At 60.5% G+C, this 122,641-nt stretch overlaps 4 protein-coding genes across 24 annotated transcripts in view; 2 read left to right on the forward strand and 2 right to left on the reverse strand.

The window, feature by feature from the left end:
• The window catches only part of KIF1A (kinesin family member 1A), an 86,898-nt gene extending 78,314 nt beyond the window's left edge, over window positions 1-8,584 (reverse strand). For 10 of the 21 annotated variants that reach the window (XM_043462200.1, XM_043462199.1, XM_043462198.1 and 7 more), the window contains exon 1: window positions 7,559-7,786. The gene's annotated coding sequence lies outside the window, so the exon portion shown is untranslated. Of the gene's footprint in view, window positions 1-7,558; window positions 7,789-8,494 lie in introns of those variants that run through there. The other 11 variants (XM_043462187.1, XM_043462185.1, XM_043462183.1 and 8 more) reach the window with 3 other exon arrangements.
• A 25,229-nt stretch (window positions 8,585-33,813) lies between these two features.
• AGXT (alanine--glyoxylate and serine--pyruvate aminotransferase) lies at window positions 33,814-44,785 on the forward strand. The gene is made up of 11 exons (XM_043448420.1): window positions 33,814-34,208; window positions 34,302-34,494; window positions 36,016-36,080; window positions 36,983-37,083; window positions 39,265-39,335; window positions 40,135-40,219; window positions 41,685-41,780; window positions 42,156-42,225; window positions 43,327-43,422; window positions 44,096-44,224; window positions 44,436-44,785. Exons 1-11 carry the CDS (start codon window positions 33,978-33,980, stop codon window positions 44,541-44,543), a joined length of 1,245 nt encoding a protein of 414 aa, XP_043304355.1. The 5' UTR covers window positions 33,814-33,977; the 3' UTR covers window positions 44,544-44,785.
• Window positions 44,786-47,861: 3,076 nt separating this feature from the next.
• MAB21L4 (mab-21 like 4) lies at window positions 47,862-55,702 on the reverse strand. Its single transcript, XM_043462201.1, has 5 exons — window positions 55,054-55,702; window positions 51,921-52,146; window positions 50,085-50,238; window positions 49,081-49,437; window positions 47,862-48,330 (listed from the first exon to the last, which is right to left on the reverse strand). The coding sequence occupies exons 1-5, from the start codon at window positions 55,685-55,687 to the stop codon at window positions 48,238-48,240; spliced, it is 1,464 nt and encodes a 487-aa protein (XP_043318136.1). The 5' UTR covers window positions 55,688-55,702; the 3' UTR covers window positions 47,862-48,237.
• A 14,947-nt stretch (window positions 55,703-70,649) lies between these two features.
• CROCC2 (ciliary rootlet coiled-coil, rootletin family member 2) lies at window positions 70,650-115,483 on the forward strand. Its single transcript, XM_043449610.1, is given in 32 exon segments — window positions 70,650-70,739; window positions 70,830-70,886; window positions 72,928-73,081; window positions 73,453-73,619; window positions 74,441-74,591; window positions 75,391-75,539; window positions 77,704-77,810; window positions 79,095-79,260; window positions 83,428-83,528; window positions 83,949-84,146; window positions 84,578-84,671; window positions 84,748-84,840; window positions 84,979-85,164; window positions 85,422-85,612; window positions 87,322-87,504; window positions 87,963-88,107; window positions 88,512-88,658; window positions 88,868-89,098; window positions 93,958-94,151; window positions 97,258-97,385; window positions 97,804-97,952; window positions 98,508-98,684; window positions 102,810-102,902; window positions 106,337-106,480; window positions 109,390-109,607; window positions 110,401-110,560; window positions 111,520-111,672; window positions 112,493-112,881; window positions 112,884-113,249; window positions 113,575-113,579; window positions 113,665-113,810; window positions 114,297-115,483. Coding segments are annotated over 32 exon segments (5,235 nt in total). The 3' UTR covers window positions 114,600-115,483.
• The last annotated feature ends 7,158 nt before the right edge of the window (window positions 115,484-122,641 follow it).

Raw genomic sequence — 122,641 nt, forward strand, 5'->3', positions numbered from 1 at the left:
CAGGTGAGTTTTTGTGTATGTGTGAAACTGGACAGATTGCTTCTAAGAATTTCTAAATAGTAAGATACTACAAATACCAATAACAAGCTTGAAGAAACGCAGAAGGTAGAGAGCAACAGGTCCCACTGATAACAAGACTTAATATAAAACTGAAGTAATTAACACAAGGTGGTTGGGACAAGTAAGTCACCACAACTGTAACAGAAGGGACACCAGAAACAGACCTGCACGCACAGCCTTCTAACATCAGATAAAGGAGGCTTTGCAGGCTGATGAGAAGAGAAAGGGGCGCCGAGAAAACTGGTGTCATGGACTGAATGCCTGTGTCCCCCAAAAGTCCTATGTCGAAACCCTACCCTCCAGGGTGACAGCGTTAGGAGGAGGGGTACTTGGGAAGCTCGTGACCTTAGAAAGTTCCAAGGGGACTTGCTTCCTGTCTCTGCTCTCAGCCCTGTGAAGACAGAGTCAGCCATCTGCAGCCCAGAAGAGGGCTCTCCCCAGAACCTGGCCAGGCTGCACCCTGACTGCACTGGTGCCCTGATCCTGGACTCCCAGCCTCAGAACTGTGAGCAAGTAGATTCTGAGGTTTGTAAGCCCCCAGTCTGTGCTACTGTTCTGTTATCGCAGCCTGGACAGACTAAGACAACGGGCCAGTCATACGGAAAAACATACAATGAGATCCCCTTTCATACCCGAACAGATTCCACGTGGACTGAAGATCTAAACGTGAATAATACAGTTTCGGAAGAAAACGAAAAGCGTTCTCTCCCTGCTCGCCTTTAAGAAGGATCTCTAAGCCCATGGAAGATGCCAAAAGGAAAAGTCCAGGCATCAAGATACCATTAAAAGGAGAGGAGAAGTCCACCCACCCAGCCACACGATCAACAAGGACTCACGAGCAGAACATGCAGAGAACAGACAAAGTCAAAGAAAAGAGACACAAAAGGAAAAAATGGGCAAAAAGATATGAACAGGCAAGACACTTATCTTGCCTTACAGGACAAGATACTCAACCACAACAGTAATTAAGAAAGTGTTGCTTAAAACCACACCTATCAGGTCAACATTAAAACGTCTGCAACCCCAGCTGTTATGAGGATAGAACAATAGGAACTTAGGGATCATGGGGGAAAAGTTTGTTGGTTCAACCACTTTCAGAACAACAAGGCAATTTCTAGTAAGGCTGCAGACCCTGTGGCCAGCAGCTGCACAACTGGAGATGTTGTGCACGAGCCCAGGAGGCGGGAGGGAGGGAACAGAGGCCCCTAACTGTCCCCGGACGGAGACCGCTCAGTCACACAGGAGCGCTGTCCAGACGTGAAAGTGGATGAAGTGTGCTGGGGAATCCGACAACTCGATTCAGAGGGGAGCAGACAAATGTGCGCAGAGAGGTCAGCCCACAGAGCCTCATGCCCTGGCACACTGCTGAGAGCAGGGGAAACAACGGAGCTCCGAGAATGCTGACACCAAATTCAGGGTGGTGGGGACGCCCCAGGTCAGGCATCCAACCGACTGATGCTGAGGCCTCGGCGTGAAGCCCCAGCATGTCAGCGCTGGGGACGGAGCCCTGCCGCCTCTGTGGGCCCGTCTGCAGGGCGGCTAGGACAAGCCCCTCTTCTCCCCCCATGAGGATTAGGGGTGTGGGCCTCTGTGGCACAGCAGTGGGGAGACCCTCACCCCCCTCCCTGCCCCCACCCACAGAAGCCCTGGCCGCCAACACCTGGGGCGACAGTGGCAGGCTCTCCTCTGCAGAAACAGGAGCAAACACCCAGGAAGCATGAGGCCCTCTGTGGGGGTGCAGCCCTCCAGATTCTGGCACTGGGGGCACAGCCTGGCTCACAGCTGCCTCCCCTTCACCTAAAGCAAACCTGCTAGCGGCACCCCCACTCCCCCCGCAAGACGGTCGGACACATCCACTCCCCAACAGGGCCCCTAACATGAATGGACCAAGGCCTTTTCACATGCACGAGGGGAATAACAGCTTCAGCATAAAATAAACCAGGAGAAAATAGGCCCTGTGAGAAAGAGAAAACAACTAAACAAACAAAAAACCTCTCTAAACTTACTCATAATGTTTTGAGAAGACACTGCATTTTCAAAACAAGAATAGGATGCTATGAAACGGGAGCACATAGAGACAAGGAAGATGGTGCTGTTAGTGATAAACACTGTAAATGCTGAAACACAAAATTCCCCCAGAGAACTCCAAAATGAAGTCCAAAAACTGTCCAGAAAATAGGACATAAAACACAGAGACAGAATGAGAGAAAAGACCAGAACACCGAAGACCAATGCATGAATTCAAGGAAGAAAACAGAAAAAATGAAAGGGGAGAAATGTGAAGAGACAGAAGAATAAAGCCTGTCTTCCACTGAAAGGCCGCACTGAACACCAGTAAACACAAAAACCCACACCGAACCCATCCACGTGGCTGGTCAGGAATCCACAGATGAAGAGAGGATGCGAAGAGATCCAGGGAGGGAAGTCAAGTTGCTGACAAAGACTTCTCTTGAGTGACTGGATGCAGGTGACGATGACAAAGCATGAATTACTGACAAGAAGGGCCCCAGATGGAGCAGCAACCCAATGTGAGGACAGAGTGAAGACGCTCTCAGGCAGCCAAGGACTCACCACCCTTTTCAGGAAGTCACACAAGGATGTGCTCCAGCAAAAGCAACACAGGAAGCCAAGAAAGCAGCCACTCTGGGGCCCATCAAATAGACTCCAGCCCAGGGGATGCAGAGAACAGCAGGAAGGAGGCGGTTTCCGGGGCGAGGATGCCAGGAAAGAGGGCACTCAGCAGAAGAGAGGGAGTGACTGAGAAGCTGGGGGAGGGAGAGGACAAAGGAAATGCATTCAGTAACTAGGGAGAGCTGAGCTCTGCCCTGATGTGGGCCTGGCCCCACATCACCGCTCAGCCTGGAGCTGCCGCCCTCCTGGGCAGCAGGGCCTTGGCCAGGGTACAGCCCTGGCCCCAGAAGCAGGTGGACGTGAGGACCAGTGACATGAGCTGCTGAGAAACCCTGTGCTCCAGCCCAACGGCCCCCCAGAAGCATGGCCCCCACTGACCCACAGATCTTGGGCCTCAATGGTCAAGCCCTGCCCCTCACCCTCCTGGCTTGAGCTAATGACAGATGGAGAAGGGAGCTGAGGCCCCCTGAGCGTTACTGGCAGGGCTGGGACTGGAGGAGGGCACAGGACTCCTGACACCCTGTGCATCATCACCCCCTCCCAGGACAGGACAAGGGCTGGGCGGGGCGGGGGGCTGCAGGGGGCTGGGCCTGGGTGATGCCCCACCCCCCTATCCTGGAGCAGCATCTCAGAACCTCAGGCTGGCCCGAAGGGGAGACACACAGACACACAGACAACCCCCACCACCCACAGAGCGGTGGCCGCTGCCCTGGGCCCACAGGAAATGGATCCTCTGGCTGCAGCACCTGGCCCAGCTGCTGGTGAGGCTCCGTGCTGGCACCGCGCTGGCTCAGGGCAGGTGGCACTAAAAGAGCCCTGTCTTTGGAGTCAGAGGCAGATGGGGTGGTGTCCCAGGTCCTCTGTGACAGGTCACTGGCCTTCCCAGGAGCCTCAGCCTCCAAATCTGAAAAATGGGGGCCACGCTGCCTGCCCGTCTGGGCGTTGGGAGCACAGGACGAGGGGGCACGCAGGGGTGCAGTCCGCACCCCATCCGCGCTCACGTCCTCCTCCCTGGTCCATGTGACCTACTCACAGGGGCTCGGGTGGCCCTCCTGGTGCTTACCACAGGCTTTAGGGGGCTGGAGCCCGGGAACGGGGTAGTGGGGGGAGCCGGTGTGGGTGTGGAGGCTCCTGGGGAGAAAGAGGACCAGGCAGGCACAAGCCGGGTAAGGACTACAGTCTGCGTGTGTGCGAGTGTGTGTGAGGATGCGTGTGAGTGTGTGTGTGTGTGTGAGAGGGTTTGTATGTATGAGTGTGTGAGAGAGAGTGTGAGTGTGAGGTGTGTGTGCCAGAGTATGTGTGTGAGTGGGGGTGTGTGTCAGAGTGTGTGTAAGAGAGGGTGTGTGTGTGTGGGCACACAAGTGTGTATGTGTGAAGGGTTTGTGTCAGAGTGTGTGTGAGAGGGGGTGTGTGAGTGTGTGAATGTGTACGTATGAGGGGGTGTTTCTGTCAGAGAGAATGTATGTGTGGGGGAGTGTGTGTGTATGTGACTATGTATGTGTGAGAGAGAATGTGAGTGTGGAAGAGAGTGTGTGTGTGTGAGGGGGTGTGTATATGTGAGGGGGTGTTTGTGTGAGAGAGAATGTGGGTGTGAGAGTGTGTGTGGAAGAAAGAGAGAGTGTGTGTGTGTGACCGTGTGAAAATGACTGTGAGTGTGTCTCCGGGTAGCCCTCCCTGACAGGCGTGGAGCAGCAGGGGTGCCGCCCCGCCCACCGGCGCCCTGTGGGGGCGGGGCGTGAGGCGGGTTGGGGGCGGGGCGTAAGGCGGGGCGGGGGCGGGGCGGGGCGTGAGGCTGCGGGGCGGGGCGGGGCTTGGCCCAGAGCTGAGCCGGGATTAGGAGAGTAAATCCCGGGGATAGAGAGGAGCGGACGGTGTGTCCCGCTCCGTCCAGTGGCACCTACGAGGCTGCCAGGGGGCCCGGCAAGGGTGGGGAGCCAGCTCGGGTGGTGTGGGTCGGGGAGCCAAAGCCCGCAGCGGGGCTGGGGAAAACGCAGAGGGCTCAGGAGGCTCAGTCTCCGCTGACCGCTGACCTTGAGTGTGCCCTCCCCCTCCAATGTCTCCAACACGGCGACCCCTTCACCGAGGCCCTGAGGCTCTAGGCCGGGGGTGCTGGGGGAGCCTGGGGTCAACCCTGGACCAGAAGCCAGGGTCCTGGCGGTGCTCCGGAGTTAAAACGCAAACCTGCTAGAGCAGGTGGAGCAGGAAGCATGCGCCTGCCAGCCACCCCATCTGCCATCTCGCCGCCCCCCAGACTGGGCTGCATCTGCGGGTGATGCCAGGTGGGAAGGGTGCCATCAGCGAAGGGGACAGGCCCAGCGGCCTGCCCGTGTCCCTGGGCACCTCAGCCGCGCGGAAAGCTTGGAGGAGGGCATGGCCCTCAGAGGTCCTGGAGCGGCACCTGGTTGCGGGCGGGGAGACGGTGCAGGGGGCACATCGGGTGGGGGTGGGGCGCCCGGCCTTCGGGCTAAGAATACTGAGTGGAGAGCCCCCTAGGGAGCACCTGGGGCTGGGCCCCGGGGAGACCCCAGCCAGCCGCTCTCCTTCCCAGGGGAGGCGGCCCAGGCCCTTCCAGGCTGGGAAGGCTCTCAGGCCTGAAGGACTGGTCAGTCAGTCCTAAAGGTCCAGGGTGCGGTTCCCAGTCCCCTGACAGCAGGACCCGCTCCCTGCTCACCCACCTCGGCTGGCCTATTTGAGCTGAAGGGGCCTGCTCCTGAGGCTGGGCACCCCCATCTCCACCTCCCACACAGGTCTGTCCCCCATTCCTGGTCCCTCCCCCAAGCCCATCCCACCTCCGCAGGGCCCACTTCCCTGCTCTGCTTCCAAAGGATGCGGTCAGCCCTGGGTCAGCAGCGGTGACACCCAGGGGCTGAAGGGGGCCAAGGTTGGTGGCTGGGGCCGCTCTGCCCGGTGTGATTCCCAGCTTGGCTGCGCACCAGCCTCCACCTGGCTGTGTGTGGCCGGCCCGCGGGAGAACGCAGGAGGGCAGTCTGTGCGCCACTCCAGCGGGGGTGGGCGGAAGGGAGGACACGCAGGAGGGGCAGCGCCCGTGGCGGGCACCCGAAAGCCCTCCTCAGGACTCTGACTCCACACCGGACGCTCTGTCTCCCTGTGGACCACACCCCGCGGACAGCCCTCTGCCACCCTCAGCTCCAGGCCCAGCACGGGATGAACTCCGAGTCCCCGCCTTGGCTGGGACCCTGCCCCCTCAGCAGCCTTCACAGCCCGGGAAACTCCCTCTCCGGCTCCCAGTCAGTGGCCTCTTTGCAACGGTCAGCCCCAGAAGGTTCCTGAGCCTTGACCGCAGTCGAGTGCAGACCTGAGACCTGACCCGGCCCGCAGCATCCTCCACCCTACACAGCAGACGCTGCAGGCGCCGCCCCCGCCTCACTCCCGACCCCCGCGCCCCGCGGCCTCAGCAGGGGCGGGTGGCCAACCACACCTGCAAAATGGCCGCCGCAGGTACGGCCCCCGCCCCCACTCCAGACCCCAGCGGCTCGCTCAGGGGGATGGGCACGCGTTCCGGGAAAGGCCCCCCTTACAGCCCGAGAGCTGGGGGCGGGGCGGGGACGGAGGCGGCGGTGCTGCAGAAGCGCGCGGGGCGTCGCGCCGACTCCCCGGGGTTAGGACGCAGACGGCCCTGCGCGCACGGGCCTCCCCGCAGCCGCCGGGGCCAGCCAGCCCTTTGCCCTAACGGGCTTCTACCCCAGCAACGCTGACATCCCCGGAAGGGGCGGCCGCCTGGGGCGGGGTCCGCGGGTCTCGGCGGGAGAGCCCCCATCCCCGGGAACGTGGGCGCGCTTCGCGCCCGCGCCCGGCGGGCCCCATGACTCGGCATTCCGTCCTTCCCTCCCCCTCCCCGCCCTGCGGCCCGCTGTCCCCCCGCCCACCCAGCGCCGGGCAGACAGCGGACCCTCCCTCCCCACCGGGATGCTGTCCCGGCCCCTCCCCAAGCGCGAGAGATGCCTGCTGGGTTTGCGAGAGAACTAGGGCGGGAGGCGGCTTAAAGGACAAGCCAAAGGGGCTGCGCGGCGGCGCCCCTGTCACCCGAGCCCCGGCGCCGGGAGAGCGCCTCCAGCCGAGACGTCGCGGCCCCGCAGCCCCCTCCCCTCCTGCCGCCGGGCCACACCTGTTACTGGGGCGCCGCCTGCGTGGATGCAAGCCGTGTCCGCAGGCGGGCCCTCCCAAACCGTGGGGCTTTCTGGAAGGGAGAAGGGGTCTCTTGGGAGAAGGACGCGACCTGGGCTGGGCGCTGGGCAGTCCCGGCGGCGCGCACCAAGCCGGCAGCCAGCCCTCCCACCGCAGCCCCCGCCGCCAGCCCGCCCGTTTTGCTCTCGACTCCAGCATCCGCCCTCCCCCACCCCGGGGACCAAGGCCCCTGCCTGCGCCCCGCCGCCGGGGACACCCTCCCCTCCGGCCGGGCCGCGCCAGCCGCGCCCCCTCCCGGGTGCCCCTTCCGCCTTTCTCTTCTTTGCTCCATCGCTCCCCTCCCCCGCCGGTGCAGCCCCAGTCCGGGCTGCATCCCGGGTGTCGGCTCCAGCCCGGGCGAGTGGAAGATCGCGGAAACGGGGAGGGTTTATCGAGATGCTGCCAGCTGCCTGCGTCCTCCCCGCAGCGACCCCGCCTGCGCCAGACCAGCGTCCCTCTGCAGCCGGGGCCGCAACCAAAGTGCCTCTCCAGAAGGCTGTGCCTCGCTGCGCAAGAAGGGCGGACACCCCTGAATTTGCCCCATTGTTCTCCGCAGGGACGGGGGAGGGTCGGGGGAAGTGAAGGGGCCGCGCCAAGGGCTCCGGGCGCGAGCTCCCCGCCCGGGGAGCGCTGGACGCAGGTGCGGGATGCGGCCCCGGGGCCCGGCGAGCCGCGGCCCTACCTCTCCGGCGTCACTGGCGGCGGCGGCGCGGCATGAGCATCGGGAGGGGCGCGGGTCCCGAGCGAGCGCAGAGCGGCTGCTGCTCCCCGGCTGCGCTGGGCGCTCTGACGGCGGCACCGCGTGACGGCTGCGGGCCCCCGGCCCGGCCCGCCCCGCGCCCCTCCCGCCGCGCTGGTTGGCTGCGCGCGGCGCCCGAGCCCCAGCCGCCAGCTGGTTTGTCGCGCGGGGAGAGGGACGGGCGTCGCGGCCGCCGCGGGGCCGGAGGGGGCTGGGGCCGGAGGGGGCTGGGGCCTCGGTGTGACATCACCGCTGACGGGCGGTGCCCTGGTGGGGAGGTGGGGGCCCGGCAGCGCAGCCGGGACGCACCGCCCCCTCCTCTAGCGCAACCCCAGCTCACGGGGCAACCCCGAGTCCCCGCGACCACCCACCTGCATTTGCCCGCGTGCCCAGAGCGCCTGGCCCTCCCCAGCTCGGAGCCCTTTCGCGTGAAACCACTAAATCCCCACCTGCCCCACCCGCGATGCCGGCAGCACAAACGCGTCGACGCAGAGAGACAAACTCGGGTGGACTCCTTGCTTGGGGAGGGGGCGTGGGGGTGTAAGGGGTGTGGGGACACGGGCTCCGAGGTGTAACAGGTGGGTTTTTCGATCTCGCCTGGCATTTGGCCAGAGCATCGCAGACAGCCCTCAGCGCGGGGATGATGCAACCGGCCGGCCAGCGGACCTGCCGCCTCTCCTCCCGGCATGCCTCGGGGGGAGACCCCCACCATCCTCTCGCCCCCACGCCCCGGTCCCCACACCCTGTTTCTCCAGCTCAGCTCCCTGAGACCAAGTCACTGGCGGCCCTCGGTCCACACCGGCAAACCCCAGCCTTCGTCAGCCCCCCAGCCGGAAAGCAGGTCACCAGGGACGGCTGGCATCTCTGCGTGCCACCGACCTCCATCCGCAGCCCCACCGCTGGGCAGTTTTGACAAAGCCTCCGGCCAGCTCACCCACCGGAACTGCGGTGACGTCATGCCGCCCCTGCCCACGCAGCCCCTGGCGCCTGCACCCTTCATCCCCAGGGCCAAGCCTCTGCGGCGTCCAGCAGGTGCCAGGCGCTACCCCAAGGGTTTGCTCGGTTAACCATTTAATCCTCACCCGGCGTGTAAGGGAAATGCTTCACCTCCACGTGCAGCGTCCATGGGGCCTGGGCCTTGAAAGTGGCGAGGGCTCAGCCACATACAACCACCCTACCCTCCAAAGCCCCAGAGAGCCTCTGTTTTCTGGAACTACCTGCATAAAAGAGGAATTATTGTTCTTCCAAATTTTTGGTGGAAACAGCAGAACTATGTGGGCCCCAAGGAGGTGAATCTTTTATCGTTCTGTTTCATACTTATCCCTCTGGTCAAGTGCTCTATTTCTTGAGCTAAATCTGGCATGTTTCTAGGAATTAATCCATTTCACTGAAATTTTAGAATATTCTTATATCTACTGCTTTGAACCTTTAAACCATAGCCTTGTAAACCTTCTAAATTTCTGACCTTTTTAAACCACAGAATTCCTTCTACAGCACTGCCTTAGCTGGGTCTCACAAAATTTGGATGAGCAATGTTTTCATTTCCTTCAGATCTGAATTTTTTTTTTTTAATATTTATTCATTTGGCTGCACCAGATAAATTTGACAGGTTTAGAATAAAGGTCAAGGAGTCTGCCTGTTTCTGGCTGGAGGTTGCTGCTCTTCTTCCTTCCTGCAGACAGGTTTTGAAATGATCAGACCCGTGTATCAGAAATGTCCACAGCAGAACAAATCCTTGCTTTCACCTCATTGCATTGTGGAAAGGAGGCCACCCTCAGAGACTGGGAGCCACACTCAGCTTGCAATCTAAATAACAGTAAAATGATCCTATACCTTGACTAAATTTTCTGGAATGCAAGGATGGTTCACTATTAAGGACTCCGTCAGTATAACCTACCATTCTAGTAAGTCAAAGGATAAAAAGAAATAGGATTATTTTAGTAAATGTTGAAAGGCTTTTGACCAAAGGGCCACCCACTTTTTGGTTAAAAAGCAAGTAATTACACCCTTTGGGGAAAAGATGCCTTCTTCTTTCACTTGAGGAAAAGCAGCCCTTCAGGGTCTTGGAGGATAAGAGTCTGGCCAGGATTAGTGTCTGGCTTCATCCTTCATCAGCTGTGTGACTCCAGGCAAGTTCACCAGCACCTGTGTCTGTCACCTCTCCTGCAGGTGGGATAAGAACAGTGCCAACCTCAAAAGGCAGTGGTGAGGATTCATGTGTGCAGGGCTGGGTCCGGGGCTGGGCACATAGCAAGCCCAGTACAAACAATAGCTGTAATGGTGAAGCAGCAAGAGCATTCCCATTTAAAGAGGGATGTGCACTGTTGTCTCTGGTTTTTTAGAAGCATCAGCCAATGCAATTATAAAGGAGGAAAAAAGGTTAAAACATTGAAGCAAAAAAAGAAACAAAATTATCAATATTTGCAGATGATGTAATTCTCTACCAAGAAAATTTCAGGGATGAGTGAAAAGCTATGGGAAACAGTATGTTAATGGGATGGTAAGAAAAATTATCACCAAGAAGACAAGTTTCCATAAAAACAAACCATAACCAGTTAGAGCTTATAATGGAGGAATCCAATCACAACAGTACTAAGGAAGGTAAAATGCCCAGAAATAACAGGAAATGTGCAGACTTCTTGTTTATAAAGAAAGTATATAGGAAAACTTTGAAAATCCATGAAAAGAGATCAATTAATGGAAAAGCATTGTATACTCTTGGAAAGGAAGAATTATATTGTTTAAGGTCCAGTTTTCCATAAATTATGAGACTGCTGCACTGCCTACTGTGCTAAGAGGGCAGGTCAGCTTTCCTAAATTAAAACTACGCATCTGTTGCCATCTCAAGCTAAATAAAAAGCAAATGTGAAAGACTAGTGAGGAAGGTTGTTAGAAAGAAAAAGAATGAAGAGGATTTTCCCAATTAGGCATTAAGACATATCATGAAATTCTAATAATTACAAAAATGACAGTATTAAAGGAAATAGATCAAAAGTTTATGATAAGGGCATCATTTCAAAAAACTTGAAGAAAATAGATGATTTTTATAACTGGTGCAGGATAATATGGGAAATATATAAAATTGGATCCCTCTTGACACAACATCAAGATAAATTTCCAATGAGGTAAACATTTATCTGTAACAATGACATTTTAGGAGACTAGAATGCAGTGTGAATGGATGCACTCAGCATCTTGATGTGCAGAAATCAGGATACATACGCTGATTGCTCCAAAGAAGACAGAAGGACTATATAAAAATTAAGCATCAACTAATAAAAACAATAATTTAAAAAAACAAATATCTACATGGCCCAAACATCGTAAACAAAGCCAAGAGACCAAGCCCACCCTGGAAAAATATTTCAGAACATATGACAATGAAAGGAACTTCCTAAAGGAGTAAAAAGCTTTTATAAACTAATAGCAAAAATTGTAAGTAACCACCAGAGAAATGGCCAGGAACTATGAGAGGATGAAGGGACGCTACAGAAAGAAAATCGTTCAATAAGCGAAGAGAGTCATACTCAAAGAAATGCAGGCCAAAACAGTGCGATATTTTTTCTGACCTGGTGCACTGTCCCAAACGTAAATGTTGGGTGACACTTGTGTGGTGAGGGACTGGGGAGATGAGCCCTCTGCGCTATGGCTGTGGTTGGCACCAGCTGTGTAATTTCCCTGAATGTGTCTGCATTTAAGGTGCCCCTCTCCTTGATTCAGTAATCCCATGGCTAGAAATTTGCCTACAGTATCTACATATGAAAATTTCCCCCAAGAAACAAGATAAGCAAGGGGTTCACCCATGGGCATGGCTAAATGCATCAGGGTGAACAGGAGAGATTCCTCTGATGCTACTGAAAAGAATGAGTCTTAAAAGTTATGCGCTGAAGTGGAAAGATCAGCAAGATGTTTGCTAAATTATTTAAAAGGAGCACAGGAGAGTGTGCATAATATACCCCACCAATCATAAGAAACTGTTAGCAGTGTTTGCCATGGCAGAGGCTACTGTTGGGGAGGGAAGCCAAGGATACATTCACATATATATTCCTGTATGTGTAGTTTGAATGCTCTCATCATATTCAGGTATATTTTTGTAGGTCAATGGCACTACCTAAGAGTAGACATTAAGACCCATTTTCATTTTTCACTTTTTTGGGTGCCATTTGCAATACTAATAAATACTACATTAAATTGTTCAGGTTTTAAAAATCTTATCAAAGCTGTAGACTTCCATAAGGCTGAGAAACATAGAAAGACCCCAGTCCATCAAAATACTACATTAAGTTATATAAAATTGCTGATGCTCAACTATTTTTGATCATGAAAAATAGTTATTTTAAATGGTTTAGCCTCACAAGAATGTTGTAGAAAAAAAGAAATCACAAAATTCAAAATACACAAACCAAGTCCTTGCAAAGAGGAAAGAAAACCCAGGTGTCACAAACCAAAAGGGAACTACAAACTGTGGTGATGGCTACACCAAGGTGAGCTGCTACAGTGGGCGGGGATGGTAATGTGTGGACAGCAACTGGGCAGGTGCAGAGGGGACCAGGTGAGGCCCCTCAGGTGGATGAGGCGTCCAGCTGAAGGGGCTCTGTGGGCAGGATGGAAGGTCAGGAAAATGACTGTCCAACACGGGTCATCCATGGGGCCTGAACCTACGTGAGTCTTCTGAGCAAAGTTGGGAAGAAAAGGGTTGGGCCGGGGCTCCTGCCTGGTGAGTAACCAAAATCTAGGTGAAGTCATGGCTCAGCAGAAAAGCCAAGAGTCGGTAGTGGGGCTGTGGAAGCCGGGAGCTAGGCGGAGCCTGTGACCTGTGCTTGAGAAGGATCCCTGAAATTTCAGAAGGAGGAATAGAGTACTGAAACAATATTTGCAGAAGTACTGGCTTAGACTTTTCCAGAATTGTAGATAGAAGTGCTTAGTGAGGAATCAGTATGATCCCAAATAGGAAAAAGAAGACCAAATCTGCAGAAACCAGAGACAATGAATGAATGAATGATGGAGTCAAAAGGCAAGTTGCCTGAAAAGAAGCCACAGTAGGGGCGGCTGGTGGGATGTGCGGCTGTGGAGCTAGGTGGGAGCCCTGGAGGAGTTTGAGAGGACACGTGGAATTTGAACTGCTGCACTGTCTTAACCCAGCCCTCGTCTACCCAAGCCCTCTGCCCCGCGAGGACCACAGAGCGTCATCTGCTGTTCTTACGGTCCAGGCCCTCGAGACCCCGCCCCACTGGAGGCCCTGCTCACTGGAGGCCAGCCCATTGGAGGTGCTGTCTGGTTGCCTTGGCAACCCCCCCCGCGGCCGAGTTCCGGGCTTTGCGTGCCGCAGGGGAACGCGGTTGCCACAGCAACGGTGGGGCGTGTCGGGCCTGACACTGGGAGCGGAGCAGGCATCCCCGCGGATGCAGATGCTGTTGCTCCTGAGACGAGAGGGCCCTCGGGGTACCGAGCCAGACGCGGAAGTGAGGCCAGTTCGCGGGGGACTCTGTGGGCTCCACCTGCGTCGCGGTGGGGTTCCAGATCCAACACAGCAAGGCCCTTAGCGGCATTTTCAGTTCAGTTCAGTCGCTCAGTCGTGTCCGACTCTTTGTTACCCCATGGACTGCAGCACGCCAGGCCTCCCTGTCCATCACGAACTCCCGGAGTTTACCCAAACTCATGTCCATGGAGTCAGTGAGAGGTAAACTGAGGCCAGAAAGGGAAAGACTTGCTCCAAGTCAACAGGCTGGTGTCCAGGCAGGATCCTGCCTGTCCAGCCAGGACCGTTTTCTTCCCAGCCTTGGCTCCAGCGTGTCCGGCCCCAAGGTGACCTGTGTGTCGGTTTCCCAGATCTGGACCGTGCATCCTGTGTCCACAGAGCGCTCCTATCCGGCGGAAGCCCACCTGGCCGCCTTTGATCCCCTGGAGACCTCTGCTCCGCTCCACCATGGCCCACCCGAAGTCACGCCCTCTCTTCAGTTTCTGCAGCCTTCCGATCCTCCAGGGTCCCATCTGGAAGCCCCTCCACGCAGCCTTCCACCATCCCCACTCTGGGATGGAACGTCTCCCCCCTCAGAGCTCTCACTTACTTCATCCTCAGAGGGTCTCATGTAGTTGTGTTTAAAGTGGACCCATTGCCCTCCTTGGGGTTCAGGGAAGAGCAAGCCAGCGTGTCCACACTCGTGTGTAACCGTCTGAGAACCAGGCTGTCTGGTGCATCCCAGGCAGGAGAACACGACAGACTCCCCAGGCTACACCCGTGCCAGCACCCAGGGACCTCAGCGACAGTGCAGACAGGACTCCCACGTGACCCGCGGGGCTGCTGGGACGGGGTAGAGGCCAGACACCGGCCACTGGCCTGGGTGCCGGGAGAGGCCCTGCAGAGACCCTGTCACACGCTCAGCACAGGCAGAGTGCTGGGGTCCAGAACTGGCGGAGACTGCAGTCCCAGGGCTGGACTCTCCAGCAGGCTGACCCCAGGGCGGCCCGAGGCTGAGCACACGCAGACACAGCCTGGCAGCCAGGCAGAGTATCAGGCCCACATTCCGACACCACTCCGGGCACGGGTGACCTGGGCCCGGCCAGCCTTTGTGTCACGATGCAGAACTTGCAAAGTGCGTCTGTGAATATCTGTGAATGTCTGAGCTCCTTCCACACAGGCCCCTTTGCACAGGGAGGCACAATTGTCAACCCCATTTTGCAGATGAAGAAACTGAGGTTGAGAGACTTGGAAAGGCCCTGAGGGTTCCGGGTGCCTGTGGTCAGCCTGAGCCAGACCCCTGACTGAACACTCTTTCCACGACTGCAGTAGCTTCTTGGGGGCCGGGCAGCCCCTGAGCAGGTGGGAGGAAGCAGGCTCATAGGATGACCGCCCATGCCCGGCATTGTTAATGGAGGCTTTGCTTAGCTGGCCCCACGAGCTCCTCCCCAGGAACGGGGGCAGGGCTGAGGTGCGGCCCAGGAGCCTGAATCTGCAGGAACACCCCTGCACCCTGCATCCTCAACCCCGCGTCACCGTCGATCATGGGCTTGGTGTCATCAGACTTTATGAAGAAGGGAACCGACCTGCAAGAGAGAGGCAGTGCTGAGTCCCAGGCCTTGAACCCAGAGCAGAGCTGGGGGACCCGCACCCCGTGGGAGAGGAGGCTGGCGGGGCCCCTGGGCTTCGGGCTTGAGAGGCCCGGGGGGGACCTGCCCTGCGTGTGGCAGCTCTGTGGGCGCTATGCATGGTGCACTGATGGCAAGCTGCTGACTCAGTGTCTGGCCTGCAGCAGCTGGCAGCCGGGCGGCTAGGCTGGGCCAGAGCCCATTGTGGGGGACCACGTCCACAGGCCAGCTGCTGCCAGCCACTCCCTCCGTGACCCGGAGCAGAAGGAAATGCTGACCTTTTAAAGGTCAATCAAAAGCCCCAACACCCCCCTTCTGGCCCCTCCACTGCTTCCCCTCCTCTCCACATCTGCAAAGACCCCACAGGCTCTGAGCTATGTCTGGGCTTTTGGGGCCAGGGCGCAGGAAGGGGATCCCTCTCTGTGTCCTGGACATGTGGCTCATTAGGAGGACTGGTCATCAGGGTCTCCTGCTGCCCACCGCAGGTCAGGGTTGGGAAGGTTGGGACTCCCCAGAGGCACTGCAGGGATTCTGTCAGCCTGCTCCTAAAGCCAGGGAGGGGCTGGGGGCTAGAGCAGGTGCTCTGGGGTTCAGACGAGCAGGTGTCCCGCCTGCTGCTAGATGCTGGGGGAGGGGGCGGAGGCACTGTCCTGCCCAGGGCAACTTTGCAGTCTTAGAGAAGACAGAGCCGTCCCCAGCAACTTTCTGCCAAGTGGGAAGGGGTGCCGTGGCCATGTCTAGGGGTGTACAGGGCACCCTGAACCCCGGCTTCCCCACTGTGTCCCTGGAGGCTGATGGCTCTGGGCTCTGCTTCAGTTCCGGCCAGTGGGAGGGTCCCGCAGGAGGTGACAGGGCAGGAGGAGAGGGTGGGCTGAGTGGCGGCGGGTTTCCCTAGCGTCTCCTTTTCAGAACCCCCACCTGGGACTGCCACCCGTGCCGAGGACTCTGGTTCCCTCGCCAGGTTCTGGTGTGGAATCTCCCTGTGCCCTTGGGACTGGCAAAGATTCCCAAGACAACTGACTCCTGGGGCTCCCTCCCTCGGGGGGTCGCTGGCCCTGCCCCCCACCGGAATAAACAGCCCTTCGTGAACTGTCTGCTGCGGCCGCCCCAGAGAGCTTCCTGCTGGAACCCTCACCAGTCCCAGCTGTGCTGCGCTGTGCTTAGTCGCTGATCCGTGTCTGGCTCTCTGACCCCGCAGACTATAGCCTGCCAGGATCCTCTGTCCGCGGAGTTCTCCAGGCAAGAATGCTAGAGTGCCTTACCATTTCCTTCTCCAGGAGATCCTCCTGACCCAGGATCAAAGCTGCATCTCCTGCATTGCAGGTGAATTTGTTTACCACCGAGTCACGGGGGAAGCCCAGATAATGAGTAACAACAACAAAATTCAACAGAGAGTACAAACAAGAAGTTAAGGCAAAACCTGAAGTTATGAAATAGAAAATAAATAATTTTTAGAAAAAAATGGTTGGTTCCTTGAAAATGAGAAGAGAATATAACTACAGAAAAAATGTTTAAAATGCAACATTGATATAAAAAGTGAAAATCTAAATAAAATTGATAGTTTTCTAAGAAAATATTACCAAGACTTTCTCATAAGGCATTATAGGCAGGATCTTTATGCCCAACAAATTCATATGTTGAAATTGTAAACACCGCATGTGGTGGTGTTAGGAGGTGGGGCCTTGGGCAAGTGATTGTGTCCAGAAGGTGCAGCCCTCACAAAGGGGGTCAGTGCCCTTAGGACAGAGACTCCGGGGGCCCCCTTCCACCTCCCAGCACGTGAGGACACAGGAGCGGTCGGGCGTCTGTGAACCAGAGACAGACCTCACCAGACAGCAGATCTGCTGGCACTTTGGCCGTGGACTTCTAGCTTCCACAAGCATGGGAAGTAAGTGCCTGTTGTTTACAAGCCTCCGGCCTACGGTGCTCTGTTATAGCAGCAAGAGCAGATGAGACACAGGGAGGGAAGCCCTGAGTGGTCCAGTCACACGGGGGGAGCACAGATGCAGTAAACGATCTGACTTCCCTCACACAGGCTCGGGCATCAGGGGCTGTTCCAGGGGCAAGTCCTCCCGGCTCCCTCAGGAACATCATATGTGTTGTTTAAAATGATCTAAAGCAGGAAAAAACAGGGCACGATCCCTGGTTTGTTCTCTGAAGGTAGCATAGTCCTGAGATTGATGCTGACAGTGCGGAAGGGAAACTGAAGACCAATATCGCTTCTAATGTAAATGCAGAACTCCTAAGTGGGGTTGAATAGTACAGTTGTCTTGACCACGTGGAATTTGTTCCAAGAATGAAGGATGGTTCAACATTCGGAAATCTTACAGTGAAATTCATTGCGTTAATAGTATAGGAAAAATCATGTTACATTGATCAATGCTAAAAATACATTTGATATAATTCAACAGTTACTCCTGACATACACTCTTAAACTCAGAATAGCATGAATCTTCCTAACCTCAAAAAGAAATAAATAAAATCTTAACATCAAATATAGCCTCCATAGCTCTCACACATGATACATGCGTGCTCGGTTACTTGGCCGCGTCCACCTCTCTGTGACCCCGTGGACTGTTAGCCCACCAGGCTCCTCTGTCCGCAGGATTCCCCAGGCAAGAATACTGGAGTGGGATGCCATTTCCTACTCCTGGGGATCTCTCCAACCCAGGGATCAAACCCATGTCTCTTGCATCTCCAGCATTAGCAAGGAGATTCTCTACCATTGGGTCACCTGGGAAGCACCTCAAACATGGTACCCTACTCTATTTTCAATGTGATATTTACTTGTCCATGAACTTGTTTTATTTTTTTCTTTTTTAAATTATGCAGATATGATAACATGTTTACAGGAGACTTGGAAAATACAGAACAAAGTCACATATAGTTCTACTGTATATTGCAATTGTTTGTTTTATTTTTTTGTTTACTTCCTCTCTTCTTCCATGGTCAAGAATCTCATTTGCCTTGTTCATGATTGTGCACCCAGAATCAAGAACAGTACCTGGCAGGAAGTACAGGCCAAAAAAAATTTGATGAATGGCTGAACAAATAAATATTGGGAGGAACAACTCAACATATTTTCAAAAAGGTTAAAAATCAAACAAGGATGGATGGTGTTGCTGTTGAAGTTCAGTATTATTATGATTCTTCTATTCCATGTGAGGACAAGAGAAAACGAATGCCAGATCTAAGTGTGGAAAACAAGAAAGTTACACTTTTCAAATGAGCTATTTTTACTACTTAGAAAATTTAAGAAAACAGACAAGGAATTTAGTAAGGTGGCCAAATGGCAAATCAACCAGAAAAATTTCCAGCTGTAAATGTGAGCAAATGCAGGGGTGAGGAGTCTCATGGAGAATACCAGATGACCAGCAGACACAGCAAACACTTGAAAAGGTGCTCAACCAAAAGTCACAGTTACGGCAGTAATAACAGCACCCACCTTCAGATCTACGAGCACCCAGTCTGGGCACCCCCAGGGGGCCAGGCCACCTGCCACCCTGCTCAGGGGCCATGGTTCGGAAGGTGAGTGATGACGCTCAGGGTGTTACCCCAGCACAAGGCCAGAGGACACACACAAGGACAGTCATCACAGAATTGCTCAACACCCCAAACTGAGAAGCCCCTGAGTCCACCAGTGGACGAGTGGATAAGTGACGTGTGCTGTGCTCCCGTACTAAGTGCTGCCGCAGTCAGGATGAATGGACCGGATCTATGTACAGTTGCATGGCTCAACCCCCAAACACGCTGGGTCAAAGAGGCAAACGGCCAGTGTTTACCAAGTGCGTTTGTCTACTCGAGACTTTTAACTATTGTTTACCATCCATACAGGTATAGTAAAATTATGGAGGCATGCATTTAGTTTTACTGACCTTGGAGTTGAGTTTCTCTGGGGAGGGAGGAAGGAGAATGGGGTTAGGGAAGGGTCATTAGAAGCTTCGACTGTCTGTGAGATATTCATGGCTTTGGTCATTAATGAGGTGTGAATTACACACAGTGAATGCTCAGATGTGTGCCAGTTGATTTCAGTTTCGACTCAGCAAGCCAGGCCCCTTCCCGCCACTCCCAGGGGTTCTCACGTGTCCCTCCCCAGTCCATTCCCTGCCCCAGATGCGACCTCGGAGCTGGTATCTACTGTCAGAGGTTCCTTTGCTGATTCGAGAATCTCAGTAAATAGAATCGTACTCTTCCATGTCTGGATGGTTCTAGCACAGTATTTCTGAGCTTCACCCACGCTGTTAAGATATCAGCAGGCTCTCTCTTGTCACGGTTGAGTAGGGATCCCGTCCATAGCTATGCGGAAGTTTGTTTGCCAGAGTCCTGCTGACGAACATCTGAGTTTCTAGTCTCTGACTATTATTAATAAAGCCTGAACATTCTTGTACAAGGCTTTGGAGAGGACATATATTTTTAGTTTCTCTTGAATCTAAAGGGGAAATGCTGAGTCATAGAAAAAAAAAATATGTGTGTGTGTGTATATATATACACTTTCCAAGAAACTGCAGTAAAAATTTTCATTCCCGTCAGTAGTGTAGGAGGTTCCACTTACTTCACAGCCTTGCCGACATTTGGTAGTGTCAGCCTTTTTAATTTTAGCCATCCTATGTTCCTTGATAGTTCCTAGATGACTAATGATAAGAACTTTTCATGTGTTTATTGACCACTTGTATATTTTCATGTGTGTGTGAGAAGTTGGTTCAAGTCTTTGCTCATTAAGAAACAGTTGGATATTTCTCTATTATTAAGTTGCAGGATTCTTTACATAACATGGATGCAACTCGCTTGTCAACCGTGTGCGCCTCAAATATTTTCTACCAGTTTGTGATTGGCCTATTTTCTTGAGGATGTTTTTGACGAGAAGTGTTTAGTCTTTATGAAGTTCTGTTTATCTTTGTGTGTGTGTAGTCAGTCTATGACGTCTGTGAGTGTTTCCTCCTGTGTTCCTGTGTTTGCTTGGAGCTTTTACCTATTTGTTGTTTTTGCTTTTACCTTTAGGTTCATGCTGCAGCTTGAAATGATATCCGGTGGTCCGAGCACCACTCACTGACCCTTCCTCTCCCTGGCGAGCCACACTGGCCCTCGACAGAAACCGCTGACCGTGTGTTTTGGGTCTGTTTTTACACACTCTGTTGTGTTGCATTGATTAATTGGTCTTTTCTTTTTCCAGTACCACACTTTCTTGATTACTGTAGGCATCAGTACATTTTATTGTTTTAAAAAACAGAATCTGAGGCAAAAGGAGGAAAATGTTAACATTTGTTAAATCTAGTGGTGGGCACAAGGGTTTTGAAGCCTCTCAAAACATTTAAAAACATAAACATGTAATGGAAGACAGGTTCCAGTCACAACAGCAACAAAAACTTATCAGTTCCTAAGAATATATTAATACATGGACAAGTTCTTTACTTAAAAAAAACAAAAGTTTATTGAAGATACTAAATTTATATGAGTAATTGGAAGATAGAATACTTTCCTAAAAGGAAAGACTGGGTATTATAAATTTAATGTAATTTCTATAAAAATCATAGGAGTATTTTAGGAAGGTAAAATCATCCTCAAGTTAATCTAGGCAAAGTCAATAAGAGTGAATAGCAAGAAAAAATTGAAATAAGCAAAAGAAAAAATGCTAAGGGAAATTGATCTACGTTATGGGAACTCAACAGCTATAATAATGATAATTCAATACTGGCAAAAGATAAATCAAACAGCTGACAAGCAGATAAATGAAACAAAACAGATATAAATGAATTTAGCTTGTGATCAGGTCGCACGTCAAACAGGGAACAGCTGGTCTGTCTTCTGAACCTCGTTTGTTGAGTAAAGGGTCCATTCGGGGAGAAAATAAGGTGTCTTCCTGCCTGCACATACACACAGAGTCCCAGATGGACTCTAGACCTAAAATAAGAACCACAACTTCTGGTTATTTTTATCCCACAAAAAAATACAAATGCTATTTTTCATTTCTTTGGGCTATGGAAGACCTTTCCAGAACGTAAGGAATCCACAGACCATAGAAGACAAACCTGACAGATGGGGCCACTTCAAAATCTAGAGCTTGAATGTCACAAAATTAGCCATACTCGGAGTTAAATTTAAAAAAAAAAAAAAGATTCAACTAGGAGAAAATGCTTATAACAAACACAAAGGATTGTGTGTGTGCATCCACAATGTTGCTATTGTTTAGTCGCTCAGTCCTGTCTGACTCTTTGCGACCCCAAGGACTGTAGCCCACCAGGCTCCCCTGTCCATGGGATTCTCCAGGCAAGAATACTGGAGTGGGTTGCCATTTCCTTCTCCAGGGCATCTTCCTGACTCAGGGATCGGACCCTCATCTCCCGCGCTGCAGGCAGATTACCGTCTGAGCCACCAGGAAAGCCCAGCAGTGTAACCCTTGCTGTGATGTAAGTTCTGCCAACCCTGTGAGCTCACGAGGGTTTTGAAGGCAGAGACTGCCGTGGCTGGTGGCCCTTCCTGGGTGGCCCAGGTCAGCCACATGGCTTTGGGTCATTCCTGGAAATTCGAGAAGGTCCTGATGGTCAGGAACAGTGACCAGCACCCCGTGATACACCCCTTTCTGCTCGAGCCAGCCGCAGTGAGTCCCCACTGAGCCCTTGCTGGGGTGACCCACAGGGTGTGGCTCTGCTGGTGTCTGGCACTCTGTGGTGACACCCTACGATCGTGGACCTCACCCATGCCTGCATTTAGAGCCCCCAGGAGCCGGCCCGAGACTCACAGAGCTGGCTGGATCAGCGTGGCTGTGAAGGCGTCCACCCCAGGCTGGTTGACAGGCTCGCCCAGCTGACTGCCGGGTGCAGCCAGGCTGAGAACCACGCTTTGGGCGGCTGCATCTGCAGCGGCTTCTGTCCCGCTGAAGTATGGTTTACACCATCCTACACCACTTCCTCCATCGGCTCCACGGCCGCAGCGGTCACCGCCAGAACGTCCCCGAGCTCGTCCAGACGACCTTCTGCCAGTGGCTGTCCAGTGGTTCATTCGCACTCCACACTGGCTCCCAGGAGCCCCTGCCCTAATTAGGCGCTTCTACAGACCCCTTCAGTTAAGTTCCCAGAGTTTCTGTACTCAGAGGTCTTTCATCTCCGCACTTTTTGGAGTTGGTATCTTCCTGTCTGTTTTTTTTTCCCCTTAAATTTGTGTTTCTCTTCATATGAAGATGTGCTTCTTATTTTTCTAGAGAATCCATCAATCATCCGGGACCCCTTTGGTGCAGACGACCCTGTAGAGGGGATTCTGGCGACGGGGCGTGGGTGTCTCCAGCAGAGGGGCTTCAGCCCGAGAAATCGCGGCTCGCAGAGGGTTTTCTCCCGCCCGGAGGTCAGAAGATGACATCGCAGAAACAAAATTGGCAGCAAAGTGGCTGAAATGAGATCTTTTCTTAGATCTTGGCAGGAGAGAGGCTGACCTTGGAGGAAAGAGTTTGGGGATCGGTCCCTTGCTCATCTGTTTTTCAGGAGCAGAAGGGAGGGAGCCAGAGGCTAGCCTGCACCCCCGAGGCTGCTGCTTGCTGAGCGCTCACCAGGAGTGGCCTGCAGCCGGGGTCCCTCCACCCTGAGCCTTGGCATCTCCGGTCCACTCAGGCCTGCTCGTGGAGCGGCCATGGGCTCCCAGTTGCCCCCCACCTGAGGGGCACTCTCTGGGAAACTGGGTGACCTGGAGGGGGCCCTGTGCAGGGGGTCTCGGGCAGCAGTGAGCGAGGCAGCCGAGCATCTGGCATCTCCTGGAGGACAGCGCGCTCCATGGGACGGGGCAGCAGGGAGCGAGAGGCCAGCGGCCTCGTGATCTGAGCCACATTCTGGGCGCAGGGCAGGGAGAGGAAGAAGCAGACGGCACCTAGAAATGGCAGGGAGGTCAGCAGAGTGCCCCAGGGCCAGTCGTCCACAAGCCGCAGCACCCAGTCCCGCCTGCCAGGGTTGGGGGCGGGGTGCAGGGGAGCCGCCCTGGCCTGGCCCAGCACACCCCCTACATGAGGACCAGGGCCTTGGCAGAGCTGGGGATGCCAGAGGAGGGCCTGCCCGCCTCCAGGGGAGATCCAGGCCGCGGCCCTGATGGCAAGCCCTCCCCTAGAATGCCCCAGCGTTTGCCTCCTCGCAGGCCCACCTGGCTGCCTGCCTCCCCATCCCTGCACCCTTCCCCACTGTAATGGAACTGCCTTGGGGAGGTCAGGTCCCTGCTCCGAGCCTCAGGATCCTAATTCATTAACAGCCTGCTTTCCTCGAGGGGTGCCAGCCTCACTGAGTGAAGTGCTGAGAAGTGAGGACAGGCAACCCCAGAGCCCATCCCCCACGCCTGGGCTTCAGGTTTCAGCCCTTCCCGGATGGACCCATCCATCCGGGAGGAGCCCCATCCCCCCAGGCCCCCCTCCCACCTCTGCTCCTGGAGGGACCGTGAGCGTGGGCAGCCTCTCGGGGTCCCACTGCTGCCCCGACACCTCCCCCAGCCTGGTCTGCAGCCTCCCGGGCCAGGGCAGGAGTCCCAGGAGCTTGGCCGCCCCACACCCACCTCTGGCGGGGAGCAGGAGTGCGGAGGGAGGTCAGCAGAAGGCTGGCACCTCAGTCTTCCTTCCTGCCACCCTCCCGGTCTAGGGGGTCTAGGGCCGGGTAGCCCAGAGGGCATTGCTGGCCTTCCCAGAAGCCCCAGGGCCGGGCAGAGGAAGGGGGTGTCCAGGTTGGGAGCTGGACCCTAGTGTTTCCCCAAGACTGGGTGAAGGTCTGAGCTGGGGTCCCAGGGAAGGAACCCGAGGAAGGGACCACTGCTGACCTGGAGCACAGGGCAGTCTCAGCCTTCCCACCAGGAAACCAGGTGACCCCGCGCCTCACGGGGTGAAACCTCAGACCCTGGGGAAAGGTGAGCCTCCTGCCTGGCCCCCTTGGTCCCTCCCCTCTGCCCAGAGGCTCCTGGGGCAGGAAGTCCATGCCCTGGGCGTCTGGGGTGCGTGTGAGTGAGAAGGATTCAGGCAGTGGAGGCTGCCAGGTCGCCCAGGGACAGGGGGTGACCCGCCAAGGCCTGGGGATGCAGAACTCTTCCCCAAACAGAGTTCTCATGCATGCGGAGTGTCGGGCCCCACCCCGGCCCCCTGAGTCAGGATCCGCTTGTAGACAAGCTTCCCACTGAGGCCTTTTCCACCGGCTTGAGAGACGCTCAGCCATCAAAACAGACTTGAACCAGTAGCATGCGACACCGGGACCCAGTCTCAATCCCAGCTCGAACAAACCACCTTTGAAAAGTCCTCTATGGACAGTAGGTTAAATTCGTCTCCAGACAGGTGACATTAAATATAATAATGGCATCAAGCTCAGTAGGAAAATGTCCATTTTTTAGGTGCACATTGGGAGAGTTGGGTGAAATCACAAAAGGTCTGGGATTTGCTTTGACACAGGGAAAATTCGATGAGAGAACATGGGGGCTGGGGGGCCCAGATCAAAGAAATGATGCCGCAAAGATGTGGACAGCGGGGGCGGTGCTCATGGGAGCCAGGTTCCAGGAGCCTAATTTCAGGGTCAGTTTGCCGGGTTTCCGCCGTGACTCAGGTTGGAGATATTTAAATTTGTGACCGTCCTGCGCGTCTCTGTCGCAGCCTGCGCACGGCCCGCAGACCGCACGGATGCAGCTGTCCAGGAGGGTGGGCGTCCAGCCCCTACACAGGGCTCGCCCCCTCGCCAACAGATCTGTCCCTGGGCGGGATTTGGGCAAGGGGCCCATCCTCTTTAGACCTTCCTGCAGTCTCCTCCCCTCCATCCTGGTGTCGCTGTTCCCTGCGGGCCAGGCCTGCCGCCTCACCTCCGCTGTCCCAGCCCCAGGCTGGAGGCTCGCAGGACGTGGCCCAAGCGCAGGCGTTCACAGCCAGGTGACCTCTGACCTCGGCCCACCCGCTCTGAGCCTCCCTGTCCTGCAGGTCCTCTGGGGCTGCTGGCCACCTTGGGCTCGCCGTGGAGCGTCTCAGGCCAGAAATGCAGGTTCCCGGCCTCAGAAAGTCTGAGGGTCCTGAAGCTCACTCACATGGGGACCCGCTGCCCTGCAGACACAGGAAGTCACGGGGAGCACCTCTCCCCTGGCTGGCTCTCAGAGCACCTTCTTTGCCACGGAGCCAGAGCTGCAGGTGACTTCTGCGAGTCCGCAGTGCTTTCAGGATAAACCCTAAGGTGCCCTCCTTTGCTGGCGGTGCCGGCTCCCGGGGCTGCCCTCTCCGCCTTCCATCCTCCTGCCCTGGTTAACCTTTCTCTCCACCAGGTTCAGAGAGCTGCCGGCCCCCCCTGTCCTCACCTTGGACCTGCTCCCTGCCACCCCCTGGACTTCCCCAAGGCCACAGCCCACTGCCCCTGCCCTGGGCCAGCACACTGGAGCCATGAGCCCCGGGGTTTCCTCACCATCTCATTCATAGGTGTTTATTCTCATCCGACTGACACAGAGAAGACTCTCAGTCGAGGACGGTGAACACACAAAAACACGAATTGAAGGCTCAAAATGTCAGGACCTCTCCCAGGACTGGAAAGAAATGAGGCTGAAGTTTGCCCAACAGAGGACAGAAACACAGATCTAATCACAGAGTTGTCAGCGTTAAACACTCAACTCCCTGAGGTTAAAGAAGTCAATATGACTCTGTCAGGGTCCCCAAGACCACCCCCATGTGTGCTAAGGGGCCCCCAGAACTCAGCAGAGATTCAGGACACAGAAAAAGATGCAAAGCGATGTCAGTGAGAGGAAGAGGCAGGCGGGGACAGGTCAGGGACCAGGCATGAGCTTCCAGAGCCACGCCCCACACCCACATGCCAAGCTCCCCCACACACCCATCCCCACCACCAGGCAGCAGGTGCCATCTCCCCAGGAGCCCAGTAGACACGCAGTGCCCAGAGTTTTTACTAGGAGGCTGGTTCAAGGGCACCTGTGCCTGGGGAAGGTTCCAGACCCCCAGAGGAAGTGGTGCTTGGATGGCAGGAGCCTCATTCTGCAAAGATGTTTAGGGGCGGCGAGGCCCTCTCCTCCCCGAGGGCACTGGGGACCCTCGGGAACTCCAGCCCCGGGCCAGCCTCACAAGTGGCCCTCGGGAGCAGGCTGGCGGCTCTCCCGGGGGGGCGGGGGGGCAGGCAGGCCTGTCTGTTAACCCTTTACTGCACAGCAGGTGGAAAACAGCTCCCGTCAAGGAGAGAAGCGAAAAGACTTCATGCTAGAAACACCGAGTAAATGATTTTAGCTGCCAAACCACACACACCTGCTCACTGGACACACGCTCAGAGGATCCACTCTCTGCCCGTTTCGTGTCTATGAAATGACTTAAGTTTCTTCTCCCGTTCATTAAGAAAAAACGTGGAACAGGAGAGACTGACACTCTGAACGCCCAGATGGTTTCGGGAGTGAGACACAGCGGCGGCTCTGAGCTGCTCTGTATTCTTCCATCAGGGACCCACGAGCTCTCCGCGTTAATTCCACTCACACACCCACGTATAGTAAATGACCTCAGTGATGTAGAAAAAAGCCTGGCAAGATGAATATGAGAGGATAAAAGTGGTCTGGTGTCAATGGAGTGTTTCCAGGGCATTTCATTTGCTTTCAGTTCAGTTCAGTCATGTCTGACTCTTTGCAACCCCATGGACTGCAGCACACCAGGCTTCATTTAAAGGGAAGCTTCATTTGCTTTAAATTTATTTTATCCTTTTAAAAAATTGTTTACAGTGAGCACACAATGCTTTTATCTTTTAAAATTCAATTTCAAAGGTGACTAGGGCTTTGCTTGTTGGCCCAGTGTTAAAGAATCTGCCTGCCAATGGAGGGACACGGGTTCGATCTCTGGTCCAGGAAGATCCCCCATGCTGCGGGACAGCAAGGCCCGTGGGCCACCACCACTAAGCCTGCGTGCCTAGAGCCCATGCTCGACAATAAGAGAAGCCACCACCGTGAGATGCCGGAGTGCTGCGACTGGAGAGTAGCCCCTGTTCTCCGCAACTAGGGAGCGTCTCCACAAAGCAAGAAGACCCAGCGTAGCCAAAAATAATAAATAAATCTAAAAACAAAAATTCAGGTAGGCACTGAAATCATTTTCTTGGGAAAATTCCTGAGAACAAGTCCCCCAGGTTCTCCATCGCAACAGGCTAAGCTGGCAAAATACCTTCCAAGTATGGCGTCTTTTGAGCCTCACGAATCCCCAAGATGTAGGCGAGGTGGGTGCTCGGACGCCCTGCCACAGAGACAGTCCAGGTCGGGGAGGTTAGGTGACTGATGAGGCCAGACCCTGGGAGGATGCAAGTTTGCTGTCTCCCAGCTGCCCTGACAGCATTAACTGGCCCCCAAAATAACTGAGTTTAGGGAGCTCTCGGTGAGGTCAGATTTGGGGGGGAGCGTGGGCACGAGTCCCAGGGAACACGGGCTGTTTCTCAACTTCTTTCTGTAAGAGCTGGGGTGTGATCGGGGCTGGCTGGGGCTGGCGGCCCGCTGGGAGAGTCTTGCCAGCCCGCTAAGAGCCCACCGGGGCCAGAGAACAGCCTCCATTTCTGCGTGTGCTAAGCCAGGGGTGTGAGACAGCAGAACGGGGACAGGGCTCATGAAGGAGACGTGATGCTCCCTGGAGGGACTGTACCCAGGCCCGGGGTGACTGGGGTGTGGCCACGCTGATGGCCCATGATGGGAAGCTAGGGTGTCTGGCTCTGAGCATGGCGGCCAGTGGTGCCCTGGCATGCGGCACCTGCAGCTGCTGACGGCAAATCCTGAAAGCAATCCCCAGGCCTGGGGGGTCCTGACGCCCGAGCATCTGGGGCAGACCCCACAACCTGGGGCATCCTCTGCAGGGGCTGGGCCGGACATCCAGTGCTGAGGTTGCGCTCCTCTGAGGCCTCCCCACCTCTCCGGCTCGTGGGAGGCTCCCTGCACCTCTGCCTCCGCCGTCACACGGCCCCAGCTCCGAGTGTCCGAACCTCCCTCCTTGTAAGGACACCCGTCCCTGGAGGGGGCCGATCCGAGTGCCACCCCATCTTACCTGGCACCTCTGCAGTGATCTATCGGAGGCTGGAGGCACAGACATCGGGGTTAGGCTCCGAATACATCTCTGGGGAGGAGCACCCAACCAGAGTGCCCGAGAGTGCGGAGCTGCATGGACCGGGCCTGTTTCCCGGCACCAGGGCGGAGTTCCCGGGGCTGCGGATGCCAGCTGCCATGAAGGCATGGGGCAGGGGAGTGGGACCAGCCCCCAGAGCCGCGTGCGGTCCTGCCCTGAGCAGCAAGTCCTTGTGGACAGCCTTCCCGCTTGGATCCCACGGTCGCCTGAGCAAGGAGAGTGAGGCTGTCCCGGCCCGGGGCTTGGCAGAGGCCTGAGAACTCCCTGAGATTCTGACTCCTGCGGCCCAGAGGTCTTGGGGTACTTGGCACCTGTGTGCTGGGCAGCTCTGGTCTCCCTGCTCACCATAGCCCCTGATGCCAATGCACCCTTGATTCGTGGTCCAGGCGGGGCCAGCAGCTGCTCAGGGCACCCAGAGGAGGCGACTCTAGGCGCCCAGCCCCCAGCCGCCTCCTCCAGGAAGGAGGCCAGGCCTCTCCTCTCCGGGGCCCTCTCAGTCGGCTCACAGCCCCTGTGTGGGGTTCCCAGGGACCCGAGGACAAGGTCAGGGGTCTTCTCTCTTCTGGAAGACAGACTGGACTCCAGGCGGGTAGTGCCGGGTGCACCCCACCCCCCCCGCCCTTCCCCCAGCACTGAGGAAAGCTCACGTCAGCCAGCGGCAAGCCTGTTGCCAGGTGTGGGCACCATGGTGCCAATGCTCGTCCCCCCAGGTCCCAGGGACTCTGACCTCTGAGGCCTTCCGGAGGTCAGGGGTCATCCCCAGACTGCGGGGGAGGCTGCCTTCGGAGGTACCCCCAAGCACCCCCCTCCTCAGCTTCGTGGGGGGTGGGCAGGGGCATGGGCAGTGTTCAGCAGGATCGGAGCCTGGGGTCCTAGATGCCCCTCCACATCTCGAGCCTCGGTGGGCAGGTGCCCTCAGCCCGTGTGCAGCCCGGAGGACCACAGAGGGGCACAGGGCCCACGGCGAGAGGGCGGCAGACCTGGGCCAGGGGACACCGGCCCTGGGGCAGCTCCCTCCCCGCTGGGGACCTGCGTTCACAGCCTCCGGAGGACCCACTGGACAGGCTGTGCAGTCCGTGACGACATGTGAGCCCCTGGACTCCCCGGCGCAGGGGCAGGGCGACCTTTCACCTGTGTGTGTGTGCTGAGTCACTCAATTGTCTCCGACTCTTTGCAACCCCATGGACTGTAGCCCGCCAGGCTCCTTTGTCCATGGGATTCTCCAGGCAAGAATATTGGAGTGGGTTGCCATGCCCTCCTCCGGGGGATCATCCCAACCCAGGGATCGAACCCACGTCTCTTATATCTCCTGCATTAGGCAGGTGGATTCTTTACCACTAGCACCACCTGGGAAGCCCTTTCCCCGTACCTCACATCTAAAATGCAACTTCAGTTAAAAGAGAAACAGTCAGAGAGGGCTTGTCGCCGAGGAAATGCCAGGCGTGCGTGTCCAGCCAGCGGGGGACTTGCCACGCTTCTCCAGGAAACCTTGAGTCCTGGGTTTTGACAGTCCTCCTCTCACGCTGAACTTTAAACTGGTTAAAGCTGCTGCTCCGTTTACCTGCGGCTCACCACAAAGCCTGGGTCCCCTGGCCTGATGTTTGTGAGGCCAGCGAGTGCTGTCTCCCGAGGTCTGCGGGTGCGATGCACAAAGAGCCTCTTCCTGGGTTCTGGGGTGTGAGAAGGTGGGGGCGCCTGACAGACCCTAGATCAAGGTTCTGCTGTGTTTAAAGCAATGCTTTTTTTAAAAAAAAAAAACAAAACTTTTACTTTGTATTGGAGTATAGCTGATTAACAATGTTGTCATAGTTTCAAATGGACAGCAAAGGGACTCAGCCATACATATCCATGTATCCATTCTCTCAGCCACCCATATACGTGTGCGTGCTAAATTGCCTCAGTCGTGTCCAGCTCTGCGATGCTAAGGAGTGTAGCCCACCAGGCTCCTCTGTCTATGGAATTCATATACTCACTCTCAAAAGCAGGGTTTTCAGTCCAAATGTCAGCGGGAACTAGCCCCAAACACGGAATGACAAGAGCTACTTGAAGTATCTCTTTATTTCTGGTAACCTGTGCCCCAGGGGCACGGGCTGGGAGGCAGCGGGCACTCAGGATGCAGCCTGGCCAAGCCCCGCCTCACGGGGCTGGAGCCCCAGCCCACGTCCTCTCCGCCGTCACCACCGTCACATGAATGACACAGCACCCCAGGGACCTAGGGGGGAGGGGGCTGAGCCCCTCTGAAGCCCCGAGAAGCACAGAGTGGGCACCTCGGGAGCCCCCGGAACACACAGATTTTCTGCGAGCCCACCTGCCTGTTGTGACTGGCGTGTCCCCGTCACCCTGTGGCCAGGGGCTGCTCCCGTGCTGCCCGCCCGGCGCCCAGACAGCAGGGAGCACAGGCGAGACCAGGGGTCCCGGGTGTCCTGGCCACCTCCATCATGGTGCGGATGGAGCGCCCGGGTGCCCCACAGTCCCGCTCCTCCAAGGCTGCCCTCTGCTGGGCTCCTGGCCCTTTGAGGCCTGGCATCCTCGCCCAGGGTGCCCTGACCACAAGGAAGCTGCACAGTTGGACCAGGGAGGGGCAGGGGAGGGTTGACAGATGGTGTCCAGAGCCCAGGCCTTGTGGCCCCTCCCAGGACACGACTAAACAAACAGCTGTGGACATGGCGTCTCCACAGGGCTGCTCCACGGGACAGGCTCCAAGCGGCCTGTTCCTGGCAGAGACCCACCCCTGTCACATAGGTGGTGACCTGGCCAGGCTGCACCTGCCCACCCACCCGCCAGCCAGGACTCCAGGCCAGGCTTCCACGAGCCGCACTGGGCACCCGCAACACTGCATAGAGGGGTCCCGCCCGAGGCCGCACACAGACACAGTGACCCGTGTGGCCTGTGACAGGTGACAGGCCTCCGAGGACCTCCAGACAGGAAAACTCTCTGGGTGGGAGACTTGGCCACAGCTCAGAGAGAAGAGCAGGAGGGCTGAGCAAACACAGGGACAAGCATCCAGGGAGGGGGAACAGTACATGCAAAAAAACACAGGACAAGCATCCAGGGAGGGGAACGGTACATGCAAAAAAACACAGGGACAAGCATCCAGGGAGGGGAACGGTACATGCAAAAAAACACAGGGACAAGCATCCAGGGAGGGGAACGGTACATGCAAAGGCACAGATGCCTCTGTTAGACTGCAGTAAGGGTGGCAGTGTTCCGGAGGCAGGGGTCAGGGAGGCTCAATGAGTGGATCCAGGTGGGCAGAGGGTGGGCCGAGCAGGACAGGGTTTGGTCACCAAGAAAAGGAGCCAGAGCCCTCAGGGACTGCAGGCAAGGAAGCCAGGGCAGAAGCCAAGCCAACGGGGGCTCCCCTGTGGGCCAGGGACACCCCTGCTCCCAGCAGGCAGGAGATACCCAGAGTAGACACAGCTATGACCCGGGATCCCCTGAGGCAGAAGGCTCCTCCCCTCTGTCAGGTCAGGTCAGCACCAGGCCGGGCAGGGCTGACACGCCTGAGACCCCGGAGGCCCAGGCCGGCACCAGGCCCCAGACGCCACGGCAGAGCCAGACTTGAGACTGCTGGCTCCCGCAGGGGCCTGGGCGTCTGTGCCCGGGCCCCGTGTTTCACTCCTCCTGGCAGGCCCTGGGGTGGGCCCGCCTCTCCCTTTTCTGAGACCCAGCCTGGAAGCCCCCACAACCTCCTCTGGCAGCCCCTGGGAGGTGTCCCCTCCTCTGGGCTCTCGCGCCTGTTCGGCCTCTCCTCTCAGCTCCCAGGAGGCTGCCCAGGCCCTCTGCCCACTCCTACCCCTCACCAGCACCAGCAAGGCCTTCTCCTTCTCTTCTTGCGATGCTACATCAGTTGGAGCGACCAGACTGGGTCCCATTCCAGAGCGAAGGCTGGTAAGGAAGGGGGGAAGGTGTCAGGAGAGTGAGCAGGGGAGGGAGGGGGTGCCCACCGGACCCCCGTGTGCAGGACAGGACCAGGCTAAGCAGTGGCGCCTGGGTGCCTTCCTTGCAGCTGCCCTGAGTTGCTGTCTGCCCACCACTCAGGGCCTGTCCCCTCAGTCTATTCCTCTGTCCATCAGAGGGACAGAGTACCCCCACCCCAGCAGGGCTGTGAAGGTCCCCCAGGGGCTCAGGCCGTGACTGTCCAGCCTGGCTAAAACTTGTGGAGTCCCTCCACCCCAGGGCACCAGACAAATGTTCAGCAAATGCTGAACGCAGGGGCTCCACAGGGCTGAGAGGCGAATCCCTGTGGAGTAAGGTCACGTGCAGGTCCCAGGGAGTGTGGCTGCCTTCTTGTCCACCGTGAAGCCTCCGAGGAAGCTGGACTGCTTCCCTGGTTACTGCAGTCCCGGCGTCAGATCCCGAAACACAGAACAGGAAGCCCCCAGCAGGCTTCAACCTGGCCCCCTGCAGTCTGTAAGGAGCAGGGTCTACTCTCAGGATGCCCGGTCAGCACCTCCCTGGCCTGGTCACCCGCAGTGCAGGGCTCCTCCGACGTCCCAGGACACCAGCGGCTCTGCTGGGCAGGTCGCCCTCACCTGGGCCTGGCCCCTCCTGCGGCACTTGTGGTTGCATTTATTCTGCTCGCCTACTGACTCAGAGGCCGAGACTTCCCAGCAAGCACCCCTTGGTTATGTGCATGGAGACCGAGCAACAGGACCCTTGGTGTCAACTCACAGAGGAAATGCTTATTCCAAAGGGTCAGGAAGGACACATGCTTCGGGTGTGCACGTGTGCACGTGGAACACACACACTTCTTTCTTTCTTTTCTTTTCAGAAAGCTTTTTATTTTATACTGGAGTATAGCCAATTAACAATGTTGTAATAGTTTCAGGTGGACATCGAAGGACTCAGCCACACACATACCTGTATGCATTCTCCCCAAACTTCCCTCCCATCCAGGCTACCTTGTAACATTGAGCAGAGTTCCTTGTGCTATACAGGAGGTCTTAGTTGATTGCAGCAGTGTGTACTTGTAAATCCCAGGTTTCCCTGGTGGCTCAGATGGTAAAGAATCTGCCTTCAATGCAGGAGACCCAGATTCGATGGAAGCTGCCCTGGAGAAGATAATGACTACTTCTTGCCTGGAGAATCCCATGGACAGAGGAGCTTGGTGGGCTACAGTCCCTGGGGTCTCAAGTAATTGGACATGGCTGCATGACTAAGAATGCACACACATGTAAATCCCAAATGCCCTAAATATCCCTTCCCCCCATCCTTCTTTCCTGGAAAGCATAAATTTGTTCTCTAAGTCTATGAGTCTGTATTTGCGGTCAGAATATAAATTGGTTCACTACTATGGAAAACAGCATGGAGGTGCCTTAAAAATGGAGCTATGATGTGACCCAGTAATCCCACTCCTGGGCATACATCCAGAGAAAGACATGGTCTGAAAGGGTACATGCACCCAGTGTTCATCGCAGTATTGTTCACAGAAGTCAGGACACGGAAGCAACCTAAATGTCCAGCAACAGATGAATAGACAAAGAAGACATGGTGCATACACACAGTGGAATATTACTCAGCCACTAAAAAGGATGAAATAATGCCATTTGCAGCATCATGGATGAACCTAGAGACTGTCATACTGAGTGACGTAAGAAGCAGAGAAGGAGAAATATTGTATGGCATCCCTTATATGCAGAATCAAAAAAGGAATGACATGAAAGGACATATATATTTCTAAAGTGTGTTTTTCCAAGAGCTAAGCAAGAGTCAGCAAGCTGTGGCCCTGGGCTGAATCTGGCCTAGGGCTCCTTCTGTAGCTCAAGCGTCATTGGCACAGGTCCACACCCCATGACTGCTTCCTCACCACCACAGCAGGGCTGAGAACCTTTAACACAGCCAGTAGGCCCACCAAGTTGGAAATGTTGGGTCTCCCATCCTATACATGAAATATGGGGCGCCTGCGCCCGCCAGCCTCACAGGGCTGGGCATCCCTGGGGACAGAGTGGGGGAGGGCTGGAGGGCAGAGGCCAGCCCGCTCAGCTCTGTCCTGTTCTCGCTGACTGGACTTTGCCAGCTCCTCCCTAGACGCTCGGGGTTCACCACCCCTGTCGACAGGCCTTTACGTGCAGGACAGACATTGATAACGGTTGGGTAACAACGACAACAGCACAGGCAGGGGGTGGAGCTGAGACCCACCCTCCAGGCTCAGCTCCTGGACACCGCGGTGCCCTGCGGCGCCCGGTTATCCAGCACAGGGGCTGCTGGGAAATGCTCTGGGCACTGACCACAGCCAGGGCGGTCCTGGGGCACAGGGCGGCAGGCTGGGTGAGGACTATGGCCTCCCACTCGCTGCTGGTGGCCCCCCCGGCGGCCCTGAGCAAGCCGCTGTCCATCCCCAGCCGGCTGCTGCTGGGGCCAGGCCCCTCCAACCTGACCCCTCGCGTCATGGCAGCCGGGGCTCTGCAGACGCTGGGCCACATGCACCAGGAGGTATACCAGGTAGGTCACCGAGGACTCAGCCTCGGTCCCCGGGCGGCCTCCTCCCGGGGGTGGGAGCAGGGAGGCTGTGAGCCGTGTGTCCACCACCCCCAGATCATGGACGAGATCAAGCAAGGCATCCAGTATGTGTTCCAGACCAGGAATGCCCTCACCCTGGCCATCAGCGGCTCGGGGCACTGCGCCCTGGAGGCCGCCCTGTTCAACCTGCTGGAGCCGGGCGACTCCTTCCTGGTCGGGGTCAGCGGCATCTGGGGGCAGCGGGCCCAGGACATCGCAGAGCGCATCGGTAAGAGGCGGGGCAGGGGGGTGGCTCCTCACTGTGTCCTTCCCCAAGGCCTCCCGCCCCAGCATGAAGCCTGGAAGCACCCAGGTCCGGCTACCAACCTCAGGCCCTCCCCAGGCAGAACCTACCCCCTTCCCCACGCTTCATGCCTCCACCTCCTGCCGGCCTGCTGCCTCCTCCAAGTGGACGTCAGGATGCTCCAGGGGCCCCCATCCCCTGGTCTCTTGGAACTTGGGGTCAGCAGTTTCCTAAGCCCATGGAGGGGCCGGCACTGCAGGGTCTCCGCTGGTCTCAGCCCAAACCTGGGGGACCCCCCAGCTCTCTGAGGTCTCTAGGGGCCAGCCCCGCCTCTGTCACAAGACAAAGTTCCAGAAGCTGCATCTCCTGTAAAATCTCAGAAGCAGTTTCTACAGCCGCAAAATGCTGAGGTAGGGACAGAGTTTGCAGTCCAGAGTAAAATTTTCTGGAGAGAGAGACAAAAGTCGGAGCCCAAGTGTGCTTTGGGTTTAATGATTGATCGTGGTTTGGAAACATCGTGAAGCTCCTGGCTGGTCACCTCCACACGCAGCCGCACTCTGTCCAGGTTAACAGACAACCCCTGACAGCCTGAGGGGGTCTTGGCCCCTCGCCAGGGCCCCTCCAGTCTACACACAGGCTTCAAGGGGACCCTGGGTTGGGCAGGGCACCCTCCTGGCCTGGGGCTCCCCACCTCACCCCACACCCCCGGGCTGGGGCTCTGGGACGGTCCTGGGACTCCCTGCCTCCTGCACATGAGGTTGGGGGTCTGCTGTGCATGGGGTGCGGGGGGATGAGACAGGGAGCAGCACAAGGGCCTGCCTTCCTGGAGCCCCCAGGCCCCAAAGAGGGCAAAGCCCGCTCAGGCCTCCCTCATCCATTCAGTCCTTCATCAAACACTGTGGTGCCTCTGAAGTCACCCTCTGGTGTCAGCCTCTGAAGTCACCCTCTGAAGTCACCCCCCGATGTCACTCTCTGATGTCACCCCCTGATGTCACCCTCTGATGTCTCTCTGAAGTCACCCTCTGATGTCACCCTCCAAAGTAACTTCTGATGTCACCCTCTGATGTCATGCTCTGAAGTCACCTCTGATGTCACCCTCTGATGTCATGCTCTGAAGTCACCTCTGATGTCACTCTCTGAAGTCACCTCTGATGTCACCCTCTGATGTCACCTTCCAAAGTCACCCTCTGATGTCACCCTCTGAAACTCAGCCTTGCACAGATCTGTACTTCCTCTGTGGAGAGGGCTGCAAGGGACAGGGGTGCCCCCGCCTGGCTGGGCTCAGGGAAGGTGGCCAGAGCAGGGGACCAAGAGCTGCGGGACCTGCTCCCATCCACTCGCCGCAGAGCCTGGATTCACCGAGCACACCCCAACCTCCTCTCCTGGGCAGCAGCTGGGCCAGTGTGGATGGCCCCCACAGGCCCCACCTGCTCAGCACGACCACTGTCCCCAGTGTTGGTCCCCACCTGTGTGTGCGGGGGCACTCACCACTCACATTGCCCCCAGGAGCCCGCGTGTACCCGATGATCAAGGTGCCTGGAGGCCACTTCACTCTGCAGGAGGTGGAAGAGGTATGGGGGGTGCAATGACCCAGGGAGGGGCTGGTCAGCTGGGCAGGCTTAGGGCAGGGAGGGGGCCTTGGTGGGTCCCCGGGTCTTCTGAGCCCAGCTGCCCAGCCCTGAAAGCTTTCCCACACCTGGGGGCAGGTGGAAGTTTGACCAGGAGGGTCCAGCTCCCCAAGGAAGCTAGGTCAGGACCGAGGTCTTGGCAGGGTGCAGGGGCAGGAGTGAGGGGGGGGAGCGGGCCATGCCCTGAGTCTTGGGGTGCCAGCTCCCTCATTGGGCAGGATCAGCCCAACCAGCCCAGAACCAGGCTGACCTCACGCTGGCCCTGGAAGGATGGGGTGGGGGGGCTGGGGCCACTCTGGCTCAGCCTCAGGAAGAAAGTCCATGTTGTCCTGGAATGAGCCCTCCTCCCAGACCCGAGATGCCTGGCCCTGCCAGCACAGGCGGGGCTGGAGGAGGGTTCGGTTCCCGCTGCCCAGATCTGGCCATCTATGTGGCCATCCCTGGGCAGGAGTGTTCAGGGTCGGTCTCATCCCACCCTCACAGGACAGTCCCCGCTGCCCAGACCTGGCCGTCTATGGGGCCGTCTATGGGGCCGTCTGTGGGCAGGAGTGTCTGGGGCAGGGCTCGTCCCACCCTCACAGGACAGTCCCCGCTGCCCAGATCTGGCCATCTATGTAGCCGTCTGTGGGCAGGAGTGTTCGGGGTCAGTCTCATCCCACCCTCACAGGATAGTCCTCGCTCCCCAGATCTGGCCATCTATGGGGCCGTCTATGGGGCTTTCTGTGGGCGGGAGTGTCAGGGTAGGCCTCATCCCGCCCTCACAGGACAGTCCTCACGTGAGGGGCTGGCAGACGGGGAGGCCCTGCCCCACTGGCTCTGCCTCAGGCTGTCACCTCCTCCCTCAGGCTCTGGCCCGGCACAAGCCAGCTCTCCTGTTCCTGGCCCATGGAGAGTCGTCCACCGGCGTGATGCAGCCTCTTGATGGCTATGGGGAGCTCTGTCACAGGTACTCCCGTCCCCACAGCTGAGCCTGTGCCTCAGGTGAGCCAGTGCCCCTCAGGTGAGCCAGTGCCCTCAGGTGAGCCTGGCCCCATAGTTAAGCCTAGGCTCTCAGGTCAACCTGTCCCCTCTGGTCAGCCTGTCCTCATATCTGAGCCTGGTCCCTCAGGTGAGCCTGTCCCTCAGGTGAGCCTGGCCCCTCAGATGAGTGTGTCCCTCAGGTGAGCCTGACCCCTCAGGTGAGCCTGTGTCCTCAGGTGAGCATGTCCCTCAGGTGAGCCTGTGTCCTCAGGTGAGCATGTCCACAGGTGAGCCTGACCCCTCAGGTGAGCCTGGCCCCTCAGGTGAGCCTGTCCCTCAGGTGAGCGTGTCCCTCAGGTGAGCCTGGCCCCTCAGGTGAGCATGTCCACAGGTGAGCCTGACCCCTCAGGTGAGCCTGGCCCCTCAGGTGAGCCTGACCCTCAGGTGAGCCTGGCCCCTCAGGTGAGCGTGTCCCTCAGGTGAGCCTGTCCCTCAGGTGAGCGTGTCCCTCAGGTGAGCCTGTGTCCTCAGGTGAGCGGGTCCCTCAGGTGAGCCTGTCCCTCAGGTGAGCGTGTCCCTCAGGTGAGCGTGTCCCTCAGGTGAGCCTGTGTCCTCAGGTGAGCATGTCCACAGGTGAGCCTGGCCTCTCAGGTGAGCATGTCCCTCAGGTGAGCCTGGCCCCTCAGGTGAGCATGTCCCTCAGGTGAGCCTGTGCCCTCAGGTGAGCCTGTCCCTCAGGTGAGCCTGGCCCCTCAGGTGAGCCTGTGCCCTCAGGTGAGCCTGTCCCTCAGGTGAGCCTGGCCCCTCAGGTGAGCGTGTGCCCTCAGGTGAGCCTGGCCCCTCAGGTGAACGTGTCCCTCAGGTGAGCCTGGCCCCTCAGATGAGCATACCCCTCAGGTGAGCCTGACCCCTCAGGTGAGCCTGTGCCCTCAGGTGAGCCTGGCCCCTCAGGTGATCCTGACCCCTCAGGTGAGCCTGTGCCCTCAGGTGAGCCTGGCCCCTCAGGTGAGCCTGGCCCCCCTCAGGTGAGCGGGTCCCTCAGGTGAACCTGGCCCCTCAGGTAAGCGTGTCCCTCAGGTGAGCCTGGCCCCTCAGGTGAGCCTGGCCCCTCAGGTGAGCGTGTCCCTCAGGTGAGTGTGTCCCTCAAGTGAGCCTGGCCCTGAGTGTTGGTGCTGGGGTCAGAGCCAAGCCCAGTTCAGATACAGGCTGGGGATTGGGTGGGGTGGCTGGGGTGCTGGCAGACCCCTCCCCACAGGAAGTAACAGGGAGGCCCAGCTCCCTATCCCGCTGGGCCCACCCCAGCCTCTCTCGTGTGGAGTGGGGTTCAGGCTTTCTTGGGGTCCTCCTGGGCCTGGGCAGAGGCTGGGTGGACCCTCCAGTCTGAGAGCAGGATCAGGTGTCCCCAGAGTGCCACCTCCCTCCATGCAGGTTAGGGCTTGATGCCGACCCTGCAGTCTGGGCCCAGGGCCTGCCCACCTTGCCCTGACCCCAGAGCCCCAGAGAAGCCACCGCCCTCCACTGGCTTCCCCAGGGCCCCCACCCCTCCACAGGGTCCCCTTCCAGGACCAGCATTTCTGCTCTAGACAGTTGACCACAGGATGAAAGGAGAGAAACTCCACCTCCAGGCTGGATCATCCTGGCAGACCTGCTGTCTGTCCTCCAAGGCGGCCACGGGGCCGCTGGGCACAGCCTCAGCCAGGACCACCTGCCCCCTGGAGTCCTGTCCAGGGGGCCGAGCTCACAAGTGTCACCTGGGCTGTGACCCCCAGGGGTCCACAGGGACCTCTTTGTGCCTTTCATCTAGGAAACTGTGGGGTGGAGGAGGGTCAGAGATTCAGCTCAGCCTGTTCCTGGACTCTGTCCTCCGCACGTGCTGGACTTCTGCCTGGTGGGCTGCTGGACAGACAGAGGGCCAGCCTTGAGCTGCCCAGCTCCCCTGACCCCACACAGCTCTGGGGCCTGCGAGCTCAGAGTACCCAGCTGAGCCGCAGGAAGCAGACTGCCCGGCTGGCCCTCTCGAGTACCTGTGGGGGACCCGGGGTCTAGCCCCAGGGGCCTGGCCATCCTGAGCCCCTGTGTGACGTCTCCCCTGCTGGGGGCTGCGCATTGCCCCAGCTCAGGGAGGGCCGCCATCTGAAGCCCTGTCTTGCTCTCTGCTGCCCCCCAGGTACCAGTGCCTGCTCCTGGTGGATTCAGTGGCATCCCTGGGGGGCGCCCCCATCCACATGGACCGGCAGGGTGAGTGCGTGCCCCCCACTCCAGCCATCGGTGGCCTCTGAGGGTCAGAAGTCCTCCCCGCTGTCCCATGCCCCGAGCACGTCCGGCAGTCACACACGGGGCCCAGTCTCCACAGGCCCCGGGGCACGTACCAGCTCCTCCCAGGGCAGGACAGCCTTCATACTGACCACACCCCGTGTCCCTGCTGGGCCGTCGGGCCCGGACAAGCCCAGGGAGAGAGGGAGGGAGAGAGGGACACTGCAGGACAAGCACTTGGAGAGAGTCAGAGCCCTGACGGGGCGGGTGTGGGCAGGGACCTGGGACCCCGTCCAGCGGGCCTCGGTTTCCCATTGGCCCCACCCTCAGAGAGGCAGCGGTGGGGCAGGGCTCGATCCCAGCCCTGGTCCTCTGTCCTCCCAGCTGGCTGCTTGCCCAGGGCCCTCCGCTGCTGCTGCCCGTATTTTAAAATCCCAGGGTGGTGGGGGCACCCCGTGGACGGGCACCTCAGGATGTGAGAGCATCACCTTTCCTCCCCCTCGGCCACCCGCACCGCCTCTGCCTGCACTTTGACCCCAGCCACGGGAGTCTGCCACAGCAAGCAGACACTAGCGGGGGCCCCTGGTTAGCTCAGCCCGCCTGGAACAGTGTCGGTCCTGCAGGCGAGGGGTCTGGTCCCACAGCACGCTCCTCCCTATGTTTGCACAGCTGGATGGTGGGTCCCAGGACCCCCGACGTCTGCTGGACGGGCAGCGTCTGGGCCGAGCGGCCCCCATGACCCCCCAGTGGGCTCGGCCCCTGAGTGTGCACCCCTCCCCCGCAGGCATCGACGTCCTCTACTCGGGCTCCCAGAAGGTCCTGAACGCGCCCCCAGGCACCTCGCTCATCTCCTTCAGCGACAAGGCCAAGTGAGTGAGCCCCGCCGCCCCCACCCAGGACCGGACTGGCAGTGAAGGCCAGCGGCCCCAGCGGGGAGGAAAGGAGGGACAGAACAGGCCCAGTGGGAGGAGAGGCCTGCCGGGGAGCCCAGGGTCTCCCAGCCCGGGGCACTGGGCTCTTCTCAGGCTGTTCTCTAGGCCCCTCCAGTGAACCCCAGCTTCACTTGCTCCCAGGAGAGATAAGGCCTCATCCCTAGGCCTCTAGTCTCAGTCTCCCCTCTCATTTTTTGTGGGTATACTATTTTTAAATTATTTAAATTTAAATCTCACCATTAAACACAGAGCATAAGTATATGGTGACCCATGTTCAGATTTCTGAAACAGAAAAATGGACAGACAGATAACTATGCAATAAACATTGTAGAATGTATTGAACAAATAGAGAAAACTTCAGGGCTGGTATACTTATGTGTCTTATGCATTTGGCATCCGTTTAGCATAGGGACAGGCCAGGCAACTGGGCAGAAAGCCCGTTCAGGACTAAACAGAGGCCCTTGGCTGCTGACAGCGTCTCTCCTTGGCTTCAGGCTTGAGACAGAGGAGTCTGACTCACGTATTGGTGTTGTTTAGTCACTAAGATTTGTCCGACTCTTTGTGACCCCATGGACTGCAGAACACACCAGGCATCCCTGTCCATCACCAACTCCTGGAGTTTACTCAACCTCATGTCCATCGAGTCAGTGATGCCATCCAACCATCTCATCCTCTGTCGCCCCCTTCTCCTCCTGCCTTCCATCTTTCCCAGCATCAGGATCTTTTCCAAGGAGACTGCTCTTCCCATCAGGTGGCCAAAGTATTGGAGCTTCAGCATCATTCCTTCCAATAATTTTCAGGGTTGATTTCCTTTAGTACTCACTGGTTTGATCTCCCTGCAGTCCAAGGGACTCAGAGTCTTCCCCAGCACCACAGTTGGAAAGCATCAATCCTTATGGGAAGACCCTTGCATTCAGGAGGAACAGTAGCAAAGGACAGACATCAAGGAAGGAGCTCTTGCAGACTGGGCCTGCGGGGCGGGCCTGCAATGGGCGGACTGCCTGGAGCTTGGCGTGTGGCCGCTCCAGTCCTGGGCCTGTAGGTTAGAACAGCAGTCTGGAAACATGACTACTGCAGTCTTCAGATTTCCCCAGTTTTCCAAACAAGTTTCCCAGATGCTTTCCTCAAACTGGGTCCCCTCCGCAGTCTTTCTGTGTTTGAACTCACCATCCAGCAGACCTTCCCATCTTTTCTCTCGGACCTGAGAATAGTGTAGGGCGACTCCGTGGGAGGAGACAGGGAAGGGGGTGCCAGCCGGGTCCTGAGGGACAGGCTCACAACCCCGGGCAGAGGCACAGGCTGGACCCCCGGGGGTCTGAACGCAGACAATGGGGCCTGAGCACCCCCGCCCGGGCTCACTTCTGAGAACCAAGGGGCACTGTTGCTGGTTCTTTCTCCCCAGAAGTAAGATCTATGCTCGTAAGACCAAGCCCGTCTCTTTCTACCTGGACATCAAGTGGCTGGCCAACTTCTGGGGCTGTGATGACAAGCCCAGGACGTGAGTGAGGGGATGGGGGTGCAAGGACTGACGGGGGGGATCCCCCACCTTCGTTCCCCCCACCCTGGCCAGAGCCACAGGCTCTCCAGTGCCAGGCCTGAAATACCCTCCAGGAACTGTGCCCTGCCTGCCCAGTAGCTCAGCGAGGCACCGGGCTCTAGGCAGGACCCAGTGCCCGGCCTCCACTACCATCCACCTGCCCCGGCGGCCCGGCCGCTGCCCCTGCCTGGAGCCCTGCCCCCACCCCGATCTGCCTGTCCTTCGGGTTCCGAGTCCATAACCCCTAAACTGGACCCTGCTCCCCTGGGAGGGGGCTGGGGGAGAGCAAGTCACTGCCCGAGTGCACCCACTGACCCGGGCCCCTCTGTGCCCCAGGTACCACCACACCACCCCGGTTGTCAGCCTGTACAGCCTGAGGGAGAGCCTGGCCCACCTGGCGGAGCAGGTGCGGGGGGCGGGGGGCAGTCGGGGAGCCTGGAGCTGGGTCCCTCAGGGCGAGCCTGGGGAGCCCCGGAGCCCCCACCCGGGGTTCCCTCAGCCTGGGGAGGCTTGCTGGAGAGAGACTGGGCTGGGGCGGGAGGGCTCTGGGCGGGGCTAGGGGCTAGCTGCGGACTGAGGGGGGCCTGGGGGCAGACACAGCGAGGGGACAGGTGTGGCCACGTTCCCGCCCTCTGACTCCCAGTAAAGCACACACAAGGGCAGGCAGAGGGGAGGCAGCCTGCGAGCAGAGAGGCCGGGTGGAAGGAGAGAGGGCGGACCCGAGGGAAGTCTGGGGAGTGAGACCCCCTCCAGGAGCCCCGCTGTGCCCGCAGCTCCCAGGGAGGGCAGGAGCCGCACGGGTCAGCAGCTGTGACGCCCCCAGGGCGGCGCCCGTGACCAGGGCAGTGTCCGTACTCTTGGGACCCAAGAGGCCCAGAAACACACCGGGACAGCCCCCAGTGGCCAGCCCAGCAGCCAGCAGAGGCCTGCAGTGCTGCACCAACCACGTCTGCCCTGTGTCTACTCAGGTCACCACTGCCCTGGGCCGGGCTAGGCTCAGGCTGGGCCGTGGGCAAGGCTGTCCCAGCCTCGGGCTGGCGTGTGTGGCCGGAGAGGCTGGGGCTGCACACTCGGCAGGGGGGTCTCCAGAGCGGGGCCCCGGCTGTGAGCTCTGGAAGCAGGGGATGCTGGGCCCCCAGAACAGGGCCTGTGGGGTCAGGGGCTGGGAGGGCACTGTCTGCACCTGGCCAGCTCCCCGCCTCTGGCTGGGTGCACACCCCCTCCCAGGGGCCTGGAGGACCCAACCACCGGCTGGGGCCCAGGCTATTTCCCCTCCAGACTATTCCCACTTCCCCCGAGGGGCCCAGGCCCGGCCCTTGGAAAGAGTCAGGGCCTTAAACCTGCGGCTCAAGGGGGCTCCCAAAGGGTTCAGTGTCCAGGACAGGAGAGGAGAGCCTCCCCAGGGGAGCAGGCCAGAGCTCCCCTGCTGTGCATGCCAGCCAGCTTCTCCCACTCCAGCCCCGAGGAGGGAACCCACCCACCCCCCAGCCTGCACTCTCTCCCTCAGGGCCTGGAGAACAGCTGGCGGCAGCACCGCGAGGCCTCCGAGTACCTGCACGCGTGTCTGCAGGGGCTGGGCCTGCAGCTGTTCGTGAAGGACCCGGTGAGGAGGGCAGGGCAGGGGCGGGGGCAGGGGGCAGAGCGCAGGGGGCAGGGGTGGGGAGCGGGAGGCAAGGGAAGGGGGCAGGGGCAGAAGGCAGGAGCAGGGGTGGGAGCAGGGGGTCAGAGGGCAGGGGGCAAGGGGCAGGAGGTGGGGGCAGGGGGCAGCAGGTGTGGATGGAGAGAAGGGAGAGCTCCTGTCCAGCCCCCATCTGGATATGTGGGTCCGGGGTGGGGGCAGTCATGTTCATGGTCACGGCTTTCTGGCCTCTGGATCTCAGGGCACTTAACTGGGTGCCCCTGCTCCCCCCAAAGCCTCCTGCCTGGAGTCGTGGGTGATCTCTGAGCCAGAAGATGCCCGTTGGCCCTCAGAGCCCCGGCCAGACACCAGCCTGGAAGGGGTTAGGGGTGGGGTATGCTGGGTGAGCCAGACACTCCGAGCTTCAGTGTGTGACCTGCCAGAGAGCGGACACAGGGCGGGGGGCAGGGGTCCCTGGAGGCTGGAAGCCCCACCCTGAGCACCAGCCGCGGGCGTGGCTGCTGGGAGGGTGGAGACCCCGCTCTATGGGCCCTTTCTCCCACCCCCATGCTCGACCCTCCCTGCCACCCCTCTGGAGGCCGGGCGGGGGTCTCCCTGCGATCTGTCAGGAGGTGGCCGAGCCCCATGCATCCTGCAGGCGCTCCGACTGCCCACCATCACCAGTGTGGTGGTCCCCATGGGCTATGACTGGAGGGACATTGTCAAGTACATCATGGACCACCACGACATCGAGATTGCCGGCGGCCTTGGGCCCTCGGCGGGGAAGGTAAGGGCCCTGCGGCCATGAGCGCTCCAGGCCCAGGCCTAGGCCAGTGGTAGCAGGAAGGGGACACCTTTCTCTCAACGGGGGAGTGACTCAGCCAAGTGCACCCCGGCCCCTCCTCCCGCACTGGGGGACGCCAGCCGGCTCTGCGCTGACCTCGGGGCTGGCAGCCAGGCCCCGCCAGAGGTGACCTCCTCCCCCGGCCCTGCCCCAGGTGCTGCGGATCGGCCTGCTGGGCTGCAACGCCACGCGGGAGAACGTGGGCCGGGTGACCCGGGCCCTGCGGGAGGCCCTGCAGTGCTGCCCCCGCAACAAGCTGTGACGGGCTGCCTGCCCCTCGTCCACCCTGGGAGCGGGCGGGTGGCCCCGGGGCGAACAGACTCTGCAGGGGGCACCGGCCAGCAGCTGCCCTGCCCAGGCATCTGCCCCACCCCAGGCGGCCCGTCACCTCCACTGGTGGAACGTCCTGGGTGTGGCCGCATGGACCCTCAGCACCTCTCCTTGAGCTGTTGCCCCCATAGGTCCCTGGCCTCCTATGAAGGTTCAATAAAGGCTTCATCAGTCTTCACTGTGTGGAGTGGATCCCTGCTCCCTGACTGCACCTGAGCTGGGGGTTTGAATTCAGGGAGCAGAACCTTGCCGGAAGGATCCGGGCTGGAGGACGGGTTGTGTGGGCTGGTCAGCGGCCTGGGGTCCCTGTCACTGTACAGTCTGGGTCTAGATCTTGAACCTGCAGACACCTCCTCTCCCACCACACCCACAGAGGCCCCGCGGCCCACGGAGTCATAGGCTAGGGCTCCGAGGGCCCAGGAGCACACAGCCAGGACTCGGGCCCTGAGGAGCCCCGGGCACACCGCAGACATGCAGGCGCTGAGAGCCGGGGAGGGCCCGGCCCTGGGCCGCTCTGCACTCACATGTGCAGCAGACAGGGGCCAGGACTGCAGCCCCCTCCCCTGTGGCCTGGCACCCCCGACCCCCTGTCCCTAGCCCCTGCCCCTCCCTGGAGTGTGCCTGGGTCTGGCTCCCTCATCTGTCCTTCCTGGGAAGGGTCCGTCCAGGCCCGACCAGAGTGTGCTGCCAGCGGTCATGGCCACGTCCACATGTCCCGGTCCTCACTGGGTCTAAGAGTCTCCAGAGGCAGGCTTCAGGGTCCTGCTGTTGAGATGGGCACTCATCCTGCGGCAGCCCCGAGTCTTGGGGAGGGCTGGCATGGGCCTGGCTCCGCCCCTGTGGCTCACCAGGTGGGGACTGGGCACCGCGGTGGGCACTGGGGTGGGGCCCTGAGCCAACCCAAGGCCTGCGGGCCCGGGTGCTCTCAGCTACCATGGGAGCTGGTGCCAACAGGCTGATCCAGACCCTGCCCCAGGGCGGCTGCGGTCAGCACAGGGGCTCAGAGGCCAGAGGGCCTGAAACCCCAGAGCTCAAATCCTCTTTCTTCCCGGGGGTCTTTCACAGTCTGTGCTGTTCGGCTCCTCTCCGGGAAAGTCCTGTCCACTCAGAGGTCCTGAAGACCTCTTCCCGGGTTTTCTTTCAGAAGCCCTGTGGCATCAAGTTCTCTGTTGAGGTTCTGACCCCCTCTCGGTGATCCTGTGCATGGAGTGGGGAAGGGGTCAAGGTCCACTTTTATCCAGGGGACACCCAGTCGTTACGATGTTTGCTGGGCAGACTTCCCTTCCTGTGTGGTTGGCGTGCCCCCTTTGCCAACTGACCAGAGGTGGAGGTCTACCTCTGTGCCTGTGCATTAATGAGCTTCTCTCTCCTTGTGTCCACACCACACTGTCTTCAGCACGTCAGCTTTGTCATAAGGCTTGAAATCAAATACATTTTAGAGTCAGCTTGTCTGTTTCCTAAGAATAGCTTATTGGAATTTTGGTAGGAATTGTAGTAAATCTATGTATCTATTGAAGCTGAACCTCCAATACTTTGGCCACCTGATGTGAAGAGCTGACTTATTGGAAAAGATCCTGATGCTGGGAAAGATTGAAAGTGGGAGGAGAAGGGGATGACAGGGGATGAGATGGTTGGATGGCATGACTGACTCGATGGACATGAGTTTGAGTAAAGTCCAGACGTTGGTGATGGACAGGGAGGCCTGTTGTGCTGCAGTCCATGGGGTCACAGAGAGTCGGACATGACTGAGCGACTGAACAACAAAAAAAGTACCAAGATGAATGGAAACCAATAAAAAACTACAAATTCCCATTCATGAACATTAACGTAGGTCTCTAAAAATTATACTTAGTTTTCAGTGCAGAGGGCTTGCCGTATTTTGCTCAGTGTCACTTCTCCGCCCTTCGGAGTGAGGGTGACTAGCAGCATGCACAGAACTGCCAGCCCATGCCCCCAGGTGTATTCGCGGGATGCCTCCCATACAGTGAACCCACATGACTTCCTACAAGTCGTCCCGACGATGAAGCTCCATCAGGCTTATGTCGGGACACAAGCAGGGGGTGAGTGCCAGTCTGGGGCCATGCCGTGCGATGCTGGTGCCTCTCCCACGTGACCGCAAGCTGCTGTGAGCTCCCTCCCTCGTGGGGTTGGAAAGGGGGCAGTCCCTGCTGGGCAGGCACCGCGACCCCCAAGGCCGTGCCGTCTGCCCCACTGAAGGGAGCCACAGTGCAGCACCCGGGTGGCTGCGTGTGGCCGGGCTCTGTTTATGTAATTCCCTGCTGTTCACCGTGATCCAACGGAGATTTTTATTTTTTTATTTATCTTTAGACCCCTTTTCAGAGCAGTTTTAGGTTCGCAGAAAAAGGGAGAGGAAGGTGCAGAGGTTTCCCAAACGCCCCCTGCCCCACAGGTATGCGGCACCCTCAATCTCAGCCTCTCATTTTGACCTCTGAGCTGAGGTCACCCTTCTCTGACTGTGGCGCTAAGTCCTGACACTGGCCTTTGGTACGTTCTGCCGGACTCTTGGCTCTGGGCCTGGGTGGTTATAACGTCTTCCCCTTGGCCTTTCCTGCTGCTGTAGCTCTTTCTCCTGCTGAGTGCAGCCCCCCGCATCCACCCCAACATCAGAGAAATGACACAGGGTGGGCCTGGCCACTGTGCCCCTTACGAGTCAGGCTGGACAAAGCTAATACCTTCTGCAGCTGCCGCCTCACAGCACGGCGCAAGGTGTGCCTGGGTGCATTCCGTGTCCCCTCCCATTAGTGTCAGCTCAGGCCACGGGTCCCATGGCCTCCCGAGAGGCCCATGCGTCCCCTCCGCAGCGTGCGTGTGACCACTTTCCGGAGGAGGTCCAGGGAGGTGCCTGCCACACGGACTCACTGGGGTTTGCAGCCACCTTCTCAGGACCCGGGGCGTGGACTGTGGCTCAGAACTCAGGAGCCACGCCACTTCCAGGCAGAGTGAAGACTGCAGAACGTCTGCTGGCCAGGGCACACAGAGGGTGGGAGCCCTGTGGGGTGAGGGACTACGGGCCGCCGGCAGTGCGCTGACGGGAGAACAGAGGTGGAAACAGCCGAGGGCCGAGACGGGCGGGGACGGGGGCGCCACCTGTCGGGAGAAGCCCCCGCACACAGCAGGGGTGCCTCTGCCACGGTGCTGCTGGCGGGGGGCTGCGGGTGGCTCCCTCATGAACTAGCAGGTGAGGACTGGGGGCGGGCCGGGGTGGATCACAGGGACAGAGAAGGATGTCTGAACACAGCTTCTCCACTTTATGTGTCCAGAAAGCAGGCGGTCCCAGCCCCACTGGACACATCAGAGGCCCCGCCACCTGGAGCAGCACACGACGCAGGTGCGGATAAGCTCCTGGCCCCCCGAGGCCTCCCAGCTCTCGGTCTTGATGACGTCACCCAGAGCGCACAGCACCTTCACCCCGGGGCCTCCGAGACCCACTGTCCAGCACACTCAGACCCCTCGGGGCTGACCCTGGACAGGCGCAGGTGGGCCCTGGGGACAAAGGCCCTCCACCCCCAAATCCACTCCAGGTGAAGCCCGTTCCCTCCTCCAAACGTTCCCAGAGCCTCCGTGGGTGGTGCAGCCCAGCAGAGGGCAGTGAGCCGGTGCCCAGCTCAGCCATCCTCAGCACCCAGAGTCTTGGTCTTCAGGAAGACGCTCTGCATGGCCGAGACCCGCTGCTCGTCCTGGATGTTGAAGGCCTGGAACTGCGGGTGGAGCGGGACAGCAGGGTCATGGGCCGTCGGGGGTCCGTCGAGCGCTCCCTGGTCTCCAGCCTCCTCCCTCTGGGTCTTCACCTGTGCAGTCCTCCCTGAGGGTGGACACACCTGGGGCCCCCTCTCCCGGGCCCTTCCCTGGACAGGCCTGACACAGGGAAGCCCCCCCGGGGTGCTGGCTGAGAGCTCGGCGTGCACTGCCCCGCCCCCCACGCACCCTGGAAGGAGCCTGTGTGGGCTCTCAAGGGGGGTGAGAACTGGCCTTGGGGGACAGGAGCCAGAGGGGCTCTGTGGGGCGGGGGCAGGGAGACTAGCAGAGCCAGTGGAGCCTGGGGGCTCAAGGAGGGACGTGGGCATGGCCAAGGGACCCCCGAGCCCAGGGGAGCAGCAGGAAGCTGTCCCCAGGAGGCCCGGGGCAGCCGCACTCCATCACCAGGAGTGGAGCCCGGGGGCAGGTGGGCTCTGAGCACTTGTCCGGTGTGGGTTTGTGGGCGGTTCGGAGGCGCCGGGGGCAGGCCCAGACGGCCTGGTTCCCAGAGATGGGCCCTTGGCCCTTGAGGTCCCTGGCGGCTGGGGGCATTCACGGCTTCTCTGAGCCCAACAGATGCCCCCGCTGCACTGCCCCAGCGAGGACTGGCCTGCCCCACCTTCCTCAGCTCCTGACCGGGGCTCACACAGCAGGGCTCCGTCCTCACCCACCGTGACCCCACACCTGCCGGGTCCCCCAGCCTCTGCGCCCACCTTGTCCAGCAGGACGTCGAAGTAGGCAGTGGCCCAGTAGGCGGGCTCGCTGGCGGGCAGCTGCAGGAGCGCCCGGAGCCCGCTGCCCACGCGTGGCGGGGGGCTGCGGCCCAGGTGGGTGGCGTGGATGCGCAGGGCGGCCTCGGGCTGGCTGGCGAAGCGCTCGACACGCTGGTAGAGGGCACCCAGGTCCAGGCCCGCGTCCTGCAGCAGGTTCCGCTCGGGGTGCAGGAAGTGTGGCAGGTTCCTGGTGGCCAGGCAGCAGAGCAGCACCACCAGCAGGCGGTACACGGCGCCCTGGAGCTCCGCCCAGTCCTCCGGCACGGGGAAGAGCGTGGCAGCCCACAGCAGCACCGTCTGCGGGGCACCGGGTCAGCCCAGCCAGGGGAGGCCCGGCCCACCACGCCTCCCCGGGCGTCCCAGCGGCCCCCACCCTGACGCCCCTCTTCTCCCTGGGGTCAAGCTCAGGGCGTTCTGAGGCTCCCACCATCCTCTGGGCCTTTCCCACGTGCCCCGTCCTGCACGAACTCCTACTGATGCCCCGCAGCCCTACACAAAGTGCCCTGCCCGGTGACATCATCCCCGCCCTCTATGTGAGTCCAGGATGCCTGGATCCATCTCAAAGCCACCAGAATAGACTTATCTGCCCCCACCCAGCACTTCCTCCTCCCCCACCCCGAGCCCCGGCCAGGGGCCCTTCCTGTCGCTTGGCACCCCCTGCCGCACACCCCCTCTTGCTCACTGAGCCAGAGTGTGAGACCCCAAAGGACCCCCTCAGAAGCCAGCAGCCCCTTTGGGGAGAGGGGCATGGAGGCCTGGGGTGGGGGGCAAGTGGGTCACAGTGGGGCTCACAGTAACCTTCCCGCCAGGTCCTCCCCAAGCCCCACCCCAGGCGGGGAGCAGCGCCCCCCCCAACTGCTGGCCCTCAGAGGAGACCCCAGGCCCCCAGCCCAGCCACTCCCCCTTCACACAGGTCCAGGAGAGGCCACGCGGGGACCACAAACCTTCAAGTGGCCGAAGGTCAGGCCGGGGCTCCGGCCGCCGTCCCGCCAGCTCTCATGGTTGACACGGTCGAGGATGGAGAGGCTGTCTAGGCGGTGGCCCCGGAGGGAGCCCAGCGCCCCCAGCAGCCTGGTGAGCAGGTAGTCAGTGGAGACCCTGGAGCCCGACAGACATACCGCGGGCAGTCAGCACCAGGGCCGCTCAGGTGTCCAGGCACGTGCCTGCCCAGCCTGTCCTCAGAAAGGATGGCCCCCCGCCTCTGTGGCCGTCTGAGCCCCATGGGATGGCACAGGCCACACAGGGGCTGGCCTGGTGCTCACGGCCCACACCTGCACTTTTCAGGAACCACTCCTGATGGGCCCTCAGGGGCGGAAAGTCCCATTCCCAGGTAGAAGCTCAGGCCCAGAATGTGGGGGGCAGCTGGGTGCCCCCAGGCACATCCAGGCCTCTTCGTGTGGGCAGGCAGATACCACCGTGACCCACCGGGGGTGAAGCAGCAGCTCTGGGTGGGCGGGCAGGGGCCGGGTGAAGCTCCCAGGCTGGGCAGGTGGCGTCTCCCCTACAGGTGCCATATGGGAAGCCCAGACCCCTGGCTGCTGCACACACAGAATCTGGCCCTGCGGCAACGCCCACAGTGTGGGCATCACATGCCAGAGGCACTCGCTGAGTGGACTGGAAAGGTGGAAACCGGTGTCTTGTGAGCCCCCCCTCCCTGGGGGGTCTTCATGCTGGACGGTCACCGGCCCGCACGCCCTGATCTGTGGTGGGTATGTCACAGGACAGGCCATGTCCCCATTTACTCGTGAAAAGTGACTCTGCCCAGCTCAGCAATTCTCTTCCCTCTATGGGCAGGGGTCAGCCTGGACGCAGCCCCTGCTCTGGGCAAGGTGGCTCAGCTGGGGAGGCCTGGGGGGTGCTCATGGGCTCTCCGCTGGGACTCCCTCGGGGCAGAGAACCACAGAAGGGCATGACCAACCTGATGATCGTCATCCACGTCCAAGCATCAGCTGGACTGTGAGAGTGAGCCCTGCTTACGCAGCCACGCCTCGTTCCTACAAGTGTCCCCAGCCCCAGGAGCTGGGGTGAGTCACCCGGGCAGAGCATGGTGACCCTGCACTCCAGGCGCCGGGTCAGGTCAGGACGGGGCCCAGTCCCCAGCCCTGGGTTTGAGGGGAGCTCAGCCTCGGCCCCGTGCCCCCTGCCCCCCACAGACACCAAGGCGGCCCCCCTTCCCTGCAGGACGGGCCGCCCTTCCTGAGCACAGGCTCCTGGGAGGGACCCGGGACCCGAGGCGGGGCTGCGGGGGCTCCAGGGCCAGTGGGAGGGCCTGCAGGCGAACAGCCCAGGTGGGAGCTGTCCCCTCCCTCACGGTGGGGGATGCGCGTCTGGGAAGGGCAGAGCCCAGGGCCAATGCCTCTCCTCCGACACTGACCGCCCTCCCGCGAGGGCCCTCCCAGCTGCCCTGAGGCCCAGATCAGTCCCCTGGCCCTCGCCACTGTCCCACCTGAAGGGAAGGCGCCGGGGGGGTGGTGGAGGAGGCCGCCCAGGACAGCCCCCCAGAGTTCTGAGTCCCCCCTTGGTTCCTGACAGCAATTTCTCCCCAGGGGGACAGAGGACGCCTCCCCGTTCCCTAGCGCCGAGAGGCGAGGAGCCGGCAGTGGGGGGCAAGCAGTCTGGTGGGATTCCCGCAACCCCAATGGCAGCACTGTTCAGGAGCCCGGGGCAGAGGCAGAGGGTACCCCCGCAGGCCCCTCTGCCCGGAGTTGGGGGACAGAGAGGTGACGGGCCGCCCCTCCCGCCGGCTCCCTGGGGCCCTGCACACCCGGAGCGCGTCCTACCTCCAGAGCTCCGCGCTGGCCGGCACCAGGGCCGCCTTCTGGCGGACGATCCCTCGCAGGGCACCCTCAGGGAACCCCGGCACCAGCCGGGCCCCCTCCAGGGTGGGCACCCTGAGCCTCTTCCGCACCACGGGCACCACGTTGAAGCAGAGTGTCCTCCAGCCGCTGGACACCCGCAGGGACAGGCCGAGCTGCTCCTCCCTCAGGCTGTCCACGCTCAGGGAGCCTGCAATGGGCCACCTGCTAAGCCAGCCCCTCTCCCGGGACGGCCTCCGAACCCCAACCCCTGCGCCTCGGGCGGTGCCTCTAGCGAGGTACACTGACGCCGTGAGGGGGCCTTGACCCAGTGAGACCTGCTCACGGAACAAACGTCGGGATCTGCTCCCTGAAAAGCCCACAGGAGGATGCCGGGGGGTGGATGTCTAGTCCAGGGGTGCCCCCAGTGAAACCAGGCTATGGACCCCGTTACCCTGTGACCTGGGACCTCAGCCTCCAGAACACGGAGGAAATGAGCTTCTGTTGCTCAGGCCGCCAAGTCCCTGGGGTCTGGAGGAGATTCCTAACCCTTGGCTTGAAGAGGCTGATTTTAAGGCTGTGCCCCACGCCCCAGGACACACAGTGCACCCCCAGTCCCTGGTTGTCTCAGTACCCCTTTCCTGGACCCATGGGCCCCTAACCCCGGGCTGGCGGGTCATAGCAGCCCCTCTGCTGGGGACACCCTGGGTTGCTGGAGGTCGGGTCCCACCCTCCCCACAGCCTGGAGACCCTGCGGGTCCTCTGGAGGGTGGGGCGGCCTCTGTGGTGTTCCAGCTCCAGACCCCGAGGGAAGGGGCCTGGCTGTGGCTGGATGTCCCCTGATCAGGCCCTCCTGCTCCCCACTTCCCACCCCCGTGCCCCTATGTGACCCGAGAGCGCCCTCCAGGCTCCACCTGTGACCCATCCAGGAAGGGCCAGGCCCTGGGTGAGTGCCCAGTGGCCCTGCAGCCTGGGTGGTGAGGAGCTGGCTGGGCGCAGGCTCAGCCAGGAGGAGGCCCTGGACCCCACCGGACACACAGGTCGGGCACCAGAGCCCGCCTCCTTCTGCACATTCTACCTGACCTGCTTCCCATGGCCCCTCCCCCCCAGACCCCAAGGGGCCCAGCCTGGCACCCACGGCCCTGGAAAGTGCCACGGACCACCAGGAGGGGACGTTCCATGGTGTCCCTTCCCCCAAACACACACACAACTCGGAGAGAGCAGACGCTCTCAGGGCAGTGGGACGGGCTCTGTGTGCGGCCTGGGTGAGGAGAGGCCTCCCCTGCCCTCCCAGCGCTGCCCAGAGAGGGTGCCAGGCCAGAGGCCAGGGGCCGGCCCGCTGGGGCCCGGAGGGTGGGTCATCAGGTCCCAAAGGGAGTCCCCAGCACGTGCCCTGGAGGACGGTCTCAGCGCTGGTGAGCCCAGGAGCCCCCCAGGAGCCGGATGCGTGGCACCTTACACTCTGCACCACCCTCCCTGGGCCCTCCACAGCCCCCCGGGGTTCAGTGGGGAGCCTGCGTGCCCCTCACCCCCGTACGAAGACCCCTCCCCCACAACCTCCAGCAGGGCAGCTCTTGGGCCACCTTCTGGGACCCCGCCCAGAGCAGGTCCTAGCCCTGCCCCAGGGCCAATCCGTCCCCTGCAGGGCCCGTCTCCCCACCAGGTGAGCGGGGAAGGGGCCCAGGGACCCCCAGGCCATCCCATTCAGCGTGGTTGGAGGCCCCTATAGTGCAGACACCTGGGCAGTTTCACTTCCTCATCTGCCTTTGTTCACAGAAAGGTGGCTTGGAAGGCAGCCAGCCGCACCCACCGTCCCTGGCACTCCCCACCTCGGCCCGGCCCGTCGCACCGGTTCCCAGGGTGGGGGCGGCCTGAACCCCTGCACCTGGGCTGCCGCTTCCCTTTTAAGGCAAGTGTCAGAAGCAACGCCTGGAATTTCCCGCAGCAGGAAGCACGGGTGGGGAGGAGGGGCCTGGCCACTGGGCCCCGCGGGATGGAGGAAGAAGGCAAGAGCCCTGCCCAGCTGCCGGCGGTCACTGCGAGGCTCAGAGGGGACCGGACAAGACGCAGGCAGGGCTGAGCTCAGGAGCGCCGGCCCAGAGGGGCGCGTCTGCCATCAGCCTGCAGCGGGCCTGCGGGGGCCAGGTGGGCAGCCTCCCCTTCACATCAGCTTGCAGACAGACACCTGGCTGCCCCAGAACCTGCAGGACCTGAGCCTGGATGTACGGTCAGACCTGAGCTCCGTAAGCTGGGTGCCCAGGGCAGGTCAGCACCCCTCGGGTGGGCTGCTGTCCCACTCGCTGATGTGGGGACAAGAGGACTCCAGGTGACAGCCACAGTGCCTCATGCCTGTCCCCTCCCGGGGAAGCCGCACCCCCTGTCTTGTTTCCCAGGCCCTGCCCCTCGGCCCTGACCCCCTGGAGGATGCACTTCATCACCCAGGGACCCGCCGTGCTGGGCTGTCCTTCCCGTGCCCTTGAGGTCCAGGCAGCCCCTGCTGGAAGGGGGCCCACAACTTCTGGGCCTGTCAGGAGTGCTGCCCACGGCCCCCATCCATCAGATCACATCACCGGGGCAACCAGGAAGACGCTGAGGCCAGAGCCAGTTCACTGGAAAGTTTCCCCACAGAACCTGCCCAGGGCCAGCTAGTAACTGAGCGGTACATAGATACAGGCCTATGCACACCAGCACACACAGCCCCTCACGTGTGCACACACATGCACTCACGATCCCGCAGTCCCACACTTACACACACGCACACATGCTCACACATGCATGCACTTAGACACCCACATTTGTGCTCAAACGTGCACTCATGATCCTACAGTTTCACACTTACACACACACATGGGTTCACACATGCACTCACCATCGTGCTATCCCATGCTTACACACATGTATTCACACATGTGCTCACAATCCTGCTGTCCCACACTTACACACATACACATGCACTCACGATCCTAGTACATACACGTGTGTTTACACATGCACTCAGGGGCCTGCCATCCCTCACTTACACACACACACACGTGTTCGCACACATGCCCTCAGACCCCACAGTCCCACACTCACACACACACACCCTGAACAGTGCGTGCAGCGCGATCACCCGCACCTGGTGAGATGAGGTGGTGGTGCTTGCAGTACACGACGGCCGCCACCAGCCGGTCCTTGAGGACCCGCAGGACCTTGCCGGGCACGATGTGGCCACAGCACTCGGCGCTGCCCTCCAGGGAGGCCTCGAAGACGTCGTCTGCCTTCCAGCACTCCAGGCCGGCCGCTTCCCGGGGGAGGCCCAGGCGGCAGCACCCCAGGCCGCCCCCCGCCTCGGCGGCCCCCACCTCCTCAATCACCAGGGCCTCGGCGTCCACCCACAGGGGCACCTCCACGTCCAGCGGGCCCTCCGAGGAGCGCAGGGCGAACTGGAAGGCCTCCAGGTCCCGGGAGTAGTCCACGAGGAAGCGGGGGTCCAGGGCGTGCACCCGCCCCAGCAGGGTGAGAACCACGTCCTCGGCGCGCTGGTGCTCCTGTGCCCGGGACGCTGCCCGCGAGTGCAGGGCCTGCAGGTAGTGGTGCCACAGGGGCACCTGCACGGCCATGGCTGCGGGCACGGCCCGCAGAACGGGCTGAGAGGAGGCGCCTGCTGCACGCGGCCGGCTCCCACCAGCGACTGGCGGGCGGGCGGGCGGGGTGCAGCGGCTAAATAGCCGAATGGCGCCCTGGCTTTGAAGTGAGGGTGAGTCAACCATCAGCAATTAGGAATGTCGCGGGTGGGCGGGGCCTGGCTTCCCTCCCGCCACCGCGGCTCCACGGCTCAGGCCCAAGGGCGTCCAGGCTCCGGACTTTGCCCCTCTGGGCCCGGCCCCCACCACCCCGTGCTGTCCTGTCCCAGGCGCCCCCTTTCCACCCTTACATCCATCGCGGCAGCCACAGGGGCTCTGCGGGCCTCCCCACAGAACCGGGTGGGACATGGGCCATCCCCGCTCTCGGATGAGAGGTGAGCAGGCCGACGGCTGCACCAGACCCTTCAGTGGGAGCTGTCCACTGCAGCGGCCACCTCCCAGCAGCCTCTCTCTGAGGGCCAGGCCGCGAGGCTGTGTTTCCATGGCAACCCGCACACCACCCCCCTCAGGCACCTGTGCCCGAGTAAAGCAGGGAGCCAAAACCCGCTGCCTCCTCCCCCTGCAGGGCACGTGTCCAGCTCCGGCACCCAGCCCCAGGCCCTCGGACCCCCGAGGGCCCCACCTCCCACCTGCCTGCCCTTCGGCCTGAGAGGAGCCATCACCCCCAGGGCCTGGTGCTGGACCAAGCCCGGTTCTGGAGGGTGTCTCCCTGGGCCTGCCTGGCCAGCCTAGGTAGCCTCACCCTGCCGCCCCCTCCAGCACAGTCCAGCCCCGCCTGCTGCTTCACAAATCCCAACCAGCATCGGGACCTGCCCTGCCCACCCCGGACCCCGCCAGGCTGGCCCTGCACCTGAGTTCAGCCGCCGCAACATCTGCAAACAGTGAACATGGGGCCCACACCTGGCCAAGCATCTGGAGACACTGTCCCTGCAGCGCTCCAGGGGAGCCCCCGGCCCGCCCGGAGACACACAGGGAACTGTGCCCGTATCAGTGCTGTGGGCAGGACCAACATCAAGCACTCTGTTCCTGGTGCTTGGAGACCCCGCTAAGAAGCTGCAGCCCCCGTGGGGGTGTCTCTGCTTCCACACCTCCCGGGACGAGGAGCTCACCACCTCACAAGGCAGCTCGTGATAGTCAAGAGAAAACAGATTTGCATCCTCAGCCCTGGCCGGCCCTGCCCTCGGGGTTAGCCCAGGGCATGCCTGCCCCTCCCCCAGGGCAGCTCCAGGGGTTCAAGGCCACGCGGTTAGCAGCCCTCCTGGCACCCCACTCATCCTGCCTGCTTCCCGCGCCACCTCCAGGGAGGGGCGCTGGGGCCCTTCCGCCCTGACCCGACCCTCGGCACGGGGCCCTGCCTGTGTCTGGAGCCACCATCTGTGACTCAAGGATTCTCACACTGCTCCAGCGTTACCCTCCCACGAATCTCACAGCTCTCCTGAATTCGCCCAGGAGACCTGGCGACGCCTGTCTGCCCAAAGTGCCGAGAGCTTTGAGCTGCAAGGAAGGCCCACTCCATACCCAACGGGCCGCCTTGGGCTCTGTACTCGAGGACCCTGGGGCAGGGGCCCTCCCCGCCCAGGGCACCAGCCCCTGCCTCCCTGGAGCGCTGCTCCTGGTCAGTGACCCTGAAGGGCCGGAGGCTGGCTGTACACACTCCTCACCCTCCCCGTGCCCATCCGCACCCTTTGCTGGTGCCCCTGCTCCCAACACCCCACGCCCAGGCCCATGTGCCCCAGGGTCTGGCAGACCCCCTTGTACCCAGCAAAGTCAACGTGCATCTCCAACTTCCCACAGAGGGTTCTCCCCACCTCGCTCTGGTCTCAGGGGTGGCTGCTTCTGCCCAGCGAGTCCTGGATCTGCCCCCTGCCCCCTGCAGACTGTCCACCCCAGCCCACCTCTCCCCAGGCCTCCAGTCCCTGGCCCTGAGCCGTCAGGGCCGGCCCTCCAGGAGACAAACCTGACCGGGTGCCTCTCTGGTGTCACCCCTGCGTCCACGGTCCCAGGAACCTTCTCCTCCATCTCTGGCCGAGCCTCATGCCCTGCCTGCCTGACCCCTGACCACTACTGTGTCCCCTTGAGCGGCTCGGGCCGGCTGGTCCCCTGACAGTCCCTGACAACCCCCCACCAGGCACCCCCCAATGCAGCTGCCGGCCAGCCCCCCTACTTTTCCCAGACCTCTGCGGGGATGGGGGCCCCAGCGGGGTGAGTTCAGGCCGCACCCTTCCCCCTGGAGCCCCCCGACAGGGAGGGCCTCCTCAGAGTCCCTGGGTGGCCAGAGGCGCTCACGCCGCGGGTACTTGGCAACAAGAGGAACTGTGGACATGTGGAGCGGATGTCCCGGGAAGCTGGACGTGCGCGCCCTGCAGGGAGAGATGAGAGGGACAGAGGGGAGCAGGTGCCCACCCGGCAGGCCACAGACCCCGGGACCACCAGCCCGCACACCCCAGCGCGGAGGCACGGGAGCCAGGGGAGCAGGCGTGCTCAGTGCCCCAGCGGGTCTGACGAGCTCACGGCGGGCTGGAGGCGCAGGGCAGGTCGGCCTGTGTGTTTGTGTTGCTTCCGCCTCTCAGCGTAACTCAGCGCGGGAGCACGTATTTCAGGAATTCCCACATGCGCTGGAAGGGGTGCGTGTCCCCCCGAACAGGCTCCTGATCGGCGGCCCCCACACAGCCTCAGCACAGGTGACAGACAGTCCAGCTGGGGAGGGGCTTGCAGAGGAGGGAGGCTGGGCCCCCGAAGGACACTGCCAGCAATCATGCCCTGGACACCCTCCAGCTGGCCGGGGTCAGACCCGGGCTCTGGCCCCGGTCCTCACCCAGCGTGGCCTGCCTCGTCTGTGTCCCCGCAGCTCCAGCCCATTCGTGCCACAGCCCGTATCACTGTCCACCGCCTGACTGGACGGCAGACGTGTGCAGGGGTGCCCTGCCCACAAGGCTGAGCCTGGTCTCCTGAAGGCACTCCCCCACACTGTGGCAGGATCTGCCACTGTCCCTGTTGCCCGCGGCCCGGGCACTGTCCCCCTGACCACCTGTCAGCCTTGGAGGCTCTGCAGGCGACCGGGAGGGGCACAGTGGGTGGAGGGGAGGCCAACAGCCCCCAGGAGCCAGCCGGCTGCCTGGCTGTGTCCTCTTCTCCCAGAGTACCCAGCCCTGGCGTGAGCATGAGGGACACGCAGGACTGGGTGTGCAAGGGGGTGCTGGGCCAATCGACCCCAAGGTTCACGGAGAAGCCGGGAGGCCCTCATGTCCAGAAGCAGCCTCAAGAGGCCCGTGCGGGCAGGAGCGGGGGTGGGGCTGAGGTGTGAGGCCCCGTCCGTCTGTCCAGCAGGAGCTGCAGAGACCTGAGGGGGCGAGCCGTCTGGGTGCTTGTGGACACTGGGACCCCTCAAGGAGAAGCTGGCGTGCGGGTGACCAGCAACGGTCCCCAGGAAGGAAACCCCTGCCCCCAGCAAGTGGGCAGTGGACAGCTGAGCCATGAAGGTTTCCCAGGCGGGAAGGGAGCTGGGCGGGTCCAGACAAACGGGGTGGGCAAGGCCTGCGGTGACAGGAGGGCTCTTAGGGCCCCATCACGGTGCAGGGAAGAACGGGTGAGACGGGGGCCCCGGCAGACGCCCTCTCAGGCCCAGGGAGAGGAGCACCACCGTCAGGGCAGCCCAGGGCAGCCCAGCTCCCATCCAGGCCGATCAGTCAGCCCAGGGCCAGTCGCTCAGTCCTGTCCGACTCTTGGCGACCGCGTGGACTGTGGCCCGCCAGGCTTCTCCACCTGTGGGATTCTCCAGGCAAGAGTTGCTGGAGCAGGTGGCCACTTCATCCTCCAAACCCTCCCCTAGGACACTGCGTCAACTGCACAGCCCGACCCAAGAGTCGACCAGCTCTCTTCTGAAGGTGCCGGGTGGCGGGGGGCGGGGGAAGAATTTGCTTCCAGGTCTGCAGGCAGATAGGGGTTGCTCCTGTTTTTCTTTTCAGTATGTTTTTGTTGTGACCAAGAGGTAGCAGAAAACTGACAATCACATTTCCTTGCTCCCGCCCCATGAAAGTGGGTATCAGAAGGCGGGGTCCACAAGTCACTCCTACTCCCCTTCCCCAAGACCAGCCCCCGAGCCTGCCCACAGCAGCACCCTCAGGCAGCCCTCTGAGTGGACAAACACAGCTGGGCTCTGCTCCTGGGGCCTCTCGGGACCTCCCCCTGGCTGGAAACTCCCCGGAAAACCAGGGCTGGTGGTCCCCTGCAGTCTCTGGGCAGTGGCCTGGATGTCATGGGAGGCCCCCGAGCTGCACAGAGATGGGAGGAGTTGAGGCCCGACTCCCACGGCACACCAGGGCCCGCTCAGAGGACCCCGAGAGGCTGGCAGGCAGTGTCCCTAAGCGTGAGCCTCCCAGCAGCACCCCAATCCCGCAGAGTGTCACACACAGCCTCAAGCGTGGACAGAGGGCCAGGCTGGCTGGAGGTGCTGACTCTGAGAGGCTGGGGCCGCTGGGCAGCGGGAGGGTCAGCGGTTCCGGCCGGTGCCCGAGCCTGCGCCCCAGCGTCCAGGACTGGCTGTGTTTTGGTGCCACAGCAGGGCTCGCAGGCCAGCTTCTGTCCAGCACCTGCAGGGGACACAGCCCCAGAGGCCGCAGACCAGGGTCAGCGGGGTCCCAGCTGCCAGGGGAGCCACTCCTGTTGTGAGCAGTCCCTGGCCGTCCCCAGCTGTCCCGCACTCGCCTGCCAGGGGCATGAGGAGGCCCAGAGCCCGGGGACGGGGTCACGGAGGAGCCCTGCCAGTCAGATCCCAGCCGATCACAGCGGGGCTGGCCTGGAGGCTGCGAGGGTAGGACAGGGACTCCCGCCTTCCCTGGGGCTGCATGTGATTCGCCTTCAGAGGACACGTCAGGGCCAGGCGTCGCATCCATGGCCGGCCCGCCCCCCGCCATCTGCACGGCTGTCTGGGAGCCTGAGTGGCCTAAGCCAAGGAAGTCAGCTCTTTGCTGAGACTTTGAGGTCCCTTCCTCTTGGGGAGGGTCTAGGTCAAGGGTGGAAAATTCTGGGGTCCCCGGGGCCAGGCAAGGCCAACCAGTTCTGCTTCCACTTCCCCAGCCGTCACCCAGCCCCTGTGGTCCCCGTCCACACGTGGGCCCAGCATAGCCGGGCCCACGGGGAGTCTGCACTGTCCCTGGGGAGTCTGCGGGTGACTGTAGACGCAGTGCAGGACAAGAACGGGGTGAGGTTCCTGCTTCCGCGGGGGAGCAGTGCACAGGGCCAGGGCGGCCACGGGCTGGGCCAGGGCAGGTGGTCAGGGCCGCAGCGCAGCCCTCACTGCCCAGGGACCCCCTCTAAGCACCTCGGGGAGGCGCAGGGTCCACGGGTGGGAGTCAGGATGGCCGCGGTCCTCCCCAACCCAGCGCTGTCCCCGGCCCATCCCACAGGGCCCACGTGGTGAGCACCTCCCTGACACCCTCACTCGGTCCAGAGCATTGCCTGGGGGCCACGACCAGGTCCCAGGCTGAGCCCCACCCCAAGGGCCCTGCTGGTCCACTAATGGCCTGGGATAGAAGCCGCAGCATGGACGCTGGGCAGGGAAGCCCTGGGTGGTGGCCACAGGGCCCTAAGAGCCTTGAGGGGACGGAGCCTTGAGCCTCCAAGGAGAGGACGCTGGGTAGGGTGAGGACCGCAGACCCCTGGGTGCTCTGCTCCGCCACGAGGCTTCAAGGGGCTAGAACAGGCCGGGGCGGGTGTCGGGCAGGAGAGGCATGGGCAGTAACAGCCCCACCCACCCAGGCTCACCAGCTGGACTCGTTTCTGACCGTGACGTCTGGTCTGGACTCATCCGAGTGGTCTGCACTGACGCTCACACCAACCTCTGCAGCCCCCGTCCTCCCCCTGCCTGAGCACCCCAGGTTGAGCCCCCAGGTAGGAACCCTCCCCAGAGGGCAGGCTCACACCCTCCAAGCCCCCGAGCCCCCTCCCTGGGGGCAGAGGAAGGCCTGAGCTCCCCTCTCTTCACCTCACCCCACCCATCACCACTCCTGACGGGTCAGCGGCTGCCTGCGCTAGTGTGGTCCCAGAAAGCTTCGGGGGAGGGAGAGGTGGATGGCCCGTGGCAAGTAGGAAATGCACGACCCCGGGGCAGGTCCCCCTGCAGCGGCTCCAGGGGACTCAGCCTCCAGAAGGCACACCCAAGGGCTCCCCGGGCCCCCTGCAGGCTGTCCGCCCACCCATTACAGGCATCACACCACTGAACTCGAGTCCCTTTGCAAATGCTTGGACAATGTCATGGTTTATGATTCTCAGTCAGGAGGGACCGGTGTCTGCACGCCTCCCCCCTCCTTGTGTGTGGCCCCCAAGCACACAACTCCTCCCCGGCAAATGCCCAGCAGAGGGCTAGGGCCCTTCCCTGCATGGGTGGGGGTCTGGGGGAGAGGCCAGCCCCTCCCCCATGTAGTCACTCAGACAGCTTCACCCAGGGCGTCTCCAGGTCTCCGGGGAATCGGCTTCTGGACAACAGCGTTCCTTGGTGCCCATGGCAACAGAGCTGCCCTCCTGTTTCCAGGGAAACCAAGCCCTCAGCGTCGCGGTTGCTGCAGCAACGCCTATGGGTTCAGTCAGCCACACTGTCCTGCCAACTCAGAGGGGCAGCTGGGCGTCCAGGACAGAGGAGCCAGGTGCTGCCCGGGTGTGGGGCCAGTGCTCGGACACAGGTCCCGGCCCAGCCGAGGTCCCAGGTGGAGAGTCTCGGGCCAAAGAGCCCCTGCTTTCTCTTGGGCCCTGTGCACCAGCCCGTGATGAGTTCCGCCTCCAGTGAGCCAGGCAACGGGGACTCTGCTGAGCGGTCCCGGCTGGGGCTGGACGTGGTGATCAAGGTCAGTGCTGTGGCCACCCTCCAGCACCCTCCTGGGAGCGGGGACTGAAGGTCCCTTGGGAGGGAAGGGACCCTGGACAGAAAGACCACACCTCCCCGGCTGCAAGGGGTACTTTTCACATGCTCACGTGGTCAGCGTGAACAGAGAGTGACTGCATGCACACACACACACAGGAGAACATGCACACACAGGAGCACACACACACAGACACACGAGCACACACAGGTGCACACACACACAGACACATGAGCACATACAGGTGCACACACACACAGACACATGAGCACACACAGGTGCACACACACACAGACACATGAGCACACACACAGGTGCACACACAGGTGTCCACACAGACACATGAGCACACACAGGTGCACACACATGCAGACTCCAATAGGACAGAGCCTGGGGAGAGTCTAAACTGGAGGCTGGGGACCTCCACCCAGGCCCAGCCCCCCGATCTGTACTGTGTGAACTCGGGCAGTCAGCCCCCCTCTCTGCACCCCAGGCCTGCTGCCTGCACACTGGGGGTGGGGGAGATGGAGGACCCTCCCACCCCAACAGTCTGGCTCACTGCTGCCTTGGTGGCAAAGTGTGGGAGTCAGCGGGCCTTCCTGGAGAGCTGTGGGCCCAGAGGTGGGTGTGGCCCGTCCCAGGGTCTGTTCCGTGAGGCTCAGAAGTCCTGGTTCTGTCTTTCTTTATGGCCTGCACCTGGGTGACAAAAACCACAGCAACAAGGCATCACCCCCGACATCCCCCCTTCACTCCTGACTTGCAGCCTGGTGCCCAGCCCTGCCATCCCACCATTAAGAGCCCCACACCCCGACCCCCGCCGTCACCTGGCTCCAGCCATCAGAGCCAGCCCATCCCCACCCTGCTTCACCCCCTGGGGATCCCAGTGAACCCCTGGGAATCAGCTGACTCAGAGCCGTTTATTAACCCAGTGATTAGAAGCTCAGAGCTATGCTGCAGGGGGTGACACGGCCCCAGACAAGCAGACGGGTCCTCAGGGAAGAGTCAGTGCCCACGGCTGTGCTGGGATTAGATCACGCGGTGGGGTCATGTGTGCAGACGCGGGACAGGCAGGGACAACGGCAGGATATTTGAATCAGGTGACACACAAGGCAAGCACGGTGGCCCTGGGTGGCCCTGTCTGTCCGGCTCCCGTGAGGCCAGCCAGAGGTGAGCACCGGGGACCGGGCTGGGGCGCGGCCAGGGGAGGGAGGCCGGCTCACACCCCGCTGCCCCAGGCAGGCAGCTCCGCCCTGGGAGGGGCAATCTATCACTGCTTGGGATTCCAGGGAAGGAGAGCCGGAGACCTGAAGTCGCTGTGGCTACAGGCTGGTGCCCGCGTCCAGCAGTGGGCAGTGGTGAGTGGCACACGAGGCTGCCCCAGCTCCCACTGCCCACGGGAAGCTGTCATCTGAAAGCCGTGAGGAGCCCTGGCAGGAGTGCGTGGCCCACCCACCAGCATCTGTCATCTGCATGGCAGTGATTGAGATCTCAGGGCAATTACTCCTGGGCGAGCAGACGGGCTGGCCGGCGCCAAAGGTGCGCAGATAGGCCGTCCAGACAGATGGCAGGAGAGACGGCTCCTCCAGCCCTCCAGCTGCAGACAGAAACCGAGGGGCCTGGGCAAGGCGCCGCCTGGGGACGGGGCTCACGTGGGACGAGACCTGAAGGTGCTCCCCCACCCCCGGGGCCCCTGACACCCCGCCCGCTGCAGCCAGCTTCTCCCTGATCCCCTTCCAGCCTCCCACCCGCACCTAGAGCTGGACTGTCTGAGGGCCTGGACCAGAGCAGGCCAACAGGCAGAGGAGCCCCGGGCAGGAAGATCGGTTACTCTAGACCCAATTCCGTCAGAAGTTTCAGGAAGGTTCAGGCTCTTTCTTTTGGGTTACATTTTGAGTAGTGGTGTTTTTCAAGGAACTTGTCCATTATATGTTAATTTTCAAATTTGCTGCCCGAAGTTGTCCCTAACCTCCTCTCCCTGTCTTTCTGAAGCCTGAGATTCTGAGGCAGGGCAACCTTCCGCCCCCCAGTGCTGAGGGTTTGAGACCCAGGAATCCCTGGGGACCCAGGACCCTGGGGTGAAGTTCAAGCAAGTCCCTGGCAGGCTCGGATGAGTCAGTCACCCCCGATCGACACTGTTTTCATTGCTGATACTGGTGGCTGTGGGTCTTCTTTATGGTATTTGTCTTCTGTTTCATTGATTTATGTATTTATTTTTCCTTTGCTTTTCAGTTCTTTGGATTGTTGTTCTTCTCAATTTTTGAGATGTGTGTTTAGCTCATTGATTTAGTCTTCTTTGTTTTTTAAAAAGATTTTCACTTAAAAAATTGTAGTAAATTATGTGTGTATGCATGCTCAGTCATGTCCAACTCTTTGCAACCCCATGGACTGTAGCCCACCCGGCTCCTCTGTTCATGGGATTTTCCAGGCAAGAATACTGGAGTGGGTTGCCATTGCCTTCTCCAGAAAAACAAATTGTGGTAAATTATAAACACATAAAGTTTACCATTTTCACCACTTTTAAGTGCACAATTCAATGGCATTAAGTCCATTCACATTGTGCAAGTATCACCACCACCACCTCCAGAAGTTTTTCATCTTCCCAGACTGAACCCTGCTCCAGTTAACACTAACTCTCCACCCACTCCCCCAGCCCTGGTATCCATCCTTCTAACACTAACTCCCCACCCCACCCCCAGACCTCGTACCCATCCTACTTTCCATCACTGCAGATTTTACTACTCTAGAACCTCATATGAATGGAATCATGTAATATTTGTTGCTTTGTGTTTGGTTTATCTGCTTAGTTAGTGTTGTTCAGTCACTAAGTCATGTCCGGCTCTTTGTGACTCCATGGACTGCAGCATGCCAGGCTTCCTTGTCCTTCACCAGCTCCCGGAACTTGCTCAAATTCACGTTCACTAAGTTGATGATGGCATTCAATCATCTCATCCTCTGTCATCCCCTTCTCCTCCTGCCTCCAATCTTCCCCAGCATCAGAGTATTTTCCAATGAGTTGGCTCTTTGTAGCAGGTGGCCAAAGTACTGGAGCTTCAGCTTCATCGTCAGTGCTTCCAATGATTTCCCTTAGGATTGACTGGTTTGATTTCCTTATTGTCCAAGGGACTCTCAAGAGTCTTCTCTAATACTGCAGCTCAAAAGAATCAATTCTTCAGCACTCAGCCTTCTTTATGATCCAACTCTCACATACATACATGACTACTGGAAAAACCATAGCTTTGACTAGATTGATCTTTATCGGCAAAGTGATGTCTCTGCTTTTTAATATGCTGTCTAGGTTTGTCATAACTCTTCTTCCAAGAAGCAAGCATCTTTTAATTTCATGGCTTCAGTCACCATCTGCAGTGATTCTGGAGTCCACGAATATAAAATCTGTCACTGTTTCTACTTTTTCCCCTTCTATTTGCCATGAAGTGATGGGACCGGATGCCATGATCTTAGTTTTCTGAATGTTGAGTTTTAAGCCAGCTTTTTCACTCTCCTCTTTCACTTTCATCAAGAAGCTCTTCAGTTCCTCTTCACTTTCTGCCATTAGAGTGGTATCATCTGCATATCTAAGGTTGCTGATATTTCTCCCGGCAATCTTGATTCCAGCTGGTGATTCATCCAGTCAGGCATTTTGCATGATGTACTCTGCACAGAAGTTAAATAAACTTTATTTATTAGGACTGACAATATACAGTCCTAACATACTCCTTTCTCAATTTGGAACCAGTCTGTTGTCCCATGTCCGGTTCTAACTGGTGCTTCTTGACCTGCATACAGGTTTCTCAGGAGGCAGGTAAGGTGGTCTGGTATTCCCATCTCTCCAAGAATTTTCCACAGTTTGTTGTGATTCATACAATCAATAGCTTTAGCGTAGTCAATGAAGCAATAGATGTTTTTCTGGAATTCCCTTGCTTTTTCTATGACCCAATGGATGTTGGCAATTTGACCTTTGGTTTGTCTGCCTTTTCTAAATCCAGCTTGAATATCTGGAGGTTCTCAGTTTACATACTGTTGAAGCCTGGCTTGACGGATTTTGAGCATTACTTTGCTAGTGTGTGAAATGAGTGCAATTGTGCAGTAGTTTGAGCATCTTTGGCATTGCCTTTCTTTGGGATTGAAATGAAATCTGACCTTTTCCAGTTCTGTGACCATATCGTCCTCATCACCTGTACCCCACAGCCCCCAATCCACCACCAGCGAGGTAGGGATTTTCATCCTGTTTCCTCGGTGGGGGGACCATGGCTGGCAGGTGACGGCCGTGGGGCTGGACCCCACATCACGGAGGCACCAAGTCTTTCCTCCACTCTGCACAGTTCAGTTCAGTCGCTCAGTCGTGTCCGACTCTTTGCGACTCCATGAATCGCAGCACGCCAGGCCTCCTGTCCATCACCAACTCCCGGAGTTTACTCAAACTCACGCCCATCGAGTTGGTGATGCCATCCAGCCATCTCATCCTCTGTCGTCCCCTTCTCCTCCGGCCCCCAATCCCTCCCAGCATCAGGGTCTTTTCCAATGAGTCAACTATTTGCATGAGGTGGCCAAAGTACTGGAGTCTCAGCTTCAGCATCAGTCCTTCCAGTGAACACCCAGGACTGATCTCCTTTAGGATGGACTGGTTGGATCTCCTTGTAGTCCAAGGGACTCGCAAGAGTCTTCTCCAACACCACAGTTCAAAAGCATCAATTTTTCAGCACTCGGCTTTCTTCACAGTCCAACTCTCACATCCATACATGAACACTGAAAAAACCATAGCCTTGACCAGATGGACCTTTGTTGGCAAAGTAATGTCTCTGCTTTTCAACATGCTATCTAGGTTGGTCATAACTTTCCTTCCAAGGAGTAAGAGTCTTTTAATTTCATGGCTGCAGTCACCATCTGCAGTGATTTTGGAGCCCAAAAAAATAAAGTCTTACACTGTTTCCACTGTCTCCCCATCTATTTCCCATGAGGTGATGGGACCAGATGTCATGATCTTAGTTTTCTGAATGTTAAGCTTTAAGCCAACTTTTTCACGCTCCTCTTTCACTTTCATCAAGAGGCTTTTTAGTTCCTCTTCACTTTCTGCCATAAGGGTGGTGTCATCTGCATATCTGAGGTTATTGATATTTCTCCCAGGAGCATTTTAACCAGCAATTCCCACCCCGCCGCCCCCACCCCGCCCCCCGCCAGCTCTCTAGCAAGCAATTAAATAAACTTCATTTCTAGGTAAATATATATATATATATATATATTAGGCTTTGAAAATCATGAGGTTTCTGTAGCAACAGCTCAGCTCCGAAGTTGGAGCATGAAGACAGCCATAGACAGTGTGTCTGCAAATGGGTGGGGTGATTTTCCCAGAAAGCTTTACTTAAGGACAAGTGGCAGGCCTGAATCTGGCCTGTAGATGGAGTCTGCTGAGCTCAGGATTAGCGGATGAAGGAATAAAGGGATGGTCGTGTGGGTACCGTCATACAAATAGTGGTAGACAGTTGAGCGGGTGGATGGGCGTGGTGGACAGGCGGCCGGTTGGAAAAGTCATTGTCCACAAAGTGTGGCGGTGAGAGCAGAGGCCCGTATTCTGGAAACTGGCCTTTGAGATGAAAACTCACCGGATATTCTTTTCACCTCTGGTTGGAGTGTTGCATGCACACAAAAACATACAGGCATCTGAGTGCACAGCTTAACGTCCTCCCCAGCACTTGGCATTTCCTATCATTTTCCCACTCAGCCATTATGGTGAACATACAAGGATATCACAGGGCTTCCCTGGTGGCTCAAGGGTAAAGAATCCACCTGCACTGCAGGAGTTGCAGGAGACCGGGGTTCGCTCCCTGGGTCGGGAAGATCCCCTGGAGGAGGGCATGGCAACCCACTCCAGTATCCTTGCCTGGAGAATCCCAAGGGCAGAGGCAGGCTACAGTCCATGGGATTGTGAAGAGTTGGACACAACTGAGTGACTAACACTTTCACACTTTTCCATATGCATTTTCGAATCAGTTTGTTAATTTCTACAAGCTAAAAACCTTGCTGGGGTTTGGACTCGGATTCCATTGAATCTATAGATCCATTTGAGGGGGCTTGAGTCTTCCAATTCACAGGCAGAATCCATTCTTCCATTTATGTTTTTGCCAATTTTACTCAATGTCGTTCTCAACGGAGAGGCCTGGCACGTTTTACTATTACAATTGCTCCTGGGTGTTTGACCTGTTGGGTTGCTTCCTGTTTTTTAAATGATGGTAGCTGAGAACCCGACTCTGTTCAGAGGGTCGTTCCAGCCCAAGGCATCTTCAAAGCGCTCTGTCGCTGACCTTGCAAATGCAGAGGACCCACCCCGTGCGGGTCGCCCCACCGCCCACCTCCCCTGAGTCCATGAAGTCCACCACCCCCAAGGCTCTTCTGACCTCAGGAGGCGCGTCACAGTCTAGCGGCGGTTCTAGTTGCTGCAAAGCGGGTGCTGGCTCCCAGCGCCCTCCTGTGTCCTGCGTCCTCCCTTTCATTTTTGCTTTAAGATTCCAAAGTTGGGGGGACTGAAGGGGAGGGGAGGAAGGGAAAGGCACCAGGGGAGGCGGAGGAGGTGCCAGCAGGAGGCCCAGGGGGGTGGGCACAGTGATGCTGTCTGCGTTCTGCCGCTGTCTCTGCCTCAGGGTCCTCATCTGTACAAGGGTGAGACAGGTGGTCTGGGGGCTTCCCAGAGTCTGGGTGAGAGAGGGCCCATGCGTGGGACAAGAGCCGGGAGGATCTGAGAGTGCAGGGTGTGGCCAAGACCTGTGTGGACGGCAGCCAGGGTCCCTGCCCTCATCAGACGGGCCATGTCCCCCTTCCTGGCTCAGAAATGAGGATGGGGCCCCACGGTCCTCAGCAGAAGTTGGAGCCACCAGCCACCTCTCCTGTATCCCTACATCCTCCACCCCCGGCCCCGCACAGACACAGACTGGACGCCCAGGTTGCTGCCTCTGCCTCTTCCCGGACACCTGATCAGTGTCCCCTCTGGCTGGGGGACTCTTACTCACCCTTCAAGGTCCAACTCAAAGGCCACCTCCTCCAGGAAGCCTGTGTGGGCACCGGGGACACCAGAGCAGACAAGATCGACTGGATGCTTGCCCTCCGCAGCATCCTTGATCCGAGTCATTCTTCAGTTAGTGATTCAGACTGTGGACTTGGTTTTCAGTCATTCTGGTGCTGACCCGTGTCCATGTCTGCTTGTTCATTCTGCTGCTGACCTGTGTCCAACGAGCCTCCTTATGTGCCAAGCGCTGATGGGGCTGGGGGCTGGGGGTGCAGGTGCAGAGGTGAACGAGATGCTGTCCCCCGCTTTCACAATGCCTGGTTTCAGGCCTGGCGAGGACTGCCCCTTTGTGACTGCTCGAGGTCCTCACTACTGCCTTGGCTTCTGGGGTGGTGCCCAGGGCCCCAGAGGGCTCACCCAACGCACGGAGACCTGGGCCGGACCATCCTGAGACACATCATGGCAGGTGCCAGGTGTTATTCTGGACACAGAGAGGCTCTTTCTCCTAAGGAAGTGGAGCCTGGCAGGCGGCCACCCGGGCCCAGGGCCCTCTGTGCTGCAGGCCAAGCCACAGAAGGAGGGCAAGCCGCCGTCCGGGGCTGGATTTGACTGGACGCCCATCCTCGGGTGTGTTCTTCAGGCTGTGCCCAGCCCTGGGGTGCAGGGGGCCCCGCGGGAGTGCCCGGGGCAGGAAGGGAGGGAGGGGCAGAGGTGGAGAAGGAGAGCGGGCTGGGGTGGCCCCAGGCTGTCCCTGTTCCCCTGCCATCAAGGCGGGGAGACCCCAGGCCAGCGCACCTGTGGAGTCCTGCGCCCTGGCCACTGGGCAGGTGCCGGGGGTCTGGTCCTGACACGGCCACGGCCGCTGTAGATGTGGACCCTGAGCTGCGCTTTCAGGTTGAGACAACAGATATAAGTGTGCTGAGAACCCTCGAGGGGTGCTGCCCTTCTCGTTTCACCCCTTTTGTCCACAGACACGGGAGCCTCTGTGTTCCTGCCTCTGTGGGGCGGGGGTCCCAGCCTCCTCCCCAGAGCAGGGCAGCCGCAACTCCTGCAGCGCCCCTTGCGGCCACACGGTGGCACTGTTGCAGCTCCGCCGCCGCTGACCCCAGCTGCCAGCCGGGCCCCCCGCCCCGACCGGTCGGACACCCTCATTCACCCGGCTCCTGCCCCCCCGAGGCTGCGGGCTGTGTTGGGCTGAGCCAAGGTCCCCTCTGGTCTCCCACTCTCGCAGGGTGCCTGGATGGGGCTTCTGGTCGCCCTCCCTGCCTCGCCACTGGGCCCCTCTGGACCTACCGTGGCCCACCCAGGGGTCTCCCTAACCGGGCTCTGGGTGTGGTGCAGCCTCACCGCCCTCTGGAAGCCGCAGGGCTCATTTTGCAAGTCCCCCCCCCCACCTTTGTGGACCTGTGTGCCTGTGCAGCTCCCCAATTCAGAGGGGCCCCTTGGGGCCCGAGGCTCGTCACCAGCGAGCGGGACAGTGAGCCTGCTCTGGCTCACCTCCCTCTCTTTTCTTCAGCGGCATCTGCCTCCGAGCCCCCTCAATTCTGTGAAAATGGGGTCCCAGGGAAGCAACCCCCACCCTCCACAGAGCCTCAGGCCCCGGGTCCCTGGGACACCCCTGCCCCCATTTTCAAAGATGAAAACACGAGGCTCACGACAGCAGGTGACGTGCCTGGGGCTGGGCAGTGAGCTGGCTGCGGCAGAGCAGGGACCCCCACCCATCTCTAGAGGGGAGCCCGCCTCTGACCCTGGGTGGGCAGATGGGGAGCCCACGTTCCTCGTTCCTTGGGTTGGAGGCCCTCCCGGTCCATACAGCCACACGCGGAGGGCGGCAGTGATGAAGCAAGAGGTGGCCACCCCCCTGGGTGTCACATGCAGGCCCCCACCAGGGCCCACCAGTGGTGTGACACGGGGGCTGCGACCTCCCGGGGTCCTCAGAGGCAGGCTGAGCTGACGGGGGGAAGGCCCTGGGGACAGGGGCAAGCTCCACAGGCGGGTCTGGGGTCTTCTGGGAGGCTGAGGCCCAGCCCTGGTGTCCCCTCTGACCGCTGAGATTGCTGCCAGGGGCCTTCTGGAACTTTCCCAGTGCACTCCCGGTCACAGGAGGACAGTCTATCCCCGGGACAGACCAGGACCCAGAGGTCGCCCCGGCCTGCAGAACTGTAGGTGGAGTCACGGGGTCCCGCGTGGGCAAGGGGACGGCTGCTCGGCTGCTCGTGGGGTCCAAGCCAAGCGCAGGCCCAAGGGCACGCCCTGGCTGGATGCCCCTCCCACTCCGGGCCCCTCCCAGCCACCCCCCTTGTTTCTGCTGGGGTCGGGGGAGGGGGTGGGGGAGGGGGAGGTTGGGGGAGAGGTGGAGGAGCCGAGGGCCGGGTGGAGAGGGGGCGGCCAGAGGCCCTCTGTGCACCCTCTCAGTGGCTCCAGCTGGGCCGCGGCCCATCTCAGGCACCCGGCCGCAGCTGGAACCCATTACGCCCCCAGCTCCTCCGGGACGCCCGGGCTAATAAGTGACCCTCTGTAAATGTTAGGAATGAGTCAAGCCTGTGCCGTGGCTCTTTCCCGTTAGAGCAGGGAGGGCGCGGGGAGGGGGGCCTCGGGCCGGGGCCTTCCTGGCCTAGGAGGAGGCTTCCTGGACGTGACCCCTCAGGGAGGACCGCGGCTCAGCGCCTGCCTTTGGGCTCGCCTTCCTGGAGGACCGGGGAGGCCTTGGTGGTCTTGGCGTCACATCCCCGGCTGGGCCCAAAAGGGAAGGCCCACATCTCCTCCCCTCTCTCAGCTCAGGAAGGCTACTCACAACTCACCGGTCATGCTGAGGAGTTAGCAGGGAGGTGCACTGAAGGCTACTCACCAAGGCCTCCCAGGGTATGCAGATGCCCATAGCAGCTGAAGGAGAGCAGGCTCCTCACTCCCAGGTCCTCACTCCCACGGTGCTCACTCCCATTGTCCTCACTCAGGGGTCCTCACTCCCACAGTCCTCACTCCCACGGTGCTCACTCCCATGGTGCTCACTCCCACGGTACTCATTCTCACAGTCCTCACTCCTGGGTCCTCACTCCCACAGTGCTCACTCCCACGGTGCTCATTCCCATGGTCCTCACTCCCACAATGCTCACTCCCACGGTCCTCACTCCCACTGTGCTCACTCCCACTGTGCTCACTCCCACGGTCCTCACTCCCACAGTGCTCACTCCCACGGTGCTCATTCCCATGGTCCTCACTCCCACTGTGCTCACTCCCACGGTCCTCACTCCCAGGTCCTCACTCCAGGGTCTCACTCCAGGGTCTCACTCTGGGGTCTCAGTCCCAGGGTCCCCCTCTGGGGTCTCTCTCCCAGGTCTCACACCCAGGGTCTCACTCCCAGGGTCTCTTTTTGGGGTCCCCCTCTGGGGTCTCACTCCAGGGTCTCACTCTGGGGTCTCTCTCCCGGGTCTCTTTTCAGGGTCTCACTCTGGGGTCTCAGTCCCGGGGCCCCCCTCTGGGGTCTCACTCCGGGGTCCCCCTCTGGGGTGTCACTCTAGGGGGCCGGGCAGCAGCGTCGGCTCAGTGTCTGGGACTCACTGAGCTGCTGTAGGTGGGACGGGGGCACAGTGGTCATGCCCAAGCTCGGGTCCTGGGGTGACCCCGGCCCCCCTGGAGCTGACGTGGAGGAGAAGGCCTTCTGTCTGGGCAGATGTAAGCGGAAGAGGCCGGGCTGGGGTCCCAGGAGCACGGATCAGGCTGAGCTTGTACCAGGCGTGGCGGGAGGGCAGGGCTGAGCCCAGAAAGCCCCTGTCCCAGCAGCCTGGCCGGAGATCAGAGCCAGGTGGGGGGTCTCGGCCTCACGAGGGTCTTCAGGGAGGATAGAGGGGGTGAGGACAGGCAGGTAGAGGCTGGGCAGCGGTCACACAGCACGCCCTGGACGGGAGGGAGCCTTGGGGAGCCTCGGGACCAGGGTCTCGGGACGCCAGAGGACAGGGCGCTGGGTCCTTGGGGGTCATGAGGGGACCCTGCCCTGTCGCTCTAGAGCCCCCGGGGCGGACATTCACCGCCAGTTCCTCCCTCAGCACGTCACTCACGGCCTGAACCTCACGGCGGACACCGCAGGGCCGGTGGGCAGCCGGGCACATCCCGACCCCGGGCAATCTCTCTCGCCGCCCTCTCACATCCGGAGCGCTCATGCCACTTCAGAATTGGCTGCCTCGGCCCCCGGCGTTCACACATCTTCCCCGTGGTCAGTGCCAGGATCTGCCCCGTGCGAAGGCCCTGCCCTGCCCTGGGCTCTGGAGAGCACCCAGACCCCCCCGGCGGGCCACCTTCCTGCAGCCAGGAACCCACAGGGCCGAGGCCAAATGCCGCCCGGTGCCCGGGAGCCCAGGACCAGCCTCTGGGGACCCAGGTCCCCAGGCCTCCTACCCGGGACCCCGGGGTTCCTGCCACTCCCAGGCCTGTTCGGAGCGCTTCCGCAGCCGCTGAGCTGCTCTGGAGGGCCAGGCCAGACCGTGCCCACTGCGTGCTCGCTGCCCCGGCTCGGTCCTGCCCCACCCCATCCCCGGGCCCCCGCGGCCCCTCCCTGTGGACAGGGCGGCCGGCCTCGTTCTCCAGGAAGCCATGTGGGTGCAACCCGGTCCTGCTACCGGTATCCAGCCCCTCGGTCCACGGGGCTCTGGGCCCGCTGGGTGGGGTTCAGGCCCCTCCCTGCCAAGCCCCACTGTGAAAACTGGGGGACCGCCTGCTCCAGGGGCGCCAAAGGCGGGGGCTCTGCCTCCCAGCATCCCCAGAGAGACCCAGGGCGGAGGTCAGGGCAGCCCCACAGAGGCGCACTGGGCCTGGGCTGGAGCTCTGTGACTGCTCTCCCTTCCTCATCTGAGCTCGGAGCAGCTCCAGGATGGCAGGACAGCCTCCCCGTTCACAGCTGGCCTCGGGGGACCTCAGCCTCGCCCGGTCCTCCCCAGGGCGGTGTGGTGCCCCCCTGACTCCGGTGGATTCATGGGGGTGTCTGGCGGCGGTGCCAGGACCTGCCAGCCCCAGGGGTCTCTCGTGCATGTCTTTCAGAGGCTGGAGGACACCATCCTGAGCCCCATGGCCAGCAGAGAAGACCGCGCGCTGACTGTGCGCGGGGGACGCTGGCGGGCCTCCCCCACCCCCGTGCCTGCCCGCATCCGTGAGATTGTGGCCGGCAGCCTGGCCGAGGGGCCTCCCCAAGGTGAGGGGATGCCCCAGGGGAGTGGCAGGGCGGTTGTGGGAGTCCAGCCCCAGGGAGCCCAGCCCCCCAACCCCGTGCCCTGGCTCGGCTGGCCCCTCCCGGCCTGTCACCGTGCCCTGCGCTAGGGTGAGACTCACACCCTCCCACGGAGTCACCCACGGAGCCAGAAGCTCACACACACAGCGTGCTCACCCCTGAGCTGCAGAGACCGTCCCCACCCAGCGTGCATTTCTGTTTGTGACTCTTGGCGACTGCCAGTCTTGTTTCTCACTGGATGAGTGAGAATCCTAAAGGCTGGCCCTCAGGAAGCGCAGGTGCAGAGTGGCGGCCTGCCCATCGGCCCCACTGCCGGCCCTCTCACTGTCGGTCACCGTGGCCACCAGCCTGGCCCCAGGCCATGCTCCTGACCCCTCGTGCGTGGGTCCCAGAGACCCCTTTCAGTAGTAAGGACCTCTCCAGCCTCCGAGAGGAGCCAGGGCCTCGCTGTGTGTGTTAAGGAACAAGAGAGCCCTGCGTACTTAGACCAGCACTTACTACTCAGGGGGACAGCACCCTGCGGCCCTGAGACAGCGGTTCTCAAGCCCATTGGGGGTGGGGGTGCCCAGCGTCCAGGCCGCCCCCACAGACCCTCTGCTGTGCTGGTTTGGGCTGCACTCGGGAGAGATGTGAGTGGGCACGTGCCCACCCAGAGGAGAGGAGGGTCTGCTCCTCTGCACCGGGGGCCCCTGGGCCAGGGTGGACAGGCCTCCAGACTGGGGGCTGGCCCAGCCACAGGCTGACCCTGCTGCTGCGTCTGCAGGGCTGCGGGAGCCCCCAGCCGCTCCAGGCCCTGGGTCGGAAGAGCACGCGCCCCTGCAGGACGAGCTGTCCCGGCTGGAGGGCCTGCTGGCCCAGGCGGGCGCCGAGCAGGATGAGCTGGCTGGCAGGTACCACGTGGTCAGCGAACGGGTGAGTGCTCAGGGCGCCTGGCAGCCTTCCCTGGGGTGACCCGCGGGCCCGCCAGCAGGGGGACGACAGTGGCCGGCCACGGCCGAACCCTGCGCCGCAGAGAGAGAAACAGGCTAGATCAGGCAGGGGAGGTAGTACGGTGCCCAGGGGTCCCGACCCAGCTTAAGCAATGACTTGTGCCCACCTGCCGAGCCCCAGGGGGGCCAGGACAGTCCTGACCTGTGGGGCCAGCGCCCTGCCCAGCGCGAGCACGTGGACACACCTGCCAAGGGGAGGCGGGCAGGCTGGAAGGACCTACTGCACCCCGGTCTCGCCCCTCACAGCCGAGGTGGACAGACAGGCCCTGGGCACACCCTCAGCGCCCCCAGCGGCCACAGGCCCTGCCAGGGTGACCGGCTGCAGCCAGAGGCCATTCATGCCCAACCTGTGGGGCCAGGAGGGCCTCCTGGTGTGCGGGCGGGGAACCTGAGGCGGGGAGGAGACGGAGGTCACCGGGCAGGGCCTCTGTCTCATGTCCACCGCCCCAAGTCGTGACGGCCTCGGAGGAGGACGGGGTGGGGTGCCCGGCCCACAGTGGGGGTGCTCAGAGCCCCTGTGTCTGCACGGCCCCCCACTCCATGCAGCGGGACAGACGACCCCAGATGAAGGAACAGGCTCACGGCAGGGCCCAGCCGTGCAGGGCCACGCTGCGGGCTGAGACCTGACCCAGTCCGGCCCTTTCTCTGGTGTGACCGGTGACCGCGGCTGAAATCCCCAGCCGCCCATGCCTCCTCCCGGGTCCTGATGGCTTCCTGGGGTCTGTGGCATGCCCAACCCCACAAAGGGGCCCTGGGACCCCCGTCATCACCCACAGCCCCCTGAAGGGGCCCCGGGACCCCTGTCCTCAACCCCAGCCCCATGAAGGGACCCCCAGCCCCCACCCCCGTCCTCACCCCCCAGCCCCATAAGAGGGCCCCCCACCCCCGTCCTCACCCCCAGCCCCACAAGAGGCCCCCCACACCCATGCTCACCCCCAGCCCCACAAGAGGCCCCCCACCCCCGTCCTCAGCCCCACATCCCCCCTCCCCGGGAGCTCCTCCGGCAGGACAGGCGGGCCGGGAGCACTGGGTGAGCTCGCCGCCCTCCCCCTCCCCGGCAGCGTGGAGCTGGGGGTGGGGGCGTCTTCCTAGCACAGGGTGGGGAGATGTTGGGAACAAGAGGCCAGTGGGAATAAAAGCCGCAGAAGCCCTGCAGCCAGATTAGGAAACCGAGTGAGTCAGTGAGATCCCGGCTCCAGGCCTCGCCTGCCCCCCGCGGGTGTCCGCCCCCCGCGTGCGGACCACGGAGGAGCCTGGTCTCCCTGAGTGCCCCCAAGGAGACGGGTGGGGTGGCGTGGGGGTGGGCGTGGCTGCTCCGTGGGTGTCTGTCTCCTTCCTCGCCGGGTCCCCAGCCCCATCCCAGCGCCCCCCCAGCCCCACCACGGGCCCCAGGGGAGCCCCGTCCTCCCCACCTCCCCCACCGGCCTCCTTGGCCCCAGGCACTGCCGCAGGTGAGCCCTCGGTTCTCCTGGTCTTCCTGTCTCAGCCCCCGCCAGCTGGCCCCCTGGGCCTGTTGCAGCCCCTCCTCGGACCCCAGAACGTTTTCTGGGTGCAGATCTGGGTGGCGCCCCCGGCCCCCAGCGGCCCCTTTCCCTCAGAGCAAGGTTCCCATCCACTCAGCCCTGCAGACTCAACAGTGGTCTGGACCAGTTCCTGGGGCTTCCCTACCACCAGACCCACCTGAGGGCTGCAGGCCCACCTACTGTGGGGTGGCCTCGTCCCCTGCTCGATGAGGGGCTGGGGGCAGACAGAGGTTCAAGCACAGGCAGAAGGGGCAGGGTGGGACCCCACGCGCACTCACTCCCGTGCGGGTGACCGTAGTCCGGCTCCACATCCCCTCGCCTGGCCTGATGCGAGGCCTCCTCCACTGGCTGCGGCACGAGGCGCAGGGCCGCCGTGGGGATGGCCACCAGCCTGACCCCTCTGACCAGACCCCAGTCAACCGCACCCCTGATCTCAGCCTGAACCCCACCCCAGCTGGGGACCCCCGGAGCCCTCCCACCCATTCCAGAGAGGGTGCTGTGCCTAAGCCGCCCGGCCCGCGGGACTGGGAAGCAGCTGGCCAGGTGGGTCAACGCCCTCTCCAGCTGCAGGCCCGGCTGGAGGCCACCAAGGCCCAGCTGCAGAGGTCGGAGCTGGAGCGCAGTGTGGACCTGGAGGAGGCCCTGGGCCGTCTGGAGGCGGCCGAGCAGAGGTGAGGCCGGGCAGGCGTGGCCGGCAGGGCTGCAGGGAGCCGCGGGCAGGGCAGGTGCCCCGGGCTGTTGGCGACTCCTCCAGATTGACTCGGAGTCAGAGCCTGCGGGAGGGGGCGGGGGGGTTGCAGGGCAGGGCAGGGTGGGGGCCACACCCCTGGGCCTCAGTCTGCTCCCTGCTGTGCCACCCCAGCCCCCCACCCCCACCTGCCACAGCTGGGGCCGGGGCTCTGGCCCATGCTACGGGCAGGCATCTGAGCTGCCCGTGGGCCTTGGTTGGCCTGGCCAGTCCTGGGGTGTCTCTGGGTTCCCCCCCAATCCCACTCCTCTTCCCACTCCAAGCCTGACCCCCAGGCCCCTCTGGCTTCAAGCCACTCTGCAGTCATGACCGGGCTCATTTGCACACTGTGGGTAATTGTATGTCACCCCCAGCCCCCCAGAGGGAGCCCCGAGCCCCAGGACACGCCCCTGGAGGGAAGAGCATCTCGCCAAGGTCCCTGCCGAGGGGAGCAGGCGGGGCGGGGCCCCCAAGGCAGCTCTGTTGCCAGACCCGGGAAGGTTAAGCCGTCTATGGCTTGCTTCCTGGACTTGCTTCCTCCTCAGGGACACTGGCAAAGGATTAGTGTTGAGAAGCGTCTTGAAAACCAGTTTTGGAGAAGTGGGGGGTAGGGGCAGGGGATGCAGAAAACCTCCAGGAGGCTGATGCCCCCAGAGCAGAGAGGGGCAGAGAAATCCCTGTGGCCTCGCAGCCTGGCCGAGAAGTATGGGCTCTGCAGGGTTTGGGGTCCCCGACTGCAGCCACACATAGGCCTGCCTTGCGGGGAGAGGGGCCCACAGTCACAGAGGGGCTGCCCCTTCCCCGGGGCATGCCTGACCCCTCTCCCCCAGCCCGCCCCGCGACAGGGACGTGCCCCCCTCCCAGCCCTGGTTCCCTCGGCTGAGGCTCCCAAGCCCTGAACCTCTTGCTGCTCTGGAGGTTCATCTCCACACCCTGGAGTGAACAGCCAGCCGTAGTCGTGAGGGCAGAGCCAGGGAGCTCGGCGTGGGGGGAGGAGGGGACAACAGATACGTCGGGGGGAGCGGGGTGCCAGAGGGGGCCCGAGGCAGGCCTCCGTTTTCTGTGCACGGGGGATCCTCCGCAGGCGGTCAGCGCCACTTAGGAGCGGCGGGGCTGCAGTCGAGCTGGGGTCGTCTGAGCCCAGGAGGTCTGGGGCCTGGGGATCTGAGCATGTCTGTAGGGGAGGCCACCCACCTACGATCACGCTGCCGCGTCCCTGCCTGTCCAGGAGCACCAGCCTCTCCCAGGTGAACGCCCTCCTGCGGGAACAGCTGGAGCACATGCGGAAGGCCAACGACAGGCTGGCCGAGGAGCTGGCCAGGACGACGGGCAGTGTGCTCCGTCTGCGGGCCGAGCTGGAGCTGCGGGAGGCACAGCGCCGGACCCACAGAGAGGTGCTCCCCGGCTCCCGCTCGTGGGCAGGGGGACGCCCAGCTCGGTGCCCGCGGCTGGGGCGGGGGTGGGCAGCGAGGACCGGGAAGGGGTGAGCTGGTGGCTGCCCCCCGCCACACCACGGCCCCCTGCTCGGCCTGGCCACAGCTGTCTGTGGAGTGGGGCTCACCAGATGGAAAGTCCCCACTTTGAGACAAGGAGCCAATGGCCGGACTGGGAAGTTGGGTGAGGGCTGAGCCCTGGCCCCGGCATGGTCGCCCTGCGCTGGAGGGAGGAGTCTCTGCGGGCTGGATTCCGGGCCAGCAGGGGCCCCGCGGCCTCTTCCAAAACCTTCAGCCCTGGGTGGGGTCCAGGCACGGGGCTCCGGCCTCAGCCTCGCTGCAGTGGCGATGCCGTGTGGACCATGTGGGGTGGTCGCCAGCTGCAGGACATGCAGCGTGGAGTAGGGCAGGACTTGAGACGGTCAGCTGCGCCTGTGCCTGGCTGCGCCTTCCCTGATCTGCCCTGGATGCCCCCGGGGCCCCCCAGCGCCTGCCAGCAGCCTCCAGGGCAGGATTTCTCCCCGGCAGTGGGGCAGAGGCCCAGGCGGTCCCCGGGCCCCCGGCCTCAGGCCGACGCTGCGCAGGGGTCCCTCGGACAAGCCCACCGCAGAGGGACCATCCTGGCTCTTTCCACATGGACCTGGTGGAGCAGAGGCCGCCCCCACTGTGTAGACACGGCCCCTCCTGCCAGACAGCTGTCCCGGGACAGGAGGGTGTCAGATGGGCGTGGGGAGAAGGCACGGCCTTTCCAATAAGATCAGTCCTCACAGGGCGCTGGGCTGCTGTGGGGCCAGTGAGACGGGGTGGACACCTCACCCCCAGCCTCAGTTGGACAGCAGAACAGGCGCCCCGGAGACGGACCTTGGGTTCAATCTGGCACCAGCCGATCAGGGCTCTTTACTCCCCCTTGGCCTTGAACACCACTCCCACTTGCTGGCAGCTGTTTTTCTCAGCACCTTAGTGACATCCTGGCTTGTCTCCTGGCTTCCAGCCTGCCAACACCCGCCGACCCCTGACTCCTCTGGCGGGCATCGCACTCTGGCCACTGGGGATTCTCTGCTGTGACTTCCTGTGACCGCTGACTGCAGAATTCTGTTTATTATGCTTCCACTCATCAGGGTTCCTTCTCTCCTTGTTTGGGGAAGCCTCTGTTCTGTCTTCCACAGTTGCCCGAGTCCCACTTCCCCCTCCCCACCCACCCTTTCTAGGCTCCCTCCTATGCTCTTAACCTCCCCTCCTTACCACCCTGATCTGTGTCGTGGGTAATTTTTTCAAGTCCACCCTGCCGCTCATCAGTTTTCTCCCCTGGTATCAAATCTCTGTTAAACCTGCCTATTTCGCTTAACTTCTAATACTGTATTTTTCATCTTTAAAAGTTCTGACTTTTATTCTATTTTCTGCATATCTTAGTCTCCTATTTTCAAGCCTCTGTTGTGTTTGTTGATGCATGCTAGAAAGCAGTTATTTTGTAGCCTGTTTCTGATGTTCTAATATCTGAACTCCTTCAAGGTCTGAGTTCATTGTTTCTGCTGGTTCTGACCATGGTGCTGGGTGTCTATGTGTCTTTGGTGGTTTTCTGATTTCTTCAGTTAAGAGCCGTGTAGTATCCCTGGAACACTGAGAATTCTTTGAAACCTGGAATGAACATGGTACATTCCAAAAAAGATTTTCATTTGCTTCAGGCAGATTCTAGGGACTCTGATAATCTTTGGGGCCACATGGAAGTAAATTTTCAGCTTTAACTTACTGTTTTTTCAAACCACCCAGGTTTTGTGAATCTAGGCTGAAAACTGCACCAAGGCTAACTCATGGCTCCAAATCCAAATCTCCAAGATTTTTCCTTCCTGTCTTGGTCCCTCCAGGCTGCTGGAGCAGAAATACCCCAGCCCCGGGCTTGTAAAGAAACATTTCCCACAGCTCTAGAGGCTGGAAGCTAAAGATCAAAGTGCCAGCCCCTTCAGCGGCTGGTGAGGATGAGGACCGCTGTCTAATCACAGATGACGCCTTCTGGCTATCCGCTCAAAAGGCAGAAGGGAGGGAGAGCTCGTGGGGCCCCTTCTGTAAGGGCACTAACACCCTTCATAGCAGTGGGGCTGAAAAACCCCACCTCCGGATACTCTCACGTGGGTGATTAGGTTTCAACATGTGAATTGCGGGGGACACTGCCCCTCCGACTGTGTGTGTGTGTGCGTGTGCGTGCGTGTGCGTGTGCGTGTGTGTGTGTGTGCATGTGTGTGTGCATGCGTGTGTGCATGTGTGTGCTGGTTCACCATCCACTTCACCTCCTTACAGTGCCTGCAGACAGCCGTGTGTGTGTGTGTGTGCTGGTTCACCTCCTTACCGCCCCTGCAGGCAGCCGTGTGTGCATGTGTGTGCTGGTTCACCATCCACTTCACCTCCTTACAGTGCCTGCAGACAGCCGTGTGTGTGTGTGTGTGCTGGTTCACCTCCTTACCGCCCCTGCAGGCAGCCGTGCGTGCATGTGCGTGTGTGTGTGTGTGCATGTGTGTGCTGGTTCACCATGCACTGCACCTCCTTACCGCCCCTGCAGGCAGGTGTGTATGTATGCGCGTGTGTGCAGGTCTGCCTGCCTCTAGCGCACCTTGCTTAGAGTGCAGCCTGAGGGGTCACTGCTCTAGGTGAGTAGACTCCCCCTTGGGTGGGCCCAAGCTTTGCTCTCTGTCCTCGGAGCCCCTGTGGTCAAAGAAACAAGTTCAAGCTGCTGTTTGCCAAGTCACTCTCGAGTCAGGAACTTTACCCGTCCCTGGCCTGCATGTGCCTAACTGCACCGGCCACCCAGCCTCGCGTCCAGACGCTGTGGAGTCTGGCGTGTCCTGTACTTCCGTCGGTGTCGGGCAGGCAGGGCTGGATGTCCACCCCTCCGTGTCACCGGGGCTCCTGATGACCGCAGTGGGCGGGGGGGCGTGTACACAAGGCTCTGGGCCAGGACCAGTGGTGCTCCCAGAGACTATGCACCGCAGGGGCTTTTAGGCTCGTGGGGGGACCTCAGGTGGGGGTCGGGGAGAGGGCTCAGCAAAGGGCTCGTGAAGGTGGGAGTGCGGGTCTGCAGCCAGAGGGCCTTCGGTGAGAGCACTTGGTCTGAAGCAACAGTGAGGAGCGCTGGGGCTCCAGCAGGTGGAGGGGCTCTGGGGGCCCTCAGAGCCCGGCTCTGGGCTCAGCCCGGCCACCGGGCGGGGCCCGCGGAGGCTGCAGGGCCCGGCTCTGGGCTCAGCCCGGCCACCGGGCGGGGCCCGCGGAGGCTGCAGGGCCCGGCTCTGGGCTCAGCCCGGCCACCCGGCGGGGCCCGCGGAGGCTGCAGGGCCCGGCTCTGAGCTCAGCCCGGCCACCGGGCGGGGCCCGCGGAGGCTGCAGGGCCCGGCTCTGAGCTCAGCCCGGCCACCCGGCGGGGCCCGCGGAGGCTGCAGGGCCCGGCTCTGAGCTCAGCCCGGCCACCGGGCAGGGCCCGCGGAGGCAGCGCCAAGGCTGGGGCTCTGGCTCTGGGCTTCAGCAGAGTTCCCTGCAAGGCTGGCCTCGCTGCCTGCACGGGTCTGCATCCTGCTGCCTCAACTCTCGCCCACACCCCACCCCCTAACTCCCAACGCCCCACCCCACCTCCCCACCCCCGCTGCCCACACCCCACACCCCCACCCCACGCCCCACCCCCACTCCCACACCCACCACCCACACCCCATTCCCACACCCACTCCACACCCCACCCCACCTCCCCACCCCCACTGCCCACACCCCGTTCCCACACCCACCCCACACCCCACCCCACCTCCCCACCCCCACTGCACACACCCCACCTCCCCACCCCCACTGCCCACACCCCATGCCCCACCCCCACTCCCACCTCCCCACCCCAGCTGAGTGCTGCCTTCGCCCCCATGGGGACCAGGCTGAGGGGGTCCTGGTTCTGGAGCTGGGGGTGCTCACCCCCACAGCCTCTGGGAGGGGAGCCAAGCTCTGTCCCAGGTAGGGGGCAGTCTGATTGTTGGGGAGAAGAAGGGGTCACAGAGGCTGATGACGAGGTCTGCCCCCCACCTCCGGTGCTGGAGGAGCGGTATGGGGGTGAATGGGGTCGCAGGCCCCCCACCACTCAGCCTGGCCTCCGCCTCTTGCCTGCAGGCTGGGCACACCCACTCGGGACAGCCCCAGGACGCCCTCCTGCAGAGGCAGGTCACTGCACTCCGGGGACACCTGGCCGAGCTGCGTGCAGCCACCGAGAGGTGCGTGCCCACCCGCAGGCCCGAGGGGGACAGGGCGCCCTGGGGGAGGTGGCCGAACGCACAGAGTGGGTCAGGGAGCCGGGCGGCGAGAGCCGGCAGGCCAGTCGGGGAGCCGCCGTCAACAGTGGCAAACTGACTTGCACGGAGCTCTGGGGCCTGGCCAGGCACCTCAGCCCGGCTGTCCTGGGCCCTTGAGTCTCAGACGGTCCATGTCCCAGTCCAGGCAGACAGCCCGTCCTGTGCGTCCTGGCCCAGCCCTGCCCATCCCTGCCCAGCTGTGATGCCACCTGTGGGTCCTCTCCTGAGGTGGGCAGACCTCTGGCCTGAGACCAGACCCCGCCTGGCCCAGCCGGCGGGCAGCCCCCAGGCTGAGGCCACAGACACCCCCGAGGCTCAGCCGGGTGTGCCCTGGTCTCGCAGGGGCCTTGCTGACCTGCGGGCAGACGTGGCCAGGATGGCCCGGCGCCTGCACACGGCCTGCCTGAACCTCGGCTCCAACCTGCGGCTGACGGCCGGCAGCACGGCCGCTGCCCTGGAGCAGCAGCTGCGGGACAAGATGCGGGAGACGCTGCAGCTGCAGGGCCGCTGGGCCGCGGAGAAGGCGGCCCTCCAGGCCAGGTGTGTGGGCGCCCAGGGCTCTGGGTCTAGGGAGGCCCAAGGGAGGCCCGGGGTCAGAGAAGAAGCTGGTTCCTGGGAAGCAAAGACAATAAACCGTCAGAGGCGATCCAGTCACAGGGAGGGGCAGGGCGCGACCAGGTCGGGTTGGGCCGAGGAAGCCTCGCTGCGGGGCTGGCGAGCTGAGTCTGGGTCACAGTGGGAGCTCGATGCTGAACTCGGGGTCTGCACTGACCCCCGAGGCAATGGGAGCCGCTGAAGTTTCTAGAGCGGGAGAGGGCATCTGACCACAGTGGGGGGTCAGAGGTGGCCGACAGCCGCAGGCAGGCTGCACGCACCATGGAGGAGGCAGACAGAGCTGGGCTCCCAGGCCCGCCAGTGCCCTGGGCTTGGATCTTGGCACAGACGGCCCTGCCCCACCCCACTGTCCCCAGACTCTCAGAGCAGACGCTGCTGGTGGAGAAGCTCACCGAGCAAAATGCGAGCGAGAGAGCCATCTCTTCCCTGAGAACCGACGCGCAGAGACTGGTGCGCGGCTGGGAGGGGGCGGCTGGCGGTCGGGGCCTGGGCCTCGCTGAGCAGCCCCTGACCCCCGTCCCCCCAGGAGTCCCAGCACAGCGGAGGAGGCCCGGCAGCCCCGGGGGACTTGAGAGCGGAGGTGGAGACCCTGCGGCTCCTCTTGGACAGCATCACACAGGTGCAGGCCCGGCTGGGTCCTTCCCACACGGACAGCCGATGGGCTACAGGGCCCCTGTGGTTCAGGCTGGTCTGGGAGATGGTCTGGAAGGACCTGTGTGACCTGAGCCCTGGGCTCTGTCCTCTCTGCGCCCTGAAGGTGGCCCAGGCAGACGCAGGGAGCGAGGAGATGGTGAAGAGCAGCGGTGCTGAAGGCGAGAGCCCCCCACATGCTGGGTCCCCCCTGACGGCTGAGTCCTCGCCCCCAGCCCGCTCCCCGGTCGCCCTGGACTCAGCACTGTGGGCCGTGCGGGCAGCTATTCAGAGGCGGCGGCAGCGGGAGCAGGTGGGCACAGAGCCTGCCAGGCTGAGAAGGGCTGCTATGGGCCTGCCCATGACCCTCAGGAGGCTGACCCCAGGAGGCTGACCCCACTGGGGGCTGACCCCCAGGAGGCTAACCCCCCAGGCGCCTGGCCGTGCACCTCGGGTGGGTCTCTGGTCAGAACTGCGCCCTTTCTCTGGGAGTCCAGGGCCCTGGCTGGCTTCTGTGTTCAGAGGCCTGGCCCAGCCACAGGGGTTCACTGCACCCCCACTACCGGGCAGGAGCTGCTCCAGCAGCTGGAGTCAGCAGAGGCGAGGGCCGCGGGCCTCCAGGAGCAGCTGTCTGAGAGTCAGAGGGAGCTGCAGGCCTCAAGAAGCCTCCTGCAGGAGGAGCGCCAGGACCTCCTGGGCAAGCTGGAGGCACAGAGCCAGGAGGCGCAGTGGAGCCATGTGACCAGCGAGCTCCTGGGGAGGTGAGGCCAGCGGGCAGGGCCACCTCCTCCATGAGGCCCTCCAGGAGAAGCTCCTGGGGAGGTGAGGCCGGCAGGCAGGGCCACCTCCTCCATGAGGCCCTCCAGGAGAAGCTCCTGGGGAGGTGAGACCAGCGGGCAGGGCCACCTCCTCCATGAGGCCCTCCAGGAGAAGCTCCTGGGGAGGTGAGGCCGGCAGGCAGGGCCACCTCCTCCATGAGGCCCTCCAGGAGAAGCTCCTGGGGAGGTAAGGCCGGTGGGCAGGGCCACCTCCTCCACGAGGCCCTCCAGAAGCAGAAGTGAAAACATCCAGATGGAAGCTGCCTCCCTCCCCTCGCCCCCAAGCCCTGCCTGCACTGAGCACCCCTCCTCCCGCTCTGGGCCCATCTGGGCTGTGGCCAGGACTCACCTTCCCAAAGCCCAGGCTGAGCATGAGCCCTGCCCCTCAGCCCCACCTCCCAGACGCCCCTCCTGGGACCAGGCTGTATTCTGGCCCTGCTGCCCCATTCCCACTGCTGAGAGTCCTCTAGAGGTCTGGGCCATCCCTCGCAGGTGGTCCACAGACCCCCAGTTCCCTGCCCGCCCTCCTGGCGTGTCCCGTGGGTCTGGCGTCTCCTGGTGCACTTGGCCAGGAAGCTGTCTGAATGCTTCTGTTCACGTCTGACTGCCCCCAGGGCAGGTGGTGGTGAGGGGCGGGAAGAGAATCCCGAGCATCTGTAGTCCAGGGCTTCCCAGACCCACACGCTGCCTGAGCCGGAGTGTGGGGCAGGAGTGTGCTGGCAGCCCAGGAAGGCTTCCTGCAGGAGGGCGCCGTGAGGAGTGGACCGACAGCCTCCCATGCTTCCGCTCACTCACCCGGGGGTCGGGCCTGCAGGCCCCTCGGGGCTACCCCTTCTCTGGAGGGCCTGACAGCGCACTCAGTGCTGGGACAGGAGGTCCAAGGGAAGATTAGACCCAGTCCTGTCCTTGAGAGGCACACAGGTGGTGGGCAGAGACGGGAGCGGGCAGGATCGGCCTGGCAGGAATGGGGGAGCCCGCGAGGTCTCAGGAGGGCCTTCCGGTAGGGGCGACAGGCGGAGGCAGGGTGTGGGGTGGGCAGGCGGGGCCACCTCAGCCTGCTGAGGCGCAGCGGTTACTAGGGCGAGGGCCAAGGGGGGCTGTTCGCAGGGACACCGCCTTCCCACAAGTGGCTAGACCACAGCGTCCTGGGGACTGGGGGTGACACAGGGGGATGAGAGGCTGAGTCAGGAGGCATTTGGGAAGTGGGGCCCCAGGACTTGGTGCTTCGGGGCCTGGCCGGGTGGGGAGCAGCTGAGATCCAGTCCTGGCTGGCGGGTGACCTGCAGAGGGGACCTCGCAGTCGGGTGTGGGTCAATAGCACGCTCAGCTCTGACGAGGGTGCAGGTCTCTGGGGCCGGCCAGGAGATGTGGGGGCCCCTGGCAGGCTGGGGTCCCCTCCTTCCCACGGGGTCTCACAGGACTGCCTGAGGTTAGCCCACGGGTGCAGAGGCCTGAGTGTAGGGATGCCCCGGGCAAGGCCCCCCACCCGGGAGCCACCCTGCCTGGACAGACCAGCTGGGGGTGGTCCGCACGTGTCCCTGAGCCCGGCCCCGAGCGGCCTCCGCGGCCCCCTTGCCCTGTTCGCCCCCCAGGCCCTGGGCAGAGGCGCGAATGTGCCCGGGACCACCAGCCTCAGCCTCGCCTGCTTCCAGAGAGAAGGCGGCTCTCGAGGAGGCGGTTGAGGCGCTGAGGGGGGAGGCAGCCATGTCCCACGCTGAGAAGCAAAGCCTGGAGGCCAGGAACGTGGAGCTGCAGAGGAACCTCCGGCGGTGTGCGGAGCAGAAGGAGGCGCTGGAGCAGCAGGGCGAGCGCGGCCAGAGGGCGCTGGAGAGCAGGTGGGCCACTCGGCCTCCAGCAGGCATCATGGCCCCCTGGGCCCCATGTGCCCCTCCACCCCGGGACTACATCTTCACCAGCCTCATCAGAGGGTGCTAGTGAGATCGCCGGCCCCTCTCACACTGATCACCACCCACCGCCACTCACACGCCCACCCCAAGTCCAGCCCAGTGCCAGCCCCCCCACCCTGGGCAAACCCACCCCGATACCTGGGCCCCACCCGGGTGGGCCGCAGCGTGGGTGCCCTCTGCTGGCCCAGGCTGTCGCCCAGGTCCGAGCAGACACACCCACGCCCAGCTGGGCAGCGACTCCAGGCATGCAGGGGACCCGTGCTCCTCTGGGGCCCCGCGCCTTGGGGGCAGCCATGGGCGGTCACCCTAACTGCGGGCCCCACAAGTGGCCCGGCTCTCATCCTGAGGTGGCCTCACGCCCCCTGCCCTCTGTTTCTGGGTCTCAGTCAAGGGCGCCTGGAGCAGCTGGAGGGGACGGTCTCTGGGCTCAAGACAGAACTGGTGTCGGCCCAGGAGGCGCTGGACTCGGCGCGGCTGCAGAGGGACGTCCTGGAGAGCGAGAGGGCGGGTCTGCACGGCGCCCTGGCCCGGGTGCGCCCCCGGCCGCCCCACCTCGACCCTCTCCTCGCCGGCCTGGGCTTGCAGACCATCCCCTATCCCCAAGCTCAGGGGTGTCCCCTGGTCCCAGCCTTGGGGTGGCCTCCTCGGTCCCCGACCAATGTGCCCTGGCCCATCCCCCTGAGCGCCGGCCACAGCCGCTCTCAGGGGCCCCTCCCTCGGGCACCTGCTCGCCTGCCCTGGCTGCAGGCTTGGACCCAGGGGCCACCGTCCACCCCCGGGGCCTCGCCACTGCGGGACCGCTTCCAGGCCCCCCCGGAGCTTCAGCTTGCACACCTCTGTGACGCGCGGCTCACTCCCCACCCCGTCGTGGCTCCCCCGAATCTAGAAGCCGTCCCAGCTTCCCTGCTGGGTGACCTCTGCCCTCCCCACCCTAGGCCGAGGCCAGCAAGGCTGACCTGGAGCTGCTCGTGAGCCGGCTCAAGGCGGAGGGGGTGGAGCAGAGGGACTCCCTGGCCAAGATGGCCGCTGTGACGGAGACGCTGGCTCGGGACAAAGGCTCCCTGAACCGCCTGGTCCTGCAGGTGAGAGGAGCGCCCGGGGGGTCGGACCTCCCCCAAGTCCCGCTTCCCCAGGGCAGCTGTGGGCCCCGGTGCAGCCCCGGCCCCCCGAGCTCAGGGCTCCCCCTTTGTTCATCCTCCTCCCCGCCGTCTCCACTCCTGGACTTGGGGGCAAGGGTGCGTGGGGCTTGGCTCTGCACACGGACCACGCCCTGTCCCCGCCTCTCCGGCAGCTGGAGCAGGAGCGGGACGAGCTGCGGGCGCGGCAGCAGACGCTGGCACAGGGGCAGGCCGGCGCCTGGGAGCAGCTGGCGCGGGCCGAGTGGCAGGTGGAGCTCCTGCGGGCTGAGAGGAGGGGCCTACAGCGGGCCTGCGGGCGGCTGGAGGAGCGGCTGGAGCGGCTGGAGGGTCAGGCGGCCCGACTCCAGCGAGAACGGGCCCAGTTGCAGGCGCAGGTGGGCCAGGTGAGGGGGTCGTGGGGCTCCCAGTCCCCAGCCGCATCTGACAGGGCCACCCCTGCCTCTGGGGTGGGCGGGCACACACAGATACAGAAGCCACACTGGCCCTCGGACGTCAGCACCGGCGCTTTCTAAGCTCAGGCTGCCCGACTTGGCTGATTTGAAGCCGGCTTCCCGGTGTGGGAAGTAGGGGATGGGGAAGCGGCACGCTAAAAGGACGTCTACATCGGGCCTGTCCCCAGCATCCAGGGGCTGGGTCCCCCCCGGTCAGAGGGTCGAAGGCCTCGGGCCCAGCGATACTCACACACTCAAGGGAAACGCTCCCCTGCCCCTCTGTCGTCTTGTCTGTCTTCTTCCTGGACCACATCCACACAACAGAGCTGCCCGGTCACACGCTCACAGTCGCATCCTTGCATCCATTCCCAAATCTGCCGACGTGGATCTCCCGTGGAGGAGGTCAGACTCCGTAGCACAAGACACTGCGGCACTTTTGCTTTCTCCTGACTCCAGACGTGGTGGCCCACGTGGAAACCGGTCCCTGCAGAGCCTTGGACCCCCAGTGGTGCTCAGGCTTCATGGCCTGTCACCTTCGGGGCTCAGGCTTGCCTCTTCCTGTTTCTCAGACTCTGTCCTGTCCTTTCCCTCTGTTTTGGGTGACGCATTGTTACATTCAGTAAAGCCAGCGCACAGCTCAGTGGGTGATGACAGTGGTGAGCCCTGGTGGGGACAGCAACATGGTCAGAATGCAGAGTGTCTGCACCAGCCCAGCAGGCTCCCCCATGGCAAGGCCACCCAGGCGTCCTCTGCCCTGACCTGGGCCACCGTGGACTGGCTTCACCAGCTTTAGATGTTGTTGCATAGGGAGTCATGGGGTGCAGACACTTTGGAGTCCAGCTTCTCACCCTCAACATGACATCTTTGAGAGTCATCTCTGTGGTTCAGTTCAGTTCAGATCAGTCGCTCAGTCGTGTCTGACTCTTTGCGACCCCATGAATCGCAACACGCCAGGCCTCCCTGTCCATCACCAACTCCCGGAGTTTACTCAAACTGATGTCCATCGAGTTGGTGATGCCATCCAGCCATCTCATCCTCTGTCGTCACCTTATCCTCCTGCCCCCAATCCCTCCCAGCATCAGGGTCTTTTCAAATGAGTCAGGTCTTCGCATGAGGTGACCGAAGTATTGGAGTTTCAGCTTCAGCATCAGTCCTTCCAGTGAACACCCAGGTCTGATCTCCTTCTGGATGGACTGGTTGGATCTCCTTGCAGTCCAAGGGACTCTCAAGAGTCTTCTCCAACGCAACATTTCAAAAGCATCAATTCTTCAGTGCTCAGCTTTCTTCACAGTCCAACTCTCACATCCATACATGACCACTGGAAAAACCATAGCCTTGACTAGACAAACCTTTGTTGGCAAAGTAATGTCTCTGCTTTTTAATATGCTGTCTAGGTTCGTCATAACTTTCCTTCCAAGGAGTAAGCGTCTTTTAATTTCATGGCTGCAGTCACCATCTGCAGTGATTTTGGAGCCCAAAGAAGGGGTGTTGAAATCTCCTGCTTTTGACAGCATAGTAATATTCCGTCATATGGATAAATTATATCTTTTTACCCATTTACCCGCTGCTGGATTTTTAGGTTGCTTCCAATTTGGAGATGGACAAGACTGCTACAAGCACGCATGTAGAAATCTCATACAGATATTCTCATTTCTCTTGAGTAAATACCTAAGCGTGAACTGTGGAGTCACTGGGTAGATGTTCCTGAACATTATAAGAAACTGCCAAGCAGTTTTTCCCAGTGGTTGTATCACTTCACTGGCCAGCACTGTGGGAGGCTTCCAGCTGCTGCTCGGCCTTGTCAACACTTGACATCATCCGTCTTGCTACTCTCTGTGTGTGAAGTTATGTGCCTTTGTGGTTTTATTGGCCATTTTCTGATAATAAAAGGCATTAAGCACATTTTCATATGATTATCAAATATTTGCATACCTTAACTTGTCGAGTGTCTGTTCAGGCCTACTGTCTACTTTTATTGGGTTTTCCCATTTTGGTTACGGGTTTCTAGTTCACATATCTTGGGTACAAACACTTTGTCAGACAGATGTTCTCACGTTGGTGTGATTTGTGTATACATTTTGTTGCCAGCATTTTTGATGGACAGAAAAGTTTAACTTTGGCAAAATTCATTTTAGCAAATTTTTTAAAAATTTATGGTTAGTATTTTCTACGTGTTGTCTGAGAAATTTTTGCCCAGCCCGAGGATAAGACAGTATCCCAGTGTGTTTTCCTCCAGTCCTTACTTAGGTCTGTGATCCACGTAAAGCTGACTTTTCTGTAGAGCAGAGGTTCTCACGGTGTGTTCCCCAGGCCAGCAGCATCAGTCTCACTTGAGAACTTGCTTAAAATGCAGATTCTCAGCTGCCCTCCTAAAACCTACTGAATCTGAAACTCTATGAATGGGGCCAAAAATCTGGATTTTAGTCATCCCTCCTAGTGACTCTGACATGCACGAAGGTGTGAGAACTGGGTGTGTGGTATGGAATAGGAACTGGGGTCCACCATTGTTCACATTAATATCCAGTTGTTTCAGCACCAATTTTTAAAAGACTTTCCTCTCCTTCTGGGATGATCTTGGCAACAATAAATTGAGCCTACTTGTGCATGTATGTGCCCAGATCATATTGTGATCTGTGCAAATTCATCTATTTGTTCATCCTTTCACCAAAACTGTACTGTCTTCACTACTGTAGCTTTCTAATATCTTGTAATGAAGTAATATTGAGTATTCCCATCTAATCCTTCTTTTCAAGATTGTTTGGTTATTTACATTTTAGAATCAGATTTGTCAATTTGCACACCCCAAAAAAACCTGGTAGAACCTTGACTGGGATTTTGTTGAATTTATAGATCAGTTTGAGAAGAATGGACGTCTTAACCGTATCCAGCTGTCTATCCATGAGCATGGTATATCTCTCCGTTGTTTTCTTTACTTAATTCCTCTCAGTTGTGTTTTGTAGTTTTCAGTGTAGAGACTTTACACATCTTTGATTAAATTAATTCCTGGATTTAATATTATGCCTTGCTGTTACAATTTCATTTTCCTATGTCCATTACTAGTATGTAGAAATATAATCTCATATATTAACTTTTGATCATGCAACCCTGACAAATAGACTGATAAGCACCAGGATTTTACATGTACATTATCATGTTACCTGTGAATAACAATGGTTTTACTTCCTTTCTGATCTCAGTGACTTTCATCTCTTCTCTTAATTCACTGGCTAAAGACCTACAGAACAAATCTGAAAAAAAGTAGTGAGACTGGCCATCTTTCTGTTAATACCAAACCCAACTTTGGGGAAAGAATTTCACTGTCAAGTATGATGCGATCTAGAGGTTTTTCATAGACGCCTCTTATCTGATTGAGGAAGTTCTCTTTTATTCCTAGCATGCTGAGATTTTTTTTTTTTAAACTGTGAATGGGCTTTGAATTCCATGAAATGTGTTCCCTGACTCTATTAAGATGATCATGTTGTTGTTCTTATTCCATTAAGCATCCAGTTCTATTGCGAAACTCTACATTTTGCCATCCATCTTCTTGAACATATTAATCACAGCTATTTTAAAGTCTGTATTTGATAACTTCAATATCCGGATAGCCAGATGGGCAGGGAGGCCTGTGTGTCTATTTTAAGTTCTTACATGTAGCTTTTTGCCATGTGATTCTACCTCTAACATGCTTGGTTGTGTTGAATAAAAGCCAAGTATTAAATATAAAAAATTGTAGAAATAATTTGAGGATCTCGATGATGCCATTCTTCTAGGGAGGAATCACTTTTGGTTCTGGCAGTCAGTGGGGGTAGATCACTTTAATCCATGACTGAGGTGATTGAAACCCGATCTTCATGTTTTTGAAAGTTAGAAGAGTGAAAGTGTTAGTGGCTTGGTCTTGTCTGACTGTTTGCAACCCTATGGATTGTAGCCCGCCAGGCCCCTCTGTCCATGGGATTCTCCAGGCAAGGATACTGGAGTGGGTAATCATTCCCTTCTCCAGGGGACCTTCCCAACCCAGGGACGGAACCCGGGTCTCCTGCATTGCAGGCAGATTCTTTACCATCCTGAGCCACCAGGGAAGCCAGGTTTGGGGGCAGTGTCTATTCTGCTTCACCACCACTACGAGGATGAAGCCCTCCTATGATTACAACTGGAAACCTAGGATGTTTATCAGGACCCTCTGCGCTGAGGTCTGTAAGCTCATATTCTTCTACTCCTAAAGACACAGGATGGCTGGAAGCTCTCCCGGGCTTCTCAGCTCCTCAGTCCAGACTTAAACCAGCACATGCTCCAAGGAGAGCAGAGATGCTGAGTGGTGGCCTCACTCCTCTGCCTCCCTTTCCTCGTGAGATTTTGGCTCCTTCAGTCTCAGCTGCCTGGGCAGCTCTCTGAGGCCCTGTACGGACTCCTGTGATAGATTTTGTCCAGATTTTTGTGATGTTCTTGGTGGAGGTGTTAGTCTGCAACAATCTGGTCTTCTGTCACCTTCTTCGCATTTCTGTGCAATGTCTCCCAACCCTGGAAACTTGTGGCCCAACAAAGGTTACTGTTTAGATTGACAGCTGGATCCCACCTGGTGGTGCTCAATCCAATAATTTCTCCATCATGGTTTCAGGACTGGAGGCCTCTCTGCTGTGAAAACACACATGCACCAGGGGTCCTCTACGTCTCCTGGCCATGGTCCTCCTCCACTCTTTCCTCCGTTGCTGTTCTGAAGGAAACCACTTTTTCTGAAGTCCTCCTTTTCCCTCTAGAGGCCCCTCGTAACCCTCCCACTCTCTCTGCTGGACTTTCCCCTCCTCCTCCTCTAGGTCACATGCAAGAAACAGGCCCTGGAGAAGCAGCTGGCCCAGCGCCTGCAGGACCAGGAGGCCCAGATGGCCGCTCTCCAGAGGGCCCTGCAGGAGAAGGAGGCTTTGTCTGAAGAGCGGGTCCAGCTGCTGGCCAAGCAGGAGGCCCTGGAGAAGCGAGGTCAGCTCATGGCCGAGGAGGCAGCCGATCTCAGGTACCTGGGGACCCACCGGCAAGTGTTCATGTGGCCTTGACCTCCAGGCCACAGTGTCGTGTGGACGGGCACGCAGTGACCGTGGGGCGGGGCAAGTGTGTGTACATGGCAGAGAGGCTATAAGTGAGGGGCACACGCAGTGCCTGCGGGCTCATGGAGCACCTGCAAGAGGTAGATGTGCCTAGGGCAGCCTTCCTGAGAGAGGGGGCTGCACTGGCCGGGTGGCAGGCAGCAGAAACCCATCTCAGGTCAGCAGAAAGACGTGGAAAGTCTTGCTCACGGATCTGAGCAGTACCAGGTACTTACCGCTTCAGGCAAGGCTGGATCCAGGTGCTCCCATGGTACCCTCAACTCCCCGCCTCTCCCCTGTCATTCTTGGGCAGGCTCAAGGTGAAAGCTGGCAAGATGGCCAGCAGACACAGAGCACCCTTTGCCCCATGAGTCCTGATAGCCTCTGCCCACAGCCATCTTGAACCATCCGATGTCCTTGAATGGATCCTGGGAGCCACAGGGCTCAGACGGGCAGACTGGGGCCCTATGCTTATTCCTGGAGCCTGGGGTGTTGGCAGCCCCAGGGAACCACGAGGCTGAGGGGGCGGGGTAAACCCTGAAACCATCGGGGCCACTTCCAGGAGAGCTGGGGCAGACACTCATAGGCAAGAAGGGGTACCCTGCAGACGGCTGCCTGGTGAGCTGAGCTGGCCTGTGACCTCTGAGGACATCCACAGGCTCATGGCTTTCTGCACCTTGCACCCATCTCAGAAACATCCAAGTGTTTTTATAGAAAGAGTTCCTCCCGGAATTCCAGAACTAGAGGCCATGAGAAAATTTAGAGATCAGGATCCTTGAACTTTGTCATGGAAGAAAAAGGGAGGGAAAGAGGGAAGACTCCCCCTCCCAATGAAACTGTGGGCACAGACTGCAGCAGGAAGCCTGACGAGGTCTCTGTGGGTGGGCGAAAGCAGAGGGTCCCAAGCTCTGCCCCTGGACCCCTCCCAGGCCCCACCGGCACTCTGAGGGGAGGGGTCGGGCGCCTCTTTCCTCCTGCCATCACTTGCTGCCCAGCCCACAGGACCTGGTCAGAGGACCCTCCCCTGACTCACCCGTGACCACTGGGCCCAGGGCCTCTGCACACGGTGGTCCTGCAGGCCCCAGACACAGTCACACAGCCACTAAACAGCGTTTCCCAGTGACCAGTCTGAGCTTCTGCTGACAAGGTGCTTGGGACATGACGTGCTTCTCCTAATGAGTGAGGACCCTGGGTTTTGAGGTCGTCCGGCCCCCAGTCCCAGGCCCTGACAAGGCTGCAGCACCAGGGACCCCTCTTAGTTCTCAGGCTTCAGCAAGATGGACTGAGTCCATGCCCACACCCCCTCGCCCTTGCTGGTGGTGCCAGCCGCCTTCCAGGAGGTGGGATGGGGGAGAGACTGGATTCGTTCTCAGAGTCTCTGCCTCTGAGTGACCGTTCAGTGTCTGACCTACACAGGCCACGTCCCCCAGAGGGGACCAGGTGGGCACCTGGGGAAAGTGCGTGTGGAGTGGACAGGACACTGGGAAGACCCCTCCAGGCAGAGGGCACAGGCAGACGGACGTGGCGAGCAGGGAACGCACGTGGCTTCGAGGGTGGGTTCTGGAGGGCCAGGGTACCAGAACAGTGAGGCTCCTGGGCTCTGCAGACCTCAGGGCACCCTGGGAGGTGCTGACACGCCCCTCCCCGACACTAGCGGCGGCCGTGTGCAGGGCCCAAGGGACGCTCTGGGGGCCGGGCAGGTTGAGCAAGGTCCTCTGCGGCCCACAGCTCTCCCTGGCCGGCCGGCCTGTCTGGGGCTGGGCGTGGGCTGTGTCTTCACGTGGCGTCAGTGCGGAGTGTTTGTTTTGTATCCCTGTTGTTCGGTCAGTGGATTTTTTTCACCGTGCATCAGTGCAGGACTCAGCACATACCATTAATATGAATGCGTGCTCACTGTCTGGCTGGTGACTGACGGACTTGCTGCTGGAGACGCAGGTCCCGCCATCACCCTCCCCAGAAGCGGGAGCTGCTGAGTGGCCCTGTCCATCCCAGGCATTTTCTGACTGGCCGTGTCTGCCCAGACGCAGAGGCAGCTTCTCCATGCCGGGGATGGTGCTGCGCGTGTTCTGCGCTGGAGGCTGCTCCTCAGAGAGGGCACAGAGTTTCCTCATCATCGTCAGCAGTGGACGAGATGCACTGTGGTTTCTGAAACATTCTTGCATTGAATGGCATGGACGCTGAGTCAGATTCAGGCCCTATCTGAGGCTACAGGGAGTGTCCTGTACTGAGTCACTGGTTCACGTGTGTTTCTAAAGCGCTGACCCCTAGAACTAGAATTGCTGATCCAAACAAAATCTTTGCACAGTTTATGTTTTAAAATTTCCTAGTCCCCCTCTGCCAAAGTGGGCCTTGCACCACTGCCAACAAGAGATATGATCACTATTTTCAGCTTTGCTAATGTGATGCATGATGGATGAAACAACACAGATAAGATCTGAACCCCCTTGAGGACTAGTGAGTTTCATATGTTTATTCACCATTCTTGTTTCCTTTGTGAATAACAGCCATTGTTCTCATTTTTCTGTCGGATAAGCCACTTTCTGTCATTGATTGGTAGGAGCTCTTTGTATATGATGGATATTAACTGTAATATATTTAGTGCAAATATTGTCTCCAAGTCTGTCCCCCTTTTGACTTGATTTGTGGAATCTTTTCTGCACAGAACTCTGTCTCCCTCTCTTTAAATGCATTCAGGACTGTTGGCCTCCTTATTTTTGTCTTCTGACTTTTGTGCCCTGCTTAAGATTATAAAATATCCTTCTGTACTTTCTTCTACAGTTTTTACAGTTCTGAGTTGCTTAGTTGTTATCTATTTTGGTTTTGTATTTAGCTTTTTAATCCACCTGGAATGTTTTCTGTGTGGGCTCCAATCTGTTCTTAGAGATTTAAAATGAATGAGGCATCCTCTGTCTGCCTTCTGATTGACGGCCCGGCCTTGGAGGACACCATCCCAGCAAATGGGCTCCACGCTGCCTCATCCAGCAGGGTCCTCTGCTGGCGTGGGTGACTCGCCTGTGGTGTGATGACTCCCCGCAGGGCCGAGAGGGACGCCCTGGAGAGCAGCCTCTTTGAGGCCCAAGAGCTGGCATCGCAGCTGCGGGCACAGCAGGAGCAGCTGGAGGGAGAGGCCCGGAGCGCACGGCTGGCCCGGCAGGCCCTGCAAGGTGCTGCCCCGATGAGCTCCCTCTGCCCCCCTTCCCTGAGCTTGTCCCCCCATGGGCGGCTCCGGCTCACTGCACCCCAACGGGGCCAAACACGGCGGGGAGCGCACGTCTACAGTCAGCCGAGAGCCCCTGCGGCTGCTGTCTGCGACTGGCGGGCGCCCACCGGGCCTGCTGCCGCCCATGTCTCGGGATGGGCTCAGTCACAAGGCCCAGTGGCAGCCGCTGCCCACCCCCCGTGACCCCGCCTCTGCTCAGCCCACCCCAGCCGTGCGGGCTGCTATCAAGACATGTGCCTGCTGAGTGGTCGGGGGCTCTGTCCCACCGGCTTGCAGCCTCCCCAGAGCCAGGGGCCCACGGGCAGCAGGGTGCTGCGGGGCCGGGCCTCCCCGCGGGTCTGGACGTGCCTGTCCCTTGGCAGGGGAACTGGAGCAGCTACAGAGCGCCTGGGAGGCCCAGGAGACGAGGCTGCGGCAGCAGGTGGCACAGCGGGAGCGGGACGCGCAGCTGGCCCTGGAGAGCCGGGCGCTGGCCCACCGCGAGGACCTCGCGCGGCTCCAGAGGGAGAAGGTCTGCCTTCCCAGGACCCCCGCCCCCAGCTGCCCGGTCACCGCCCAGGGACGTGTCCCTGCTGTGTCCACGGAGGCAGCAAGCCCAGGAGACCAGCGGGTGGCAGGCGGGCCAGGACACCCTGGGGCTGGGCGGGAGGACCGCTCACGGCCCTCACAGAGGAGGCGCCCCGGGGTGCCGGCTGACCTGCCGCGGTCCGAGGCCCATATTCGCAGGGAGCTCTGTGCCCTCTGAGCCGTCCACTGGTCCCAGGCCGGCAGGCCCCGAGTGACACGTCCTCATACACCCTGGCAACAGGGTGCCTGGTGCTCCGAGCTCAGGAACGGCTTCTGAGCTGTGACTGGGCAGCGGGGTGGCAGATGCTGAGGCTCAGAGCCCTCCACAGCTCCTGTCGCTGCGGGAGACGGGGCCTACCGCCAGCTGGCCTGGACGCCCTCCGGGCAGCTGTCCCGCCCCAGCGTCCACGGACCTGCTCTCACTCAGGAGCACAGATGCCTGCTGCTCTCATGAGTTCTGACCTGTATGTCTTCACACCTACCCCCTCCTTCGGGCCAGGAGACCCTGAGTCTGTCTCTGACGGAAGAAAAGGAAGCAGCAGCATGCCGGCTGAAACGGGAGAAGGAGCTGGTGGCGAAGAGCGCAACCAGGAGGGAGGCGCTGAAGGAGGAAATTCAGAGCCTGAGGCGTGAGCGAGACGAGCGTCTCCTTCAGCTGGAGCATGAGAAGCAGCAGGTGACGGGGGGACCGTGGGGCGGGGGGCCCCCATCCACTCGCCGTGCCTGCCCGACCCAGTAAGAGGGCTGTGTGGGCCGCTGTGTAAGTCACTGTAATCGCAGCTCTGATCTCCCACCGCAGTCCTGGTGGACATTCACCCTCCTCTCGGTCCCTCCATCCGTCTGCCCACCCAACCATCTGTCCATCCAGCTACCTGTCCAGCCATCCATCTATGAATCCACCCACCTGTCTATCCAGACATTCACCCATCCACACACCCATCCACCCAGTCATCCATCTGCCCATTATTCCACCTGCCCACTTATAAATATATACACATATATTTATATATATACATATTATAAAAGGTCAGGTTTCATTCCAATCCCAAAGAAGGACACTGCCAAAGAATGTTCAAACTACTGCACAATTGCACTCATTTCACATTCTCACAAGATAATGCTCAAAATCCATCAAGCTAGGCTTCAATAGTACGTGAACCAAGAACTTGCAGATGTACAAGCTGGATTTAGAAAAGGCATAGGAACCAGAGATCAAATTGCCAACATCCGTTGGATCGTAGAAAAAGCAAGAGAGTTCCAGAAAAACATCTACTTCTGCTCCATTGACTATGCTAAAGCCTTTGACTGTGGATCACAACCACTGTGGAAAATTCTTCAACAGATGGGGATACCAGACCACCTTACCTGGCTCCTGAGAAACCTGTATGCAGGTCAAGAAGCAACAGTTCGAACCAGACATGGAACAACAGACTGGGTCAAAATTGGGAAAGGAGTATGTCAAGGGTGTATATTGTCATCCTGCTTATTTAATTTATATGCAGAGTACATCACGAGAAACGCTGGGCTGGATGAAGCACAAGCTGGAATCAAGATTGCCAAGAGAAATATCAATAATCTCAGATATACAAATGATACCACCCTTATGGCAGAAAGTGAAAAGAAACAAAAGAGCCTCTGGATGAAAGTGAAAGAGGAGCATGAAGAAACTGGCTTAAAACTCAACATTCAAAAAATTAAGATCACGGCATCAGGTCCCATCACTTCATGGCAAATAGATGGAGAAAAACTGGAAACAGTGACAGACTTTATTTTCTTGGGCTCCAAGATCACTGCAGATGGTGACTGCAGCCATGAAATTCAAAGATGCTTGCTCCTTGGAAGAAAAGTTATGATGAACCTAGACAGCATATTAAAAAGCAGAGACATTACTTTGGTGACAAAAGTCCATCTAGCCAAAGCTATGGCTTTTTCCAGTAGTCATGCTCAGATGTGAGAGTTGGACCATGAGGAAGGTTGAGTGCCAAAGAATTGATGCTTTTGAATTGTGGTGCTGGAGAAGACTCTTGAGGGTCTCTTGGACTGCAAGGAGATCAAACCAATCAATCCTAAAGGAAATCAACCCTGAATATTCATTGGAAGGACTGATACTGAAGCTGAAGTTCCAGTACTTTGGCCACTTGATGCAAAGAGCCAACTCATTGGAAAAGACCCTGATTCTGGGAAAGGTTGAAGGCAGGGGCAGAAGAGGGCAACAGAGGATGAGATGGTTGGATGGCATCACCAACTCAATGGACATGAGTTGAGCAAACTCCAGGAGATAGTGAATGACAGGGAAGCCTGGCAGGCTAGAGTTCATGGGGTCACAAGGAGTGGGACACAACTTAGTGACTGAACAACAACAGCATTTACACATTTATGCACGCACTGTGTTTCCATTCACACATCCATGTCCATGCCACACATCCATGTTGTCCATCATCCATCTATCTACTTGAATGTTTATTCTTTATTCACAAACCCAGCTGTCTACCCACATATCTGGTCATCTATTAACACACCCAATTGTCTATCCACACACTTGACCATAAATCTATCCATCAATTTGCTTAAATACCTGTCTAGCTATCCACGCACATGACCATCAGGACTATCCATCCGCTCATTCAGCTACCCATGTACTCACTCACTCAACTACTCATCCATCAGTCACTTGCAGACCCTTCCCTCTGTCCGCACACTCAGCTGCCCATCCACATCCATGCACTGTCCATCCGTGCGTCTGGTTATCCTTCCATCCCTCTGATCAGCCAGCCAGTCATCTGTCAGTGTGTTCACCCATCAGCCAACCATCCAAACAGCCTCTAATCAGATACTGGGCATGTGAAAGCTACCCACTGAGTCCAGGCTCTTCCAGTATTCCATGCCATCCTGAAGCACGCACTGCTGAGTGGGTGGAATAGACAAGTGAATACCTACACGTGGGTTATCGCACTGTGGCAGGCCTCTCAGGTGTTAGTACAAAATGCAAATTGCGATGGAAGAGTCGCAGTGGCAGGAATAACCAAGGTTTATTGTCAGACTCTTCTGCATGGCTGGTTTCATCCTCACAATACTGTGAGGGACACCCTCTTACGGGGCCCCCTTGACTGGTGGGAAACAGATTCGCGGACGGTGAATAACTTGCCCGGAGTGGCTCCGTGCACCTGCTGGGCACCAAGGCCCACGTCCACCGCTGTTCTGCTCTCCTGCATCCTGGGAGGGAGGAAGCAAGGGTTTGCTGGGCAGCAGCATTTCAAGGGTGAGGGGTAAAGGAAGACCTGGAGGCATCCTACAAACGTCCAGGGATGGTGTGAGATTCTGGGCAAGCCCCTCAGCTTCGGCTGCCCCCGAGTGGCCGGCGGAACTCCAGGAAGCACAACTCTTGCAGTTAGTTTTGCGTAAAAGTCACAGGTCAGGACGAGTCTGGTGGAGAGACCCAGGGAAGGGCCGTCTCTCGGCAGAGTCAGCACAGGTCACCTGCTGGCAAATCAAGATGTTTAACCCGGCAAGTTCAGGGTTCTGTTGGGGTTGCCTTGCCTGCGTGTGATCAGCTACACCCAAGGCCCAGCTTCCTCCTGAGCTGGGCGGTGGGGTAGGGGAGCCTCTCTGCATCCTCCCCATCACCTTGTGAGCACAAGCTCAGGTGCGGTCTCAGGGCGGGCGCATAACGGACGCCCCTCCCTCGGGCTGCTTCAGGGGTTTCCAGGCTCCCCTGGGACCCGGGGCCAAAGGCAGACACACTCCTTGTTACAGAAGTTCCTCCGGGAGACGGCTGTGCGCAGACCGGCATGTGGGCATCGACATCGCCGTGCCCGCCTCTGTGGCACAGGCAGCGCCCCGGGCCTTTCTCTTCACAGGACCGCCGACCAGACGGGTCCTTCCACACTGAGCTCTGGGCCAAGTGGTCCTTTTTTTTTTTAACACCAAAAGCACTTTGCATTGGGATGTAGCTGATTAACAGTGTTGTAGTTTCCAGTGAGTAGCACAGGGACTCAGTCATACATATACATGTATCCATACTCCCCGAGAGCCCCTCCCACCGGATGGACCTTTTCCACAGCTGATGTCACCCCGGGGGGCACAGGGACCCCCCCTTCCGTCTGCTGGCCTCCCGTGATGGGAGTTCTGTGGCTATTATCAGTAATGTTAGAAATAATCACTGGAGACCCCGGAAGCAGGGCATCCCACCCACACTCATACACGCACACCTCCAGGCTGCCCTCCCATGCCATCCTGAAGCACGCATTGTTGAGTGACTGGAACAGATAAGTAAACAGCTACATGTGGGTTATCACACTGTGACAGGACTCTCAGGGGTCCCCATGGGTCTGGTGTGGGGGGAGGCGTGTCTGTGAGCCACTCCGAGTGCCCCCTCCCACCTGGCGACAGAGCAGGGCCCTCCCACCTTGGGGCCAATGGGTGTGACGCGGAACCCCTGGGGGCCCTTGCACACCCCTCACCTTCAGTGACGCAGAGTGTTTGGGGAGGTCAAGACCTGCCCGTGGTTCCTGCTCTGTGCCAGGGGTGGGTGTGGGGCTCCAGGGAGGAGGTGGTCCATGAAGCCCCCTGACCTACGCTGGGGAAGAGCAGGTACTGGGCAGGTGCCGGTGGGGGGGGTACCCTGGGCGGGGACGGGAGCGGGGAGCAGGCGGGACCCGCCTCCTCGGGACTCAGCTGCCTCCGAGGGGCTCCCTGCTCCTAGAGCCCGTTGTCCTGGTGTCGGGGCCGTGACTCCCAGCGCCCCGCTGAGCCTCTTGTCAGAGCCCCCAGCCTGCTCAGGAGTGCCCCCCGTGTCACGCAGGCCCTGCTTGTGCGGGACGCGGAGCTGAGCCGGCTGCGGGGGGAGCTGCAGCTGGTGCGGCAGGAGGCCCAGGGCCAGCAGGAACGAGCCGAGGTGAGCCCTTCCCGGCCAGAGCCGGACGCCTGGGCTGGCTGCCCACACGGCCCAGCAGGCGCAGCGGACCCCAGAGGCACCCCCTCCCTGCCTGATCCCGGGGGGTCTCCCCTCCACCCCACCACACCTGCCTGAACCTCAGTTTCCCCCAGATGACTCAGGCTCCCTGCTGGGGGGGACAGGGTCTCCATGGGACGAAAGGTGACAGAGCGGGATGGGTGGGGGGGGTGCAAGGAGGGGAGGATGGGCAGGCCACATGCCCTTGCAAAAGCCACAGAGGTGAGGACCTGGCACCAGCAAGAGAGGGGGCAGAGCCCGGGTCTGCACCTCCAGCGCCCCTGGCGTGGTGAGACGCAGCTGCCGGAGGCTCAGAGGCCTCAGCTGACTCTCTGGGGAGTCCCCTCCCCGAGGAGAAGCGCAGCTGGGGAGGCCGCGTTGGACCTGAGGCAGAGACTGCCCGGAAAAGACCTGGTGGAGAATTCTGAGCAGGGCAGGAGGGGAGCATCCAAGGGGCCAGGAGACCCCAGCAGGCCCTGCCCGCCTGGGCCAGCGGACGGAGGCCCACAGGGCATGGAGGCCACTGCGGGCAGCCAGCTGGCCACCTGGGGCCCCAGCTCCTCCTCAGGAGCCCATGTCTGGGGGCAGGGCAGGCAACAGCAACCAAGACTCTGGGGAGTGAGGTGGGCCCCTGGGCCCTATGCCCCCAGCCTGTGGGCCCATTTATGGAGTGTGGGTGCTGCTCTGGAGGGGGGCAGAGCCAGGTGGCAGGACACGGGGGAGGGCTCAGGGCAGCTGGTGCAGTCAGGCAGGACCCCGGGGTGCTGGCGGGGAGCAGACAGGAGGGGTGGGGGTGACGGCTCAGGGCAGGGTTCAGGTTGGGGGCAGGGCTGGTCAGGGTGAGGCTGCCCGGCCGCCCGCTGCCCTCAGCGCCCTCACTTGGCGCAGCCAGGCCGGTGCCCTGTCCCCTCTGCTCCTGCCTCTGTCCTCCTGGCTGGGCCACCTGCCCGCCCCACTGGTGCCCGGCGTGCCCCTAGCCCCAGGGGCGCAGGCTTAGATGCTCCCCTGTTGGTGAACGACTCAGTGAATCCAAGAACGAGTGAGCTGCAGGGTTAGGCCCAGAGCTGACCCCGCAAGCAGGGCCGTGCTCGGTGCCTGCTCATGAGAGGCCGAGTGGGCGTGCCTCCAGACCGAGGGCTGGCCACCCAGACCACAGGACCTGGAGAGGCCATGCAGTTTGCGCCAACCTACCAGACAGCGGGGGGGAGGGGTGCTGGGCAGGGGGAGGGGCACTGGGTGGGGGAGGGGCGCTGGGCAGGGGGAGGGGCGCTGGGCAGGGGAGGGGCACTGGGTGGGGGGCACTGGGTGGAGGGAGGGGCACTAGGCAGGGGGCACTGTGGCAGGGGGAGGGGCACTGCGGCAGGGAGGGGTGGCTGGGCAGGAAAGGGGCACTGGGTGGGGGCACTGTGTGGAGGGAGGGGCACTGGGCAGGGGGAGGGCGCTGGAGTGGGGAGGGGCGCTGCGGTGGAGGGGGGGTGCTGGGTGGGGGAGGCGCTGGGCGGGCGTAGTGGGCGCTGGTCAGGGGAGGGGCACTGTGGTGGGGGCACTGAGGTGGAGCGGAGGGTGCTGGGTGGGGGAGGGGCGCGGGTGAGGGGCGCTGGGTGGGGGAGGGGCACTGGGCAGGGAGGGCACTGTGTGGGGGGGCACTGGGTGGAGGGAGGGGCGCTGGGTGGGGGAGGGGCACTGTGTGGGGGGGCACTGGGTGGAGGGAGGGGCGCTGGGTGGGGGAGGGGCGCTGGGTGGGGGAGGGGCACTGGGCAGGGGAGGGGCACTGTGTGGGGGGGCACTGGGTGGAGGGAGGGGCGCTGGGCAGGGGGAGGGGCGCTGGGCAGGGGAGGGGCACTGTGGGGGGGGCACTGGGTGAAGGGAGAGGCACTGGGTGGGGGGAGGGGCACTGGGCGGGGAGGGCACCGGGTAGGGAGGGGTGGAGGGGTGCAGGGGCCCCGCGGGGTGGAGGGGAGAGAGGCACTGAGAGGGAGGAGGAGTGTTGCAATCAGGAGCTGGCTGCCATGGTGTTTCTTCACCCCCTGCTGCCTGACGCAGGACCCGGCTCCCCGGGTCACTGAGCAGAGCCGCTCCCGGCACCCGGGACAGTCTTGCCCAAGAGCATCCCTCCTGGGAGCCCCCGCCCGGCTTGGCCCCACCCCCGAGGCCAGATGGCCCTTCCGTGGGCACAGCCGGGAGGGCTGTAGAAGCCCCTTGGGGTTGGGGGCCTCATTTCCCAGACCTCTGCCCAGTTGCTCCTTCCGACCACCCTGTGGTCAGGGGACCAGGAAAGACCCCCAAGACCCAGGAGCTGAAGCCCCAGCTGGCAGGGTCCCCCGGGAGCCTTCCCTCGAGCTGACCCGGGTCGGGGCGCCTGCCAGCCTAGCTCTTCTGGGCGCTCATAAAAGGTTCTTTCGCCACCTTGGCCTGGAAATTAAAACCCACTTGGGGGGAGGGTGGGAAGAAGAGCAGCCAAGGAACACCAGTTGTGGGTGACCTGCGAGCAGCCCCCCAAGCATGGAGGGGCTCCCGGCCCCGCCCTGTGGCCCACCACTGCAGGGGCCACCCCGGCCCACCGGGCAACACCACGCCCTCGCCACAGCCTCCCTGGGGCCACCTTGGGGGCACAGCCAGACCTGACCATCCAAGGCGCACTTGTCAGGGCAGAGGGGCAGCTGGGGGTACAGGCGGCACCAGCGCGGCTCCTTCCCTGAGGGCGGGGGCACGGTCTGATGGAGCATCCCTCACCAGCGGCCTGCAGATCCAGGGGCCCTGGGGGTCACCCCCCGAGCCCCAGGTGGGAGAGGCTGGGCTGGGCCGGGGCTCAGGGTGAGCAGGCGGCGTCCCGTGCACAACAGGAGGGGCTTCGAGCAGCGGGGTGCTGCTGCTCCGGGGGCCCCTTGGTCAGCAGAGGGAGTGCCCTGGACTGGTACCGCGGGAGAGCAGAGTCAGGCCAAGCTGGGTCCTTCCCAGAGGGTGTCCGAGCTCGGGGCCCGGCCACAGGGTCTGAACCAGGATGACCCTGCCCAAGGGCTGCAGGCAGGTCCCCCGACCCCTCCCAGGCGTGTGGTCTGTACTTACACACTTAGAGCCGGGGAGGCGCTGGGTGTCCCCCATGCCATGGCCTGCTTAGAAGTTCCGGAGCGGTCAGCTCTTCCCTGGGAAGCTCCCCGTGGGGCCTCTGTCCCCTGCGCCCCAGCACCCTTCACCGCTGTGACCCCTCAGGACCCAGCATCCAGTCAGCCAGAGCGGCAGGCCTGCCTCGTGGGGTCTGAGTGAGCCATCCAGCTGGCCCAGGACGGCATGAGGCTGCCCGTGGGGGCCCGAGCAGACGGCCCGCTACCCCCACCTGGGGCGGCCCCTTGACCCCACGCTGCTTGCTGCACCCCCAGGCCACCGTCAGCGCTGTGGCCGCAGAGCTGAAGGCCCTGCAGGCCCAGTTTGAGGATGCCATCTCTGCCCACCAGACAGAGGCCAGGGTCCTGCGTGAGACACTCCGGGCGCAGGCGGCCCAGCGGAGCAGCGCAGGGAGAGAGGTGAGGGGCAGCACCGGGGCTCCCGGGGGCAGGCAGGGACCCCAGTCAGGGGCCGCCATCCAACCAGCCGCGGGGAGAGCCTGCGCGAGGCGGCGCTGCCCACCCCGGACACGGTCCCGGGGTCAGGGTTAGAGGTGTGCTTGGGGGCAGCCGTGTTCGGGCCCGCCAAGGCCCTGAGGCCAGCTCTGAGCTCCAGGAGCCGGGTGAGGTGTCCTGGGGGGGGGGCCCGGCCAGGAGAGGCCCCAGGCAGGCGAGAGGGCGGGTGAGCAGGCTCAGCAGGCAGAGCAGGGAGGTGTTGACGAAGGGGCTCTGACAGGCCTGGGGACGCCTGGAGGGGGGAGGGCAGGAGGGCACGGGGCGGGGAGGGGCCATGGGGCCCGCGACCTCGTGCACTCCCGGGCCGGGTGCCAAGGCTGGCAGGGGCGCAGCGAGCGCAGAGAGGGGCTGGGCCCACCCCCAGCACCCCGAGTGGGGCCGCCAGAGGAAGAGAGCGTGATTTAACATGACAGCCTGTTTACTTTGGCCCCAAAGAGAAAGGTCTCTTTTCAACAGATTTCGAAGTCAGGCCTGGTCAGCGACCACACGGGGAAGCAGAGTGAGGCTTTAACACGGGGGGCAGCAGGGGGAGGAGCCGGGGAGGCTGGGCACGTCGTGCTGGGGGTAAAGGGGGAGAGCACAGCCTCGTGGGAAGTTCGGGTTCCCTGATCGCCACCCCCAGAAAGGAGAGGGGCCCCAGGAAGGGGCTGGGGTGATGGGGAAGCTGAAGTGGGTAAGGGGAGCAAGGGGAACAATGGCAGAGAGGGAGCCTGGAGAGCCCTCCCAGGCGCCAGGCTGGCCCAGAGTCACCATGGAAACCATAGCATTTCACAGCCTTTAAACTGGAGGGACATCCAGCCCTCTGGCAGCCCTGCCTGAGGTCCACACGTGTGTGCATGTGTACATGTGTGTGCATATGTGTGTGCATGCATGTGTGCATGCTTGTGTGTGCATGCATCCACCACACAGCTCATATGCAGTGCACACACCTCCATGCATGTAAAGACCACGCTCCCATGCAGAGAAACAGTGATAGCACACACACATGCACTCACATATGCAAACACATGTGGACGCCACACGTGCAGCAAGCAGCGCACATGACTCCATGCACACTCGCATGCACATGCATCATGCATGTGGGTGAACATGAGCACACATGTGGGTAAACATGAGCACGCGTGTCTGCACATAGATGTGTGTGGATGCACACACCACATGCTTGCACATGCTACGTGCATACATGCACGTGTACTCACACGCAGGACCGGGGCCCGCACAGCCCCTCCCCTGCTTTCCCGACTCCATGCGGAGCCCTCGGGTCACCTCCCTGCAGGAGATTTCAAAAGAGGCTGTTTATACAATTTCTAGTAAAGAAATAATTATTATAATCACATTAAGCGATTTGGCTGTAAAATTCCTGTAAAAGGGATGGTTGTTCTCACGAGGCGGGGGGAGGGGGGTCCCCCGCGTTTGTTTTGCTTGTTTTCATCTCCTCAGCCCTGGGAAATGAAAACAGCTTTTTATGATGGATAGGCCCTCTCGCTGGTCCTTGACCTTCAGGGTGGATTTCTGCTGAGCTCGGCGGAAAACGCTGCTCACGGTTGTGGCTCCCACATGTGGGGGGTGGGAGGGGAGAGGAGAGCGGCCCTTCCCAAAAACAGAACAACAAGAACCATGGGCAGACGCGGGAGCCACGGCCAGAGACCCAGAGAGTGCCCCACTGCAGCAGCCACAGAGTGGGGCTCGCTTCTGGCAAGCCAGCGCCTGACGCCACTCAGTTCGTGTGGTTCCCCTAGAGGCTTCCTCCATCTCTTCCTGCAGGGGCTGGGGGACACGCCGTCTCCAGGGTTCCCTGGTCAGAGGGGAGACCTGAGGTCCTGACCGAGCCTCGGCGAGCCCCCACCCCACAGTCCCTGCATCCAGGATGGTCTGCCCCTTCCCGGGGTCTGCACTCCCCTCCAGCGCCCCCCAGCAGGGGCTGAGCCTAGGGTTCTGCAGGCAACCTGTGTCCCAGGGCAGTTAGGGCCGCTGATACCCACCCATGGTTCAGCTGAGCTCTCAGACTCCCAAAACCACTGACTCCCCAGGCCCTGCCTGGAAGCTGTGGGTGAGGAGGTCCCGGTTACGGGGTGACACAGACACCAGACCCAGCGTGGCGGGGGCCCTCCTCCGGGGCCAGCACAGGTCTGGCAGGGGACAAGGGCACACCTGCCCCTTCTCCCCGCCTGGCTCGGCGCACAGAGGCCCAGAGCAGCCTGAGGTCCCCACTTGCTCCACAGTCTTCCCTGGGGTTGAGGCCCTCCATGCCAGGGCAGGCCCCGACACCTGCTCCTGTGACGGCAACAGCCTGGCCCTGGCGGCTCTGCCGCAGCCGGAGGGTCATCAGGGAGCCTGCCCGAGACAGCCCTCCCTGCGCCCCGTCCTTCCACGGTCCCGTCCCTCCACTCCCCCTTCACCAAGTGGGAGCTGAGGCCGCAGGCAGGGGGCAGCGTTCCGGAGCCCGGGGCACGAGGCGTCTGTCCGCACCGGGGCGGGCAGGCCAGGGCCCCACATCCTCACTGGACAGCAGGTGGGGACAGTGTAGCCGGTGGGCAGAGCTATGTCCCTCACAGGCCCTGCTGACCAGTGACCACGTCCCAGGTGTGCGGGGAGGGAGCCCAGTGTCGCTCCAGGGTCAGAAAGGGTTGGGGTGTTCTCTGCCAGGGTCATGGACGGGCCCCAGGAGCTGCCCTGCAGCCTCACTGGGCCGGGCAAAGCCAGGCCTCCTGCTTCTCCTTCAAGGCTGGAGGACCCGAGGCCGAGGACACTGCTGCGGCTGGAGCCCGGCCCGTAGCCCTCCGCTGCCCCTAGAGCCACCCGCTCCCCCTCAGGCTGAGACTCTGCGGGTGCAACTGGACGAGGCCCGCGAGGTGCTGGCTGCACTGCGCCGGGAGCTGCAGGGCAGTGAGGAGGCCCGGGAGGGGTTGCAAAGGGAGGCCCAGGATGCCCGCCGGGCGCTGGCTGACGCAGCCCGCGAGAAGGACGCACTGAGGGATTCCAACACCGAGCTGCGGGCCGCCATCCACCGGGCCGAGCAGGAGAAGGCCAGGTAGGGTGGCCCCCAGGAGCAGCTCCCACCAGCCTGGCCAGGTTAGGCCCCGGGGGCAGGGCAGGTGGGACACAGGGCGTCCTACTGGGCGGGGCCCAACGATGGTGCAGAGCACCCACGAGGCAGGCCCGGGGTGCCAGCTGCCCACCCAGACAGTCCACAGTGCAGGCCTGGGATGGGGAGGCTGGGACGCCCCGGGCCTGTCCTCACCCTCGAGAAGTTCTGTCCAATAGACGAGATAGACCCTGAGCGGCCGGAAGGAGACAGCCCAGGGCTGGGGAGTGAAGGAGGGCCCTCAGGGGCAGGATGGCCGGCGGGCCTTCACAGGGAGTCTCAGAGGGGCCACAGGGACCGGGAGGGGCTGGGGAGGGGGTGTTGAGGCCTGGGGAAAGGGGGCTGAGACCTGGGGAGGGGGCTGAGACCTGGGGAGAGGGGGCTGAGACCCGGGGAGAGGGGGCTGAGACCTGGGGAGGGCACTGAGACCTGGGGAGAGGGGTCTGAGACCTGGGGAGAGGTGGGGCTGAGACCTGGGGAGGGGGCTGAGACCTGGGGAGGGGGCTGAGACCTGGGGAGGGGGGCTGAGACCTGGAGAGGGGGCTGAGACCCGACCTTGGCCATGGTGAGTGGCCCAGCCATGGCAGAGTCCCACCCAGACAGAGCGTGCCTGCAGAGGCTGGGCTTCAGGAGCCTAGGATTGCAGGTGGGGAGATGGAGGCCTGCTGGTCACCAGGACAGTCCCCTGGGGTGCCAGAACCCCTCCCCAGGCTGAGCCCACGCACGCCCCTCCGCTCAGCTTCAAGCGCTCCACGGAGGAGAGGGAGCAGAAGGTCCTGGTCCTGGAGAAGGCCTGGGCAGCAGCCCAGAAGCAGGCAGGAGAGCTGCGGACTGGCCTGCGGGAGGCGGAGCGGGCGGCTGTGGACACCCAGCGGCAGCTCCAGGAGCTACGCAGACAGGTGAGGGTGCCACCCCGGGCCCCACCCCCAGGAGCACCCCCATCCCCATCCCCAGGCCCCCAGGGCACTGTCCCCAGGCTGGGAGCCGCAGCCGAAGTGCCCTGCTCAGACCCACGGGGTCCAGGTTGGGCCTGCCAGGGAGACACAAGGGCAAGCCCCAGACTCCCTGGCTTAAAGCAATCGCCCTGACGCCCATGAAGCCTGAGAGCCAGGAATCCAGCCAAGGGTCAGCACAGCTCTGCTCCGCAAGGACCACACCAAGGAGACCCGGCCACACGGGGCGGGGGACAGACGGTGGGCTCCCCTGACGCGCCTTCTCTGGCACCCGGTGTCTGATGCTGACTGTGGGGGTTCAGCCGGGCGGTGCCCACGCCCCCAGTGGCCTGGGCTCCTCCTGTCACGCCGCCTCCAAGCTCAGGGTGAACAGACGGGCACCGCTTCGTCCACCGGCCTTGGCTCCTGAGGCTGCAACCACTGACACAACCGCCTTGGTCTCAAGCTCACCCCATGGGGGTCCTAGAGCCCCCCTCATGTGGGAGGCCTGCCTAGCATGCACACACACTTCTTTCAGCCTTCTACAGACACGGCGGTTGGTGAAAAGCCTGCTGTAGGGACAGGCACGGGCACACTCCTTGCTCATGTGGCCTGTGCTCCAGGCATCATTCACAGCTCTGGGCTCCTCAGGATCCCGGCCCCAAGACAGGAGGTGCCAGCAGAGGCTGGGGAGTGCCTGAAGGGGTCAGCTCCTAGGGCCTATTCTCCCAGGGGCGCAGAACAGACCACAGCCCTGAGCGGGCCGTGACTCAGCCTCCCCGCGTTCCGTCTGCTGCCCGAGAGGGGGGGCCCTCTCCACAGAACATGTGAGCAGGGGCGGGGCTCAGCACCGCCCGCTGACCACCCCAGCCCCTCCTGGCACAGGGGCCCAGGCGGCCCCGTCACAGTAGCCCCTCCGTGTCCAGGTGACGACGCTGGAGGCAGAGAACCAGAGAAAGAGCCGGGAGCTGATGCGGCTGCAGATGCGGGGCGCCCAGGAGCCGAGCTGGCAGGAGGCCCTGCCACTGCAGAGGTTGGTGGCCGAGGCAGAGGCCGCCCATGAAGACTCGCAGAGGGAGGTGGGTGCCCAGCACCTAGGGCTTCCGTCTGGCCAGAGCGGGACCGTGAGGGGTGCCTGGCTGCCTCCTCCCCGGCCTGGGCACCTCCCGATGGGTGGGGGCGGCTGCGTTTATTCCCCATTTGCTCACGAGTATTCAGAGGCCCCTCACCCAACTGCGGAGGGGCACCCTGGGGGCTGGGGCACAGGTCAGACTACGGGCAGGGTCTGCGGCAGCCGACAGGGTATCCGAATCAGGAGGGACAGGGTGGATGCTGCAGAGGCGCGGCTGGGTCAGGGAGGGCCCGTCCGCCCCGGGGCTGCACCACCGAGAGGAGGGAGAGGACGGTGGCCCAGCGGGAGGTCCGTGGGGACGGGTCCTGGTTGGGGGCAGGGGGCTTGGGGGGCAGCAGTGAAGTGAGCGGGAGGAGGGGTGGCCTGGCCACTGGCCCGCGTGCACTGACGGGACAGCCTTCGGCTTGTCCCCTGTTTACCCCTTTGGGAGCCCATGGTGGGGGTCCTGGACTCAGCACCACAGCCGGTGAGCCGTGGCAGATGGGCCTGGGGCTGGCCCCACGCAGGCCCAGGAGCGGGCGGGCAGCCTTTGGCCATCGCCCTGTCTGGCCAGGGTCGTGTGGCTGCCAGCCAGGCTCTCTGCTGCCTGCCGGGACCTGCACGTGGTCCTGGGGTGCTGCCCCCACCCGGGCTCAGGGGTCCCTGCTGCCAGAAATGTGCTGGGAGGCAAGTCCAGAGTCCCCCTGCTGCTACACCCAAAGGAGGGCGTGAGGCTGAGACGCCTGGAAAGTCTCGGCAGGTCTGGAGCCCCCACACCCCTCCCACAGGTCCGGAGGCTGCGGTGGCCGCTGGCGGAGGTGGAGGCCTGGGCTGAGACCCGGGAGAAGCAGCTGGAGTGGCAGCTCTGCGAGAGCCGGGGGTCCGAGCGGGCCCTCCGGGCGGAGCTGCGCAGCGTCACCCGCAAGCTGCAGCAGGCCGACGGCGCGGCCGACAGCCTCCAGGCTGGCCCAGACGGGGCCTGCCACCGGACCCACGGCCTCGAGCAGGAGCTGGCCCAGGCCGAGGGCGCCAGGCGGGAGGCGGAGGGCCAGCGGGGCCGGCTGTCCTCTCCTGAGCCGCCCGGCCCCCCCACCAGAGGTCAGTGCCCTCCGCACCCGCCCCGTCACCCGCCTGGGGCGCCCCAGCCCCCCAGGGCTCTGCCCCGCTCCCCGTGAGTGAGGCCAGCCGCGTGAGGGGGCGGGGCGCCTGTGCGTCTGTGTCGGCGCCTCCGCTGCGCCGCCAGCGCGGCCCCAGCGCGGCCCACCGCGCCCCCACCGCCCCCTCACCGCGCTCAGCCGCCGTGGGCGTCCCCACCGCGTCCCGCCGCGCCCCTAGCGCGGCCCACCGCAGTCCACCGCGCCCCCACCGCGGCCCATCGCGGCCCAGCGGTCGCCTCTGTCCTCAGGCTCAGAGAGCCGGTTCCACTCGCCGCTCCGGAGGCCCCCACCCAGCCCTGGAGACCGCAGGGCAGAGGGGGACCCGGGCCTCCACGAGGGACGCCCTGAGGGACTTGAGGCAGAAGCCGAGGGATGCCCAGCGGGAGGGGTAAGGGGAGCAAGGAGCACACGCCCCGGGGGCCGAGGGGGATGGGAAGGCGCCGCTTACTCGGGCCGCGGGCCTTCTGTCTGTCCACCCTGGCTCTACTGAGACCCTGGCGGGACCTGGTGGGAGAAACACCACTAAACACTGGAGCCACTGGAAGCCCAGCTTGCCCCTTTTCCGGCTGCCTCTGTGCTCGGCCAGCAGCAATGCCTGTCCTCCGAGGACCCATCCCAGGGGCTGGCCAGGTCACCCCACAGTGCTCCAGTGACCTGCACTCCAGGGACCAAGCCCTGCTGCCCTGGGGACCCCCGTGAGCCCTGCCCCCAAGCAGCGGTGAGCTGCCCCACCTCCATCTGCCAGCCAGGCATGTGGACTGCCTGCACACCCACGGGCTGCCCCCAACCTTGGTCCCCCACAGGACGTCTGGTGTTCCCAGGCGGGGGGCCTGAGTGCCCGGCGGGGGAGGCCAAGAGTGAGCACACCTGGGCCCAGAGCTGCGTGGGGCAGCTGCAGAGGGCGCTGGCTGGTGGAGGAAGGGGAGCTCCTGCCTCCGCCCTGCCCCAGGTACCACGGCAAGGGTTGTCCTGGGAAACGCCAGGCTTGGGCCCTGGGGCCAGCCCCCAGAGCACACACCCGCCGAGGGCATCCAGCACTTGGCAACCGGCGGTCTTTCTCAGCCATACTTCCACATCGCAAGAGAGTCTAGTGCAGAGACCTCCAGGGCCTCCCCGCCATGGCGCCCAGCTCCTGTGGTCACGTGGCCCTTCACCCGCTAGGTCCCTGCCCTGCGTCACCCCCTCGGAGACAGGCCCCCTGCCCTGCTGGTCCCACCTCATTTCTGTACCCTCCCCACGCTGGGTCCGCTCAGGAGGCAGGCCGGGGCCTGGCACAGCGTCCGAAGGAGGGGCTCCCTGGGGCAAAGCCAGAAGGAGAGAAGGCTGGGTGGGGAAGGGTCACTTCCCCCAGGGACCCTGAGCTTCCGGGCAGGACAAGTAGAGCAGGGGACGATCAGACAGAGGCCTCTCCACCAGCTGGGTGTCGGCCACCTAGACCCACAGGGCCTCGGCCTCCTGGGCCGCGCAGGTGCCCCCCGGACCTGGGAGCCAGTCAAGCGGCCCCGCCTGCCCCCCAGGCCGGCGCCAGGTGGAGGGCGAGCCCACACAGGCCGTGCGGGCCCTGCAGGAGGAGGCGCTCCCGAGGCTGAGGCAGGGCGCCCGGCACGTGCGGCAGGCCACGAGAGGTGGAGGCTGCAGGTGGGGAGCACCCACACCCCAGGGCAGTGGGGGGACGGGGAGGCCGAGAGGGCTGCTGAGGAAGGGGAGGTTTCAGCTGCCCGTGGTCAGAGGCCACTGAGCTGGCTGAAGCAGACGGCCCCCAGGCACACTGGGCCCTGCGGAGCTAACTCCTCAGGGTTGACCCAGGCAGAGCATCTTTGAGGTGGTCCAGCCCTTACTTTACAGAGGGGAAACTGAGTCCTGAGCAGAGAGCAACTTGGTCCCCATGGCGCCGTGAGCAAGGGGCAGGGTCAGGACAGACCGCGGCCGCCCAGATCTGTGCTTTCAGGGCAGGAAGGGGTGACAGTGGCCCAGCCTAGGCGCTCTCCGCGTGTGCAGGGTCAGGGGTCAGGTTTACCACCGTGGGACCAGGTCCTGGCTGGGAGCTTGGAAGGTGCCCAGGCACTGGGGGAGGGGCTGAGAGAGCAGGGGAGGGGCCCAGGTCGTGTTCTGTTTCACAGGTATGTTCACATATATCTGTTCCATGCACATTTAAAAGCAGTTTCCTGTTTGCAGGTTACAGTTTTCAAAATGTCTCTGTTAAATTAACCTCACAAGTGTATCTTTCACATACTCTACCCACATTCTATCTCCTGAGTTTATCACAGCTGGGAATCATGTGTTGAATTTTCCCACTACAATTATTGGGAGGCAGTGTCTCCTTCTAACGGTCTTTAGTTTCTGATTTCTGTGACACGCTCTGTCTAATGTGAACTGGAGGCCTCTGTGCCCTGTTCCACACTATCTGCCTTGAATTCTACTCTGCCTGGGGCTGGCAGTGCCACCCCACCACCCCGACCTTGGACTCTGCACTTGACTCTGTGTGTATTTGGCCATCACTTCATCAGCCTCCCTTCAGTTCAGTTCAGTCACTCAGTCGTGTCCGACTCTTTGCGACCCCATGGACTGCAGCACGCCAGGCCTCCCTGTCCATCACCGACTCCCGGAGTTTACTCAGACTCATGTCCATCAACCCAGTGATGCCATCCAACCATCTCATCCTCTGTCGTCCCCTTATCCTCCTGCCTTCAGTCTTTCCCAGCATCAGGGTCTTTTCCAGTAAGTCAGCTTTTCTCATCCGGTGGCCAAAAGTATTGGAGTTTCAGCTTCAACATCAGTCCTTCCAATGAACACCCAGGACTGAGCTCCTTTAGGATGGACTGGTTGGATCTCCTTGCTGTCCAAGGGACTCTCAAGAGTCTTCTACAACACCACAGTTCAAAAGCATCAGTTCTTTGGCGCTTAGCTTTCTTTATAGTCCAATTCTCACATCCATACATGACTCCTGGAAAAACCATAGCTTTGACTAGACGGACCTTTGTTGGCAAAGTAATGTCTCTGCTTTTTAATATGCTCTCTAGGTTGGTCATAGCTTTTCTTCCAAGGAGCAAGTGTCTTTTAACTTCATGGCTGTAGTCACCATCTGCAGTGATTTTGGAGCCCCCCAAAATAAAGTCTCTCACTGTTTCCATTGCTTCCCCATCTGTTTGCCATGAAGTGATGGGATCGGATGCCACAATCTTTGTTTTTTGAATATTGAGTTTTAAGTCAACTTTTTCAGTCTCCTCTTTGACTTTCATCAAGAGGCTCTTTAGTTCTTCTTGGCTGTCTCCCATAAGGGTGGTGTCATCTGCACATCTGAGGTTATTGATATTTCTCCCAATAATCTTGATTCCAGCTTGTGCTTCCTCCAGCCAGGCATTTCGCATGATGTACTCTGCATATAAGTTAAACAAGCAGGGTGACAATATATAGCCCTGACATACTCCTTTCCCAATTTGGAACCAGTCTGTTGTTCCATGTCTGGTTCTAACTGTTGCTTCTTGACCTGCATACAGGTTTCTCAAGAGGCAGGTCAGGTGTTCTGGTATCCCCGTCTCTTGAAGAATTTAAAGCTGTGTGCTGAATGCACTCTGCTTTTCTTCCGTCGCTGACAGGACACTCACTGCCGTAACGCCCCCTTTCTGTCCTTTTACTGGGGGTCACTTGTGTGTGTTTCCCCCACCCCGATCCCCACCCCACCCCCGCCTCTTCTCCAGCGTCCGCACGCTGGCATCACACCTCCTCCCCTTCCTGGTCACCTCTTGGGGAGGGCAGCGCTGTAACTGAAGCACTTCCCCTGCTGTCCAGTGTTAAGTGTGAGGAGCATGTATGCATCTCCTGAGCTCAGGGACCCCTTGGCTGGATCCTGGGCCTCCCAGCTGCAGAGGGTCTACACCTGTGCCCCTGGGTTTACAGAACCTGCTCTGCTCCGGGCGGTTCCCACTGAAACCTCGCTGCAGCCCGCCCTGCCCTCTGGGACCCGCCCTCCTTGCTGACCTTGAACTTCACCTTCCTGTCATGGCTCCCACCATGCTTGGGGACTCAGCGTCTCAGAGAGCTCAGCCGCCCTGGCTGCTCTCCCTGCCTCCCCGCAGCCCTGGGCAAGCCTTCGTGTTTTCACTGAGGATGGTTCACTCTCTGGCTCCAGCCCTGGTCTCACCTTCTTGAGAAAGTCAGTTACCATTTTCTGACATGATTCGCATTTCTCACTTTTCAATTCAAGACCCTCAGATCAGACTCTGGGGACTGGCTGCTCTACTGAACCATAGTTGACGGCAATTCAGTTGCTAATTCTTTTTCCTTCTTTCAAGAAGGGGGTCTGGTCTTGTTCCAAGCTGGGGTAAAGAGGAACCCATCAGGGGTTTCATGTGTCTCTGCCCAGACATTTCGGGCTCAAAGGAAAGGCAGAGAGCAAGATTCCAAGGGGAGCCGTGGGGGCCATGGGGAGATGTAGGAGAGCCATGGGGAGGTGTGGGGGAGCAACGGGGAGATGTGCAGAGATGTGGGGAGATGTAGGAAGCCATGGGAGTTGTGGGGAGGTATGGGGAACCATGGGGAGATGTAGGGAGCCATGTGGAGATATAGGGGCCGTGGGGAGAGTAGAGAGTCGTGGGAAGATGTGTGGAGATGTGTGGAGATGTGGGGAGATGTGTGGGAGATGTGTAGAGATGCGGGGGAGATGTGTGATGTGTGGAGATGTGTGGGAGATGCGGGGGAGATGTGGGGGAGATGTAGGGAGATGTGTGGAGATGTGGGGGAGATGCGGGGAGATGTGTGGAGAGGTGGGGAGATGTGGGGAGATGTGTGGAGATGTGGGGGAGATGTGGGGAGATGTGTGGAGAGGTGGGGAGATGTGGGGAGATGTGTGGAGATATGGGGGAGATGTGTGGGAGATGCGTGGGAGGTGTGAGGAGATGTGTAGGAGATGTGGGGAGATGTGTGGAGATATGGGGAGATGTGTAGAAATGTGGAGGAGATGTGGGGAGATGTGTGGAGATGTGGGGAGATGTGTGGAGATGTGGGGAGATGTGTGGAGATGTGGGGGAGATTTGGGGAGATGTGTGGAGATGTGTGGGAGATGTGTGGAGATGCGGGGGAGATGTGTGGAGATATGGGGGAGATGCGTGGGAGATGCGTGGGAGGTGTGGGGGAGATGTGTAGGAGATGTGTGGAGATGTGTGGAGATATGGGGAGATGTGTAGAGATGTGGGGGAGATGTGGGGAGATGTATGAAGATGTGGGGAGATGTGGAGAGATGTGGGGAAATGTGTGGAGACGTGTGGAGATATGAGGACATGTGGGGAGGTGTGTGGAGATATGAGGAGTTGTGGGGAGATGTGGGGGAGATGTGTGGAGATGTGTGGAGATATGAGGACATGTGGGGAGATGTGTGGAGATGTGGGGAGATGTGGGGAGATGTGTGGAGATATGAGGACATGTGGGGAGATGTGTGGAGATATGAGGAGATGTGTGGAGATATGAGGAGATGTGGAGACATGTGGAGATGTGCGGAGATATGAGGAGATGTGGGGGAGTGGCACCAGAGGCATTGCTGAGTCCCCCAGAACTTTTCTGTTCCAGGAATAGGGAGAGTGAGGCCTGACCTCCAGGCACAGCTGGGGGCCCTTCCTGGTGACTCAACCCCTATGACCTTGGTCCCTGAAGGCCAACTCCCACCCCCTGCACCCCTCCAGCCTGACCTCTGAGGTCCCTCCAAGGGGCTCCCACATGGGTCCCCACATGGTTCCCCACATGTGTTCCCACATGGGGTTCCTACGTGGGTCCCCACAAGTGGTTTCCACATGGGTTTCCACATGGTATCCCCACATGGGGTCCTCACATGGGGTTCCTACATGGGTCCCCACATGGGTCCCCACATGGATCTCCACATGGTATCCCCACACGGGGTCCTCACATGGGTTCCCACGTGGGGTTCCCACATGGGTTCCACTTGGGTGCTGACAGCATCTTCGGGATGTTGTTTACATCTCTCTGCCCACATTCATTTTTCTGCTTGGCCAAGTGTTTAGCAGAGCGTGTGTGCTAAAATCTATTCATATTATGTCCAATTTTTCTAAGAATCCTGGCAATTATCGATTCTCCTATTTTTAGGCCAGTTGGCTCCATCTGCTCTCCATCTTTTGGGAACCCTCAAAGTCCCTGTCTCCAGCTCTGAGGAAAGTTTCCCAGTTTCTGTGACCTGTTGGCCACTGCGGTGGGCGCCGGGGAGGGGTCTCAGGCGTCCCTAAGTCAGCAGAGGCCCCCAGCACGCCCCACTCCCAGGGAACCTGAGCTGCAGAGTTTCCCGCTGGCCGGGCACTCAGGACTCGTGGCCACACACCCCGCTGCCCACACCGCGTCCAGGCCAGGTGGCCAGGCTGCCAGCACGAGCTAGAGTGAGGCCGGCCTTTTACACAACATCTTTCACTTTCAGGGACTGGATTTTTCCCCCATTTCATATAAGCCAATGTGTTTGTCAAGAGAAAGTTAATTAAAAACATATTTTTCTAATTAAATGGTAGGCTGTGCTATGCAAACAGTAAGATTCTTGTTTGAGAGCAAACCGCCCCCCGCCCCCCGCCGTTTCCAGAGTTACCCTGGGAATTCAATAGATCAACAACGCAGACCCGAGCCCCAAGGTTAGGACACGCGCGAACACAGGCCCCGGGGGGCCTGTAGGCCGCTGGTGGCCCAGCCAGCGGGAGGCGCACGGCAGGGGGCCTGGCGCCCGCCCACTGGGAGAGGCCGCCCGAGGCTGTCCTCGGCCCAGAGCCAGGTCATGGCCTCAATGGCTCAGAGGGCTCACAGCAGCCTCCTGGCACCCAGGCGTGCCACGTCCACCAGCTCGCCACACGCCCTCCACACCCTCCGCTCTTTCACAGAGGGCTTGCCTCCAGGGCCTGAATCAGGCTTCCATCCAGCTTCTAGAAGCAAAGCGGGGAGCGGCCCGTCCTCCCGGGCCGGAGGTGCTGGCCCGCGCTGTGGCTGGAGTGGATTCCTAATGTTTGATCAAGAATGTCTGTGTTCCTTTAGGGTACCACACTTACCCGAGTGTTTTAATGTGTTAAATGTATTTTATTTTCATAAAATGAATTGATGAGCTTTCCATCTTTTTCTATCACCTGGAAGAGTCTAAACAGCCTCAGAGTTAAGCTTTCTTGAAAGGTTGTGTTGAACTTACCTGCAGGCTCCCTGCTGCTCCTGTCATCTTATAAACCATTTGAATTCCCTCTCCCAACTTTTCCTCCATTGGTCTGTTCCAGTTTTCCATCTCTTCTGGGGTCAGTTTTTGACATTTGGAAGTCACTCATCTCATATTTTTTAGTGCACCACCAGGGAGTCACTCTCATATTTAACCATTTTATTTACATGTGTTGTTGTTGTTCATTCACTAAGTCGTGTCTGACTCTTTGCGAACCCGTGGACTGCAACATGACAGGCCTCCCTGTCCATCACCGTCTGCTGGAGTTTGCTCAAACTCATGTCCATTGAGTCGGTGATGCCATCCAACCATCTCATCCTCTGTCATCCCCTTCTCCTCCTGCCCTCACTCTTTCCCAGCATCAGGGTCTTTTCAAATGAGTCAGCTCTTCACATCAAGTGGCCAAAATATTGGAGCTTTAACTTCAGCATCAGTCCTTCCAGTGAATATTCAGAGTTGATTTCCTTTAGGATGGACTGGTAGTTAGATTTAATTTATATCTATAGTTACATCTGTTTCTGTCCCTGATGTTAACAGATTTTCATTTGTTTCTCTTTAACTTGCCAGCAGTTCATCTGTTTTATTGGCCTTTTCAAAGAATTAACTTCTCTTTTCTCCCTTTTGTCTAGTTCATTCGTTTCCATTTTTATCCCTAATAACATCCTCTTTTTGTTGTTGTAACATTTCTGATTTCTTTGATTATGTAAGTGATGTATTTATGATTGGGCTTATTCTTTCAATAGTAAAAGTATTCAATATTAGTACATTTTCCTTCATCATAGTTTTCAATATGAATTCTTCCCCCCTCCCTTTCTTTTAAACCAATTTTTTAGGAGTTTCTGTCTTTATTTCTTCTTTCATTTAGAGGTTATTTATTAATGGAACAATAATTAAAGCTTGTGTCTCTTCTTGTCACTGTGCCTTATCTTACTGGAGAGAAAGCTGGCTCTGGGCAGTTCCGAGCTTTTGATCGGCTTCCAGATAGCTGTTTGCCTACGCGCCTGCTCTCTTGGTGGTTGATTTTGGTTGTTTGTTTGTTCATTCAGTTTTGTCTACTTGTTTGTGGTACATTTGGAGGGGAACTGGACAAGTTGATAGCAGTTTACAGAGAAGAGATGTTTGAGATTTTCCAGGGGATTTTGAAAGAGAATAAGAAAATTGACTGTAACAGTAGTGTGGTCAAAGCAGCAGAGGTTGGCGTGAGGGTGGACAAAGAGGCAAGCAGGGCAGAGTCCGGACGCTTCCAACTGCCAGTAACCTGGAGCAGACCTGGGCTCCTGTCGGGGCCGCTGAGGCCCACCGTGTAAAGAGAAGGGCTCTGGCCCCTTACACATGAGCACTTCCCAGTGATGGTTCTGTCCCAGGACTGCCTCCAGGCTCCCAGAGGGCAGGACCAGGCGGCTGTACCTGCCGCCCATGCCCACCTACACCGGGCGCTGGCCAACCGATGAACAGACCAATCCATGTCAACAGTGGATGAGAAGGTTGAGGACCTGGATCCAAGAGCTCAGAGGGACGGGCTGGGGGTGGCTCTGCTCTTGTGCGACAGGCCGGGTGACGAGTGTCACCCTCGTCTGCAGTGCTGGTGCCTGAGGCCTTTCCACCTCTATGACCCCCATGTTCCAGCAGCCCTCATATGAGGGGGTCCCCACACTTCTCCCATCCTTCCCTTGGTCCCAACAGGAACTCCATGAGGTCGCATCACCCCCATCCACAGAAGGGAAGCCAAGGCTAGGAGCTGGTCCAAGGGTGCACACGGAGCCCCAGTCCCTTCCTCACACCCAGGCGCTGCTGGAGCGGGCGGTCAAGCCTGGGCAGGAGGGCTGGGCGGCGTGCCTGCCTGCGGCTGCACCCCACTCTGAGCACCGCGGGCTCGGCCAGCCCCCACCTGTCTCAGGATCAGGGCCCAGAACCAGAGCCACCCAAGGAGGAGCCCGACTCAGCGGGGCTCAGGGTGACGCTCATGAAGGGCGCCTGTGCCGTGAGCACTGCAATCACTCCATTTACCGGACCCGTACACGCCACGTCAGCACAAGAGTAGTGTAATGCTCCACAGCAGCGCCTGGGCCTCCCTAAAAGACCGTGAAGTGGTTAAGCCACATTTGAGGGAAACTTCTGCTTTTCTACTGGAAAATGTATACAAACAGAAAACTGTCATTTCCAAAATTACAAAGAAGGGTAAAACTTCAATCTTAGGTACAAGCGTTGCACTCCTTCCTTTAGTTAAAGTTCTAAATTGTCAGATCTCCAAAAATCCATGCAGGGTCACCCCGCCTGCCCCTTCCTCGCCCAGCCTGGGAGGGGACCCCAGTCACGGCCCTGCCCTCCCCTGAGCCCGTCCTCCTCCCGCGTTCAGTGAAAACTGACCGGGAGAGGCTGTGAGAGCCCTTAGTCACCAGGCTCCTCGTGAACGACGAGTCTGCTGCCTGAGAACCTGTAACCCGAGGGCTGAGCCCGGTGGGTCACAGGGGTCCCTGCTTCAGGTCCCCTCTGTGGCTCTGTGCCCCCCACACCCAACCCTTCCGTCGGCCACTGTCTGTCTCCCCTCCCTCAGCCAGGTTTCTGGAAGGGCTGCCCCACTCCTGTCCCCAGACCTT

Source organism: Cervus canadensis, chromosome 2 (assembly GCF_019320065.1).
Source record: "Cervus canadensis isolate Bull #8, Minnesota chromosome 2, ASM1932006v1, whole genome shotgun sequence".
NCBI lineage: Eukaryota > Metazoa > Chordata > Mammalia > Artiodactyla > Cervidae > Cervus > Cervus canadensis.

Coding starts and splice junctions, on each gene's coding strand:
- AGXT (XM_043448420.1), top strand. CDS start 33,978: ATGCTCTGGGCACTGACCACAGCCAGGGCGGTCCTGGGGCACAGGGCG. Junction 36,081..36,982: donor CTCTGCAGGAGGTGGAAGAG/GTATGGGGGGTG, acceptor CTCCTCCCTCAG/GCTCTGGCCCGGCACAAGCC. Junction 39,336..40,134: donor CATCCACATGGACCGGCAGG/GTGAGTGCGTGC, acceptor CCTCCCCCGCAG/GCATCGACGTCCTCTACTCG.
- MAB21L4 (XM_043462201.1), bottom strand. CDS start 55,687: ATGGTTGACTCACCCTCACTTCAAAGCCAGGGCGCCATTCGGCTATTT. Junction 50,239..51,920: donor GCCAGCGCGGAGCTCTGGAG/GTAGGACGCGCT, acceptor GTCGGGCTCCAG/GGTCTCCACTGACTACCTGC. Junction 48,331..49,080: donor TCGACGTCCTGCTGGACAAG/GTGGGCGCAGAG, acceptor CTCCACCCGCAG/TTCCAGGCCTTCAACATCCA.